The sequence below is a fragment of the Microtus pennsylvanicus genome, chromosome 1, assembly GCF_037038515.1.
Source record: "Microtus pennsylvanicus isolate mMicPen1 chromosome 1, mMicPen1.hap1, whole genome shotgun sequence".
NCBI lineage: Eukaryota > Metazoa > Chordata > Mammalia > Rodentia > Cricetidae > Microtus > Microtus pennsylvanicus.
In genome coordinates, this window is record NC_134579.1 from 39,878,793 (window position 1) to 40,010,000 (window position 131,208).

At 43.7% G+C, this 131,208-nt stretch overlaps 3 protein-coding genes across 3 annotated transcripts in view; 2 read left to right on the top strand and 1 right to left on the bottom strand.

The window, feature by feature from the left end:
- Positions 1–43,973: 43,973 nt before the first annotated feature.
- Gtf2e1 (general transcription factor IIE subunit 1) lies at positions 43,974–75,799 on the bottom strand. Its single transcript, XM_075962326.1, has 5 exons — positions 75,674–75,799; positions 71,054–71,526; positions 53,743–53,944; positions 47,002–47,243; positions 43,974–45,916 (listed from the first exon to the last, which is right to left on the bottom strand). The coding sequence occupies exons 2-5, from the start codon at positions 71,499–71,501 to the stop codon at positions 45,492–45,494; spliced, it is 1,317 nt and encodes a 438-aa protein (XP_075818441.1). The 5' UTR covers positions 71,502–71,526; positions 75,674–75,799; the 3' UTR covers positions 43,974–45,491.
- Positions 75,800–75,923: 124 nt separating this feature from the next.
- Rabl3 (RAB, member of RAS oncogene family like 3) lies at positions 75,924–107,974 on the top strand. The gene is made up of 8 exons (XM_075962363.1): positions 75,924–75,987; positions 79,905–79,996; positions 93,232–93,361; positions 96,572–96,686; positions 99,848–99,998; positions 102,937–103,008; positions 106,241–106,279; positions 106,833–107,974. Exons 1-8 carry the CDS (start codon positions 75,942–75,944, stop codon positions 106,896–106,898), a joined length of 711 nt encoding a protein of 236 aa, XP_075818478.1. The 5' UTR covers positions 75,924–75,941; the 3' UTR covers positions 106,899–107,974.
- An 11,723-nt stretch (positions 107,975–119,697) lies between these two features.
- The window catches only part of Hgd (homogentisate 1,2-dioxygenase), a 48,850-nt gene continuing 37,339 nt past the window's right edge, over positions 119,698–131,208 (top strand). Inside the window, exons 1-3 of the mRNA XM_075962353.1 lie at positions 119,698–119,835; positions 127,125–127,196; positions 128,141–128,229. Coding sequence (XP_075818468.1) covers positions 119,821–119,835; positions 127,125–127,196; positions 128,141–128,229 — 176 coding nt within the window. The 5' untranslated portion in view covers positions 119,698–119,820. The remainder of the gene's footprint in view (positions 119,836–127,124; positions 127,197–128,140; positions 128,230–131,208) is intronic.

The following is a 131,208-nucleotide window of genomic DNA, read 5'->3' on the forward strand; positions in this document are numbered from 1 at the left end:
AAGACTCTGTTTCAATTTGGCAAAATACTCCCACATTTTGAAAGTGCTGCTATATCCTCAAAGCAGAGTTTGTAGTTTTGTGAACATTAGTTGATCATCTATCCCTCTACCTCTAAAAATAAGGTGAATGATACTGAAGGAAATACATCAGAGTTTCTGTCCCACTGGGTCCTGCAGTCGGTCAGTCCCAAAGAAACACACAGAAGCTTATAACAATTACAAACTGTTTGGCTTATTAGTACAGACTTATTATTAACTAGTTATTACAACTTAAATTAACCCATAATTCTTGCCTATGTTTAGCCATGTGGCTTAGTACCTTACTCAGTGAAGCATTCTCATCTTGCTTCCTCTGCATCTGGCTGGTGACTGTAGACTGAGCCTTTCCTCTTCCCAGAATTCTCCTAGTCTAGTCACTCCACCTATACTCCTGTGTGGCTACTGGCCAATCAGTATTTTATTAAACCAATACAAGTAACAAATCTTTACATGGTACAAGAGCATTATCCCACAGCAGGGAGGTTTTGCCTTGATTTGTTTGGTAGTGCTAGGAATTAAATACCCTCTCAACCATGAGTACACCCTGACCCAGGCTCTCGTGCATGCTAGCTAGTGATCTACCTCATGTATGTTAACTCATGATCTACCACTGATCTGACAGGTTTTAGAGATTTAAAAAAAAATCTAGAGTGAGTTGTGCGACTGAAATAGTATTTTCCTTCCCCATAGTGACCACTTTCAAGTAACATGACACCTTCAATGCAGCAAGATAGGTATCAAAGAAACACCAGTGAGTTCTGAGTGTCCCCAATACACACATGAGAACATCTTTAGGTTGCCTGTAGTAGTTTCAGGCAGCCTAGCAGAGAGGACTGGAGCTGAACTATGCACCTATCAACAACAAAAATGAGATGCTGGTTTGGGCATTGCAGTAGAAGGTTGCTGGGCTGAAACTGGATCTTCCATGAGCAAACAGCCTTCAGAAGAAGGCTAGGAAGTCTCAGAGGGTTTAGAGGTCATGACCTGATAAAGAAGCTACCAGTGAGCACCTCTCCAACAAATCTTGGAGGAGCCTCAAAAGCACCCATCACAGGTTTCTTTGCTTCTTGGCCACGACCAGTGAAACAAGCATCCACTACATTAATTCTCATTAGAGGTTTCTGTCCCACTTCTCCTGGCTCATTCACATTAAAACTGAAGGAGCCAGAGAGCCCCAGTGAGAGGACAAGGAAAGAACCCACATGCTCCCACCCACATCCGCTTGCACAGCAAGCTTCCACTTGAAGTCAGTCCAAGTTGAGAGAAAAGAAGATGTGTCTTTGAATGAAGTTCAGAAATTTTACTTACAGTGGCCTAGCTATATTAATTAGTGAATGAAGACTGCTTTATGGAGTCAAGTAATCAGAGGAAACAGATTTTTATTAGCTAACTGTGAGGATACAAGCTGTGAGGCCTGCTCAAGATTTCATCTGAGAGCAGAGGAAGATGAAAAGGCACCAAAGATGGTCAGAGAAAGAAAGCCCAGATTTGTTTCTGAGTGGACTCTACTCTTCCACATCTGTTCTCTTCCATATTTGTCCAGAGTCCTCACTGAAAGAGATCATGTTTGTTCCTGTCTGTTATACCTCTTTCCTAATTCCTGGCCTTCAGTCATCAGGCCAATGACATGATGTCTTACTAAAGCAAGGCAAGTGACAGACCAGCCGACAACCTGTGAACATTCTTGTGCAAAAAAGATAAAATGTACATGAGACCCTGTATCAAAAAACCCAACAGCAGCAACTATAACAGGGAAAGGTAAAGACACTCGGGGTCCTTGGCATAGGAACCTGAGAAAAATATAATCAGGAGAAATAGTATACTTACCCATGAGAACTGAAACTAAGATACTCCCCAACAAATATTTATTAAGGTCATTCTTCTCTTACCATAAAGATTAAGAAACAAAATTTCTGTCTCTACAGAACTAAAGTTCTAGTGAAGGAGAAGAAAACAAACCAAATAAATAAATGAAATAATCACAGGTGATTGTTATTTCCCTGAAGGAAATAAGTAAAATATATGGGTAAGAAACAAGCAAGCAAGAGAAAGAGAGATACTCGTTAGTCTCTACATAAAATGAAAGTCTAGGAAGGGATGTCTGGGGTGTGGTGTTTAATTGGCACTGCATACATGTACATAGACATATATTCAAGCAAAATACATTAAATAAATTTTAAAATAAAGATTTGTAAAACATTTATAAATAATCAGAGATGGAAGAAGGAAATAAACAAACTGGAAGACAGATCAGCTCCTATTATGAAGTTTTAGGTGTCAGGAAAAAAAAACAGCAAACAGAATCAAGTAACCAACAACTCTAAATGGCCTTTAATCCCAGCACTTGGGAGACAGATGCAGACAAATCCGTGAATTAGAGGCTAGCCTCGTCTACATAATGAGATCCAGCCCATCCAGAGTTATATAGTGAGATCCTGTCTCAGAGAGAGAGAGACAGAGACAGAGAGACAGAAAGAGAGAGCAAAGAACAGCTTTGTCCCATCTAGTTCTGTGTCAACACGACACAAGCTAGACTCCTTTGGGAAGAGGGAACCTCAGTTGAGAAAATGCCCCTTGCTGGATCGATCTGTGTCCAAGGCTGCATCTTCTTGGTTCACGATTGATGTTGGGAGGGTCCATATCACAGAGACTGGTGTCAGCCCTGGACTGGTGGTCCTGGATGGTATAAAAAGGCAGACTGAACAAACCATGAGGAACAAGCCAGTAAGCAGCCCTCCTCCATGGCCTCTGCACCAGCTCCTGCCTCCAGGCTCCTTCCCTGTTTGAGGTCCTGTCTTGACGTCCTTCAATGACGAACAGTGATGTGGAAGCATTAGTCAAATAAACCCTTTCCTCCCCAAATTGCTTTTGGTCATGATGTTTCAGCACAGTAATAGAAACCCTAAGACAAACTCCAACACAGTTAAGAAGATTAATAACACACAGTATATCCTCCAAACACAATAGTATAAATTTAAGAATCAATAGCAGAAGAAAATTTGGAATTTGGAACTCAGCAAATAAGTAGAAAAATTTAAACAACATACTGATAACTAGTGAGCCAAGAAAGAAATCATGATGAATGAACTCTGGCACTTTGAATGTGACCTAAATTAGAGAAGTTTCAGAAATTTGCCTGAGTCTGTTTACCTCTAATTTTTTCACAGAATAACTGACTTTGGGAACATGCTATCAAATATTTTCTGTCATTATTATTATTTATTACTAAGCTTGTTTACTCTAACTCCAAAAATGTCACCATTGACACACTTGGCTTACTGTGACAAGTGCTATAGAAATGCCATGGGGAGTTACCAGAGGCATTCGCAGGTGATGGTGACATCCAATTCCTCAAGTCAAACAGTTCAAAGCCACCATTGATTTCGTCATAGTCAATATCTAATTCACAAGCAAATTCTCCAAAAATACCACCGCAGCCTCTCTTTTAAGGGGCTGTCACACCCTTAGCTCTGGGTTGTTACAGTCTCACCCCCACACACACCCCAGAGCTGGTTCCTCTGCTAATGTTCCCACGATTTAGTTGTCAAGCAGCAGGCAGAACAGTACCGATAAATTGCAAATTAGATCGGGACTGTTCTGACTGTGCCCCGAGGGACCTGGCTGCTTCTCTGGCCCAGCTCTCAGCGTTCTCACTGCCGCCAGCAACTGCTGGGTAGAGCCCAGCCCTATAAACACGCACTTGCCTTTAGCCTTCTGCCCTTGCTGTTTCTCAGCCAGGGGCACCCTTAGTGCCCCGGCTCCCTCTCTTCATTCATTCAGGTCTTGTGGACTCTGACTTCTCCAGGGAGGTTTTCTCTAACTATCCATCAGCAGTATTATCCTGCTAAACCCTATCTGCTGCAAACACTGTGTCCCAGCCAGCAGCTACCGCTACCTGACATTACAGGGGTTTTGATGCTGATTGTCTGACTCTTTCTAGTAAAAGTTGAACTCCATGTTTTTGTCCCTTGTTCACTGTTAGTTTTTTAAATTCCTACCTATGCCACCCCTTCCTATCTGGCACATAGTAAAATGGAAACTAACTATTGGTTGGAAAATATTAATGGGGAGGCAGAAACTTTATCTTGAAGAAACAGGTGGGCTGTGGGGATGGAGAAGAATCAAGTCCAAGCAAAGGTAAAGCCGGAGGCAGACACGCTGTGGCCCCAGGGCAAAGCGGCATCCTGGGCTTTTTCCAGTCACTTCACTCTCTTTTTTATAACGTACTTAATTGATTATGTTTTTAGGACGTATTTTTATTTTATATGCATTAGTGTCTCACCTGCATGTATGTCTGTGTGAGGGTGTCAGATCCCCTGGAACTGGAGTTACAGACAGTGGTGAGAAGCCATGCGGTTGCGGAGAACTGAACCTGGGTCCTCTGGAAGAGCAGCCAGTGCTCTCAACCACCGAGCCGTCTCTCCAGCCCCACTTCACTATCTTTAGAAATACTTTTTTTTTTAACCAAAACACAGCAGAACTCATTCATCTCCATATCCGCTATGACTTACTTCATGCCGTATCATTGGGGTTAAATAGTTGAAACAGAGATGATGTGGTACACAAAGATGAAAAACATTTGTTGTCCCGGCCTTTACAAAAGTTCCACTGAACTCTGATTACAGCAGCTGGGTGAGCAACTCTCTTGTGATGCCTACACCAATTGTGGAGCCTGCACCACTGTCTGTCTCTTCCATGCCAACCTCAGACTCCACACTCCAACTCTGCTTCAAAGCTGAAATAGCTAAGGAAGGTGGGCAAATGTCTGACTCTCATAGTTGGTAGATTCTGATTTTTACATATGGAAATAATACCGGCTTATAAATGTGATCTGAGCTGTAATCACAAGACGGCAATAGCTGGGTATGACTGGGACAAGGACAATATTGCTTTACCTAAATAGTGAGCCCTAGCAGAGTTCTTGTTTCCTGTACTCTGTACCTCTGGACTTTGCACTTTCCACCTACCACAGACAGAGCTTTGTTGTAACTACTGAAACATTTACATTAACCCAGAGAGATAAACGAAATGAGCACCGAGCAAGTCAGCACGCTTATTGTTGTAGCCATCCTTTTCATGGGAAGACTAAATTTTCTTAAACTAATCAGTTAATCTCTTCAAATAAGATTATCAATGTATGAAACAAACACAAACCTTTTCCAGTTTTCAGATCAAATGTCCTGTCTCCCATGGTGGCAGGGAAGGGAGTGTCCTCTGCTCGACTTAATGAAATTAAACTCAGCCTGTGTCACCTACAGCATGTCGCTCGTTCCTCTGACGAACATGTCACATTGTGCCTTGATATGAAGTTGTTTGTGACCAGAGCTATACCCTTCTATAGAATACGATCTCTTCACTCGCCTGACTTCCACCTTGGTGGCTTCTGAACGCCTGGTGTCTGGAATAAAACCTGACCCCAATAACTGTGTGTTAACTCTCGGGCCTCCACTATATCTTTTCTTCTGCTTTGCCGAAATAGAGCTTGTCAGACTGGCTTCCAGTGATGTTTTGAATGCGGCCCTCAAAAGTTCATGCCTATATTGGAAACAGCAGTCCTTGAACTCACATTAATGACGTTTAGAGGAAAGGCATAAAATGAGGTCCTTCGTGTAAGGTTCCCAGGATGACATCAACGGCTTGTAAGGAGAAAGACCTCAGCCAGCTGCCGAGGGTCCAGGAATGTGATGGCTTTCACGACGCTCTGACGCAGCTCATCGGGCCTGCTAACAGGGCACTAAAACATTATTTTGGACTGCCCAGCTTCCATTTCATAAGTCAAAAAGCTTCTATTCTTTATAAATATATAAACTTGGGTGTTTCGTTACAGCAACAGAAAATGGACTCAGATAGGTCCCTTTCCTAACTGATTTGCTCACTTACGGATCAACATAAAGTCTATAATTCTGAAAAAAAAATGTGTCTTTGACATTGACAGTTTTTAAAGGCAGGTTTTCTTTCCCCTCTAAAATGATAAATGGTCACTGTGTGATAGTTTCCCCCCCGGATGCTGTTTTCCCGCAAGCCCTCCTTCTTCCTTAAATCACAGTCCTCTCTGTGCATGCCACCAGGCAGTGGAGCAGAAAAGAGAGAAAAAGAACTTCAGTTTCCCTGTGTTCCCACCTCCCTGCTCCTGTGTCTCATCGATCCAAAATCCTTGCAACCTTCTCTGGCAGGAACCGGCTGGCGAGAAGTGCCGCAGCTTCCCTGCCGTGAATGCTAAGTGACAACAGAGAGGCTCCCAGTCGGCCCCACCCTCATCAGAACATGTGCTGGCTTTGTGGGAACCTACCCAGTTTGGATGTTCACCTTCCTAGATATGGACGGAGTGGGGAGGACCTAGGACTTACCACAGGGCAGGGAACCCTGACAGCTCTTTGGACTGGAAAGGGAGGAGGAAAGGAGTGGGGGGAGGGGGAGAAGGGTGGGAGGAGGGGGAGAAGGGTGGGAGGAGGGGGAGGGAAATGGGAGGCTGGGAGGAGGTGGAAACTTGTTTTTTTTCTCATTTTCTCAATAAAAAAAAGATTAAAAAAAAAAGAACATGGCTTTAGCTACTTTTATAGATGACATGGTTGTTTTTTAAATCATTAGATCAGAGACTTGTAAGAATAGAGATTCCCACCATGACTGTAGTAGGCCCTGGGCCGGCTCAGCTACTGTCACCAAAGATCCAGTGGCTAAAGAAAGTATAGGGGTGCACCTCCTTTCTGGGTCAACCCTAGCTGGGCTATTGGCCCTGCGGCCTTCTAAGCCGCTGCTGGGGCTGACCTCAGTCTTCTGTCTTCCTCAGCACCTACCAGATGCTGCTGCCAGACTGAAAGGGAAGAGGAATTGATTTCAGTTTCCAGCTTGAGACCATCCTCCCCCGCTGTGACCTTGACCAAGGCTCTTTCACTGTCTTCCCAGGCCTCAGCCTGTTTGCTCTGCACACTGTGTTGGAGCAAGTCTCCGGAATATTTTTTTTTTATTTCTTCTCTGTGGCCTCTCATCTTGCCTGGCCTTGGGCCCTGACCCTCTCCAAACCCAGCAGGACCTCCCTCTGCCATCCAGGATAACGATGGGCACTAAGAAAGAGACGCGACACTGGCTTCTGGCAGGTTGACACATACCAAGAAGGCCCGCAGCTGAGAGGGAACTGGGGCTGCCTGGGCCGTCTTTCCAGGCCTAAGAATTGATCTGACCCTTGTTAATGAAGAGCACATGGTACTAATCTTGAGGTGAGGTGACCTTTGTCAGGAGTTATGCCTATTTTTGTCTCCTGACTTTATTTACAAGATGAAAATACCTGGAAGGCACAAATATTCCAAGAAAGATAACGGCAGGACAGTGGTCAGCGATCCTTGGAAGGAAGCAGTAATTGCTTTAGGCTAAGAATGAGAGAAAGTCATCCAGGGGAACTCAAATTTGATCAGACTATCCAACAATAAGATCCAAACTAGATTAGGAAACTCCATCTCCGAGCAATTATGCTTCCCTTTCCAACGACGGTAGCTGATTGCCAGGACCTGGGGCCTGCCTAGGAAATCAATGTTTGCTGCACACCACTAGAGAAATACCCGTGTATCCCATGGCCCGTTCTTTTCCCCCACGGGCACATCCCCGCAAACCGAGTCCAGGTTCGCCTTTATTGCTCTGATGCACAGTGGAGATCCTGGTTCTGCAGGCTAGGAGTCAGGGATAGACATGATATCTGCGGCCAGGGTGCTGAAGGCTGCGCTCTCAGGATTTACCAGCTCAGAGCTTGGTCTCCAGGGCGGTAGTTATTGAAATGGAGACTTTGGGAGGTGAGGATTAGTGGAGGTGGGGGAGGAAGGGATGGGAAGGAGGCATAATTAGGTCATGGTACCCCAGGGCTGAGAAAGGATGATTGGGGGTCAAGTAGAGCTGGTGAGTTCCTGCACGTGTGGGTTCTTTAACAAGAGAGCCTGGACCCTCCCTTATCTCTTCAGGCCTCCTCTCTCACCGCAAAATTACTCCATCTGATACATGCTCCCACTGTTATGACGTTGACTATATTGAGCTGTAGCTGAAAGGTCCTCACCAGAGCCAAGGAGACGCTGATTCTGTGTTCTTGGATTTCTAGAAATAAAACTAAATTTATGAAACCCCAGCCCCAGGTACTTTGCTATAGCAACACAATGACTAGAACATGGTTAATATCTAAGTTTGCTTTATTTCTCTAGATCTCAACTTCCTTCTCAAGCCAAATAAATGGATTCTTTCCTTATAGCTCTAATAAAATATTCCTTATATATAAGGAAATAAAAATTCCTTATAGCTCTAATAAAATATTCCCTCCTGGATGCCTTCAGTTCCCACAACTGAAGCAAGAGGCGAATGGTGGGCTTTCAGGTCTATTCCTTTCTATTTGCAGCCTGAACAGAAAGTCTCTTCAGAGGACCCGCCGTACCTCCTCAGACACAGGGGAAGGGAGGTGGTCGGAGAATGCTGTATCTCCAGAGGACCCGCCATACCTCCTCAGACACAGGGGAAGGGAGGTGGTCGGAGAATGCTGTATCCCCAGAGGACCCTCCGTACCTCCTCAGACACAGGGGAAAGGAGGTGGCCTCCATATCAATTTCTCCTCAGAGTAGTGGGCAGCCTAGAGATCATCAGGAATCTTCCTCCCCTTCTAAAGTCTTGATCAGTTCAAGGTCTAGGGAGCAATGCCCATAGAGGAACCCCAAACTGGGCAGACCTGGCCAGGCACCGGGATACCTCTTCTCTCTCCTCTGCTCAACCGTGAGATTGGAACCGACACAAAGAAGTGTGAGCATGGCGAGGGAGCTAAGGCAACCGGAAAGGCACGAGCACCTGGTGACAGTCACAGCGCTCCTAGAACCTGCATGGAGAAGGTCCATTCAGCACATTCCCGCGGCTGCCCACATTGCAAAAGAAACCACAAGACAGGTTAATGCAAAACCTAGCCTAGCCCCCTCCCAAAGTCATGTGGACAGAGATTGAAGAAGACAAGGAAACTGCTAGCCATGAGTGAACAGAAAGGTGGCTTCCAGGTGCCAGTAAATTAGGCAGCAAAAGTAAGAGCTGGAGACCCAAGCTCAATCAGGCCCACCCACAGAAGTAAGAGCTGGAGACCCAAGCTCAATCAGGCCCACCCACAGAAGTAAGAGCTGGAGACCCAAGCTCAATCAGGCCCACTCACAGAAGTAAGAGCTGGAGACCCACGCTCAATCAGGCCCACTCACAGAAGTAAGAGCTGGAGACCCAAGCTGAGTCAGGCCCACTCACAGAAGTAAGAGCTGGAGACCCAAGCTCAATCAGGCCCACTCACAGAAGTAAGAGCTGGAGACCCAAGCTCAATCAGGCCCACTCACAGAAGTAAGAGCTGGAGACCCAAGCTCAATCAGGCCCACTCACAGAAGTAAGAGCTGGAGACCCAAGCTCAATCAGGCCCACTCACAGAAGTAAGAGCTGGAGACCCAAGCTGAGTCAGGCCCACTCACAGAAGTAAGAGCTGGAGACCCAAGCTCAATCAGGCCCACTCACAGAAGTAAGAGCTGGAGACCCAAGCTCAATCAGGCCCACTCACAGAAGTAAGAGCTGGAGACCCAAGCTCAATCAGGCCCACCCACAGAAGTAAGAGCTGGAGACCCAAGCTCAATCGGGCACACTCACAGAAAAAGTCCCCCAGAATTTGTGTTGTATTTTGTTGCTAACAAGGTCTCACTATTCATGACAGGCTGACCTCAGGCTCACAGTCCTCCTGCCTCAGTCTCCAAAATACTGGGATCACAGCTGTGCGCACCACACCTGGCTTCTCAGTATGTTTGAGGAGTATGCTAGATTCTGAAAAGAACGTGTTTCTCATCTCTCTTCCTGAAGGTAGTGGCTCAGATGAGAGAAGGCAGCCGGAAAGACAGGGGTTTTCTTGGTGGGGGAGGGGAGGAAGAGGCTAACTGTACAGAATGACATCAGTGCCATTTGCTGGGAATGGAAACAAGAACCTGGCCCAGAGACTTTAGGATACCGAAGTTTATCCAATAAATCTAAGGCTGAGGCTTAAGGGGACTGAACTAGAGGCTGTAGGGAAGCCCCATTACAGAGAAGAGCCTGAACTGGGCTGAAGTTCCACCGTTCTTCCCCTTCCTTAACATACTAGTCCTTGACTTGTCCATCAACCCAGGAAACAGACCTCACTCATCTCACTCTTCTGGAGTTGCTGGTGGCAGAAAGAGCAGCAGGGCTCTGCTCAAAGAGGAACGATTACTGGAATGTATTGAGTGTGCGTGTGCGAGCCGCCCAAGGAGAGAAACTCAGCTCTGCTGCAGAATTTGGGGCTTTATTTGCATTTGAAAAACAATCTCATTAGGGGAGCCTATTAGATTACAAGACATTCTCCAAGAAAGTATTTTAGAAGAACTATAGCATGCACATGAAAATGTGCGTGCACACACAGAGGGAGATGCAAACTCTTAATGTTGCAATAAAAAGTGCACGCATACTTTTTCAATTGAAGACCAATAAATAGATCGCTGAAGGTTCTGAAATTAAAAGAAGCAAAGGTTTGTGGGGAGTTAGAAAGAAAAGAACCAGGAGCCGGAGGGGCAGATATTAGACGGTGTCTGAAAGGCTAGGAGAACGGTAGAAGTGATGCTGTTCATTAAAACCTTCCTAATGGGAACCGGTGCATTTCATTGACTTGGGTGATTATAGGAGCTGCTCCCATTTTAGGGTTTTTAATTGGATGGATATAAACAGATGCACACAAGGCATTGTTGCTGGTTGCTGGAATTTTAATCCGCATGTTAAATGCAACAATGGGGCTCAATTCATCCGCTGGGAAAAAAAATCCTACAATTTAAAGGACTCCACATGGGGGACTTGGAAATGGGTCAGTGGTTAAGAACGCTTGCTCTTGCAGAAGACCCAGGTTTGATTCCCAACACTGACATGTCAGCTTATAAACATCCATCATTCCAGTTCCAGGAGATCCAATGCCTTCCTGACCACTCTGGGCACCAGGCACGTATGTAGTGCATAGACATGTATGCAAGCAAAATACTCATACACATAATGTAAAATAAATAAATCTAAAAAATTCTGTTACAGAGGATTTTATGCGCTGCCACATAGAAATCACCCCCAAATGATGCCTTTGCTTTCCTGGTCCTCTACCAAGGGTTTTCATTCTTGTGAAACCCCTTCATAATAGGCCACTTGTCCACTTCTACCCTCCTTCACTCTTCCTTCTCAAACCATTTCTCCTCTGATGTTGACAATTACAGGCATGAAACTGTTGAGAAATATTTGATCACACTGTGAATTCCAAGATTGCATTAATTAAATAAAATCAAACTTGGGTCAAGATGGAGTCAGCAATTAGTTGACAGGAAATACCCATAGAGAGTTAGAGGGAGTCTGATAAAAGACAAATGCACAGGAAGTGGTAGGGAGGAACTCTGAGTTTGCCAGTCCTTTTCAGAGTGGATAGCAGAGGGAAGGCTCTTTCTGAGATGCCCGCTAAGGAGGAAAGTCAGCTGGTTGCCCCTCTACTGTTCTGAGCTAGCAGGTTTTCACCCCAGCATCGGACTCCCAAGTCTTTATTGATAAAATTGTAAGACTGAAATCTAGTTTTAAAAACAGCATGAACCTACTACTTATATTGCAAAAGATTTTGATTACCATCTGCCTTGGGGCTTCTATTGCTGTGATAAAACACCATGGCCAAGAGCTACTTCAGGAGGAAAGGGTTTATTTTGACATATACTTCCAGGTACCAGTCATCACTAAAGGGAAGTGAGGGCAGAAACCTGGAGGCAGGAGCTGATGCTGAGGCCGTGGAGGAGTGACGCTTACTGGCTTGCTTGGCCTGCTTTCTTATAGCACCACCCAGGACCACCAGCTCAAGGGTAGCTCCGCCCACCAATGGGTGGGCACTCACACATCAATCACTAATTTTTAAAATGCCCTATAGGCTACTGTGCAGGTGGATCTCATAAAGGCATTTTCTCAATTGAGGTTTCTTCCTCTCAGATGGTTCTAACTTGTGTCGAGCTGAACAAACAAAGTAGCCAGAATATGATCTTTTTCTTTTATTTATCTTAATAAGAAAATGAAATTGGTTACCTTCCCCAGGACCGCACAGCCTGGGTAGAGGCAGAGGTGCACAGGCCTAGAACCCCTATGAGTCTGCAGATCTGCCATGCTGCTTGCTCTTCAGTGGTCCTCGGAGAACAGCTTTCTCATCTTCTAATTTTCCCTCCTGAGAGCTTCTGCCAGCTCATTACAGTTCCCCTATGACATGGAGATCGATAGTACACACAGAATGTGTTTATACAAGTGCAAATCTCACATGCTCTCGTTTGTTTCCCAACACGTTTGGTGGCCTTTTGGCCTCGTTTGTGCACTGGACATATGTATTACTGTAAGTAAGCTGTTAGGCCAAATGCCTCCATCTACAAAGAAGGCCTAACATGGGAGAAAGGAACTCAGTAGGAATCATCTACTTTTTAATAAAGGTTTAAAGTAATGCAAGCACACAACAAAAAAATAGAAGGTTTGATCCAAGGATAGAGGTGTAGATACTGTGTTTGTCTACCACATTGCAAGGCCCAGAATTCCATCTCCAACACCACACATGCTAACAATTTATAATCCCATCTCTCTGTCCACTACTGTCATTGTGATGCACTTAATTATGGCTTCCTTCATAGGCATCCCTTTTAAAATGATTATTATCTCTCCTTTACCCAAGTTATCTTCCCAGCATGGGAAAGTGTCTATAAGTGGTCTTGACCTCCCTTGGAATTGATTAAAAAAAGAAAGTCAACCTGAGAATGTGGATACATCTAGAGCTCTATCCAACACATAATTTAGAGCTGGAAAAAAACTTTTAATATTCTATGCTTAGAAAGTTATGACATAGATGGCTACTTGCCTATCTAGTACCCTTAATTCTCATTTATCTTGCTAAGGGAACTTTAACCTAAAGCTAAAGGGCTAGTGAGATGGTTCACCTGGTACAGGACCTTGCCACCAGCGCTGAGTTCCCATGGCTTGCCCTCTGGCCATCACAAGCATGTACACAGCTACACAAATATATTCACATCCACAATCTAAGCTAAGTGCCAAGCCTGAAAATTATATTTAAGTAGTCTTCTGTCTTTTCCTTAGGATTTGTCATATCAAGCTGAAGTGCTGGGGGGGGTGCAAGTAGGTATTTTAAAGTGGCATATTACAAGAAGTATGTGCTCATCCTTCTACCTCTGTGGTGGGCATGGTGGTTAAAGGCGCAATAATCTTGATGGTGGAAACCACAAGCTAAACAGGTTGACATTAAAAAAAAATAAGTTTAGGAACCTGCAGAAGGGCTCCAGGAGTAAAGCTGTGCAAACATGAGAACCTGAATTTGGATTTCCAGAAAACAAACAAACAAAAAGTAAAGAACTGAAAAGAACTACAGCGCACATCTGTACTCCTAGCTTTGGGGACAAGGAGGAGATACGCAGTCTTAGGCCCTCTAACCAGCCGGTCTAGCCAAAGCAGTGAGTTCCAGGTGGCGTGTGAGTTCCTGAGTCAAAAATTATGGTGGGGAGTGATGAGGGAGACACTGGACATCCACTCTGCGCACATATGGAAAAGCACACCTGCACACACTGTGAATTCACACAAAAACACATAAATGCACACACATGGAGGGCTTGAATACTATTTACACCATATTGCTACTGTACTGGGTCTAGACTATCAGCTCCCCAACTTCATGTTATTTAAGAGAAGTATATTCTATCTTCTTTAAGTCTCTCTCTAAAATAAAAACTTTATTAGCTCTTTGAAAATTTTGTTCAATGTGTTTTGATTATATTTACTACCCCCCCAACTCCTCTCAGGTCCCCTTTCCTACCACCGTACTTTGAGTCTTCTTAACAGGGTAAAAGTAATTTGAAGAGGGAAATGGGGAAAATGGAGAGGGGGAGCAACACAGAAGTGGAGGAAAGAAGGTAAAATAACAGTAAGGATGTCTAAAAAGGTCATAAGGAATCATAGTATTATTTACCTGAAATTACATATAATACTTTTAAGTTTATGTGCATATATAGACATACATCTTTTCAATGAAAATTTCCCATCTGAGCTGGCGATGATACCTAACAATATGAGGTGCCAATATGAGGCATGAGAAGATCCTTACAGCTTCTCAGCCAGGAGAGTACAGAGACTCCCCCAACAGTCCAGGTGATTCACTGGGAGCCCCGGTTGCCTTCCAGAGGTGGCACTGTATTCTAAATATCTAGCTGTACACCCACAGGTTAGTATAACTTTCACTCCCTCAACAACAACAAAACAGCAGCAACAACAACAACAACAAAAAAAATCTTCTCTCTGCAACAGACAGCGACCATTACCAAACCCCACAACAAATGCAGACATCAAGGAATCGTGAAGCGCTAGGCCCAACTGGTTCTGTTTATAATATAACTCCTACACTCAAGTTTCAGGGAACACTACAGAAAGCTGGGGACAGAGAGATCTGTAAGGGTCAGAGATCAGGATAACATCCTGTGAGATTCTAGAAACGCCAGAGAAGCTACACCCATGAAGACTCAACCCGGCTGCCTAAGTCAGACCTGAACAGGGGTGACACCAGCAAACATCCTAACACGGAAGGGGGAAATCTCGGGGGGCCCAGTCTTAGACTGAGAACTACAAGGAACTAAGGGCTGCTGAGAGCAGGAGAAAATTGTCTTCCCCGGGGAAGAGTCCACCAGTTGATTATGCAGCACCAAGCCCTGAAATCATATTCATAGCAAGTAACATTATAGCAACTAAGAAAATTGCATTTATATATTTAGGGGAAATATAAAAAATTAACTATGTACTATATACATATGTATATATACATAAAAAATACATATATAAAGAAAATGAGGCCATGTATTTGAGATAGGGAGGGGTACATGGTAGGAGTTGGAGGAAAGAGAAAACAGGAAACTATGTGGTCATATTGTAATTTGAAAAGCTATAAAGTCCAGTTTGCATTGCTTACATACTCTTAGATGTACAGCTCTTCCTTGGAGCATGGTTGACTTGTCGGGGGTTTCACTCTTAAACTGATCAGCCTCTCCTAGCACTTTCAGTAACCATAGCTCCTCGGGCAGAGGAGCAGGCACGCCCCCTCCCTTCTCTCTTCTGGGATCTGGTCTGGTGTGAACTCGCACAGGCCTTGAGTGAGCTGTCACCACTGCTGTGAGTTCATAGGCGCAGCTGAGCTGTGTGTCCAGAAGACGCCACTTCCGGTAGTTGCCCACTGACTCCGGCTCTTCTGTTTCCTCCATACCTTCTTCCACGGTGATCCCGGAGCCTTCGAGGCAATGGTGTGCTCTGTACGGCTGTCTCATTCAGAGCCGAGTACTCTTCAGCCTCTTACTCGCTGAACTTCATCCACTTGTAGGTTTCTGAACCAAGCACCGTCTACTGCAAATAGCATATTCTCTGAGGAGAGCTGAGAAACATTAATCTATGGGCATAACAATAAGTCATTAGGAATCGGTTTAATACGCAGTCCATTTAGCGGAATAACAGTAATAGGCCCTCCCCTAGGGCCTATAACCTGTCTAGCCAAAGGTTCTTGACCTGATAATGGTGCCAGGTATGGGTTTCATCTTGTGGAGCGGGACTTGAAATCTAATCAGAAAGCGCTCAGTAGCTCCCATGATGCTTATGCCACTTTGGCATCAATGGATTGTGTCTTACCAGGCCAGGCATTATTATAGATTAATAATTTCCTCTTCCAGTAGTTATGCAATTGGGATGATGCTTCCAACTTGATTTCTCCATGTTCTGTAAGACTCTCTCTCTCTCTCTCTCTCTCTCTCTCTCTCTCTATATATATATATATATATATATATATATATATGTATGTATACATACATATATACTTGTATATATATATATATATATTCTTCAGAAATAGCTTACCTTCAGATTCTGGAGGGTCACCAATAGCATTGGCAATATATTGCTTGTAATGTTTGGGGTTTCATGGGACCTCACTGACCAAATACTCTAAAAGAGATAACCCAATCCTGGAATTGGGCTTTTTATTTCTTAACTTGATGAGTGGGAGGAGCATTCTGGTAGGTGCCAACTGTAAAGACCTTTGATTCTATAAAATATGTCTTCCTAAAGGTTAGTCAGAGAAACACAGAATGTGTAGAAATAGTCTATTTCATCCCTTTTTCCCTTTTAGCCTATCTAACTAAACACAGAATTACTGAAAGAACAGATGAGAGGCTGTCTCCTCTACCATCACTACGACCAGCATGGGGGAGGCCTGCAGGAGTATGAACCATGAGTGTAGCCAGTGCTTCAGCTGCTGCTTTGTGGAGACGTTCTTCAAACACTACCAACAGTGTGCCCAGAAAGCAATAAAGAACAAAGTTCCTACTGAAGGACTGGAAGTTGTGGCCATGGCAAAGAGAAGCCAGAACCGCTTCTTGACCTGAGGGTCACTTGGGAGAAGTCGGGAAACTGAGAGGACTCTGGATTCTGTCAGCTAAGGCTGTGAATCCAGTCAGGAGAGTTTTGTTTCTTCCTGTTTGGTGTTCTCTCCTCAGTTCTAAAGGATCAATTGTTGCTCTTGCTTTGAGACAACTGCAGTTGTGCTGGCATCTTGCAGGAATCGAGTGCATCTTGGGGTTATGGTTGTAATGCATGTACGGAGTCAGCTCTAATAGACCTTGGATATACACAATTATAAACTGGTCACACTTTTGCAGCAGAGGACATTAGGTACACTCCATGGAGGTCACTGGCCATGAGATCAGTTGGTCAGGACCTCTTTTTCCTCTCAGGAAACAAATGTTCTAAACAGAGATCCAGACGCAACAATCTCAGTCACTGCTTGGTTGTAGTTTTACACAGTAACAATTATAGCTGCTGGTGTCCTGGGCTAGCAAAGTGGAAGACAGATTTACTCTGCTCTTTCCTTAATGAGGCGTTGGGCTGGCAGGTGAAAGCTTCAAACATGACGTAAACATTTGGAGCTCACAGCACAGCTCAGACTTCCGGCACATGGAGCATCTGTGGAAGAACCATGGCAACATCCACTGGCGATTATAAATTACCGTGGCCAAGCGTTTCCTCCTTGGATTCTAGCAGCTGTCTTTAAGCCACGTGCATAGAAAATAAATCTTCTTGGTGTAGATTTTCTCTCAACAAGGCATGGATCCCCTCCTGACTAACAAGGTCTAAGTTGTGCTACGGTGCTGCTGCTTCCTTAAAGGCTGAGGCAGAGAAACATGAGAAAGATCATCATGTCTCCCCTAGGTGAGCCTCCTTGGCTACCCTGGCTGAGTCCGCCATGGCTACCCTGGATGGGTCCACCATGGCTACCCTGGCTGAGTCCACCATGGCTACCCTGGATAAGTCCGCCATGGCTACCCTGGATAGGTCCACCATAGCTACCCTGGATGGGTCCACCATGGCTACCCTAGATGAGTCCACCATGGCTACCCTGGATGAGTCCGCCATGGCTACCCTGGATGGGTCCACCATGGCTACCCTGGATGTGTCCACCATGGCTACCCTGGATGGGTCCACCATGGCTACCCTGGATAAGTCCACCATGGCTACCCTGGATAAGTCCACCATGGCTACCCTGGATAAGTCCGCCATGGCTACCCTGGATAGGTCCACCATAGCTACCCTGGATGGGTCCACCATGGCTACCCTAGATGAGTCCACCATGGCTACCCTGGATGAGTCCGCCATGGCTACCCTGGATAGGTCCACCATGGCTACCCTGGATGAGTCCACCATGGCTACCCTGGAGAAGCCCACTATGGCTACCCTGGATAGGTCCACCATGGCTACCCTGGATGAGTCCGCCATGGCTACCCTGGATGGGTCCACCATGGCTACCCTGGAGAAGCCCACTATGGCTACCCTGGATAAATCCACCATGGCTACCCTGGATGAGTCCGCCATGGCTACCCTGGAGAAGCCCACTATGGCTACCCTGGATAGGTCCACCATGGCTACCCTGGATGAGTCCACCATGGCTACCCTGGAGAAGCCCACTATGGCTACCCTGGATAAATCCACCATGGCTACCCTGGATGAGTCCGCCATGGCTACCCTGGAGAAGCCCACTATGGCTACCTTGAGAGGAGTGGGCCAGAGAAGAGGGACTTGAAGAGGATGGAGGCTAGAAAAGGGTTCTTAGCACAAGCTTGTCAGACTCCGATCTCAGATTCATCATTACTCTAGAAAAAAAGTACAAACTCTAAAGATATCCCAGATTGAACCTATACTTCCGGAGCCAATCTAAGACTTAGAGCCCCATGACCTCTATTGAAATTACTCAGAAAATCCAAACCAGGCCATTTCTTCCCTAGGGACTCTCATTCTGTTTGCTATGCACAGTAACTCTGCTTTTATTTACCCAAGTTACCTCAGTACCTTACCCCACCAACAGTGATGACTTGGCAAACAAAGGGCCTCTTCTCAGGTCCTATACAACAAGAAAACACTTGATCACACATAAATAAAAGAAAATGGATCAGAATCTGTGTAAGTGTTAGAACTCTGTGTGATTCTTTTCTTCCAATTCTCAGTCTTCAGATATTTTGTGTGACCCTAATACATATTAATGAGTGTAAACATTTCCTGCTCAGACCCTGGGCCAGGCACTCTGCAAGCACATTACATATTTTATGTCTTAATCTTCTTTCGCACAAAAAAAAATACACATAAGGAAACCAAAACTTAATTTCTCAGTGACTAACTTGTATGTGACTCCAGGTATAACCAAAATTACAGTCAGAACAATCAGTTACTATGTTTATTTTCATAACAAAATGCTCATTTGACCTGGGTGAGGCAGCATGAGCTGGCAATCCCAGCATTTCAGAAGGCAGAGTCAGGAAGCTGATAAGCTTGAATGCAGCCTGGGCTACACAGTGAGACTTGGTTTCAAAAATAAATAAATTTATACATACACACATTTATTTAGAAATACCTTAAGATATTTAAATTAGAAACTTGCATCATGGTTTCAACTCAGAGAACTGAGAAATAGGAATTGTAAAAATAAGAGGAAACATGGTACGGTGATATATGTGCAGTAGTATATGGTGTATACTATGTATAGAAGTGTATGGTTGCTGTGGGATAATACTCTTGTGTCCTGTAAAGATTTGTCACTTGCCTTGGTTTATAAAAAGCTGATTGGCCATAGTCAGGCAGGAAGTAAAGGCAGGGCAACCAGAATAGAAGAATTCTGGGAAGAGGAAAGGCTCAGTTTGCTGTAGTCACCCAGACCAAGATGAAGCAATATGAGAATGCCTTACTGATAAAAGGTACCAAGCCACGTAGCTGACACAGACAAGAATTATGAAGTAATTTGAGGTGTAAGATTTAGTTAATAAGAAGCCTGAGCTAATAGGCCAACCAGTTTATAATTAATGTAGGCCTCTGTGCGTTTTCTTTGGGCTGAACGGCTGTGATAACAGACAGGACAGAAACCTCTGTCAAGATATGATGGTTATATGAAATATTATATGGTATTATATGTGCAGTAGTATATGGTGGTATATGTATAGAGGTACAAGATTGTATATATGTGATATTATATGGTGGTGTATGAGAAGTCATGTATGGTAGTATATATGCAAGGATATATGGTGGCATATGTGTAGTGGTATATAGATAGCTGTTTATGGACAGTAGTATAGGGTGATATATGTGCAGTAGTATATGGTGGTATATATGTATAGATATTTATAGTAGTATAGTATCTAAGAACCTGGATTCTGTAGTCAAAAATCACAAGCCTAATACTCAGTATGCTCTTGAAGCAATGGGTGGGTAGAGGGGCAGAACTCTTAGGTAGGCTCAGGTTGGAGCATTGTTGCCATGGGAACCAATCTTGCAGTTAGAGCAGCTGTTCTCCCCTAGGTGAGCCTCCTTGGCTACCCTGGGTGAGTCTGCCATGGCTACCCTGGCTGAGTTCGCCATGGCTACCCTGTGGGTCACCAATCCTTTGGAATTTGAACAACCCTTCCACAGGGTCACATATCAGAAATCCTCCATATCAGATATTTACATTACAATCTACACAGTAGCAAAATTTTAGTTATGAAGTAACAATGAAAATAATTTTATGGTTGGGGGTCACCCACCACATCATGAGGAACTGTATTAAAGGGTTGCAGCATTAGGAGGGTTGAGAACCGCTGCATTAGAGTTGGAAATTTTAGGCCCACCTGCAAACCTCTGAGGGGAGAGGGACTGGAGGTGGAGCTGATCATGTGACCAGTAACTTAGCCAAAGGTGCCTGTGCGAGGAAGCATTTATTAAAAAAAAAAAACAATAGACTGAACTCAGGGCACTGGTGGACAGGTGAATACACAGAAGTGAAGACTCGTGTTCCTGAAAGAACACAGAAGCTATGGAAGTCCCAGCCCTGGTCCCCCGTCCCATGCATCTCTTCGTCCGGCTGCTCATCTGTACCCTCTCACACGGTCCTTTATAATTAATGGGAAAGCAAACGCAACAGTCAATGTAAGTTCTGAGAGCTGCGCTAGAAAATTAACAGAATCAGAGGAGGTTAGTCATAGGAACTCCAAATACTCCTAGTGGGTAGGAAGAGGTGCTGCAACTGGGGGGTTGCAACTGGCATTTGAAATGAGAGACGGTCTTGGGGGGCTGAGGCTTCAACCTATGAGAGCTAACACTGGGTTGACTGTAGTACCCACTGCAGAATGGCAGGTGGTGTCAGGAGTGTTCGGTTGCGTGTGTCAAAGTAACAAAAACACTCTGATTTTCCTTGTCTCTTAGCTCTCCTGAAGAGAAATTTGAAGTGTGGCTTTCTTAAGCCCCTGGATATGGATTTCAAGAATGAGACAGCCTGCTTTCCTAGTGGGAGAGCTTCAAGGCGAGGGAGATCTGAGACACAGTGCTCAGCCTTTGGAATGACTAGCCGTACCATGGGAAATCTCCTGCTACCATTGGTATTAGCACAGTCAAATCGTGGAGCAGAAATGTCCATCTTTTCTTTCATTTTACTAAAGGCTTATGCATTGTTCTTAAAAGCAGAAAAATCGTTTTCAGGAATTACCAAACAGAACACAGAAAATAAAATACAATGTATGAATAACAAAGTTATTTCTGCAACAGAAACAGTAATTACCTAATAGACATTCAAAAAGCAAAGTGAGTCCATCTGCTCTCTGGCAAAGGAACGAGGGCATGAACTGCTGTTCCCCTGTGGAAGAATTCCTAAATATGACCGGGGTGTAGGATCAGGTGCTCCTGGTGCCGCAGAAAGTGGCTGTGAGCCCAGGCTCATTCCTTCAGATAAGCAGTAGCATCCAATTTGGCACGCGATATGCATAAAATATCAAGTGAAGTTACAGCCATGAATCCAACCAGTGCAGAACAAACATCAGGATGGTTCATTTGGTCCAGGAAGTAGAACTCAAACTGATGAAGCTTCTTCCCTTCCCGTCTCACCTCTGCTCCATGTCAAGGTTTCCTCCAAGGCGGCAACCACAGCTGAACAACAGCCAGCTGCCCAGGGTGCACCCCCTCCTTCTCTCTGAAGGACAATGGCTCAGCTATTTGCAAACTCCTACGGAGGCTGAACTGAAATCTGCCCTCTTTAACTCTTTGGTCTAGATTTACATCTCGACAGAGCTGATCAAACTTACTCTACCTGTCATTGACGGGGTCTAAAATATTTGAAGACAATGATGTAGTGTCCTTCAATAGGTGATTTTTTTTCCCTTCCATCTCTAATGTAAATGCTACCACTTCCACCAACTACCTTGGTTTCCCAACCCTCACCATTCTAGCAACCTTATTCTAGTTGGTTAATAGCCCCCAAGTAATGTGGTAACTACCACAGAACCCAATATTCCAATATGGTCTGACCTGAGCCCTTTGCAAGGTGCCTGTAATCTGCATCTTGCATCCCTTTATGTAATTAAAGATCAGCGAGTTCTTTTCTTTTTCAGCAGACTGTTGAAACACAGTGTTGTCAAATATTCAACTTGTGGGTAATTACAGGCTCCAATCCTTTCATATGAACAAAATCTATCCAGGTAATCACCTCGATCCAGAATTCATGCGTCTGGTTTTCCTTTTCCTCTAAACATAGAATTCTGCAATTATTTCTAAGACACCTCATCTTATTGAGTTAGACAAGGCACTCTGGACTGTCTAGACAATGTTAAATTCTGATTTAGCTCAGTGGCTGTCTTTTCCAGCTATGTGTCACCTGTAGGTCTAGCAAAAGTGTCATTTAACCTATTGATGCATTGCAGATGGGAAGCCAACTTTTCTGTTGAAAGAGCAGGCTTGAGTACGTGGTGCAGAATGACTTCAACATTAGCTGGAGGAGCGATTTATAGACAGCCCTTTTCAGTTTTCTCCAGCCCACCTGCACACCGCGCAATGCAAAGCACAGGGAGAAGAAAAGGCAGCCTATTGCACGTGGGTAGTGAGAAAAGAGCACAGAAGGAAGTGGGGCCTCACCTCTGATTCCTTCCCTTTTCTAGGTGTTCTTGGCAGTTTGGGGATGTGGCCCAGGCATTGTGTCCTCGTGATGTGTATGGTTGATGTGTTTACAGTTTCTCTTAGACTGTGACTCTTTTAAAGCTCCCTTCCTCAAGGGAGATATAATAATACTGTCCAGAAAAGTCCACTTACATGGGCTGATGTGTGTTCTCCTTCTGTATATTCTCAAGTTGAATTTTAACAAATGTCCTACATAGTTATTCGAGTAGGAATCCATAAATAAGAAAACAGAGGATAAAACTGTCCAGAAAGCACCTGGCCCTAGAACTGGGCCTGGCCTCAGTATTGGTCTCTCTACTTAATAGTCCTATAATCTTGGGCAAATCTCAGTTCCTCAGAGATGGAGAAATAAAAATAGACTTTGATGCGTGTGATGGTTTGAACGGAAATGTCAATTACTAGTTCAGGGCTTTGGTTGGTGGTACTGTCTGGGGAGGCTTAGGAAGCAAGGCCTTGCTAGGGGAAGTGAAAAGCACGGAGCAGATTCTGAAGCTTCAAAGCCACTTGCCATCCCAGTTTATTCTCTATGCTTCCTGCTTACAATTCAAGAGTGGTTCCTGCCGCTGTGACTGCCCCACACAAACACTATTCCCTGCCATGAAGGACTCTAAGCCTCTGGAATCATAAGCCCAAGTGAACTCTTTCTTCTCTGAGTTTCCTTAGTCATGGGGCTTTATTACAGCTACGAAAAAAGGAACCAATACAATGGTATGAGAATTAATTGCAACATTATACAAACAGGTTGGCATCATCCCTGGCATTGGCTGTTATGAAATAGCCTTTTAATATATGCTCAGCTTTCTTTCAAAAAAAAGATGTATTAGAGAGAGAGAGAGAGAGAGAGAGAGAGAGAGAGAGAGAGAGAGAGAGAATGGCTGTGTGCCCACAGGTGCCTATGGAGGCCAGAGAAGGGCATCAGATCGCCTGGAAATAGAGTTGCAGGTGGATGTGAGTGGCTTAGGGTGCTGGGAACCAAACTCAGTTCATCTATGAAGCAGCAAGAGCTCCTGTCTGCTGAGCCATCTCTCTGGCCCCAATGCTCGGCTTTCTGTATCTAGTTCTCCACTCCTGTGCTTTGGTCTAAAACAAGAGACATAGTAACAGCTGTCACTTGGTCCTTTGAAACCTAGCATGTTAGAGACCTAGTCAAACCTTCTTCAGTTGATTGAAATCAGACACAGAAGGAAAATGGAGTCCCTTCTGGGAAACAGGAAGTGAATGGCCAGGTAGCCTGATTCCCACCCTGATCCACATTGGCTGTTAGCTTTTCTCTATACGTAAATCAGAATTAGCTGCATAACCAAGTGCAGGTTTCAATGCTAGTATGTTTTATACGTAGGAATGTGATAGTCACCATTATGGCATATATTTAGAAGATGTGTATTTATATATGTCATTTTGCAGAGAGAAATTATAAGAATTCTCTATAAATACATATGCACAGTGCTGCGAGGCTCATGCTCAAAATTCCTGCATGCTCTGCCCCCACCCACAAACAGTACAGAATGGTGAAACAACACAGGACTTGAGACTGAGCAAATTTGAAATTAAATCCCATCACTTACTGCTTATATGACCTTTAGCAAGTACTTAACCTATCCGAGCCCTCATTTCTTCTGGAAAATAAGGATTTCAAAATCTGTTTCAGTGGAACGCATTTTGGGAACATAATGCTTGGGTATAAAAAGATAGCCACCATATTCCTTCTCCTATTCCTTTGACGCTCTCCGAGAAGGCAGGCACTGCGAGGAACCGGCGAGGTAGGAACCATGTTGGAGAAGAGCTGCATCTATTTTCCTTGTTAAAGGGAGGAGGAGTATCCCTTAAGACAACTTGGGAGTCCAGGGTATGACCTAGAGTCCACCAGCTCAGGATGCACACACGAACCGGTCACTCACCACTTCTCCAGATCGCTCATATCCCGTCTTCGTTTTATTGGCTGGCCTTAGGGTACTGAGCAGCAGGCAAATACATCCAAATCCTCAAGTCCATAATCACCTAAAGCGGCTTTTGCTTTGGGCTCCTGGCATACCAGTTGCTGTAACATCACCTTGAGTTTCTTTATGCATTAGGTGTTGATAAGTCTTTATTGAAGGGAAGCAGAGAGAAAGAAGGAAGAATACGGAGGGAGAGAGGGAAGGAAGGCTCAAAGATGCAATGGTGATCGGGCCCCCCATGAACTGGGAAGTAACGTTTTCCCAAGAATTAGCCTATACAATCATTCTAAAGGCGATCGGATGAGAATATGCAAAGTCATCTTAACTCGATGTAAGAGATTATGAAACAAATAAGACTTTCGTGGGAGTGTTCCCTGGCCTTAGCATCCCTGGGAATCCCCTAAAGCACTCATCCCTTTAGACCGCTCCCTGAACCTAATACAGCAGAATTTTCCACACACTAAAGAAGCCTGTATTTCTTTGAAGGGCCCAGGTGCTGCAATGGTAACCAGCTTCTCTGTTCGGCAGACACTTGGGGAACTACAGTTCCGCTGCAGGAGGTCTGATAAGGATCAGTCTATAGAAAGACCGGTGTACTGGACTGTCCAGAGATGGGCTAACAAAAGGAATGTGGGGAACGCGGGACTCTTAGCACACGCAACTTAGTTCTAGAACAAAGTTCCCCATTGAGGTGCCTGAAATCCTAGACTGTCCAGGGCATGGGATTCTGCTGAGGAGATGGGGGCCCGGGATGCGCAGCCTGGTGATTCTGAACATTTCAATCCTCTGGCATCTCTAGTCAAAACCTCCTGCTCACCGAGCAACCTTCTGATGCACTCCCTTCCCGTGTAACTGGTCTACAGGGAGAGAAGGGGCAGACCGGGCCAAATGTTTCCCGCTGTAAATTAATAAACTGCCATGCTGGTTATAGATCCGTCTCTTGTGGGTTAGCATGAGTCAGCAGCCCGGAGTCTGATCAACTCAGAGCCTCTGCCAAGACCAAGTTCCTGATGCTGCAAAATCGAGGGCTTGACCCTGGACCCTAGGGAACTGCTCAGACAAATGTGTTCCCTTTGGGCCTCAGGAACCAGGCCGTTAGCCTCTGCTGGAGAAGGGAGGTGAAAAGAAGCCCATTGCCTAGGAAAACATTCTGTGGAAGATCGTGTATGATATGTGTTGGATCCCGGTTACTGGGTCTCTTCTGCCGACGCAATAAGTCAAATTAAACCAAATTAATAAAGCCAGATTTAATAAACAGAGCAAAGCAAAGCAGAGCGAAGCAGCTCCAGGGTGACTCTCAGGTAGGCAGGAAGAAGAGCACTTGGCAGATCTAAGGACCAGGCCTGTGGGCGTGGCCTTGAGCATGGGATGGGTTCTGGAATGGAGGGAGTGAAACCAATGTGGAGCTACTTCCCAACGGTTTACATCTGCTTTCTTGGGAGCATGGAGCAGGGAGGAGAGTGAGTCTCTGATTAGCATGCTTTGTAAGTGAGGCCTTTTCTGTTTCCAAAGGGCTCCTTGTGGATTAGCTCTGTCTGACACAGGTGACAATCCTGGGAGGTTGGGGAGGGAGGGAGAACGGGAGAGGCACAAAGAGAGTATGATTGGATACATTTTTTTTTCTTTCCTTAAATCAGAGATGAGGAATCTGAGCACAAAGCCATTACCCTAGAACCAAAGGAAATGTCCCAGCTCGGACCAGAAAGTAGGCTTTTGACTCCTGCGGGGAGTACTTTTATTTTCCTCTCATTTACTATAAACACCCTACACAGACCCCTGAAAAAGCATTAAAGCACCCAAATAGGACAACAGGGCAGGAAGAACCCTGTATGTTTGTGGGGTGACGGAGATGGGGAGCAGTGAGATGGGAGAAGGGTGCGGCTAAGAGGAGCACACCATCAGAACAGAAAAAAACAGAGCAGAGCTGTATTGTTCAAAAAGCATTCTCATTTTTTTTTCCTCAAATTTTTGGCCAAGAAGACTCAAGACCAATTGAGTTAATAATTAACGGAGCACCTACTGTGTGCAAGGCTTCACGCCCTAAACGTTACCAAAGAAGAGCAGATATCCTAGGACCTGACCCAGCTCTTAAACACTACCTTGTTTTCCTTCAGTGGAAAACCTGACATGGTCTGTGTTTTCTCCCTTACTGTTGGCAGTGTAAAAACAAAACAATAAAATAAAAAGCAAGCAGGGAGGGAGGGAGGGAGAGAGAGAGAAAGAGAGAGAGAGAGAAAGCATTTTCAACACTCATTTCCATGAGGTGATTGATGAGCGACCCTGGGATCTGTTTCCTTCTTTAATGGTAGCATCATGAGTGTTCAGCTCCGACCACAGCATAGCAAGGGCAATGGGGAAAAGAAGCTGACCGCGGCCAGGGTTCTGACAGCCTAGACCATTTAAACCTTCAGGCTTGATGACATGTCACTTGGAGAATGCACAAGAAATAGGAAAGTGTGTTCCGAACCCCTTTCCTCTCACTGCATTTTACTTTAGTGATTTAAGTCCTGGGTGACTTCACTAGTGACAGTTCCCAAAATGAATTGATTTTTTAAAAATGCTTCATAACTTGCACAAAAACAAAACACTTGATTTCAGAGGCCTGGCCCCTGCAGAAGGGCATGTCCCTGGGCTCCTCTTTCTCCTGCTCTGACATGGGTTTCAGCACCTCCGCAGAGGGGCACAGGGCTCCAGCAGGAGACCACTGCTAACTAGCGCAGATGCCGCCCGCCCCGTGTCTCAACTCTGCCTTCACATTTTGCTAGCTGGTTGATCCTGTCTGTCTATAAATCAGCATATTCTGGTGTGAGTGCTTGAAAGCGGTAAAGGGAGAGAGAGCTAACTGCCTGTTCCCCTCCCAACTGGTTCATGTCTGGCTGGATCAGCCTCCCACCTCTCCTGCTGATTCACCAGGCTCGGTCTATTCAAACAGATGGCACTTCTATTTAGGTATTTTAATAGCATGTATTTAAGATACCCTATTGAGAATCGGATCTGACAGGGCTTTGATGAAGCATTGATGTACTGAAAAACCAGGCTCATGAGGCAAATAACTTCATCCCCCAAACCAAACCCTCGGAACCAACTCAACAAGCACGGGCCCTTAGCTGAGGGCCTACTGTGTTGTGAAGGGGCTCAGCCAGAAATGAAGTAGAATGCTTGCCACATGCCCTTGGGAAATGACACGTTCTCTGGGGAGAAATGGCACAGGGACAGATGTCTGCAACTTTATAAACATATTAGATGACCTACTATGTGCGAATCTGAACGAGTAAGTAATAGGGTAGGTGCCTACACCAAATATTCAAGAGGCGATCAAGGGACATCGACTCTCTGTTGTCTTCTGTGACAAGAAAAATAAGATAAAAGATTTAACACTTACTAAGCCTCAGTTGGATGTAGTGAATGCTCGCACGGCCACACCTTCCTTCCTGGGTATGCCATTGCTTCTGCAAGCGCCCTAACTTCAGCCCCCGGAGCTACCGTGCTTAGTCCACACTGCCTGCCCTAACCCCAGCCCTGCTTTAAGATTAAACTTGGCTTTCTCCTTAAAGTTTTGTTTCTGCTTCCAACCCTTGGACAAGAATGCATCATTCCTTCATAGACTTTGTGGTTAGTACAGTGTCCTTTGGGTATCCCGGCTTGTAATTAACAGCATATACCATCATGTATTGTTCTTGAATCTTTCAAGCTTGGTAGACTTGGGGATTCAACAATCTTGTAGGGTATGTTTCAATGTATGTTTGTTCAGTTCATCCAATATTTGCCCAGCACTCACTTATGTACCACTTGCTAGAGAAACAAATATACATAGGAAAAACCGCTTTCTTTCAGGGCGCTCGCACATAGATTTGCTACTCAGATAAGGACTATATTTGTTTACTTTCTGGGAATCACGTACCACAGTGGCAGGCACACAGTCGGTCTTTGTAAATGGATGTCATTGGTACTTATTACCTCTTTGAGAGTGTATGAACGAGTAAGAAGCAGGAATAACAGAAAGTAGAAATCAACTATTTCCACATTTTTGACATTTACAGCAAACTCAACTCAGGTGGGCTTAAACAATAAAGGGGATTTCTTGGCTTTCCTAACTGAAAAAGTCCTGAGGAGGTATTGATGGGCTAGATTCAGTCAGGGCTTCCCCTTTTGTCTCCATTCTCGGATGCTGGCTTTACCTTCAGACTGGTACCATGACACATCTAGTAATTTCAGCTTTGCATTCACACATAAGATTCAGAGAAATGGGGAATCTGTCTTTCCCGACTGAATGGAAAAAAAGGGAGGGCATAGTAAGAGGCAGAGATATCTGTAGAGTCCAGAGTGAGCCTGGTCATGTGAGGAGGGGGGGGTGGGGAGGAGGAGCTGTTGACCAAGAGGGGGATAGCTGGGCTAAGAGAGTAATGGGTAGACCGGAAAGATCAGGTAAACAAAATGGCTGGATTATATAGGAAAGGGTAGCTGAGGGGAAGGGCAGCCCAGCCCCTTATTAGGGTAGGGAGCTGGGCATGCTAACCAGGAGGGCCCTGTAACAGGTAACTGAGGGGCTCAGGGAGAACCTGGCAGCCAGCATACACTTTGATATGTTAATGGGTGCCTCAGTTAGTCATTTGTCCCTGGTTTGAGATCTAACACTGATGTGTCTATAAAAGCACGAAGGCATCCTTCCTTGAAGCCCCAGCAACCTTTCCTTACCATTGTAGTGTTACAATTGAGCAATAAGCATTTTTCTTAACCAACTCATTTGCCACTGAATGCTAGGGACTTAGGCCAGGTTTCTGACCCTGTTCCCCGCCCCCCAATAAAGAGATTGTTCTCTCTGTTAGATCAGTCTTCTTATGCAATGGTAATTTAACCTCCAACTCCCAGTGGCTTAAGCCAGCAGAAATCTACTGCTTGCTCTCATAGTGTGGCAGGGTAGGCTGACATGGGAGCACAACCCTGATGGTCACCCTAGGACACAGAATGACGGAGACTTTATCTTTACATAGGGCTTAGCGGTTACTGCATAAGGGAGACGGGGCACTGGCTTCCAAAGTCTTCTGTTTGACAGTGGCATGTTATTCCCATTCAACATTCGCCGAAACAAGTTACATGGCCACCCCTAAGGTCAACAATTGAGCCACGCTGCTCCAGGAGCATGTATACTTCCCTGGGGAGAGAACCCTTAGGAAAGAATTAGGAGTTTTATTAGAAACAGTGGAGGTGGAATGGACAGTTGGAAGTGTTTACTACAGAAGTTTCAGGCAGGCAAATTGAGCTCAGACATTGAAGGCACAGGGGGATCGAGATTATGAAGAGACCGACAAAGGCCAATGGGAAGAGAATTAACTGTGGAATTAATTGCGCCACACACAGCTGAAAGGGCAAGATAGAAAACAGGCAGCGATGTGTGTCTACATCTCTGCTGCCGTGCGCTTCCTCACACAGACAGGCTGCTTAAAAAGATAATCAGGAAAGTATGGGGAAGACAGGGAACTCGGGCTGGCATTGCTCAGATCTCCACTATTGGGAAGTGGCAGAGATGAAGAACTCTGAGTCAAACGGGCAGCAAGGCCAAAGCTACATCACAGGGAGGCAAGCATGGTTTGCTTACACTCGGGTAGGTCCTTTGTAAGTGAAAAGACTTGTAGTACAGACCTTTAAACAGAATCCAGATGATGCTAAGTGAAAGACAACCATTTGGAAAGAGATCCTGAGACACAGACCAAGTTTCCATCCCAGTGGATCCATGGGGGTTAGAGCAGAGCCGTCTCCATGGGAGAAGACAGTGTAAAGTTTACATCAGAGCCCCGTTTCTACCCAGGGGAGTCAACACACGGGAAAGCGGTGTCTCTCGCTCTGCAGGCAGGAATCTTAGGTGTGAGCCTCAGGAGCGACTATAATTACCATGACATGGGCAAATCATCCAAAACATCTTTCTGCTTGTTTCCTCAGCTGAGGAAAGGGGATAGCAGTTCCTCCTCTGCCTTCTTGAGCGTTTCTGTGACAATCTAATGAGATAGTGAAAAGTTGAGCCTATGCATGAAATGATATAGGCCCACCGTATGACAGGGACCCACTCGAACGGGACTAAGAATAAAATAAAACGTATTGGGTCACATTCTAGAAGTACTTGCAAAGGTAAACGTGCCAGCAAGTGTGGCAAGGGTATTAACATTTGAATTCTTTCTCTACACTGAGCTCCTGCCATTCTGTGTGTTGGTTTTATTTTCAGGCCCCTTGTCCTCAATCTGTGGTAGAGATTGCCCTTAGCAGCTACTGATTATATTCCACCAGTGTAGCAGCCCGTGTAGAAAAAGGGCTCATTTCAACAAAGTATCCCCAGGGAGTTCTTGCTCTCTGGCCTGGATCATACACCCCCCTCCAAACCCATCACTGCGAGACAGAGAGACAGACAATGGGGCTGTTCCGCACCACACCAGGAGCATGAAGAATGGGGAAGGAACGCACAGCACACCACGGGGAGCGAGTGGAAACAGCCATTCCAGGAGCAGGTCTGAAGAGCTGACTACCGCCCTGATTATGATGGAGAATTCAGAAGAGAGGAGGGAAAATGTCAAGGGTAGAGGTATCGCTGAGGAGGAAGGCGAGTTCCGAAAGCGACTTAGCATCTGCAGTCTGTGAGAAGAGGACACAGCGTATCCAGCACCTGGGAAGGGGTGAAGAGCAACCTGTTTAAAAATTCCCAGGTTGACTCAACATGTACTTTGAGAGCTCCGCTTAGGAAGGGGGGAAGCCGTCACTGTTGCAAACAATCACTTAGTTCTTTGCTTGGGGGTATTCTCCTGTAGGTGGGGTAAGGGACACTGAGCAAGGGGCTGGTGTTAGGAGGCTGCATCCACAGGAGGGAACTAGATGGCTTGTTGTTGCTGGAGATGCGGACATAGATGCCCACAGCAACACCCATAGAGGCTGCAGTAATTTTACAGCTTAATGAGTCTCCACAGAAAAGAAGCGAGTGATCACTCACATTACTAGCCGTTTCGGCCTGTCAAAAAGATGTGAAATGTGATTGACACACACCTCACAGCTGGTCCTCTCTACCCACACACTAAACATAAAGACCCGCTCTGTCTTCCCTTCCCCTAATCCTCCGACATGTGCCTTCTGCCTGCACACATGGCCCAGAGCAGCAGGGAAGGATTCTCTTGGACTGCTGTCAGAAGCATTCTTCAGACCTCCCAGGTAGGTCACTCCCCTGAAATTAAAAGCTGCCAGCCTTACCCTTTGGAAGCCGGCGGAAGAGGGCTGGTTAAAGCTGACTTCATACTGGGCAAACGCTGTGAGAGGCAACTTAGCTCTGGATCCACCTTCCGGATGCCAGCAACTGCCATCACCACTTCTCCCGATACTGGTCCAGTTCCAAGCACGTTCAGACGGAAGGGCCTCACCCCCGTGCTTAACCAAAGGAGGACGCGAGGCCACCTCTGACCCTGGACTTGAAGGTTTGACTGTGACAGAACTGGAGCAGACATCACAGCTCTTGGTAAAGGCACTAGGAGACCAGGTCTAGATTCTAACTTAGGGTCTGAGTCCTAGGAGAGACAGTAGGCAATGGAGAGAAGTGAGCTCCTTTGAGGGGAGGGAGATTCAAAACCCCTATGGATCCCCATCTCCTAACCTGTCCTCCACAGCTATTGCCAGCAAGCCACAGTGTTCTCTTGGGACCACCACAGCCAAACTAGACATCCTGGCTACTATTCCCTGGCTACTTACTCCCCACTGATTGACAGTAATTGCCGCACAGAGCGTGGGAAGAGAGACTATTTTTAAGAGAAATAGTACACAAATAGCATTACTGTGTAAACCAGTGACTCGTAGGTTTCTCTCCACCCTAGCTTTCTTTTTGTTGCTCTGATTAATCACCATGGCCAAAGGCAACTAGGGGAAGAAAGGGTTTGTTTGATCTCACAATTCCCAGGTTGCAGCCCATCACTGAGGGAAGCCAAGACAGGAGTCAAGCAGACTGAAGCAGACACCATGGAGGAATGCTTACTGGCTTGCTTCCTTGCCTCTTCTCAGCTACCATTTTGATACCAGACCACTTGCCCGCGCTACCTATGAAAACAGGTACATGATATCAATATACAACCGTGCAGAGCGGCACTTATCACAAGAGTTCAAAACAGAAAAACAGCCTAGATGTCCGCCTACAGCTGAACACACAGACACAATGTGTCGTCACAATACTAATACTATTCAGCCACAAAAAGAACGAGATTTTGACACATACGCCAATGTGTAAAAGTTGTAAGCATGTTATATATACCGAGAGAAATTAAACATAGCAAACCATACACAGTTTAGTTCCGTGTATATAAAATCGTCTTGAACTTACCGGCACAGGAAAAGTCTTTCTGGACAGAACATTGATAGCACAGGTACAAAGATGGGCGACAGACAATTAATAAGTGCAACTTCATGAAACTGAAGAGCTCCTACGACAAAAGACACCATCGTTCAGACAAAGTGGCAAAGCTACACATCCAATAGAGGGCAAATACTTAAAATATAAAACAAAAAACAAAAAATAAATTGGAATCAAGAAAACAAACGACACAATTTAAAAATGGGGTACAGTTCTAAACAGAGAAGAAACATTTAAAGAAATTACCAACATCCATAGTCATCAGGGTATTGTAAATCAAAACTGCTCTGAGATATCATCCTACAGCAGTCAGAATGGCCAAGAATAATAAGACAGATGACAGCTCATGCTGGTGAGGATGTGAGTAAGGGGAACCCTTATCCATTGTTGGTGGGAGTGCAGAATTGTATAGCTACTATTGAACACAGTGTAGCAGTTCCTCACAAAGCTGAGAATCAATCTAGCTTAAGATCCAGCTGTACCACTCTTGGGCCTATGCCCAAAGGACTTTTCAAAATTCTCCTACAGAGACACTTGCACAACCATGTTCATTGCTGCTCTATTCATAAAAGGCAGAGGGGAAACTGCCTAGATGTCCATTAGTGGATGGATAAAGAAAATGTGGTACATTTACACAATGGAATATTACTCAGTCATTTAAAAAATATGAAACCCACAGGTAAATGGATGGAGCTAAAAAAAAAAATCATCCTGAGTGAGGGTAACCCAGACCTAGAAAGACAAATATGGTATGTATTTTCTTCTAGGTGGATGTTAGCTATCACGTCTTCAATAGGTAAGCTACAGTCCATACAACTACAGAGGTTAGGTATAGAGTAATGGAATAGGGCGTAAGATGATCCCCTATGAAGGGTAAATAGTTACAAATGGGGGGGGGGCAGGACAAGATGATTAAATAAGAAACTACAGCTAATGGGCCAACAGCGATTTAACTTACTACAGTTTCTGTGTGATTATTTTGGGGCTAAGCAGCCAGGAACCAACAAGCGGCCTCCCTACAACACATAAACTCACAGAGACTGTGGCAGGACACACATGCACAGGACTTGCACAGGTCTCTGCCAGATGGAGTCCTAGAATTGACAGGAGCAGTGGATACAAGCCCCTAACCCAGAAGCTAGCTCCACTTGATATACTCGTGAATGAAAAGTGAGTTCTCTCCAATGGAATCTCACTGAGGATACAACCTTCCTAAGGGCAGGCCCCATGCCCAGCAGTAGATGACCAACACAAAATGAACTCAACAGCAGCTTTGGAGACTTTGTCTCATAATGTTTTGCAGGGTTTTTTTTGCTTTGTTTTGTTTGCCTTACAGGTCCTTTGCATCTGTATTATGGTTTCCAGTTTTGTTCTTATGGATTCCTTTGTATACAAACACGTTTGTCCTGTGTTAGTGTTCCTTGTGTTTTTTCTTTGACTATTTTTCTTGTTTCTTGCGTCCTATTCCAGTTAGTTAATTTTGTTTTATCTTATTATTAATCTTCAGCTGCCTGTTCGTTTTCTAATAAGAGACAGAAAGGGTGTGGGTTTGGATGGCAGGGAAGGTGGTGAGGATCTCAGAGGAGTGGGGGAGGGGAAACCATAATCAGAAGATATTGTGTGAAAAACAAAACCTATTTTCAACGAAAGAAAAACAATGGAATAAATATTTAGAACAGGTAAATCCACAAGATGGAAAAAAGATGGTAGGGGTTGGTGGGAATGCAGAATTAGAAACAGCCTGGTGGTGTTCCTGCTTCGTTATCAATCGAGGGCAATGCCGAGGCCTAGGTCAGCCACCTGAGACCATGTTGGGGCCAAACTAATCTGGGTGACCTGTGCTGCCATAGTGACAAGGGCCATGCTGGATCCGCAATCCTGCTGCAGCTGGGGTTGTGTTGATGTCCACGGCCCTTGTTACCACAGGGGGCCATAGGAACCACACGTGTGCTGAGCCTGTTTGCCCTTCACTGGCCCTGGCATAAATGGCCCTTCCCCATGCTGGACACTGCAGCAGGAAAGTCCCCTCTCCTGCCCCCACAAACTGCAGAAGTCGGGAGAAATGGCCCCAGCCCTCACCACCACGGTGGGAGAGATGGCCCCTAAGGCATGGGCTTAGGAGAGCTGTCTTAGAGGGGAGGACCCAGCAGCAGGGACTGACCAGCTCAGCTACCACCCAGACCCACATCCTGGGCCTTGGGTTGGTCCATCCTAACATCTACCCCTCTATGACCTGCTGTGAAGGGACTGGCCCTGCAGAGGGATAACTGCAGGATCTTCATGACTCGAGGCAACAAATCCGAGGAAGTTTCAGTGAGAGCCCAGTGGTGACGGTGTGCGAGGCCAGAGGCCTTGAACCAGACCAATGACTCACAGCAGCAAACACTGAGGGTGGGGCAGATTGGACAAAAGGGTGTGTACGGTGACGCTCCGTGCACTGCAGCTTCCAGTGCCACAGGGCAAGTGAAGAGCTGTTGGAGAAGCAGGAAACGTGGAGAAGCAAGGTGGTTTTTTGTTTTGTTTGGAATTAATTTGTTGGGGGGGGGGGAGTTTTGGGAGGTTGATAAAGGGGTGAGGGATGGAAATGGAGGGACTGGGAAGTGAGTGAGATTGGGGTACATGATGTGAAATTTCCTAAGAATCAACAAAAACAAAAGTAGAAATAATTTTAAGTAGAACATAAACAAAACTCATATTCTTTAGAAAAAATGTAAACTATCTCAGCACCATTTATTTCAGTAATACGTTTTTCTCCTTTGCATGTTAGTAATTTCACATTTGTCATATTTCAAACTCATAAAGAGATGATCGTGTATCTGTATTTTAAAGCTCATAAAATTCCATGAAGCAGCAACCCTTTCGATGTCTTCATTTGATTTCCATCATTTAAATATTGTAATTCCAATTTAAAAATAAAGATTTTTAACTAGTTAAAAGGAGAGAGAGAGAGAGAGAGAGAGAGAGAGAGAGAGAGAGAGAGCGAGCCTGGGGCATATTTTCTTTTGCATGGTAACAGCACAAAGAACAGGATAGTGATGGTTACAAAATATTTTGAGTACACTAGTTGTCACTGAATGTTTCTCTCTTGCACAATACATTTTATGTCATGTGAATTTTGCCATTTAAGAAAAAGCAAGCCGACTCAATTGGGCAGACACAATGTCTTTTGCCTTCCCTTTTTTCTACCTGATGGGAAGGGAGGGTCAGCCTTCCCATATAGTATATATATGGCATATAGTAAATTATTTGTCAAGACAAGGTAAACATCAAGACAGAAGACTGCATCTTTGACAACATAAAGATCAGTACAAAACCACCAATTTTATTATAAGAAAGGCTAAATTCTTAGTTGATTTTTTTTTAATTGAAAGGACTTAAGATGTGGTAGAATGCTTGCTTAGCCCAGGGTCAATCCCCAGAGATGTGAAAAGTAAATAAATTGACCAGGCCCAGGGTCAATCCCCAGAGATGTGAAAAGTAAATAAATTGACCAGGCCCAGGGCCAATCCCCAGAGATGTGAAAAGTAAATAAAGAAATATCACAAACTGAAAGAAGAAAACAGTCCAACCTTGGTACTTTATACATTTTTCTCCTTAAAGGATTATCTTCACATATATGAAATAAATTCATGTACGAGCCTAAGTGTAGACATATTTGTAAGATGGACTTTTGGCTAAGTAGCCAGGAAAATGTCATTTATAAAACTGCCCTTTTAAAAAGGAAGGTGTGGACAGATAACACAAATTAGCATCACGGACATGTGATATGCATGCAATGGCAGAAAGAAAATGCATCTTTCATATAAAAGGTCTGGATAAAATGCCACGTAATTGTTTCTTCGTTCAGCCAATCCATAGTGGTGGCACCTCCTACGTGCCAGGTTCTGAGCCTGGGAAGTGAACAGGCATTACAGTGAGCAAGAAGCAGAAGGCCTTGTCTCTTGTGGAAAGCACAGGAACAATTTAACTTATAATATGTATTAGTATAATATATGCAGATCAGCACATGGGGCTCCCAGCAGTCCTGGTTTAGGCCACCTCTCAGCTCCCCCACTGCTGGCGTGGCTTCCTTTACTACAAAAACAAAAAACCCAAAAAAATCTAGTCCAACCACCTCATCCTACCCCAAACTCCCCAATCCCACCCCAAACTTCCCTATCCCACCCCATATTCCCCATTGTAATGGTCAGCCACGCCCCCAAGTTGATCTTCAGCTTCCAGTCTGAGTTCCTTCCTTTCCCAGCTCCCTCTGGAAGAGGCAGCTTCCCTCTCTCCGTCCCCCCCCCATTGCTCTTCTGTAACCTACTAAATATCCAACCTCACGCTGCATGGTGTACCTATCCATGTCTCTGTCTCTCGCCTGCTGCTTGGCTTCCTGCCCAGGACCAGACGCCTTTGGAGACCTGCCTTGTGGTGGTCTCCTGCAACGTCCCTGCCGCTGCAATCACTTGGGGATCAGCAGCATTCTTAATTAATCCATTGCATCCCTCCCACCCCAAACTCTTCCATCCCACCCAAAATCCCCCCCCACCCCATACTCCTCCATCCCACCCCATCCCAAACTCCTTCCCCTGTGCCTCCAGCCAGCTCCCAAATACTGACATGGAGCCTTATATTAATTATGAAAGCTCAGTCTTAGTTTAAGCTTGTTCCTCTCTCTGTCTCTCTGTCTCTCTCTCTCTCTCTGCCCAGAAGTCCCTCCTATACCTCCTGCCTAGCTATTGGCCATTCAGTATTTTATTCCACCAATCACAGCAATACATTTTCACACAGCATACAAATACCCCACAACACAGTCCATTAAGGTTTCCAAGAATACAGAGCCAACTCACAAAACAAAGCCGACTTTCCTGGTAGCTGATGGGAGAATGTGTAAATGGGAACTACCAGTTGTCATTAAATATAACACTGAGGGCTACAGAAGGAGAGACAGCTCAGCAATTATGAGCTCTTACTGCTCTTGCAGATGACCATTGTTTGGTTCCCAGCACCCATGCAGGACAACTCCAGCTCCACGGGATCCAGTGCCTCCAGCCTCCATGGGCACCTACCTGTATATGTAAGCACATATGTGTATACACAGTTATTTAAAAAAAAAATAAATCTTGCAGGACGGTGGTGGCACATGCTTTTAATCCCAGCACTCAGGAGGCAGAGACAAATGGATCTCTGTGAGTTCAAGGCCAGCCTGGTTGAAAGAGTTCAAGGACAGGCTCTAAAGGTACACAGAGAAACCTTGTTTCAAAAAACAAACAAACAGGAGGCTGGAGAGATGGGTCAGAGGTTAAGAGCACTGGCTGTTCTTCCAGGGGTCCTGAGTTCAATTCCTAGCAACCACATGGAGAGGCTCAGAACCATCTGTAATGAGATCTGGTGCCCTCTTCTGGCATCCAAGCATACATGCAGACAGAACACTGTGTACATAATAAATAGATAAGTAAAGTTTATAAAAACAAACAAACAAATACACAAGCAAAAAAATTAAAAAAATACCCTTGATTATGTCTGTCCATAGAATACTCAATGCAAGTCACAAATCTGATCTCTTATGGAGTTTTCAAAGTTCTAATAGTCACTTTAAAGGAAGGAAAAACAGTTAAAATTATTTTAATAGTATTTTTTCTTTAATCCAACACATGTATAGTGTTACTTTAAAAAAATAACCAATATAAGAATGATATTGTGTTATTAATCTCCATGGGGAGTCTTCAAACCATGAGTGTATACTATTCAATGACAGCACACATCTCTAGTCTAGAGGACGCAGCCCCAGCCCTCACTAAATTTCTTTTTCCACAAACATTAAAGCTAATGGCTCCCAGGACCAAAGCTTCAAGATGTCTAGCTGTGCCTCAGAAACTGTATTCCAGCACCCCCTACTGACAGAGCCCTAGGCACCATGAATCACAGTGAGCCTAATTATCTGATTAAGGACATAATTAACTAATTTGCAATTCAGGCAGGAACAAAATGATCAGCCTCAGTACAGAAAAGGTCAGACTCTCCAACTGCTAACTCATCTGCCCATCTCTCCACTCAACACTTACCAGAGCTGACTCCGCAGCAGAATTCGTTCTACATGCTAGTATCCTGTCCTCTGGTGGCTTGGTCTCTTTTGAGGGGAGGGGTGATGGGCATAAATGGCATTTATTCCAGGTTTTAAGTTTGCAATAAATAAACAAAAGAGGAAAATATATAGAGTAGACAGGAGAGCAGAGATCTGGTTTCTCAGAGGTGGCATTTGTGCCTAAGAATGCAGCAAGAGGCAAAAACGGGTCCATGTTTTTTATACAGAGACTGTAACTAGACAAAGACTTACGGCAGGCAAGCTAGGAGTTTTCAACAAGGAAATTAGCGAAGAAGCAGACAGTAAGTCCACACCAAACAGGGACTGTAGGAAGCTGTAAGTGATCTGGATGTTGTTTGAATTAAAATCTGATTTATGATTTGTCATTTTTAAAAGTCCTCTGTGTGGATGGTTAAAATCTTGTGTGCGTGTGTGTGTGTGTGTGTGTGTGCATGTTGTGGAAGAAGAAAGGAGCTGGAAGCAGCTGCTGTTGTCATGGTGAGAGCTGGCATGGCTGGGGAGAGGATGATAGGGGTGGGAACCACTAGATCAGATTTACTGTCCGTCTTCAATTCATCAGCAAGTTCTGTCCGCTCTACCTTCAGAATTAGGTTATAGAGGTTAGATTATATTTTGAGTCTGGCAGAACTGGATGATAAATTTGAAGGGTGAAGAAAGCAAAAAAAAAAAAACCAAAACGGTCAACTGTTCCGACTTTTATAGGATGACCTTGTAGGTTAAATGGCCTGCTATCTGCTGAATATGCAAAATCCCCTGGCCCTCCTGTTTTCAGTCCTGATGAGCAGTGCTAGCATCCCTGTAGAAACTTCAGATTCATCCAAGAAATCTATCCTGTCCAAAGTTCCCAAATCATATCACTTCTGCTTCTTTACCATCTTCCAAGCCTGTCCCCGCTTCCTCTCTACGTGACTATGAACATGGCTTTCTTACTCTCCAGATGTCAACTCTAATCAAGCACCATACTTCATTCCGGTCTTCGGCTGGATACCACCCAACTATCTTTTAACAGAATAGCTTAGCGGTATCTACTGAAGTGTAACCGGACACGTCCTGTTGGTCTGGATGCTTAGGCTGGTCCTGGTGTGGGGACAGAGGCACATTTAAGAGTTGGCTCTGATGATGGTCACATCACTAGGAATGGAAAAGGGACTAATGCTGCCTCTCAGGGTGGGTTCCAACAAGAGCATGTCATGATAAAGTAAGTCCATCCCTTGTATTTGTTTGGCTCTTCTGCAAACAGCCATTTCCCTTCCACCATTTTGTGTGGCAGCCAAGTCTGCCTCATCTGAGGCCAGACAGATGGGAATGTCTGCTCTTGGGTCTTTCAGTCTTAGAAACTCCCTGAACAAACCAAACCCCTGCTCCCTAGAGAGTATCCCGCCTCAGCTATTGGTTACAGCAACATAAGGCAGACTATCACACCCTTCGGCTATTTCTCTTAGGATTCTACGCTACAGAAATAACCAAAAGAAATGAAAATGTAAGGACAGGATTCGTTGTCAATAAGAAACCATCATATGATATTTTAACATTCTATATAGCTCTAATTTTTACAGAAGCAATATATATATTATATATAACTCTTAATTTTTACAGAAGTAATATATATGATATGACAGTATATATAATTCCACTAATACAGAAGGGGGCTAAAGGCATTGAAGATGTTGGAATAAGCAAACTGTCAGCTGTTCCTCAGAACAGTGAAATGGGGGTAGGCCGATGAGTTCTCAGTTCTTACTATCTTTATTTCAAATTGGGTAATTTTAAAACATTAGACATATTATGTAACAACGAGACTATACAACCATCTCGTATGTCTTACCATGATCAAGAGCCTGGCACTTGTACTTTTTCTAGGCTAATTTCATAGACTTATTTACATTGGGTAGGCGATAACATACTTTAGTATGAAGGGAATCGTGGACTGACACTTGAAACTAGGTCATGCACCAGGCCTAGCAGCTTTTTAAGTGAATTCGAAAGGCTGCCCTGGCACTTGGACATAAAGCTCTCTCTGAAAGTGAGGCCAGTTATCTGCTCCTGCGTGAACTTAAAGGAATGAGGGACTTGGCCCATCTCTCTAGCTCTCCAAAGGATGATTTCATTACCTTCCCCTTTCTCAATCCACTACAGGCTTAAGGGCTATGTGCTAATCCTGTTCAGTTTATTTCTTTTATAGCAGGATGGAAAAAATAAAACATGAACAGCCAGTAAGTTTACCACAGTACCGGTTTCTTTCTAAAAGTCTTCCTTTTCTGGAGAGAATTTTTAGCTATTAAAAAAGCGACAGCAGCCCTGCTGTTAAAGGTAATATAACTTTGATAAAAACAAAGCGCAAAACAAATAAGGAAGTGAATCATGCCAGTCTCAAAAATCTGAAAGGCTTTTTCTTTATTCCCAGTGGTGGAGGAGCCAGCCCAAGGGCTGGATGCTAGGCACGTGCTCTGCCAAGCTCTACTGAGCACTGAGTGTCCCTTCCAGCCCTCAGGTGACTTTTGATGGTTGGAATAAGAAACGGTTATCATACACTTCCTTTTTTAAACACTTGGGAATAAAGAGAAAAGAGCAACACATGTGATGTGGGATTCCCCTCGACATGCTGTGAATGCCTTTGGTTAATGAAGAATCTGCTCTGGGCCTACTGCAGCACAGAACAGGGCAATGTGGGCATTCCAAGCAGACAGAGGCGAGAACAGGTGGAGTCAAAGCGATGCTGTGTAGCCTCTGCAGGAGACAGACACCAGAAGCCGACGGAACCTTACTGGTAGGCCACAACCACGTGGCAATACACAAAACAATGGAAATGGGTTAATTGAAAAGAGCTAGCTAGAAATAGGCGGAAGTGCTTGGCCATGCAGTATTGTAATTAATACAGTTTCAGTGTGACTATTCCGGGTCAGGGTGGCCAGGAACTAGCGAGCAGTCTCCGCCAACACATCTACATCTTTTTTTTAGAGTGGTCCTGACTGGAAATCTAGGCATGGAGCCAAATGATGGAATAAAGTGAACATGCCCTTGCTGTTGGTACCCCAACCTCTTATAATATCAACATTTATAAAATACTCAATTATTCTTCCCTAGAAGTTAAGTACCACAGCACGACGGGGTGGGGGATAGAAACCCAATTATCCGCCATTCATTTCGTGACTCGTGACACTGCCAATTCCAAACCTGCCCTCTATCTTAGTCTCTCTATTAAAAGATGCTTTGTCTGGTTTTGACTTCCTTTAGCACATTACAAGGCATTTTCTGTGGGTGCTGTTTGACTTTATTTTTTTTTTTTTAAAAAATCACTTGCCTCCATAAAATAATAGCTGGAATAGCCCTGGGGACCCTAGTAGAGCAACCATTCTTAAAGACTGTTGAGAACGTGGTCAGGAAATGGCACTGGAGGTAAGGGTGTCTGGTCAGCTAGTGCTAGGGCCTACTCCCTTGCCTTCCTTCCCCCAGGATCTGGTGGATGGGTCATTTAAACTTAATATTCCTTAAGAGATATTGTGAAAAGGTGGGGGAGAGGCTTCAGAGTAAACAAAAAGCATCCACTTCTAGGGTAGATAAAATAAGGCAGCCCCGGGCAAGCCTAGGTCTCCTAGGGCTAGGGGAGCTCATCACCTTAGTTTTGGGGGGAAAAAAGTAAAAGTGATAGACCACCAAGTGACACAGTATATATGAAATATACAAGATATATTTCAGTGGGGAAAAACCGTGTGAAGGAAGAAAGAAGCCACAGCTACCCTCACACACTCACCCCTACATTAGGGAGCCATCTTGATAGGCCCCTTTGGATATCACAGGTGCTGTTAAGGAACAGGAATATATTAAAATACATGAAAACTTTCCAAGACCTTTGGGGGAAAAGGATGATGTGGGAAGAAACAGGGAAGCTGAAACTTCAGTTAAACTTCATGGCAGAACCTCTAAGAACGGTTCTTACAGAAAAAGACATAACACCCCCCCCCCCCATAAAGCCCTTTCCTGATTCCTCCTGTCCCCCACCCCACCCCAGTGGCAATTCACCAACAACACAGACTGACATTAGTGGAACCCAGGAGAACCCGTTTAAGTGGTATAGATGGACAAACCAGGGTAGCAAAGAGGTAGGGACAGAGAATATAAGTCCCTTGCTTCCTTCCTCTCAAAGGAACAGTGATTTCCCAAAGAAATGGCAGAGAAGCAGTCTTTTCAAGCTGAGTTCCATGAAAACCTTAAAGGCAGTGGAAAAGTCAGGCTACGTTGACAGCTGATGTGAGCACAATGACAGGACAGCCAACGGCACCCAGAGAAACTGTGCTCCTGCCTAGCTTCACTGCAAGCTGTGGGTGGTGAAATCCCTAATACGCGGAGGTCTCTCTTTACATGGGATGGACCTGCCCTCGCTGGGGTCAGAGGCTGGCTGCTCGCAGCACTCCCGTTCTTGGTGCTTCTGTCACTAACTGGCTTCTCTTAACAAGCTACGGAGCAGCGGGAGACAAACATGCCTGCCTGACAAAATAAGAGCAGGCTCTCCTGAGGTTTGTTATACATGTTATTGAACTACAGAGGCAATAGTAAAAATTTACATATTAAATTATATTGTCTTACTATTTTAACTTGATTAACCTGGGAAATAAACATGAGAAAAAGAATACACCTAAAAGTCTTAGCATTAACATAGAGTTTGCCTTTGTCATTACACATATAGTTTGCCATTTCTACATATAATCCATTATCCACGTGCTAATTTCCAAAATGGGAATCTCTTCTATAGTGTAACACAGAGATCACTGCAGATCCCATTCCCAGTACTTTCACTCACACACCCATCCCTGACTCATGTTTGATCCAAATGACCAAACAAATGTCAAATCAAACAGCAAAGAGCATCTTGCAAATAGCACCAGCAAGTGAGAATTCTTTTACATGAAACACAATATTGGATGGATAGTTTTTCTTCCTAATGCCTTCTTATGAATACTGTGCATGTTCCTCGGAAGGTATTAGTGAGTACGACCATCTCTCCAGTCTAATTCGAACACTGCTTTAATCAGTGTCTTTATTAATACATTTTCCACAATAGAAAAGCACACTCATACACATACTCATATAAAATGCAACAAAGAACATAGTTTCAACATTAATCATGGTTTAAAAATTAACATTTCTAGAACCATGAAAGCTTAAAAAAACAAAATTTAAAAGTTGAACAGTTTCGTGTATTTAAGATAAATACATAAAAGGTATTTTAAGGCAATTCATTGCCCCCTTCCAAAAGAGTTGCAATAGCATCCAATCGCACCTATGATATTAGATGATGGCCAGAAGCCTCCGACATCTTTAAATGGGAAGAGGAGTCATTCTAGCTATGTTCCAAAATGTCAGAGCTAGAAATGAACAAATTTTAAACAATAATAAGTCGACTCAATATTCAGTCATCCAACAACCAGGTAAATGAATCATCACTTTATACAAGGCTCAGTCTAAAATGCTCTTCGCTTCACACATATACTACAAAATAATAATTAAAAGCCACAATGCAAGGGGAAATACTATAAGATGTAACTGTTGTAGACCTTATGAGAGTCCTTTACTTTGGAAGTTCTGCCTTGAGGAATAACCCCATACTAACAGGCCTATGTTCCTTGAGGTCACAATGCTCAATGGCACAGGGGCAGCAATAGGATACGATGTCTCTAAGACTCAAAGGAGAGACACAGGCTTTGATGGTGTAGAGAAGAGTGAGGGAGGGCGGCGTAATCAGCCATTCTACTGCTTTCTACTGGAACAGCTCCCTAATCAAGAGCACTGGCAAAGGCCTAGAGAACAGGAGGGAAGTGAGACCAGGCTCAGCTAAACATGGAGATGTACAAATCGTACTGGAGCAGTTGTAAGGCGCTGTCCCCACGCTCTCAGTTCTTCAATCCTGGACACAGCCTCCTTACCCTTGTGTGTGCTCGCTCTCCTCTGACTTCTCCAGGAGAGCATGGCTACCTGCTGTTCTCTGTAACCCTGGACATGTGTGTGTTCTCTCCTCTAACTTCTCTTTCTCTCTTCTGTACTCTCTCACTCCTTTTACAGGTTGACCCCAAACTCAAATTGGAGGAAATATGAAGTATTTGGGGTTTCCCTAAGCAGCAATCTTTTCTTGGTAAGCTGCTTTGGTTGCAGAACTACAAGGGAATTGTTTCAAATGCTTGACCAGGAAACAGTTATATTAGGATAAGATTATCCTAAGAGGGGTCTGTAGGTAGACAGGAATATTTTAGTCTGAGTGAGAAAAATATGTCCTAAAAATGAAGATAAGGAATTACAGAAAAATATTAGTACTTGAGTAATAAGAGGGAAGGGAATACTCATAGCCCACCTACCTGTCTTGGAAGTTTCTGACATTTAGAAAAACTAAAAATCAACCTTTCTCTCCTGTTATGCTTTTGTATTAGATTAACAGGCGCTTTACATCAGGAGGGCATGAAGCCACTTAAGCACTTGTGGGGAGTTTCTCTCTGAAATGAGCTAACGGAGGAGAGAGCAGGAAAGCTCACTCAAAGAGGTCCTCAAACATCCGCTGACCCATGGCTATGTATGCCTCCTTTTCCTCTGGCGTCATCTGGGCTACCAGCTCTGGACGCTGGCTAACTTCACTGTAGGAGAATGGACAGCCAGCCACCATAACAATGGGGTCATCAGCTACTTCCTCAAACTCGTCGTCTTCCTCGTCCTCATCCCGATGATGGGGAGCCACAGCTGCTGGCCGGGGCGGGGAGTCGTCATCCGACTCACTGGTCTCGCTCTCCGAGTCACTGCCATTGGCGGCAGTCACTGGCGCGGATGCTCCCACCGAGCCGGCTGTAGCTGAGGAAGTCTTTTTCTCATGAATGAGTAGAGCTCGCATGACCTCCTCATTGTCATCAGGCCCTGCGTGGGCTTCCTCACGCTCCTGAAATGTGTCCACATCGATGCCACCTGGAAGTTAAAACCCAGAAAGTCACAACCTCACGATGCAAAGAGCATTCATCTGTAAAAACAAAAAAATAGACTTCAATGTGTTCTGTTTAAATTGGTGACTAACAGCGCAGACTTTACTGGCTCCATTTTCTCAGCTGTTGTTCTACAGAATATCTAAAATGTTCCTTAAAAACTAAACCTTAAGTAGCACAATGACTAAGTCCAAGGAACTTGCAGGTTTACATGCATTTACCCTTGCCCATGAGCTGCACTATTTTAGGAGGTGACAAAGAGTGTACCTTCTAAGACTCTGGGTTAGAACGTGTGGGACAGCAGCCAGTGTACAGGGCACGAGGGCACAGCCCTTCACCTTGCTCAGAGTAAAAGCCAGAGGCCTTACAATGGCCTATAAAGTGCTACCTTCTCCTGGTTACCTACCTCTTCCTGTCCCCCCCCCCCCCGCCCTTATCTGTACTCTATTCCAGCTACAGCTGGTATTCCTTGTAAAGACAAGGCACACTCTCTCAGGGTGTCTGCACTGTCTGTTTGCCCTGAAGAGTCCTCCTCTACTGTCCCCCATCCCATCTTCCACCCATCCCAAGTGCCACTTCGTGAAGCTGTTTGTGCCCAGCACCCATCCTCTAGCACAGAGACTCGGGCCGATTGCCTCTTACTTCTCAGGGATGTGGAGTCTGCCGCAACAAAACTGTATTTTCCTTATTCACTGTGACCCTATTCCTGCACCGGGACAATACCTGCCATGTGGTAGGCACCGAGTAGGAATTTACCAAATGAATAAACAAATGGTAGTTTCATTTTCCTGAAGCAAACTGCACTAATTTCAAACTTACTCAGAAAGGTGCGTGTAGTACCTATATGTGTAGACAAGGAAACACTAATGCTCATAAAAACAGAGATTTACAAACCTAGTTCTTGTTTTGACTGAACCGACAGTACAACACGCTGGCTGTTTTTAATGCTTATTGCTCAAATTCACACCATGAATTTTTAATAAAACCAAGAATTACTCAGGCATTCTTTAAGCCGATTTAATTTTTGACAAAATCCATGCTATAGCCATATTCCTGACTTCTTATTTTTACCTTCCTTCATCTCTTCAGAACCATAGGCCCCTTGGACAGTGCTCTCTCTCAACCAAATGGGCCTCTCTTTGGCAGCTTTCCCCTCCAGCGAGGTGCGATGAACATCATCTTGGTCATCCATATTAATGACCACATTCTGAGTATATAAGTCCTCATAAGAGGGGCCTTTGCTGGTCCATGCTTCCCGGTGGTGCCCGCCTGCCAGGCCGGCAGCCCCAGCAGCACTGGCTGCTCGGTCCTTGCTGTAGAAAAAGATTAAAGAACAACAACAAGAAAAGTTAAGGTCTGGGCACTGAGCATGAAGGACTGCTGGAGGGAGAGCTAACGCAGTAGCAGTTTGAACAGAAGCTGCCCACTTATCCGGCAGGCATGCTTCAACAACTCTCAGAGAGCCCTCTGGAACCCAGGGTGGAAGCTGTATGGATTACATCAGACTTAAACTCTGCCAACACTGCACCTTCTCGCGTTTGTGAATAACCAACGTTTAGAGATTGTAAAATGTCTATTAGTTTGCATGGGGGAGAAGGGCAACGAAAGCCTAAAGATACTAGTCTGGCAAAACAACTCCTAGTCATATTTTCCATGAAAATTTTGTTTAAAACAAAATAAAGCCGGGCGGTGGTGGCGCACGCCTTTAATCCCAGCACTTGGGAGGCAGAGGCAGGCGGATCTCTGTGAGTTCGAGACCAGCCTGGTCTACAAGAGCTAGTTCCAGGACAGTCTCCAAAACCACAGAGAAACCCTGTCTCGAAAAAACCAAAAAAAAAAAAAAAACAAAATAAAATAAAGATTACTGTATTTTAAAAATATTTTCCTAGTTTAACTTTAACCTAGGGTGGTTTTGTGTGCGGCCATGGAAGAAGTTAGGAAGTTACTCTACAGCGTCAGACCTCAACTTAGAATTAACCATCTCCTCCTGCCACTCAGAGGACAGAGCGCTCTTCAGCATGCCAGTGCACCTTTGTTTCTACAGCTACACTATCTGCCCCCACCATTCTCCCCCACACAGGGGCTCTGATCTGTTCTTGGTCTGGTTTGCTCTTTACTTCTACGGCCTTCCTTGCCTGCTGGAACGCTCTAAGCCTGATGGGTCCTTCTCTCTCCAATCACTGGGCTTCCCCATTTCTATGAACCGAGCTAAGTTTGCCTCCTCCCTCTGCTTCCTATTTTCCCTGCTTTGACGTTTTCGCTCTTGCTCTACACCCATTTGTCTCTAACATGCCTTTTAGAGGTTTCACCCCACAAGCAATCATGCTTCCTGAGATACCTGCTCAGTCTACATCTCTTGTGATGTTTTCCAGTGCCACAGGTACTCTAGACCTTAGGATTTCCCTCACCTCTCTCACAGCTCTCTAAGTCATTTCCCTGCATTCTGCTAGCCTTTTGGAAGCCAGCTCATCCTAAACCTAACCAACATTCGTCATAAGCCACTAGGAACCACCATCCTTGCTGTTCTGCTCACTAAGTCACTTTCTTTCTTCCTGGGAAAGAGCTCCCTGGGCTGTCTGTCACATGTTGAACTGAGGTTCCTCTTGTGTGCCTGTGTTCAAGAGTCTGGCTGGCTACTTGTCTCTATAACCCTATGCTTCTGACAACTCTCTATAGGTAGTCTCAGGCTTACCTTAGCCCTCCCGCCCTGCCTCTTGGTCCTATACTTTTGAAACCAAGCAATAAGCTATTTAATGCCCACTTTACAGCAACTGCCTCTGCATTCTTTTCATTATCCTACCTGCACCCAGGGATACTCCGTGCCACTCTTGCCTGCAGCCTTTCTCCCTGGCACCAGTTCTATCTAGTCTTAATACTTTCTTTTAATTCCTCCCTACTGTCTCCTTGCTCCCACTCTGGATCCGACCAAATAGATCCACTCCATCTTTATGTCTTGCTTTTTTAATATTTCATGACACTATTGCAAGCACTTGCTTTCCCTCTACCTTCTGTTCCTTTCTGTATTCAAATGATGTTGCCTTTTGCATTGTTTACCACTTGCCTCAATTTGGCCATATCTGTCACTAAACATTCCACCTCCCTTACTGTAACCCGACTACTTACTTCAGTGTAGCTCGGCTTTTTCTATTGCGTTCCCCCTTGGTATTCATGGTCCTTTCATTTCCCCGTCCTGATCCATTTTTGCTTTTGTGCTTCTCCTACATGCAGAGTTCTCCCTGCTCATCTCCGTTTCCCCAACTCCTTTCAATGCTATGTTTTGTCTATCCTCAGCCAACATCTTCGCTTTTTCTATCTGCCTCAAAAGTTGCTTCCAGAGTCAGCTAACTCCAGGCAAGAGAGAGAAGAAAGGCACAGCGCTCCAGTGTGAACCTGTCTTTACTTTATTACTGTTGTTACTTGGTCAACTCTCTGAGACTGTTTTTCTTTATACATAATCCTCAACTCAACCTCAGGGTTAACTTTGAAGACTATCTCATGCAGTCAAAGAGGTACTATGAAGAGAGAAAGAAGAAAATAGAGAGAAATGACAACAGGAATGAATGAAGAAGAGCCCCTTAAACTCTGACTTCTGGTATCCTTTTACAGAAACTCAAGGTAGATTTTTATCTGCAGCATCAATTAAATGGCAGTAAATCTTTACGTCTCACCAATGAGTTGTCTTACTGAGTTAAACCTCAGCCTGCTTGTGATGTGGACGGTAATGCTTCCCTGCTAACTAGGACTCCTCAGTTTTTGTTTACCATTTTTACTTAAATGTTAACGGCTAGTTGCTCCAAAGAACTCGGAACTTTCCCAGCCAAAGTGAAACTTAGCTGGTCTGAATACCAATTATGTAATTTTATCCCCCTTATCAGAAATTGATTTAAAATAAATATACAAAGTAATTCTAGCCAGTAAGACATAGGGGAACAGATAAGATAAAGGGTGTTTCCTAGGAACGTTTCTTCAGTCACACTTAAAATAAGACACAAGGAAAGGATGCCATTTTCTCTGCATTTGGATATTTTCATCTGCCAGTAATCAAGACAGAGATGGTGACCTTAGGGCAGCTCCCTTCCTAGTCCTAGGTGGATGATACACAGGGAAGAACAGAGATGGAAAAAGAAATCATAATTGAGCTAAGAAGAGCACTAAGTCAGAGCCTCCGGCCACAGAAGACAAGTTATCACAGGTAAAGGCATCCTAACTGACACATAGTATTAGGTGTTAGTCCACAATAACTGAGTTATAGAACTCTCCGTACAACTGGGAAGAAATGCAATTAGCTCAGGACTCCCTATTTAACAGTAAATAACAGAGGGAATTAAAACAAAACATAGAAGGATCACTAGAAAAAAAATCATGCCGAGGGAGGCAATCCAGACCAAAAGACAAAAATATATATTCGCTTCTATGTGAACGTTAACTGTTAGGTCTTTGATAAGCAGCCTACAATCCACAGAACCACAGAAGTTAGGTGCAGAGTAAGGGATGGGAGGGTAGCAAATGTGATCTCCTTAGAAAGAGGAAACAGAGAGAGACGTCACAGGGACTGACAAGGGAAGATCAAACGGAGAGGACACAGGAAGGAGGGGTAAGCAGGAAATCCAGAGGGACAACTGAACTAAGAGCTATTTGAGGGCTTGCACGGAAACCTAATACAGCAGAGGTTTCTCTCTCTCTCTTTGAGATTGGGTTTCTCTGTGTAACCCTGGTCTGTCCTATAACTCACTCTGTAGACCAGACTGGCCTGGAACTCACAGAGGTCCTCCTGAGTGGAGGCCGAGATTAAAAGTGTACACCACCACCACCTGGCAGCTTCTTAAAATATAATACATATATGAAAGAAGTCTAAATTGGAATCACCAAATAACAGGGGAGACAAAGCCCCAAACAGACATCTCTTGTCACCAAATGAATCTCCAGTGCTGGGAACAGGTTATCTAATTGAGTTGTTGGCCAACAGTCCCATGGAAAGCCCTCCAAAACTCAGACTATTGCCAGGGTCACTGGCTGCTCTCCACAAACTGATGGTAAACACCTATTGCTGAAGACAACCCTGCACAACTCTGGACACGGAGAAGTCAAACTGGTGCTTATCTAGACCCTTCGCCCCTACTGACTAGTGCTGATGGTAAGGAGGTCCCTGCACGCTGCCAGAGGAGAAAGGGAAACGCCAACCCCGCTACGAACATGGAAATCTACAAGGTGCCTGCCTGCAAGACACACTGGCGCAATGGCGGCACGTGAGCTGCGAGCGTAGCTGACCACTATCTGATTGGAGTTAAGGCCTACTCCATGCGATGGAGCAAACCATCAACACTGCCCTGGTTGGGGGTCAAGGATCTGAGACTGGGTAAATATGGATCTAGGGGAAAACCAAATACTACTGATCTGCTAAAGGGCCATTGCCATAAAATAACTCCTGACAATATTCTGCTATACTAACGTATCAGTGCCTTGCTCAGCCATCATCAGAAGCTTCCCCAGGCAGCAGATGGGAGCAGACACAGAGACCCACATCTGGACAATGTGCAGAGAGTGAGAGACCTTGGAGCAGCTGGTCCTACATGGACTGCGCTGTCTCATTAAATCCCTCCCCTCAGTGATCAGGGAACTGCGGAAGACGAGGCAGAGAAACTCTAAGAGTCAATGGGGATGAAAGACACCAAGGAAACAGGTCTTCTAGACATAAGAGTACTGACACAGACAAACTCACAGACTGGGGCAGCGTACACAAGGCCTGCACATGTCCAAGTCACTGGGGTCCCAGTGTTGTGGAGAAGGGGACACATTACCCCATCTTTAACCCAGAAGCTAATTGATAATCACTCCAATTGGTAATCACTCGCAAAGGAAAAATTAGTTTTCTCTAATGGAATCACAATGGGTATATAAACCACACCTAAGCGCAGGCCCCATGCCTGCCAACACAAAATGAACTCAACAGCATTTTTGGAGGTATTTTGTCTGATAAAGCTTTCTCTGGGTTTTTCCCTTTCCCCTTTGCTTATATATTATGGCTTCCAGTTTTGTTTTAAGAAATTTTCTATGTATGTGAATATGTGTCTCAGCATCTGTATGTATTTCCTGTGCCTTTCCTATGGCTCTTTTTTATGTTTGTTTTGTCCTATTTGTCCTATAAATTATTTTACCTTATACTGTTGTTGTTATTATTATTTAGATGTTTATGTTTTCTACTGAGAAAAGAAACACTGTGGATTTGTGTGACTGGGAAAGCGGGAAGGATTTAGAAAGAGTTGGAGGAGGGAAAACCAAAATCAGAATATACTGTATGAACGAAAATCTATTTTCAATAAAATAAATAAATAAGTAAGTAAGTAAATGACAAAACAGAAATGCCAACCCCCACACAAATACAATCGTAATTGGCTCTAGAGTCAGGAGCAGGGTGGTGGATATGAATTCACTTTAGTATCAAGAAGAAGGAAAGGAAGACAGGGCAGAACAAGAGAACACTCCCTGACACCAGTTCTCACTCAGGCAATTCAAAAAGTAATGTAACTCCTATGGGTTAGAAAGATGGCTCAAAGGTTAAAGGCATTTGCTGCTCTTGCAGAGAACCTGGGTTCACTTCCCAGTACCCACAGGGTAGCTCACAACCACCTGTAATTTCAGTTCCAGAGGATCTGATACCTTCTGGCTTCTGTGGGCACCAGACATATATGTGGTGAACTTACATACATGTAGGCAAAACATTCACATACATAAACTAAAAGCAAATAAATCTTTTAAAACACAATGCCTTTGCCGGGCGGTGGTGGCGCACGCCTTTAATCCCAGCACTTGGGAGGCAGAGGCAGGCGGATCTCTGTGAGTTTGAGACCAGCCTGGTCTACAAGAGCTAGTTCCAGGACAGGCTCCAAAACCACAGAGAAACTCTGTCTCGAAAAACCAAAAAAAAAAAAAGAACACAATGCCTTTTCATGGCATGGTAGAACCAAGCCTGCCTAGTGATTCAAACGCCACAGCACATTGAAAAAGGAGGAAGGAGCCACTGTTAGCAGTATTAACTCGCAGGTACACTATACCTTCAGAAGAAGTGCTGTATACTCTCACTCATACATAAGCCCTAGCGTTAAATGTTTACACGTGTGCATGGGAGTACACACGTGGCTGTTGGTCATAGAACTAGAGAGAGAACAAAACTAGGAAAGTGGAAAGAGGAGAGGGCTGTGTGGGATGCAATGGTGTCTGTGGGGGCTGGAAGTGGAGGAAGGGGCCTGGCAGAGACATCAGGGAGGAGGGTCAGCAAAAACAAAGCACGTATGCAAACACTCTAGCAAAGCGTACATGCTAATATAAAAGCAAACAAAAATCTATAGGAAAATGCTGTATTCCTGAGAGAATTTTGGCTTTTAAAAGTTGACTACGAGCCAGGCAGTGGTGGCACACGCCTTTAATCCTAGCACTCAGGAAGCAGAAACAGGTGGATCTCTGAGTTGGAGGCCAGCCTGGTTCCAGGACAGTCAAAGCACACGGTGAAACCCTGTCTCAAAGAACCAAAAAACTTAAGAAAAATTAAAAAAAAATAGATGACTAAGAAAATGTAAATATTCCCAAGAGGCACAACTAATTTAGGATTAGCTTCAACTGGCTGAGTGCCGCAGGCCTCCGCTCTCCTACAGTCAGTACCAACAAACCTGACTACAGCACACGTTAATAAGACAAGCGCAGCAGAGCTGAGAACCTCTGGGACATTCAGTCTTAGTCTCTGGAGCGCTCACTCTGGCCCTCCAAGATCAAAACCAAAGCAAGGTGGAAAAGGTCAAGGTGCAGGCTTCCACTCACCTCTGCTTCAGGGCCGGGATTTCTGTGGGTTCCGGTTCAAGTATCTCATAGGCCAAGTTTACATCCTCTGTCTCCCGAAGCAAGGCATAAATGGGCTCAATTTGTTCATTAAATCTTGCCAAAAGTGTGCGAGCATCTTTCTTGGGCATTGCTGATTCGTCTTCTTCTACCTCTGTGTGGCAAAAGGTACAGCGGAAAGTTCCTACGGAAAAAGTCAAATCTCAGGTCAGAAGTCTGCCAGAGAAGCCTTAGCTCCATGCCTCCACCAATGTTTTAGTAAAACTTTCATACCAAAAGTCAGGAAAAACTGTACAATGATTATCTATACAACTACCATCTAGATTCTACAATTTTCTAAAATTTCTCATTTACCAGACATGTCCATCTTTAAACATGCCCAGCATTTTTATACATCTCAAAATCTCATCCCCATAGCTTCTGAAAATCACAACATTTCTAATACATTTATATTTATTTTAACTTACAGCTTATTACTTAAAGCTTAGTGCTTTCAAGTTTTCTTCATACATTACACATCTGGATTAGTATTTTAGAAAACGCCACATAAACACCTAAAACTAAAAGCTGTTTGTGGTCCCAAGCATTGCCACGGGGCTACTTCTTTCACTTGTGGTGTTTTGTTAAGAGTTTTTAACTGTGTGTTTGTGCGCGCATACACACGTGTATGTGCAGGTGCCAGTGAGGACAGAAGATGGTAACGGACCCCACAGCTTAAACTGCAGGAGGCTGTGAGCTGCCTGACAGACATGCTGAACACTAAACGCCGATCCTCCTCCGCAAAGGCACGGAGTGCTCTTATCCAACAGCCACCTCTTTAAGGGCTATTGCTTAGTGTTTATAAACCATTTATATTTAAAGAAATGTATTCAAAGCAATCTCAAAAGAAATTCAAGGAACTTATTTTGTTTTCGTATCCCTTACATTCAACCCAGAACTGCAATGATCTCTAGGTTCTCCTCCCCAGCCCCAGTTCCTGTACCACCCTAGTTATTACCCTAACCTGATCTAAAGTCTATTTGATAGCTCAGTCTCGAACACCTGCAAAGTAAAATCAAGGCCCTGTAAAATTTGGTCCCAAAATATTATAACCCAGTCATAAACACCTGTGGTTAACAAATCCTTTATTTACACAGTGTTGCTTTTAAAGTATGCATTTGCACTTTTTGATCTATACACTAATTCTGGAAAGGGCCAGCAGAACCAAGGCTCTCAAGGAACTCATAATTTGTCAGAGACATACAGCTAATACAGGAAAATAACGGCGCCTTTAGCTAGGACTGTACCATGATGGAGAGCATCAAGGTCACCCAACTAGCTGGGTGATGGGGAGGAATCAAATCAGCTCAACTATGATGCTAACTAGTGTCTTACTACCTACAGTCTGCACTACTGCCAGACGGGCGATTCCAGTTTGGCCTTACTCCCAGGGACTGCATTCTCCTTTCCTACAGAACTACCCGAGGGATTAAGGAAGATAATTGAATACTAGTGCAGCACACATAACAAGGACTATCTCCTCCCCTCCCAGTAACAGAATAAACAAAATAAGCATTTCTATTTCAGCATGACACCAAATCCTCCAGACATTTCCCAATTGAATATGTTTCCAGGCCTCCCACCCGCATGGCCAAGAATAAGTGAATGCTTTGATCACTCACCGCTTCTACAACATTATCTTCTCAATTTTGTACATCTATCCCCAGTATGGGAGAGGACAGACAGTACCTCAAAGCTAGGAGGCAGCCCAGACCTCACGGCTAGGCTGTGGTTGGTTGGTTGGTCAGAAAAACTGTCACATTAAATGTAACAATCAAAGAAGTGAATCAGAACCAAGTCGTACAGAAGCCTGCCTGATAGATAGACATGGACTCTGCAAAACCATGGACAATTTCCGGTTAATCTAAGTTACTACTACTGACTCTCTGCCAATCAGTTTTACCCTTTTGCTATTCTAGCCACATACGTAAGATATGACTATTAAATTTATTAAAACATCTCAAAGAACTAACCCCATTTTCTTTAACATTTTAAAGTAATATTATATGTGTATTTGTGTGTGTATGTGTGTATACAGTCACATGTAAACAGCCATATACACGTCATAATGCATACAGAAGTCAGTTCTCTTCCACCCTGAGTGTAGGTCCCACTTAGGTTCTCAGGTTTGGAGGCAGGTACCTTTACCCACTGGGCCAGTCAGCAAACATAGAAGACCATTTTTTGAATCCTCTAGAAAATCACCAAAGTCTCTCAAGCACCATGTTACTAAAACAGTTGAACACACCTCTTGACATGTAGTTTCTCTTGCATGCGCAAATTTAAGTGTTTGCTATATGCATGTCTGATTAAAGAACACAAAGATTTTGGAGTCATCAGGGCTGGGAGGACAGCTCAGACAGTAAGTAAAGAGCTTCCATTGAAAACATGAGGACCCAAGCGCAACCCCATAACCCAGGCTTAACAAAGAAAAAACAGGACACGTAGCATGTATTTATAGTTCCAGTACTGGGGAGATAGGCAGATCCCTGAGGATCAGCCTGCCCAACCTACGAGACAAGTCCCAGGCCAGAGAGACACTCTGACTTTAAAAATATAAAATAAAAAAGACGGCATCTGAGGAACCAACAAACAGGCTGCATGTTCCTACATACAAACCAACATGTACATACAAAAGACATGAGAATAATCAACTGGACAAGAATACCATTTACCAATGTTACAAAATAAGTAATTTTCCTTTTCTTTTTTGATAAAAAACATCACGTTGCTTTTAGATATCCGAATATATGTTATTCATTGACTGTTAAAATAGATATGCTTTAGAAGCCCACTTACTACAACTACTGAAAGCTCAAGAGAGGCTATCAGACTAGAAAATCAGGAGGGTACAAAACATAGGGGTGGTAACTAATGCCCAAGTAGATCACATATCCAAAGAGACTCGGGAGAGCTAGTACAAGAATCAAGAGACAAACTCAAGGCAAGAAAGATCCTTAAAACAAGAGATGCCAACTTCCCGTGGAAAAACAAAAAAAACCCAGGATAGCTAAAACAATCCTGTACAAAAAAGAACTTCCAAAGATATCACCATCCCTGATTTCAAGCTCTACTACAGAGCTATACTAATAAAAACCACATGGTATTGGCATAAAAACCGACAGGTGGATCAATGGAATCAAATCAAAGACCCAGAAGTAAATCCACACACCTATGGACACCTGATTTTCAACCACAAAGTAAGTCAAAAATTATACAGTGGGAAAAAGAAAGCATCTTCAACAAATGGTGCATGTAGAAGAATGCAAATAGATCCACACATCTATCACAAAACTCATTTGCACAAAACAAGTCATAGTCAATAGAAGACCTCAATATAAATCTTCAGTGTATCTGAACCTGATAGAAGAGAAAGTAGGAAATAGCCCTGAACACATTTGCACAGGAGACAACTTCCTGACAGGACACCAATGCACAAAGGCTAGAATCAAAATTAATAAATGGGACCTCACTGTCAACAGGACAAAATATCAGCCTACAGAATAGGAAAATGTTTTCACCAGCTACATGTCTGACAAAGGACTAATATCCAAAATATATAAAGAACTCAAGAAACTAGACATCAACAAACCAAATAATCCAATTAAAAAATGGGGCACAGACCTAAACAAGAGAATTCTCAACAGAGGAATCTCAAATGGCCAAGACACGCTTAAAGAAATGTTCAATATCCTTAGCCATCAGGAAAATGCAAATCAAAATGACTCTGAAATTCCACCTTACACCAGTCAGAATGGCTAAGATCAAAAATAGAAATGACAGTTCATGCTGGAGAGGATGTAGAGCAAGGGGAACACTGCTCCATTGCTGGTGGGAGTGCAAACTTGTACAGCCACTTTGGACATCAGTATGGTGGTTTCTTAGAAAATTTCCCGGTTCAAAACCTCAATCCACCACAAGACCCAACTATACCATTCTTGGGCATATACCAAAAGGATACCCAGTCATACCACAAGGACATTTGCTCAACTATGTTCATAGCAACATGATTTGTAATAGCAAGAACCTAGATGTCCCTCAACCGAGGAAAGAATAAAGAAAATGTGATCCATCTATACATTGGAGTATTCAGCTGTTAAAAACATTGACATCATGAAATTTGCAGGCAAATGGAGGGATCTAGAAAAAAAATCATCCTGAGGTAACCCAGACTCAGAAAGACAAACATGGTATGTACTCATAAGTGGATATTATCTATAAAATAAAGGATAGCCATGTGACAACCCACAATCCCAGAGAGACTAGATAACAAGGAGGGTTCATGGGAGAGGCAGACATCCAGATCTTCCTGGGAAGGGGAAATAGCAGAGACTAGTGTTTGTGTTGCTTTCATTGTTTTAATAAAGAAACTGCCTTGGCCTTTTGAAAGGGCAGAAAATTAGGTGGGCGGAGTACACCAAACTGGATTCTGGGAAGAAGGGCAGTGTGGCAGATGCCATGAAGCTCCTGTCTGAGACTGACACTGGTTAGGATCTTTCTGGGTAAGCCACAACCTCGTGGTGAACACAGATTGGTAGAAATGAGTTAGATCAGGATATGAGAGTTGGCCAAGAAGAGGCTAGATATAATGGGCCAGGCGGCAATTTAATTAATTCAATTTCTGTGTGATTATTTCAGGGGATAAGCTAGCTGGGAGGCTGGACGCGGCCAGCTCCCCTTATTACAAGAGACTTTACAAGTGTACTGAGGGCAGGTAAGGATGAGAACATGAGCAACCAGGTTGGAGCGGGGAAGGGGGGCGGGTCACAGATGGGACAGAGGGGGAGAATACTGAAGGAGACTACTGGAAAGGGGGGGGGGTATTTTGGGATCAGGTAAAAACCTGGTGCAAGGGAATCTCCCAGGAATCTACAAGGATAACCCCAGTTAGGACACCTAGCAATAGAGGATGTGTAGCCTAAACTGGCCATCTCCTGGGATGAAGCAAGACTTCAAGGGGAGGGAGTGGGAAACCAACTCAATTTACAGAACCTTAGACGTACAGTCTGTCCTGCTTATGGGATGTGCTGAGGTAAGGGTGACCTAGAGATTGAGGGAGTGGTCAACCAATGACTGGTCTAGTCTGAAATCCATGCCAGGAGAGTAAGCCCACCCCGACACTGCCTGGCTGGATGACCCAGAGACCTAGGATAGAACCAAACACGACTGGAGGGAAAAAAAGTCAATGAAATGAAGCTTAATGATACTCTGCTATACACACAGATTGGTGGTTAGCCCAACTTCATCAGAGGTTTCATTGAGGAACTAGTGGAAACAGTTGCGGACCCACAGCCAAGCCTTTGGCAGAGCTCAGGGAACCCTGCAGAAGAGGGCAGAGGGGATTACAGGAGCCAGAAGGGTCAAGGACACCACAAGAAAACCCATAGAATCAACTAACCTGGGCTCACAGGAGCAAACCGACAACCACGGAGCCTGCATGGGATTGGCCTAGGCACACTGCATATATGTTACAGTTGTGTAGCTTGGTCTTCTTGGGGGACTCCTAACAGTGGGAACAGGGGCTGTCTCTGACTCTTTTACTGGCTTTGGGACCCTACTCCTCGCCGGCTTTAATACAAGGGGGGTGCTCAGTTTTACTGCAACTCGATGCGCCGTATCATTTTTGTTCATATCCATGGGGGACCTACCTTTTCCTGAAGAGAAATGGAGGAGTGGATTAGGGGGTAGGGACTGAAGTAGGGTGGAGGGAGGAACTGGGGGTAGAGAAAGGAGGGGAAACTGAGGGCAGGATGTAAAAACAAACATAACTAAATCAATAAAAACGATGATGATACAAGCAGAGGGCAGGCTGGTGCCTTTCTGTGTGGAAGTTTGACTAAAACACTGGTGGATGCATGGAGCTAAGGCTTCTCTGGAAGGCTTCCCACCTCTGACCTGAGACTTGAGTTTTCTAGGAACTTTCCACTGTACCTTCTGCCACATAAATACCTAAAACCAAAAGCGGTTGGTGGTCCTACGCAATGCCAAAGGGCTATTTCTTTCACTTGTTTTTTTTTAAGAGTTTATTTTTTAATTGTATGTTTGTGTGTGCATACATACACATGTATGTGCAGGTGCCTGTAAGGCCGGAAGACAGTAATGGACCCCTGAGGCTTAAGCTACAGGATGTTGTGAGCTGCCTGACAGAGATGCCCAAAACTGAAGTCAAGTCACGTTACAGAGAACACACAAGCCAGATCGTACAATGGGAGCAGAGAGAAAGGGAAAGCTACACAATACTGTGGACAAAGTTGACGATGATAGGATTGGCAAGGAAAGGGGCTATATATCTGTTCTCACAAACTATTAAAGAAAGCTACTTTATAAATATTCCCATGTATTCACCAGAGGCAAGTCTGTATAATATTGTCCAAGCTTGACATATATGGGAATAAAGGCTTAGAGATAATAAGTTTACTACATTACATCTTGAAAACAAAAACCACTAAACCTTGATTCAAAACACTCTGCTTCCAAAGACTAAACTCATTGTACCACCTGAATTACACACCCCTTCTCCAATGTATTGTCTCTGCCAGCTCTAATCTAACAAACTTGCCCAGAGCCACTTGCTTTGGCGCTAACATGGAGGAATGGGATGTCTTCCTTTAAAGGCAAAGCTGTATAAACTATTAAACTAGGTAACTGCTTCTAAAAGTACTTTTAGTTCTCTTTGATAGTCTCTGTAGATGACTACCTTCAACCTGTCATCTTAGGTCCTATGTTGGTGTGGGTGTTTTAGTTCAACAGGTATTTAGGAGCTGCGGTTGACCTTACCTTGCATGGCTTATTTTTGAATTCCTCACATATATTGTATACATTATGTTAATATGGAGACAGGAGACAGCTAGGAATAGTCAGAGAACAATGAAAGCTGGCACGCCACCAAGAACCTCTCTGAAGTCCTTACTTGTCTTTTGTTACTAGTCTGCCTTTCAGTTCTGGTTGACTTTGAAAACCTGGTCCTGTATTATTTTCCCATGTATTTATACTAAGCACTCTTCTTAAGTAGGAAGAGAAAAAGGAAGAAATTGCATTAAAAAGTTTAACAAGCATTAAGTGCCCATCACATGGCTGGCATTTACTTAGCTGACCGCTAACCTATTATGTTTGCTAGAAGGATCAAAGTAAATCCAGTTGCAAATAGGCATTTGAAGTAGGGAGAAAAAGATACTTTTACAAATAGGCATTTCAGAACCACTTTAGGACCATTTATTTGATAGTACATCAATGTCCTAGCTCTGTAATGAAGGTAAGTCACACATCAAAGAAAATGGGAAAGGAATTTCTATATCATTTTAACTTTCCAAATATAAGAAAGGAACAAAACTGAATTCAGAGTGGAGAAGGGTGGAGATAGGGACTTATAACAAAGGGGTAAAAGAAAAACCACCAAAAAGGTCAACAGAAGTCGAGACAGGGTTTCTCTGTAGCTTTGGAGCCTGTCCTGGAACTCACTCTGTAAACCAGGCTGGCCTCAACCTCACAGAGATCCGCCTGCCTCTGCCTCCCGAGTGCTGGGATTAAAGGTGTGCGACACCACTGCCACCTGGTGAGACACAAGATCTCAGTGCTGAGTACACGCTGGGCAAGGCCTGCACCTTGCCTGCCTCTCACAAGTTACTCACTGTAACTGACACTACCCATTGAGTATTCAGCCATTTGTGTTCAGGAAACATTGAACACAAATAAAGCCAAAGCAAAAAACCTGTTTTCCATCCTTCGTTTGACAATGGAGTGCTTGGGATACCCATAACCAAGAAAAGGGGCAGCAATAATAAATGATGACACTCGTGAGGCAGCAAAACTGAAGTCCCCAGACAACTACTGCAGATGGCATTCCTCCTCCAACCACAGACAGCGAAGGGCCATCTACCCGTCCGTGTCTCGCTGTCAGACATCAAAGGTGTCCATCAGACTGAGATACCATTTAGTCATTTTTCCTTTACTTTTAAATTTAAAAAAAAATTAAAAAATTACAAAGATTAAATTTAAAAGTCAAAAAGGCCCAGCTACTCTGATAAAGTGCAGTGCTGCATGAGTCATCCCCACGCAGCCTACATCCTCGAGGCTGGACAGGCAGGGGCGATCACATGACTACTGCACAGAAGCCTGGACCAAAAACAGTAGGTCTGATGTCCTCACGGCTTTTCCACATTATGCTTTCCTAAATCCAGCCAACCCTATTCTGAGCTATCTTCCTGGTGCTCATATTCTACTGGCAGGCAGTCAGGATAAAGAAATAACTACGGGTAAGTATTATGAAGGGAAAGAAAGAGAAGCAGCAGCGAGGAAAGGGGATACCGCTTTATTTCTCATACAGGAATTCAAGGGAGTCACCTCTGATACGCTGTCATGGCCCCACAGCATCTGGGCAGTGAGGATGGTTCTTGCGACAAGGCAAGGAAAGGCATCCCTGCTGCTCACAAGATACGAGACGGCTGCTGGGAACGTGAACGAGGGGCAAAGTCAGTCCCAAGCCTGGAAGACCTTATGACCTCTGACAGACTGACCTTTCTGAGGACAAGGTTTTGGGGCATTCCAAGAGACAGCTGCATGACCTGGCCTGCTCTTTAGGCTAAAGCTCTATCCATTCCTTTGTTATAAGCTTTAAGAGTTCATTTAGGGGGATACATATATCAAAATATTAAGTCAAATATTGAAATCTCAAAAAGCCACCTTTTATTATATCTGATTTTCAAACTACTTTCCTAACACAAGTGGCTTCAGTAACAGAAGTGGATTCAGTTTAATTGAATATGGGAAAATAGATGAAAAAAATAATTATTATCTAACACACATAACAGGAACATACTTATACGTTTCATAATTAGTGTACCTATCACCAAAACTAAATTAATTCATCCCTTAACAATTCATTGTAAAGCACCACAAAAATAAATATGTACATAAAAGGCAAAACTTTGGTAAGTTTAGCTTTTTTTGAAACTGAGAAGATCTTAATATACTGATGATAAACAAAATACAATCCCTACCCGCAGGCTTTTGTCCTCCTGCATATGGACGTTTATCTAGCCTAACCATTATCTCTTCCTAGGTTCTGGAACTCATTATAAAGAGGCAAAATGTAGCATGCCTGGGGGAAGAATAAAAAATAACAACGTGAACTACAGTGCTTAGATGACTGCTAAAGCTTGCAATACATTTTCTAAGTTAGGCTTCAATCAAATTCATCTCAAAATACAGCAGGCAGGCAGAAAGTCTGAGGTTTTGACACATCTGAAAGACAATAATCAACTGAATATCATGCCAGAATCAAAACCAGAAAGCAACTCTTCACATGGAAGCTAGAGCTTATGTCAGCATCAACATACAAAAATAAATTCTAAAACTAGAGCGCTCCGTGCTGGAGAGTTGGCTCAGAGGTTACTAGCACTGGCTGCTCTTCTAGAGGCCCTGAGTTCAATTCCTAGCACCCACATGGTGGCTCATGACCATCTGTATGGGATCTGATGCCCCCTTCCAACATACAGGTGTACAAGCAAAGCACTCATTCATAAAATATAAATCTAAAAAAATAGAACTATCAAACCATCAAGATCAAAAGCAGGCATGGTCACAAATGTCATAAATCTCAGCTTTCAAGAGGTAGAGGCAGGGTTGGTCTACATAGTAAGTTCCAGGCCAGCCAAGGCTACATAGTGAGACCCTGTCTCAAAACAAGCAAAGGATCAAAACCAGCAGAACTTGGGTGCTAGAGCAATGGTTCAGAGGTTAGAAGGAGTTTCTGCTCTTGCAGAGGCTGAATTGTTGGCAGCTTCCACACCACTGGGTGGCTTACAAGCCCCTGAAACTCCAACTCCAGGATAGCTGATACCCCCTTCTGGCTTCCTCAGGTACTGCATTCATGTGAACATACTCCACCCCATACACAGGCACATATACACATAACTAAAAATAGAAAACGGCATTGGCTAGTCTTCTCTACCACTGCCTTATTCCCCTGAGGGAGTCTCACTGAACCTGCAGCTTAGCTAGGCTGGATGGGCTGTGAGTGCCCTGGATTTTCCTTCACCCTGCAATGCTGGGTGGGGTTACAGACATGCATGACCAGCCCCAGCTTTTACCAGGGTGCCTAGGATTTGAACACCAAGTCCTTGGACTTAAGCAGCAAATGCTCTCCCCGATTCCTCTCATTCTTCTAATCTGCAGCTTTTCAGCATAATTTTCTAATTAATGCACACAATTTTGAGACTGAAAACTCAGCAATTGAGCAAACGATTCTAGATTTCTTGAGTTTGTGTTTTGAGCATTTCAGGAACTGCAAACATTGCTTACAAGAAAGACATCTACTGCTCCGAGCAGTAAGGGATGAAGACAGGGAGAAGTAACTCATCCTCTCAAGGCAAACATTAACATATCTGAAACTTTCACAAATGTCGGACCCTAGTTTAGATATCAAGCTGACTTGGATATTCTAAATTACTTCTAACTCATCAGCAGAGAAGGTCTAGCCTCACTGCTGGCTTTGAGACAGAATCTACTCTTTAGCCTAGGATGGCCTGGAACTTACTAGTTTAGGCTAGCCTTGAACTTGAAGCAATCACTCTATCTTGGCCTCCTGAGTGCTGGGATCACAGGTGTGAATCACTATGATCAATTACTGCTGGTTATTTTTGAACTATTTATAACTAAAGATTTTATTTAGCTAGTAAATTCTTCTTAATACTAATACTAAAATTGATTATATCTTTCCCAAGGAACCTGAGAAAATGGCTAAATCCCCATAAAGACTCCCACACCCCTTCCCTGATATTCTGTGCAGAGCATCCCAGCAACCTTCCCATCCCTAGACCGGTGACTTGACTTCACAGATGTTGCAAATCCAACAATACAACACAGTCATGAGGATGTGGCACCCATACATTCAATACTGACAACTTACCTACGCCACCCCCAAACGTCGATGTTAAGATTTTATTAAGTAAACGTATTCCTCTAAGAATTTCTAATTACATACATTTCAAAGTTTACTTAATATGAGTTTCTGTGGTCTTTAGGTAATAATAAAGACTTCCAACATATTTCTAACTCTATCACTCGAGAATTTTATTCCAATTAAAATAAAACCACAGCGCCACATAAGCATTTATAGAAGTCAAAAAACTACATTCTTCTGGCAATATTCTTACTACTGAGAAAAATTTTATCAAGAATAAAATGTATATATACAAAGGAATACAAAGCATCCTATTTACAATAGAAGGCAAAAAACAAAGTAATCATGCTATGGCAGAGAAAACCAGACCCATTAACCGTATTTTAAATGCTATAAAAAGAAATAAGAGTTTGGTACATTAAGCAACCAAAAGACCAAAAAATAGTCTAGGCTTCCATTATAAATATAGGTAAAATACAAAAAGGCTGATGGTTTGGGCGATTTCTTTTTTTTTTCCTTCTTGAAAAACTTCTCTGAAATTACGGGTGCATGTTTTTAAATTAAAAATGGAAAACATAAAGCTATTTCCATTTCAGCTAACCCTAACATATAAAGAGAATAACACATGTTGCTAAACTTAACTCAGAAGTGCCATTAGCTACAACCCATGTGGCGGCGAGTGTTAAGATAGAAATACTGAGTCTATTTGCATTGTTAGAAAGCTTGCTAAATCTAAAACATGCACTTAGGAACCACAAGATGCTATGCTGCTGATCTGAGGGATCTCATGTCATGTCTATTTTAATTATATAACCTCCCCATATTTCTGGAACTGAAACAGCTATTTTTGTCTGATTAAACTTCTGAAGCCCAGAACTGGTGGGCAGAGACTACCAAGCTTGTCCAACCTGCAGCCCACTAGCCATATGCTAACTATGAATGCAGTCCAATAAAAAAATCATAAATTTACTTAAAACATCTTTAGGGTTTCTTTTCTGTTTTTTTTTCTTTTTTGCAACTGCATTGCACATGAACTGTGTGGATGTCTAAGTTGTGTTGCTTGTTAAATGCTGACCACTTTAAAAATTACTCCAAATGGGAGGATAGAGGGGAAGGCTCTTCATAGACCAAACATTTACAGCTGGACCCAGGAAGGCCAGGATAAATGGCAAAGATGGAGAAAATCTGCAAATCTGTAGGAAAAGGATAGGTGGTAGGGAAAAAGTATACTATAGTATGAGATCACTGGCCTATACATGAATTAACAGCAAAATAAACCTTACTCACTGAATACAGAACTCCCCATGCTCCTGGGGAGTTCATCTAGGAGTTGCTTCCTTTTGTTCATTAGCTAAGAGCTGCCCATATATTTGAGTTAAGAACTTTTTACCAAAAGTATCAAAGTATGGAAGGCTCCAATCCAATTACTGAATGTTACCTGATGGTAAAATAAACCACAGTTCCACCTAGAATTGCTGAGGACAAAACAGAGAGAGGAGCTCTCAGGTGCCCATCTTAGCTAGTGGAGGACACAGGCCTCTATTCCCAGCACCTAGAAGGTAAAGGCTGGTCAGTAATCAGATCACTCTCAGCTACAAAGCCAGCTCAAGGCCAGTCTGGGCCACCTGAGTCCCAGTCTCAAAACCTCACCAACCTAACAAAAGAAGCCCTTCAGTCATCTCCATCATCACACCAGAGACACCATTAACCTCCAGGATCAAATAGGATAAATCTGGGGTGCGCAGAGGGCTGAGGTTAGGAGAAAATCGACTGTGTACAAGTGTAAACAGTGCGTAAATATTATCAGAGAAAGGACCCTGTAGCCCTGCCTCATGTATGTTTACTTCCCATTTTCTCCACAATCGAGTCGGGAGAGATAAAAACTAAACAAAACAAGGAGGAAATAAAGGGGGTGGGGACCCCACAAGGATTTCTAAAGACAAAGGAAGACTATCAAGGTATTAGGAGTTTAAGAATTGAACATGCACACATGCCTGTTACCTCTGAATTAACATGCAGAATGGGGCCTAATATCAACCAATCAGCACATTTTATTCTTCTGTAAAGCCCAGCAAGAGCCACATTATCATCAGATGGAAGCACATTAAAGAACAAGAGTCCTTGATTGGTCACAAATTTTCAGTTATGCTAAGTCAGGCTGCACCAGGAGCAAAAAAGCCACCACCTGAGCTTTAGTGCAAGCTTTTCAGATGCTCTGTTCTCAAGGACGTCAAGTTAGTGGTTCTTCCTGCTCTCCCACACACCTCCTCCCTACATTCACTCTGCCTATCACCCTCATCTGGAAACAAAGTCTCTTCAGACTAGCAACAAAACGTTCACCCCAGCTTTAGTTTTCTTTCAGAAACATCTTTTCCTGCCTTTATTCGCTATCAGCTCCTTCACGCTAATAACCCTCGCTATACTTGTGAATCAAGACAACTTTTCCAAAGGCTATCTGCTGACTACAACTCGTTTCATCCACACTAAACGTGAGTGATATTCAAAAAGCCGCATGAGTTAATTACCTATAAAAGTTTCACAAAAATGAAATAGGACTCAAATGATGAATAAATGCAAAAGCATATTGCTACAGATTAACTTTCTGAGATGCTCGACACCACTTCTCACTGCCATCCAGTACGATAAGACAGACCACTGTAACATCAACAAAAATAACAAAACCAGAACCCCAAACTGCTGTAAGAAACCTAGTAGAGTAAATGACAAAAATCCCAAGACTTAGCTAGCCTATTTATGAAGAGCTCCAGGTAAATTCTAGAAATCCCTCTGGTATACACAAACAATGCTTACACCCAAGATAGTTAATTAGATTTTCAGATGATCAGGATCTCATAGCCAAGCACTGTACCTCATATCTATAATCCCAGGATTAGGGGGCCTGGCGTAGAATTACCAAGAGTTCAAGGCCAGGCTGTGTGAAATAGTGGGCTCATGATCATCTTTGGCTAGAGCGTAGACTCTGTCTTGAAAAGAGTTCTCCTAGTTAGGTGTGAACCTTTGGATGGGAAATGTCTCCCACAGGCTCAAGTACTTGAATACTTGACTTCCTGCTGACTATTTGTGGAGGGTAACCTTTAAGAGACAGACCCCTTGTCACGGAGTCTACAATTGGCGAACCTAAAGAAGCTAAGTAAGAAGGTGAACACAAGGAAAAACATATCGTTATCCTCTTGGATAAGGGAAGTAGACAAAATTGCCAGGGAGAAAAGTGGGATCTTGGGGGTGGGGTGGGAAGGGGGTAAGGGGAGATGGGGAGAGAAAAGGTAGAAGGGAAGGAGGGGGGACTTGGGGAAACAGGAGGATCGGGATAAAGGAAGGTTGGATAGGGGAGCACGGAACCACAATTCTTAGTTAAGGGACCCACTGTAGGGTGGGCAGGAGAATTGACCCTAGAAGGGCTCCCAGGTGCCCAAGCTGAGGTCCCCAGTTAGTTCCTTGGGCAGCTGAGGATAGGGAACCTGAAATGACCCCATCCTAGCGCAATACTGACGAATATCTTGCATATCATCCTAGAACTTTCATCTGGCGATGGATGGAGATAGAGACAGAGACCCACACTGGAGCAATGGACTGAGCTCCCAAGGTCCCAATGAGCAAAGAAGTCGGGACCACGAGGGGTGCACCCACCCACTGAGACAGTGGAGCTGATCTACTGGAAGCTCACCAAGGCCAGCTGGACTATTACCAAAAAAAGCATGGGATAAAACTGAACTCTCTGATCATGACGAACAATGAGGGCTGATGAGACGCCAAGGACAATGGCACGCAGTTTTGATCCTACGCAATCTGCTGGCTTGGTGGGAGCCTAGCCAGTTTGGATGTTCACCTTCCTAGATATGGACGGAGGGGGGAGGACCTAGGACTTACCACAGGGCAGGGAACCCTGACTGCTCTTTGGACTGGAGAGGGAGGGGGAGAGGAGTGGGGGGAAGGGGAGAGGGGTGGGAGGAGGGGGAGAAGAGTGGGAGGAGGGGGAGAAGAGTGGGAGGAGGGGGAGGGAAAGGGGAGGCTGGGAGGAGGTGGAAATTTGTTTTTTTTTCTTTATTCTTCTTTTATCAATAAAAAAAAATACAAAAAAAAAAGAGACAGACCCCTTGCCAGAGGAAGTATGTCACTGGGGCCAGACTTGGAAAGTTTATAACATCAGCCCCCGACAGTTAGCTCCCTCTGCTTCCAGCAGTGGAAATGAAGCATAGTATCTTCTTAGCCTTGCTGCTCCAACTGCCTGCCACCATGCCTTCTTCACCATTATGGACCCGCCCTCTGGAACTGTAAACTAAAAGTAAAAAGTCTTCCACAGTCAGTTTCGGGTGTGCTGCCTTATCACAGTAACAAAAAGCAACCAATGCAGGAGGCAGGGTGGTAACCGGCTCTGACGCCAGCACTGGGGGGAGGGGGGCGGGACTGGGGAGACTGGGACAGAAGATCAACAGGAGTTCAAGGTCAACATAGAGAGTTCCAGCCTGAGCACACAGGGGCCATCTTGTGATGTGGGAGTGTCATATATCAATCTGTTGATTTCATTGGCTAAGCAATAAAGGAACTGCCTCGGCCCATTTCATTGGTTAGAAGATAGGTGGGAGGAGTAGACAGAACAGAATGCCAGGAGGAAGAGGAAGTGAGGTCAGACTCCACAGCTCTGCTCTCCAGAGCAGACGCCTCAGGAGAGACGCCATGCTACCTGCTCCAGGGAAGACGCACACCATGCCCCAGCTCCAACCCAGGATGGACTTAGGCTAGAATCTTCCCGGTAAGCGCACCTAGGGGCGCTACACAGATGATTAGAAATGGGCCAGAGCAGTGTTTAAAAGAATACAGTGTCTGTGTAATTATTTCGGGGCATAAGCTAGCCGAGCCCGGCAGGTGGCTTGGGGTGTTGGGGGACACAGCCCTGCCGCCCCTATTACTACAATCTTGTCTCAAAAACAAATGACAAAACAAAAAATACAAAACCTTCTCTCCTAGATAAAATGTGCCCACTAAAGGTAACTAGACAAAACTAGTCCAAGTATTTGACAAAAAATTGTCTCATGCCTAGTTTAATTTAAAAAAACCATTTAACCCAGCACTTTAATGTTTCTCATATTAATGCCAGATATACTGTATTTTTGGAAAACACGGTTCATAAATTGTGTTAATGAGAATTCTTAAAAGCACAGTATCTGATTAAATGAGGCACATCATATATGCTATTAACAACTCTCTTCCATTAATCGATCTAAATTATTGATCCATTTGTTAGATTAAATTATTTGGTCTGGTTAATTCTCATTTAATCTTTTAGGTCTCAGCCATTCCTCCCTCTGGAGACCTCCCCCAAATACAATGCACATGTCCTAGTTACACAACTCCTGCTGGCAAAATGCACATCCATGAGCAAAGCATTTAAACATATTGTGTCATATGTGAAGGACTCTGGCCAGCCAAGGCCTGGCAAACATGGCAGGGAAGGCCTTGTCCCTCTCCCCCACTCCCTCTGCCTTGCAAAAACCCATTAGATTCAGGCTAGTCTGAATAAGGTCTATTTCCTTATTTGGCCACTTCCTCCTCGTAAGGCTGACTACCAAAGATCAGCTATCAAGAGACCCCTTTGGCTCACCTAACTAAGAAGCCCAATTAAAATTAAACACCTCGTCGTAACACAGGATTCCCCCCTTTACCTTTATAAACTGCCATTTTCCATGTGCTACGTCTGTCTCCTCTCTATTCCCCCCCCACCACCTCCCTCACCACTACATCCTAGCCCATCCTAACACAGACCTCCCCTTTCCCTCCTCTTAAAAGTCACACCTGCAAGGTCATTTGTGGCTGTTTCTGCCTGAGTCAAGAAACAGCCACTTTTCTTTCCTGCTTAATAAAGTATCTCTCTGTGAAAACAGGTGTTTGGATTTGTTTTGTGCTTAGTCTGGGGTCTGAGAGGGAGCCCCCCGCTGTACAGAAGTCTCCTTCAATATGCTTATAAGCTTGCCTGCCAGTGATGGACATAAATAGACATTAAAATAATTTGCTGAAGAATGAGGTCACAAGTAAAGTCAGAAGAGCCTCAAAGTGGTAGAGAAACAACCCAGAGATTAGGCTGCAGCAGTAAACAGGGGTGGGGGGTTCAGGAGTGCCATCAGTGGGAGAACTCCATCCAAAGTACACTTCCGTGTGAAGGGAAAGGGCAATGCAAAAACTCCTCAGAGTTGTAAGCCAACCAGCCAAGACAGCAGAGCTGTATGCTTATTCACACTGACCTACTCACTCCGACAAAGCCGACGATTGGCTTACAACTTAGAACAATTACAAGTAGACATCTTAGTTTACTTGATTCATAAACAGGGTAAGTCTCACCTGTCATAGGGTCAAACAGCTGATTAGCTTCTAGGTCCGTGAAAGTACTGCAACAGACAGGACACTTGAAGGAGGCCCGATTGGTGGAATTTCTCTCATCCGTCTCAATCCTCCTCCTCATGTGGTCCAGTTTGTACTTGACGACATTAACAAGAGTGCGATAGTTGATGAAGTAGTAGTTATGGCGCGTGGTTTTCCCATCTGCAGCCGTCTCTACCCTCATTCTGCACTTGATGAACTTGTCTCCCTTCAAGTTATTTAAAACAGACCGAAGCTGCTTCCGATCAAACTTGAGCAGCTCTAGCATGTCCTCTTCTTTCACACATGGGTTGCGGATCAAGATGTCCAAAGCCAACACGTGCTCAATGCCGTAGAAGCCCCGGATGACATACTTGGCTAGCCGTTTCAATGCTGCTGGAACCTCGGTGAGGACATCTGGGTCTGCCATCTTCAACAGCAAGCTTCAACTTCAACTGTATGGATTGGGATGTGGGAATTAGTAGGCATGAGGACATGATAATCATTTTAATCTACAACCACCTCTAACAGGTAGCTGTCATTATTCTTAAAGCACCACAGAAGCATTCAGACATTGCTTTAAAAGATTTCTCACACTTCAGTACTTAACAGAAAGCCAGGGTCACAAAAGACCACACCTAAAAAGCTTGACATAATCCTTAAACAACAGTGTGATCAACAGTGTGCTGGATTCCAAAACACTATATTATTTCTGACAATGATATATTACATCAACAGCACTTTATTTCACGAAGAGAAACAAGAACAAACAAAAACCTCTGAGAAGGTTCACTATTCTTAATGACATGCTCTCTAGGAATGGCTAGAAATCAAGAGATTCCCAAATTACCCTAGACTTCACTTCTTTTCAGCAAAATTTTCCTGCTAAGATTCAAGAATGTTTACATAGTAACACTTCCACGATGAAGTCACGCAGTAAGAACAGAATAAGCACATAAGTAACTTGCCAGTCGAGATGACAACATTAAGGACTATCATAACTGAAGGAAATTAATGCTAAGATCCAAAGTGCTTTACCAGCTTGGGAAGTTAAATCTAATTATTAAGTAAACACCTTCTAAACCTTAAAAAATAGGAAGAAAAAGAAGGGTGGGACCCCTTTAATATTCGGTCCCTTGAAGAGCAAAGCAGATGCTGACAGTATCTATCTTCCAGGCCACAGCTCGGAAAGTTGTCCTCTCCAAGTCTCTGACATGACAGCGCTTGAGCTGTGGACTCAAGTCAGAGAGGCTGCATTTCGGCTGCTGTCTGAGGCTGACCGAAGGCTCACACAGGCTCAAGCCATGCTTTACTCAGAAGGAAACGGGTGCTGTGATGAATGAGGCCGTTAAGTGGAGCCTAAGAGGACGTGTTAACTAGGGCTGCTTCCACATAACTCTGATATGGCCAGACTGAACTAGCCAGGCTCTCCACAGACTACAGCCGGCATTTCTGATTATACAGAAAAAAATTAATAGACACCCCGCTGAACCATTTCTATGAGCATCACACTGTTAACACCAGTTTTCGACTGAACCTTTAATTTGAACTCTGAAGTAACTGACCCTATTGGATATAATGCTTCTTTCTGTAAGAAATAACATCTGCAGTACTATACTATAAAATCCTAAATAACCAACGCATATAACTTTTTATGGGGAGGGGTGGTTAAAGTCATACCTACAATAAAAAAAATTAGGTTACAATGTCTACTTTAAACCACAGTACTGAGGCATAACCATACATACTGGAGATAACAAAGTAGTGCCTAGACTCACTAGGTTCAAACCTGCAATTCCAGAGCCTCGACGTCACCCTAGATGTTTAGGAATGTCTGGATTCATTACCAAATCAGAACCACAGCACAGTATCGATACGTTTTGATCACCTTTTCAATTCTGTCTACATGGTGTACTTAAAACCAGATTTTGCTTTTTCTTTTACATGCCCAGTCACTGACAGAACAGAACAGATGACTTCAGAAACACCCCAAGGCCAGATGGGGGCCATCGCGCTATCGTTTTCTGTATTGCCTTCCATTGCTTTGCTTTCCTCTGTCCCCATCCTCACACGCCCTAAGATTCAGAGTATTCGTTCTCAACTCTGTAAAGCAGAATCAGTTAGACAGCATTTTAAGCATACTATCCCTGGGCCCCATTCCCAGAAGCCTTGCTTCAGCTAATATAAAAGAGCCAGATTAGGAATGCCCCTAATTTTAAAATCCCTTTAGATCACTCTAATAAGCAACAAAGTCCCTGATCATTACTCCAATTTGTCCCATGGCTAGTTTGCATCCTGCAAAAGAACACCCTGCAGGAAGAGGTCCCTGCACTACTCGCTGTTCGGCCTGGTTCCTCTGTGTGATGGACTCCACCGGCTTGAACATCAGTGCAAAGGGGTGACTCACATCAAGGCTTTTCTGGTCAACAGTTTGAAGCTTGGAAATCCCAGGTCAACTTCTTACTGTTGGCCCCGGAAAACCCACAGCCTTGGTTTCCTCACGTAATTAAAAGTGCCTTTCTCACACAGTTAATGTATGAAATAAATCAAACCTAACATGTTCTGCTTCTGGGCTGGTATATGGGTTCAACTGAACAGAACCAACTCCCCCATCTAACTTCTTCCTACGTCAGTGAACTGGTGAGATGTAGCTGGTGGCATTGTGGCTGTATCAAGCGCTGTAGTAAGAAAACCTAAACCGAGGAAGAAACCGAAGAATTGCAAGGACAAGATGAATGAAACACAATCAAAAGGAGCTAACAATATACTAGGGGAAAAAATCCCAAGTAGCCGTTTCAAGCCATTGTAAGGAGGGGAACGCATGAAAGAGGTAACCTCACGTTCAGAAGCCTGACTCGGGTGAAATACATGCTACTCCTCTGACGACACACACAAGGGAGCTAAACTATGAAACTGGAGCTCAGGCGGGCTAGCTAGTCCAAAACTCTCAAATTTTAAATCTTCCTGCCTGACCAGGGCCTTCACTCCTTCCCCAATCAAGACGAATCTAGCTCTGAAACTGGCAGCCATTTTGGAATGTTTAGAACATTTTATGAAGCAGTTGTCCACAGGTAATGTAAAAATGCAAATAAACGTCAACGTCCAACAACTTTTAAAAACTGGAAATAAGTGAAAAAAAAAAGTGAGCCCACATTTCGAAAATAGTTTCTACAGCAGCTGGCACCTAAGAAAGGAACTTCTCTGCTCCATGGAGCCTTCTTGGTGTAATGCTCTTATTTTATCTCCCTCTTCACAGTAAACAGGCATTTCCCAACTTCACCCTACCCAGTCTAAACCTATATTCTAATTGTACAAACATTTAAGAACTGCCAGGCTGTAGTGATGGACGCCTTTAATCCCAGCACTTGGGAGGCAGAAGCAGGCCGACCTCAGTGAGTTCAAGGCCAGCCTGGTCTACAAGAGCTAGTTTCAGGATAGGCTCCAAAGCTACAGAAAAACCAAAATAACAACATCAACAACAATTAAGGATTACTGTGGCCCAGGTGTAGAATTGGGAGAAACAAAGCTGAAATCCCTTTGTTTTTGCCACAGTTAACCTCACATCCACACACCGGTTCCCTCAGCCCTCAACGATAAGCCCAAAGTTTTCTCCTAAAGGTCTTTAGGCTTTGGATCGTGTTATCTGGTCCTCCCAACCGTAACATCTAATGCTCTCCTTCGCATTTCCTCATAATTTGTTCAGTTTCTACCTACATCTCTAGGACCAGAAACTTCATCTTGTTCACCCACGCTAGCACCTAGCATAAACTACTCAAGTACTTAAATCAAACTTTCAAGACATCTTCCGGGCATGTATCCTGCCAGCTGCCACAAAATTCACTTGTTTCACACCTGCATCCACAATAATGACAACTATAAGTCATCCTTTTCTTTTTAAAACCTGTCACTGCTGCCGGGCGGTGGTGGCGCACGCCTTTAATCCCAGCACTTGGGAGGCAGAGGCAGGCGGATCTCTGTGAGTTCGAGGCCAGCCTGGTCTACAAGAGCTAGTTCCAGGACAGGCTCCAAAACCACAGAGAAACCCTGTCTCGAAAAACCAAAAAAAAAAAAAAAAAAAACTGTCACTGCTTTAAGCAAGGAGTTACGAAGTTAAATTTGTGACTTTTTGGGGGAAAAAAAAAGACGACTCTGGATGAAGAGTGGAAGATAAAAGAACAAAGTGGGTGCAGGACGCCTGGTTTGTTAAGACTATTTCAAAATACTACTTCCCAAGTTCTAGAACTTGGATTCGACGAGGCCTCTGCAGTTTTTGTTACTGTAGTTCACGAACTCTCCATCCCTTCGTCCTGTGAGGGGCCCGTGCGGACCCAGGTGCCCTCCTCCAGCTGTGCTCAGGAGCGTCCAGACTCCGACACCCCACCGGGGGCTCCCGGACCACAGCCGAAGCCTCCGAGCCCGTCCTACCCGAGGTCGCACATGGGCCGCTCCCGGGCAATGGATCTTTGGAAGATTAAGAAGAGGACCAAGACAAGAGGGTGGTCGAGGAGAGGGGACTAGAGAAGGCGGGGACGGACAGGAGAAAACCATGAAATACCACGCCAGGTCGGAAACCGGGAACAAGGATCAGGGAATAAGGTTTACCCAAGCGGATGCTCCAACACTCCCACTACAGCCGCCCTCGGCACCTCAACTACCGGCTTCAGCCAGCCCACGCCACTTGCGAGACAAGGACAAACGCCTAATTCCTGCGACCAGTTTGGAAACCACCCGTTAATCCGCACGGAGAACCTTTCACTCAAACCACTCATGCTCTGACCGACCAATGAGATGGTAGGCCCGGCCCTCAAACCCTGATCTGATTGGCTGGGAATCCAGGAATGGGCGTTAACCTCAAGGAAATCGTGGCAAGATGGCGTCCCTGGATCGAGTGAAGGTTCTGGTGTTGGGAGACTCAGGTGAGCGGCTTAGCCCACGTCTGGAACTCCCGACACGCCCGAGCTACTGGATACTCCCCAGTCTTCGCTGCTTTACCCCCAACTTCCTAGCGTTTGGGTTCATGGCTGAAGTCCTTCCCAAGACCTTAAAACTACACTTCCCAGAGGACTTTGCTCCTTTTGACGACGTGGCAGCGTGTTGGGAGGTGGGGGGCGCAGAGCCCGGGTCTTTCACTGCTTTTGATTTTCATCACGTCCGTCTCCCAGGCGACCCCGGCCAAGGGTTAATGTTGTCAATTCCTTTATTGCTCTTGTTAGGCAGACAAAAGTTGATATAACCGCCCTTTCAGGAAATTTTGTTCATTAAGTCGAATTAACACTAAGAATACTCTGACACGTATTAATGCCTTTAATTCTAAAATGAGACCTTTAACTCCATTCTACAGATGATAAAAGTGAAGCTAACTAGTGTGAACCCAGAGTCGTAAGCTGTAGCATGCAATGTGATTTATTTTTTTAAATGGTAGTCACGATTTCCTTTTTCACTTCCTGGTTTTCATCTGATAGTTGAATACCTATTAGGTTTTGAGATGTACGAAATAAAAAAAAATTGATAAGGGTCACGCTATGAAGCAGCTTAATGCTAAATGCAGTTTAATTTAGTGTCAAAATTGTTTTTATAACCTGACCGTTTTATAATTACTATTGAAGTCTATATTTTCCTCTCCTGCCTCATAACTTGTCTCTTTCCCATTTCCAGATCTCAAGAACTTGAATGCACCCCAGCCATGCATTTTATAGATGCGCTTTTAAATGTTGGTGCTCTAAACAGACATTTAGTGGATACTTGGGAATAGAGAGGACATATACCCCAAAGAGCTGACCTATTTAATTCTAAGACTGAAATCAGTCTTAACTCTCCCCCATTGTTTTAAAAGTTCATCTTTTTGTAATTTTTTATTTTTGAGATTACAATTTAATTAGAATGTTTCTTCATACCTTTTCTTTCCTCTAAACCTTTAAATTTACCCCTCCTGCTTTTATTCAAATTTGTGGCCTCTTTTTTTTATTAACTATTATTGCCCGCATATCAGTATTTGCATATACATGTATATTCCTAACTATAACCTGTTACGCCCTAATCATGCTGCTTGTTTGTATGTGTTCAGGACTGACTGACTGGCACTGGACAAACAGCTTAACCCTTGTCTGTAGTTCTTGGTGTAGGGGTGAGGCCTTGTGGGTTTTTTCCCTGTCCAGTGTGGTGTATTCGTTGGTGTCATCCTTGTTCAGCTCCTGTTTGGGCAGTCATATTGGCGGGACTTCATGGGTGTAGCTTCTGAGATCACTAGGAGTCACAGTCTCACAGCAGACTCCTCGATCCTCCGGCTCTTACAGTCGTTCCACCCCTTCTTCCGTCCTGTTCTCGGAACGTTATTATGGCGTGGGAGTGTTTTGTAGATGTATCCACTGGGACTGGACTCCACAGCTCTGCAATTTGCTTGGTTGTGGGTTTCTGTAATGGTTTCTGTCTGCTGCAATGTGACGTTTCCTTGATGAGGGGCAAGGACTACCTTTATCTGTGGGTAAAAGGACATCTGTTTATAGATTGATGTTAACGTTCCAAAGTTCTTTTTTTTCCCCCCAAAGTTCTTAAATAATTAGTTAACCACTCGCTATTCCCGGGATGTCATCTGTTCTTACTGTTGAGAGCTTTACTTCCTTTTAACTACCACCCAAAGCATAGTTCATAGAGAGCTAAATAAACTATGTGATATTAATACATGGAGATACTTATCCTCATACAATTAAGCCAACTTTGAACTCAAGCATATATCAAGATGATAGATAATTAAAGCCCTCGGTATGTGTTGTCTGAGGTTTCTGCCCGGTCCTGCAGTCATTCAGTCCCAAAGAATCACACAGAGGTCTACATTAGTTATAAATTGATTGGCCTATTAGCTCAGGCTTCTTATTAACTCTTATAACTTATATTAGCCCATAATTCTTGTCTGTGTTAGCCACATGGCTCGGTATCTTTTTTGGCAAGGCAGTCATACCTTGCTTCCTCTGAGGCTGGGTCACAACTGCAGAAAGAATTTTCCTCTTCCTAGAATTCTTGTTGTCCAGCCTCTACATTCTGCCTGGTCACCTCACCTATACTTCCTGCCTTGCTACTGTCCAATCAGCATTTATTTAAAATATAAGTGACAGGGTACAGACCATTGTCCCACAGCAGGTATGCCTCCAACACAAACCTATATGAAAGCCCCCAAGTCAACAATACACCCAAAGACTGTAGATGACAGGCACTATGCAGTAAGTATAATGACAAAACTGATTTTGTGTGCCCTCAAATCTTAAAACATGTGCAAGACCTTGTATTCAATACCCAATATCACAGTATGACACAAAAGGTCATAGAAGTTAGTAGCACTAAAACCCATTATTAGTTAAATGAGCAGAGCACATCAGTAGAAAATTTGTAAAAACAGGAAAAAATAATTTGCAGACATGATCATAATGTAGATCACTGTGGATTTTTTAATTACTTTCCACAAAGTTGAGAACTGAACCCAAGCCTTTTCTGCAAAAGCCACAAAGGCTCTTAATGGAGGAACCATCTCTCCATCTCTTCCACCTTGTGTTGTCATTATTTGGGGGTGGCCGTATTTGAGACATGGTCTCACTATATAGCACTGGCTAGCATAGAACCAAGCTGGCCTAGAACTCACTGTGTAAACCAGGCAAGCCTAGAATGCAGAGATTCACCTGCCTCTGCTCCCAGCCTTCTTTTTAAGATGAGGTCTCCCCTTGGCCTAGAGTCCCTAAGCTAAGGCTGTCAGGCTATCAAACATCAGGGATTCGTCTCTGACTCCTCAACACTGGCATTACAAGCCTGCGCCTCTGCCTGGCTGTTGTGTGTCAGTTTTGTGGATGCAACTCTGGTTCTCAAGCTTGGAAGGCAAGCGCTGGACCTCAGCCAGTTTGTATTGTTTTTAAGTACACTATGTTTATGGTCACAACATGTTCATAGAAAACCCCTTATGGCCAGGCAATGGTGGTGCACGCCTTAAATCCCAGCACTTGGGAAGCAAAGGCAGGCGGATCTCTGTGAGTTCGAGGCCAACCTGGTCTACAAGAGCTAGTTCCAGAAAACTCCTTTTGGTTGGCAGTAGTGGTCTAAGGTAATTTTTTCTTTTTATACTTTCTCAGTTGTTGAGAATACAGTTTTCATAATAAAAAGTAAACATGAGCCGGGCGGTGGTGGCGCACGCCTTTAATCCCAGCACTCAGGAGGCAGAGGCAGGTGGATCTCTGTGAGTTCAAGACCAGCCTGGTCTACAAGAGCTAGTTCCAGGACAGGCTCCAAAACCACAGAGAAACCCTGACTCGAAAAACCAAAAAAAAAAAAAAAGTAAACATGAGTTATAAACCCATATATAATATTGAACACAGAGGGATTTCCTGAATTTTTGATACAATTATCAATTCATAGCCAATTAAGTGAATGAGTGACTCCACTCAGGATGTAAATAGATGGTTCATCCCTTTCCTCAACCTAGATCTTCAAGAGATGTCCTCTAGTGTTAGTGACAAGATTGTCTGAGCACAAGAGGTCTAGAAAGAGATAAAATGCTGCTTTAAAATAAAAGGCAATAGTGAAGAAAAGAGAGAATTATTAATATTATTATTATCATCATCATCCAAGGATAAATCTAGGACAAAGTGGTTAGCTGCTTAGTAAAAACCTGTGTGTGAGAACTAAGGCTCTTTGCATGTGGAATCATGACATCATGAGTCCTGTCACTGACGGAATTGAAACAATTTTGCGAGCTATTCCCTGGCTTACAGGCAGTGGTATATTACAGGCAGTGGTATAGATGTCCCATTTAGGGCTCCGTACCCGGCTGACAGAGACCGTGTATCTTCCACAGGTGTTGGGAAATCGTCACTCGTCCATCTTCTCTGCCACAGTCAAGTGCTGGGAAATCCGTCGTGGACTGTGGGCTGCTCGGTGGATATCAGAGTATGTGTTCTTGTTTCTGTTTTTCACTAGGTATATTAAACATGTCCTTCAAATCACGCTTAAATTGCAGGACTTAGTTAAGATTAAGTAATGATAATAGCTGGGATTGATTCGGAGCCTACCGTGCGTCAGTACTTTACTGCTATTCCCTATTTACTGTTAGGTCATGAGAGAGAAGAAAACAACCAAATTTCTTCAACTCATCAAGCTAACTCAACACATGAACCCAGTGGCCTGATTGTACAGGCTTTTATTTTAATGACTATAGTTTGAGAATTCAGTTAATATTCTCCCTAAGCCTGTAGCTCTAAGACTGTAAACTTATGCCTAGAAGTGCATATCGACCAGTTCTCACGGTGGATCTCTTGTGAAGGGGAAGCACTCTCCCCTGGTGCAAGGTTCGGCAGAGTATGGACAAGTGGGCACAACTCTTTCCCACGTTCTGGTTTATTGGGTCATCTCACACACACACACACACACACACACACACACACACACACACACACACACACACACATTCTGTGGGACGTCCAGTGGGAAATTTAGTCATGCAGTCAATAGCCTTGGTTCCCACAGTCTAATCTCTGCTTCCTTCTCTGAGAGACATTAGAAGCCACCTCCCTGCAACTATCCTCCATTTGGCAGGACACGCAGTGAGGAAAGGAGTCTTTCATATAGACTGCATTGGGAGCTTCAAAGATAAAGGGACGTCCAAGCCCAGAGAATTGCCTTTGTTTTGTGTGTGTGTATAAACAGAAGAGAGGGAGAGCAGCAGGAGAGGAATAAAGAAGCAGATGCAGAACAGTACGTAGTGAGAGTTCATTTCACCCTCAGATGAGTCCCGTGCTTGCTGTGAGTCTTCTCTGAACCCTGCAGGGGACACTGAGGCTGGCACGCAGAGGTCCCTGATTATTTGTAATTCTTGGAAAATGTGCTACTTTTAGAACCTTTTCCTTGTTTATGTGCATCGGTGTGTGTACCACATGTGTGCAGTGCCTACATAGGCCAGAAGAAGGCATCGTATCTCCTGGGACTGTTGTTACAAACAGTTGTGAGCTGTCATGTGGGTGCTGGGAATGGAACCCAGGTCCTCCAAAAGAGCTGTCAGTGCTCTTAATCACTGAGCAATTTTTCCAGTTCCATGTTCATATTTTTCTTCAAAAAAAAAAAAGAAAAGAAACAAAAAACTCCCACACCTTGTTAGGGAAGCCCTGTGTGCTATGTTGTGCAAGTACCCTTGTTTTGTTTTGTTTCTGCTGTTGTCAGGGACCTAGCAAGTTCCATGGGGCTCAGAATTTTTATCTCAGAGTTCCTCTGCCACCTAAATATCATGGATTCCCCCCAACACCTGATGTGACACAGGCTTGAAGTTTCCATTTCATACATATCTTGTCTCTGTTCTATGGCCGCCCACCTACAGTCCCTGACAGGATCCCCTACTCTGTGGACCGGTTCTTTCATCTGCCTCCTCCGCTGACTGAGGAGCTTGTCCGGGGCTCACAAGACGAGGATGGCAATCTATTCCTTACCGCTCACCCACAAAGAGTCTACCATTCCTGGATCCCCACTAACACCCCAAGCACCAGCCCTCAAGCCATGTCTGAGTCTGGGTCATTTCCCTCATCTTTACTTTTAAGGGTTTCCTTCATCTCCAGCATCTACAAATATCCCTTCCTTTCTTTCTCGATCACTAATTTGTGTTCTCTCTCTTTCCTTCTCTCCTTTCTCCCCTTCAAAATATTTTTGTAACATTTCTTTGAGTTCAGAGTAGAAAAGAACTATACTCATTTCAGCCTAAAATGTTCTTATATTCTTAGCTATGTAAGAAAACCAGGTTCTGGGTAATGAATTCAGTAGCAATTTTGTCTAGGTTTGGGAGACCCAGTAACATATTCTGGACAAAATTTTCTTTAGACTTTTCTAACTCCCTTCCAGAGAAGGATCATAGCACATAGAAAAGAAACTTAGATCCTGGATCAATTGCCTTTTCTACTTAAAGAGTTACCTTAAACTAATCAATATACCTCCTGAGGCCTAGTTATATCATTTACAGGAGAGAAGAAAATCACATAGTTCCTGACTTTTGCACAGTTTTCTGCCCCTCCTTTTACCCTCAGCCCACCCTTCATGCCTGTCCCCACCCAGTGCCAGGAAGGCTTTTGTCTTGTACATTCCCCTCTGTCTTATTAAAGTGGCTAAAGTCCAGTCCATCTTAGAATAGACGTTCCTGTGGTCACTAGCTTTGTTTCATTCCCAGTCCCATCCTGCCCAGTGTATGCACAGGAGTTGTGTTGGTGTGTGGTCCTAGCTTTATTTCATTCCCAGTCCCGTCCCGCCCAGTGTTTGCACAGGAGTTATATTGGTGTGTGTTGCTGGAGCTTTGTGTGCACCATCAAGCACTTTGCCCTTGAGCTCCATCCCCAGCCCAGATAGAAAACTTTTTGTACATATACATTATTTTAAAAGTTCCTGTACTCATTGATTAATGAGAGTTTTATCCTGACTGTTACTAAATTTTATTCATTCTGTCTTCATAATCATCACTATTTTCCTGCTTTATTCTGCTTATTAATTTTTAAACACTGAACGCACTTTGCTCTCCTGAACTAAATCCAAACCACCACCACCTCTACCGTGTTTTTATATGTACATGTGATTTACCTGTATGTTGTAGCTGTGTACCACATTTACAGTGCCCTCAGAGGCCAGAAGAGGGTGTCGAATCCTCTGGAACTAGAGTTACAGACTGCTGTCAGCTGTTGGGGGGGGTGCTGAGAACCGAACCCAGATCCTCTGGAAAAGCATCCGTGAGCCCTTAACCCCTGAACCATCTCTCCAGTCCTGCCCACCTCCAAACTTGTCTTGACATGTTAGTCTAGATCAGTTTTCTAGTATCTAGACTCAGTTAACTAGTATGTTTTTCAGATATTTGCACCTAAATTCATGAGAAGTTTTAGTCTGTTTACTTTTTTCTAATTTCATTGTGGAGTTTTGATACTGTGCTAACCTGTTCCTCAGAAAGACTTTGTAAGACTGATGCTATTTGCCTTTGAATTTACAAGTGAAACTAACTGATTTTTCTGTGTGGGAAGGGTTTAAATTCAGTAAAGAAAACAAGAAAATGATTGCATTTCTTCCCTTGTCAATTTTGGAGATTTGTGTTTGAAAAAGAATTTGTTCATATCAAGCAAATTGTTAAACACTCTACATTGTTTCTCTGTCTTAGTTTCTTTCAATAAGACAGTTGACTAATACAATCATTACTGCAAATCCTAGAGATGATTTTCTATTGTTTTAAATTCTGGTATGAGTAATCTATAGTTTTTCTTTAAAAAATGTATATTTCTATATGGAAGGCATGTAGTATGTCGTACATGTGGGGGACAGAGGACCACTTGCAGGAGTGTTTTCTTCTACCATATGAGGTCTAGGAATAGAATGTAGGTTGTTGCGGTTGGAGGCAAGCCCCTTACTCAATGAATGATGTTGCCAGTCTGGGTGCTCTTTTATTGATCAGTTTTGCCAATGGTCTAGCAAAGACAAGTTTCTGTTGTCTCTTTTCTATATGTTTTGGGGTTTTCTTGGAGGATGGTCCGTGTGTACGTGTGTGCAGGTGCAGGTACAAATGGGTGTGGATGCGTGTGGAAGCCAGAAGGAAACCTTGAGTGTTGTTCCTCAGGAACCACCCGTCTTGTTTTTGAGACAGAGTCTCATCAGATTGGAGCTCACCAAGGGGGCCAGGCTGTGTCCAGCAAGCCCCAGGAATCCACCAGGTTCTGCCTTTCCAACTTTAGGATTATGAACGCGTGCTACCATATCCAGCGTTTTTGGGGTTTTTTTTTTTTTTTTTGGATTTTTCAAGACAGGGTTTCTCCTTAGCTTTTAGTTCCTGTCCTGGAACAAGCTCCTGTAGACCAGGCTGGCCTTGAACTCACAGAGATCCGCCTGCCTCTGCCTCCCGAGTGCTGGGATTAAAGGCATGCACCACCACCGCCTGGCTCAAATCCAGCGTTTTTACAGTGTGGGTACTGGGGCTTGGGACTCAGGCCCTAATGCTTGCCCATCAAGGACTTCACCAGCCCAGCAATCTCCCCATCCTTGCGTTTGTTTTGAATTTCACTGTGGTGTCCACACCTCTGGGATTAATTTACTCTCTTTCTTCAAGCTCCCTGAAATGAGTAGTTGCTTCATTGATTTCTTTCAGGCTTCTTCCAGAGAGCTCCGAGGCATGGAAATTTCTGTCTAAACACAGCTTTAGCTGCCTCGTTATCATTCAGTTCAAAACATTGTCTAGTTTCCATTGTGATTTCTCCTCTGGCTCATTTGTTATTTGAAATGTGCTTCTTAATTTCCAAACATTTGACAATGTTGATGATCTTATAATTACTGGTTTCTAGTTTATTTTCGCTGTGCTCAGAGAATATATATACTATGTAATTTCATCCTTTAAAAATGACTGAGATTTGCTTCAGGTCTTGTTTTATGGTCAGTTTTGTTAAATAATTGTTAGGTGTCTCGTATATATGCATATTTTGTCATTGCTGTATACAGTGTTCTGTCTCGAGGTCAAGCTTGTTGAGCATTTTGTTAATGATCTCTGCTGGATTTCCTTTTCTTATCTGTTTGATTATTTACAAGGAGCCAATGTGATAACTTGCACTGTGTATGTAAATTTGTCTTCTTGTTTAGTTCTGCCTGTTTGGAGATTATATACCAGTTTGAGATTATTTAAATTGCTTGAAGGATTTCCCAGGATTGAATTCAGGTTTTCAGGCCTATGCAGCAAGCACTTTTACCCACTGAGCAGTCTTACTGGTCCCTGGATTTAACATTTTATCACTGCAATATATCCCTTTTCTGTCTACCAATGTATTGTGCCTTGAAGCGTATCTTCTCGGATCCTGAAATAGTTAACTATTTTTCGTGTTTCTGGGATGTATCTTATTTCCATCTTTCACTGTTTACATGCCGTGTCTTTCTGCCTTGTCTCCTGTTGAGTAGGGATAGACAAAGGTTTTTAATGATCAGTCAGATAGATTTTGTCCTTTAATTTGGTTTATGGTTCTTGCTCCAAATATTCTAATTGAGAAATATACATGGCACCCAGGAATCTGCATTTTAAGAAGCATCTAAGGTGATTTAGTAGAGATAAACAGGATGCTGAATCAGTTTTCCAGATGAACGCAGAGGTCATCAGTCTGGGTGCTCACAGAAGCTGCTAGGGACGGGCAGTGAGAACAGACAGAAGGCAGTATAACCAACGGCCCAGACTCCAAACACTAGTTCCTTAGGTATGCTAGAGTAACTGAAAGGAGCCTTGGGGATAAGCAAAGCATTTTATATTTTTAACACCAAAAACAAGGGTACTGAAGAAGAAACAGCATCTGAAAGGGCATGCAAAGTTGTGTCTTCGAGATGTAGATAGCTACTTCAGAAAGGCAAGGCTAAGATGGAACAGGATTTTGTAATCATGGGGCAAGACTCCATAGGGAAAGTAAAATCTTTTTTTGTTTTTGTTTTTGTTTTTTGAGACAGAGTTTCTCTGTGTAATAGCCCTAACTCCTAACTTGGAATTAGCTCTGTAGACCAGATTGATTTCCAACTCAGAGATCCTCCTTCCTCTGCCTTCCTAGTGCTGGGATTAAAAGTGTGCACCACCACACCCTGCAGAAATTCTTGGAGGAAGAAATTACTGAGGCCCAATGATAAGTAGTTTGAGGACAAGAATGTAAGAGTTCCAACAAAGCCCCTCCCCCGTGTGTGTTCCATGAGGAAAACAAGTATATGAATGTCCAGAATGCATCTGGGGGTGACAAACTTCACCTCCGTCGGCCCTCTTTGTGAAAGGGCCTGATCATTTCTGCAGCCAATGCTCTGTGTAAGTCCTGGAGAGCACCGCAGCCAAACTAGTAATTCTCAAAGATCTCACTTACTGAAGTGACAGCAATTCCCTGAGGAAATCTCTGCTTTGGGGATTACCAAGTCAAGAATTTCCTGCTGCAGCACTCGGGAGGCAGAGGCAGGCGGATCTCTGTGAGTTTGAGACCAACCTGGTCTACAGAGCGAGTTCCAGGACAGGCTCCAAAGCCACAGAGAAACCCTGTCTCGAAAAACCAAAAAAAAAAAAAAAAGAATTTCCTGCTGGACCATGGGGTTGTTTCTTGTTGTTTAATTGATTACTACTTCTAAGAACTCTAGATGGCATGAAACTGCCCACAAGGAAACTATAGTCAAAGCTAGTAGGAGGAAAAGGGCCACAGGAACAGACTAAACAACCACAGTGTGTATGCAGAGGACCTATTCCTCGGAGGCCTGCTCTTTTCGGAGAAAACTGAAAAATCAGTGGATTGGGGAGAGGTGAAGTGAGGGGTAACTGGGAGGAGTGGGAGGGAGGCTGCAGGTGGGATGTATTTATTGTATGAGAGAAGAATAAATAAAGAAAAGGAAGCGGGGAAAGCTATGCTGGCCAGCGCTCACTGTGGTGTGGCTGGTCTCCCTGGGACCAGCGCAGTGCTGGGTGGTTCCCTTAAAGCCCGTCTGACCTGAATTATGTTGTTGAAGAATAAGGCATATGGGGCTGAAAGGGGCCTAGCTCATATTACTGCTCGTTCTTCATCTCTGTCATCTTTCTCCGAGAGAAGCATGTGTTTCTTGAGTGGTGACATAAGTAAAGGCATTCTGAAAGGATAATCTAAAGTTGTCATAGAAACGTAAATCATGACTATTATAATAATATGAGCAGTTATTCCCTGTAGGGAAATGATTAAATGTATAAAGGCCTTATAAATGTCTTAGGAGAACAGAGATTCTTGAAGCGGCTTTTATAGTTCAGTCACAGTGTCTGTGTATTGAGCCTGCAAGAGGGGGCTCTCTAGGGCTAAAGTAGATTCCTGGACACCCACTCTCCAGAACTGGACACAGTTGCCCCATTTAACTCGCTTTAGATATGGTAAGAGGCAGCTAAGAATAGAGATGGCGGAGATGATGGTGTGATCGTTTGCAGTGTTGCATGCAGTTAATGCATTTATTCGGTGATTATAACTGACCATATGGGCAGAGGCCGTAACTGAATTGAGCAGGCGTTTTGTTTTGTGGTATTCTTCACTCATTCCTGGCTGCCGACTTTGTTACTTCGAATCTAATGGACTGATGAGCGCATGGCTACCCCTAATAATGACAACAAGATGTTTAGAGCTTAATCTTTTCACAGATTATAAATAAGGAAATTGATTTGTCATTTCTAGTTCACTTTAATGGGATTTTAACTCTCTAACTTGTACACTGCATGCAATCAATACTTATTGAATTTCTCTTTGGGTAACGAAACAATGTGCAGGCACTGGGGAAAAATAAGAAGCATAGTTTTTATCCTCACTAGGGATATGAAGTGGATTTACTTGGAGGGATAAGGTGTCTATCTCGTAGTCTTTAAAGTGACAATAATGATAAGCTAACATTCCTTTAGTGCTTTCCTGGGTTAGGAACCCATGTACATAGGCGTTCATTCATTTCCCACAACAGCTCTGTGAGGTGGGTATCGATGGTTGGTGCCACGCTCAGCACAGGAAGCAATTGAGACACAGATGTCAAGGTTGTGTTGCTACCAAGTGACAGAATTGGAATTCAAGTCCAGGCAGCCTGATCCAGAAGCCTGCATTCTTAATCAACAACCTTGCTGCCTCTTATTCCAAAACAATGTAAGGCAATAAGTATTCCCATAAAGCCCAATGTGGTAACAACTAGCTTCATGTGGCAACAAATTTGAATTTAGTAAAATAAAAAAAATTAGCTCAGCCGGTAAACGAGCCATATTTTGATGGTTTGGAGTTAAGTGCTGTCGGCAGTTAGTCCTGGACAGGCCCACTGCTGAAGACAGAACCTCAGGGCAGCACTAGGGAACAAGGCGATGACGGCCAAAGAGAAAGTGATGAGCGATGTGCGGAAGATGCTGGTGACTGGGGGCCAAGTTATTGGGCAGACAGACTTAACCCTCCTCCCAAAGGCTTATCTCATAGGTAAGAGAGAAGGACATTGTAAGAATTCAGTTCTGTATGTGGCTGCAGCTATGAACTGAAGCTGGTCAGAAAGCATATGCTAATAAGGTGCTGAAGGAGATAACTAAGAATTGCAGTCGTGTATAGAAATCACCTAAATCACGACAGCTAATGAGTTCAAAAGAAATAAAGGGAAACCTTGGCGTGCATTTAAAGAGTTGAAGTTCCTAAAAGAGGCGTCATAGAAAAGTTGATCAACATAGAATATAGCTAAAAGGATAGCCGACTACATGAGCAAACATCAGAAGTCCTGAACGGAGCGGCGTTGGACCTTACTACAAAATGCCCGAGATACAAGGTGGAAAGAAGAAACAAACATTGGGAGGTTAGCACTAACCTTTGGACTTGTGATTACGTTTAACTGGCGCAAACCAAATGGAGTGTCGGAGCAGCCAGGAAACAGACACAGGCTGAAATCAGTCTTTCGTGAAGGTTGGAGCTAGAAGGGAAGAATGGCTATAGCACAGAGGGGAAGACCTTTTTTTACATGGAGGAAATGAGCTTGACTGAAGGCAGTTGAGAAGTCACTAGAAAGAAAAGCAATTGGCAGTAGCCTCTCTCCCATGAATTCAAACGTCCAGGACGCCAGTGGCATCTCTTGGTTGCTCTGTCCATCTCTCTTCTCTTTTTCTCTCAACACTCTCCTAAGAATTCCTACTCTTCCTTTCTTTCTAGAAGTAATTCTATAGGCATCTTATCTCTCTTGATGTTTTTCATTTCCTTTACTGAATTTATTTCTCTTTTAAAAGTTACACTGAAGCACTCCGGTGAACGGTACCCACGTGTAATCGTGATGTGTTGCTCAAGAGACACGTGAGGGGGAGTGGCGCTGAGGAGCAGTGTTCCTGTTGATTCCTATATGGTCCTGCTTTCCTGTGGAGAAAGCGCACCTGCATTGCCATAAAAGCTCTGAATGGCTTTAAGTATCAGATCCTTGATGACTTGGTTTACATACGTTTTTAAAAAGCTTCTTACAGCTAGGTGTTGCTCTGCCTGTCGTGTTAGACTCTTAATATAACAGCAGATGCCGCTTCCTGTGTCAAGAGCCATGCTTAGCATAGCGTTAACTTTCTTGTAACCTACAGTTTAAATTCTTAGCACTCACTGCACTTGGATTCACTTAGTTGAGTATTAATTAAGCAAATGGGGACGGAAGAGAGACACCTCTCCTAATTCTAGAAGGGACTTTGAAAAACTTTGGTTTGGAAGGTATTTTGTATTAGAGGAGAGTATCAATAAGTCGTCAGAGTGGTTTATGAGTGTTAGCGTTCTGGCTAACAGGCTAGTATATTACCAGGCTGAGTTGTGTTATAAAAATACAAGTTTTGGCCGGGTGGTGGTGGCGCACACCTTTAATCCCAGCACTCGGGAGACAGAGGCAGGTGGATCTTTGTGAGTTCAGGGCCAGCCTGGTCTACAAGAGCTAGTTCCAGGACAGGCTCCAAAGCTACAGAGAAACCCTCTCTCAAAAAACAAACAAACAAACAAAATACAAGTTTTGATCCTGTCTCAAAAGATTCAGGGATGGTTCAGGAATCTTTGTTTTTTGACCAAGTTCTTATTCCAATTTACATCCTCTCATAGCTATACTAAGCAAAACAGAAATTTAATAAGCAAACTAAATATACTAAAACCTTGAAGGATGACATGACATAATAAATATATTAATTTAGCAAACAGGTTCTAGATATTGCGCTGTTTTCTAGGGATTCAGAGATGAAAGGCACATGGCCCCTGCTCTCTCAAGCTCCCGGTGTGAGAGAAGAGGTAGTGGGTGTTCATTAAGACAGTGCAGACAGTGAGGTGACAGCAATGTAGACAGAGAGCGTTACAGAAACAGAGGAAAACCTAACACGGCTGCGCTTGGGGTGTGAGGGAAAGCAAGGTCAGGAGGGGTTTATGGAAGTAGCTAAACTTTTTCATAACAGATCACTTGCTCCCTATTTAAATAGTTTTTCTTGGAATCTTTCTAAAATATTTCATATATTTCCATGTTTTCTTCTTCTTCTTCTTCTTCTTCTTCTTCTTCTTCTTCTTCTTCTTCTTCTTCTTCTTCTCCTTCTCCTTCTCCTTCTCCTTCTCCTTCTCCTTCTCCTTCTTCTTCTTGTTTTTCGAGACAAGGTTTCTCTGTAGCTTTGAAGCCTGTCCTGGAACTAGCTCTTGTAGACCAGGTTGACTTCAAACTCACAGAGATCAACCTGCCTCTGCCTCCAGAGTGCAGGGATTAAAGGCATGTGCCACCGCCACCACTGCCTTAACCTTTTTTTTGTTCTGATGATTTGGCATAGTCATATACCAAAGCAGCAGTACTTTTTATTGCAATATATAACATTAACTTCCATTCTCTAAAACAGTGTCCAATGTTTGTGACTTTGCTGTCATCATGTTATCTTGTTGTTTTTGTCTGTTCCTTATCTTCTTAATGTCAGTGACTATGTATAGAGTACCACATGTACTCAAACGCTTTCCTGGCCAAAGGATTTAGAACTAAGCAGATACAGCAAAATACAAAGCATTCTGTTGAGTTGTGAAGTTTAGTGGATTTTATGAAATCTTTTAAATAATTAAGTTGTCTATTTTTCATTATTATTGTAAAGCCAATAGCTGCTTTATAGATTCACAAAGCATCTCTTTCATCAGGAGCTCAGCAACACCAAGGCTGGTTCATGGCAGTCCAGAGGTATAAGCCCAGTACAAGAATAGCTCCATTCTATAGAATCAGCAGTTCTCAGGCTGAGCGTTACAGCAGAATCGTTTGGAGATTTATATGCTAGGCCTCACCCCCAGAGACCCTGATTCTGTAGCTTGATGGATAGTTTTCTGTTTTGGAGGGGAGTGAAGGAGTACTGCAGCGTGGGAAGTCAAAGTCCCACAGCACAGCCAAGGCCAATTTCAAATGCGTAATCCTGCCTCAACCTCTCCAACACTGAGATTGCAGGGGTATAACCCGCCTGGCTCTATATATTTATTTCTAAGTTCCTTTGAAAAGCCTGATGTCTACCCTTGAATCGTCATACATCGGATTATTGTACATCAGAATTTGCTCCAAAATAATTAAATGCTTGAATAGTTAAATAGGGAACAAAAGCCTAGATCATGAGGAATAAAAAGAGAGCTTGAAATGTATTGTGACTGAGAAAGCCGTTGGACTCACTTGGATTTAACGTAATTCCTCTAACTACGTTGTGGAAAATGAATAGGTAAGGGAATGCTTCCTGTAGGGGAACTAAGAGACCATGTTAGATAATTCAGGCAAAGCAGTAAACAGGGGCATCTCCCTAAAGGATAATAGTTGAGGGGTGACCAAAGGGACAGGATTTGCTGACAGAGCAATTGTGGTGGGGAAGGAATCAAAGTTCACTTTAAGGTTTTGACTCTGATATCAAAGATATCTCAACAAAGGGATTGCCTTTTGTCAAGGCTGTGAAAACTGGAAGAGGAATAGGTTTGGGAAGAAAACAAGGATTTTTTTTTTTTTTTTGGTAAATTAACTCTGCCGTACCTATTAGACATTCCTAGAGGTAGCCTGGTTAATGTGGTAGTCTAAAGTCCCCAGGATTTATGTAAACTTGTGATTCATCAGCATACATAAAATCATAAGAGCAGATGAAATTGCCGAAGAGCAGGAATGGACGGAGAAGAAATGGGATAGGACACTCCAGAGCAGCAAGAGCAGGAGAGAAGTAAGGACCACCTAAGTGACCAGCCCGTGAGATGGGAGGAAGCCCAGAGTGGTGTTGTCATGGAGACTGCATGAAGAAAGGCTACAGAGCCCCAGGGAAGTCAATGTGGAGATAACTGGCAACCTTGACCAGAAATGGTTCAGTAGGAAGATGTTGTGAAGATCATATAGGAAGGAGCTCTAAAGAGATGTGATTCCAGGGGATCTGATGCCCTTTTCTGGCCTCTGTGGGTACCAGGCATGTACATTCATACATGGAGGCAAAACACTTGGGCACATAAAATAAAAATAAAGAAGCATTTGAGAAAAGGAGTGTGAGGGCCAGTAAGATTGCACAGCGTGTAACTGTGCTTGCTGCCAAGCTGATGGCCTGAGCTGGATCTCTGGTCCACTCCGTGGAAGGAGAAAACTGACTTACACAGCTGTTCTCTGCTGCCACGTGTGCACCATACAGGAACACTAAATAGACTAAGTAGATTGTATGTATACACACATACACACACACAATAACTGAAGTCTTGAATTTGAGAAGTTGCGAGGTCAGAGGGCGAACACAGTAGGACTGGAGAAGAGGAGAGGGAAGGATAGAAATGTAAACACAGTACTCATATATTGAATTCTCAAAAAATAAAACTTTTACATTTAAAAAATGAGGGAAAACAGAGCTGGAAATAGGTAACGGTTTGGAGGCCTTCCTGTGGGGAGGAGCAGAGGAACAGCATGGTACCTGGCAGAAGGCAAGGCACCTCTGTATGTTGTGGAGAATTATCCAGCGGAGGAGGAAATGCCGTGCTCGAGAGCGAGAAGGATGTGTGTCTGCGTCTGTGCAGGATGAAATTTTTACTGTACAGGAGATTCAGATTTAGCCTGAGGGGCACAGACAGCCTGAGGTGATAGCAGGAGGAAAGTGATCCTATGGGCATACATTCAAGGAGGTAGAAAAAGCGGTGGAGGAAGTTCTTATTGTTATTATTCTAGCCTAGGAAACCAAGTTAGCTCTATTGAGTCTAGAGAACAGATACTGGAAATTTCCAAAAGCAGCAAAAGTATGAAATTATTCTCAGGACAAGGAAAGTGGACAGCAGAATTGGTGGCTGACTCCAAGGGCACACTTGAATTTGAAAAGGACTCCGACTACTAGGATGTAGTTTTCTGAGCTACACATTCAGGAAACGGAATTCTGGGGGCACAATAAAGGAGGAAGAGGCTCTGGCCAGGATTGGAGTTTTGTAAATGAATGCGGTTAAGAAAGATAGAGAGTGACAGAGGTGGAAGAATGGGTCACAGCTTGTGCTTCGTGGGAAGGCACTAAAGCTTTGAAAGCAGGAAGGGAATTACCAGATGTTCATCTCAAATGTAGGGTCAAATAGGGTGGAAGATTAGAGTTGTCTAGTGAGGGGCAAGCATGGACGATAGGAGGTGACGAGCAGAGCTTTAGGCTGAAGGAGGGCGCTCACCAGATTGTGTGGTGGCTCTGATGATTTTGATTAATCCATTAGGTGCATGACTACAAAGAAGGAACCCCAGAAGAGAAGACATACTACATAGAATTGTGGGATATTGGAGGCTCTGTGGGCAGTGCCAGCAGCGTGAAAAGTACGAGAGCAGTGTTCTACAACTCTGTAAATGGTAAGTGTTTTCATTTCTGCCCTCTGTTAGTGGTCTAGAAGTGCCGATCACTGATATGGAGTGCCATGGCATGCTGGGCTTGTCTTCCGTGAGCAAGCTGATGTGCTTGAGTCTTGATTTAAATCTGCACGACACAGTCTAACTTATTAGCCCCTGGTGTCTGCTGGAGGCATTGTTGCCTTGCTATAGGGTCACTCCATTTTTACTTTTTTATGTATATGATATACATTACATGTAAATAAAGAATATTAAGCTCAGAAGTAGTAGTTTTCCATATGTCTTTTTCCAAAGGCCTTTAATGCTATTTATCCCTCTGCATACTCTTTCCTCAACCCTGCTCTTTCACCCCAAACCAAGTTTAGCCCTTCCTGTTCCATCCTTCCCTTTTAACCCTTGATACCGGTTCATTCTATCTCACCTCCCTTTAAACCCCCTCCCCATGACCCTTTAGTAATCCCCCAGCCTCTGTAGATATTCCAGATGAACTGTATCTGAGAATAAGTACCCTTTCTTTCCTCCCACTCTGATGACCCAGGCTACCGATCTCGGCAGAAAGCCTATGGAGTGTTTCTCCAGCCTCCTTAATTAGAATATATTCTCATCAGATGTCAGTCTGACTCCATCAGTTGGCCCTAGCACTTCAGCTTAAATGAGAAAAGAAGAGTAGAAAAAGAATGCTCAGACACTCTTAAGAGCTCAAAAGCATTCCCTAAAGATTATAAAGAGATAAAATTCTGAAGTTTTTGTTTGTAACAAAAAAAAAGTTTTTGTTTCTGTTTTTTTTGGTTTTGTTTTTTATACATCTAATAGGCAGCCTAGGTGAAAATATCTAATTTTTTTATGCTCCTGTGAGATTTTATTACACTTTTCTATAATCTTTTGCTATCAGATTGACTAGAAATTCATGTTACCTAAAAAAGTATGCTCATCTAAACATGACCTACACGACACCAGTTGGTGAACCAGTGTGGATGGAATAAGTTTCCCAAGGCCCTGCCTCCAGGCAAAGAGCTACAGGGCAATTAATGACCACTGAAAGAGAATCTGTCCTCTCTAGGAGAGAATCCACCTTCTCTAGGGATGATCCCCTGAGAGCTTGTTCAAGCTCAGGTGGTCAGCCACGAACACATAAACAAACAGCAGTACAAATATACTCAGCAGGCTGCATTTATAAATACATACATGTGTGACAATAATTAGAGATATAAATTTGCGAGGGAATGGGGGGACACAGGAGAAATCGGAGGGGATATCAGAAAGGGTAAAAATTACGTAAATATTGTACTCATGTATGAAATTTTAAAAAATAAATTTAATTAAAAAAGAAAGAGTATGGCTAGACAATGGTGGCACATGGCTTTAATCCAGCACTCAGGAGGCAGAGACAGGTGGTCGTCTGTGAGTTTGAGGCCAGCCTGGTCTACAGAGCGAGTTCCAGGACAGGCTCCAAAGCCACACAGAGAAAACCTGTCTTGATAAATAAATGAATAAATAAATAAGTAGAGTGTGAAAAATCTATGGTTCTTGTATCACAAGATGATGTTCTAAATTCCAACAGGCGTTGAAGTTTCTTCTTTTACCCTTGCTTTTCTGTCCAGGACTTTAGTTGATCTATTTATTTGTATTTCTGAGCCATGTGACATTTTGTTATTTTCTTCAATCTCAAAAAATCCATATCTTTTCTACTATTCATACTTTTTAAATATTTATTTCTAATATTTAAAATTTTATATAGTTTTTAAATATTTTATGTTTATTGATGTTTTGTTTGTACACACACACACGTGTGTGTGTGTGTGTGTGTGTGTGTGTGTGTGTGTGTGTGTATCATATTCATGCTTGGTGCTTGCAGTGGCCAGGTAGCTCCCCTGGAACTGGAGTTACAGACTCTTGTGAACTGTCATGTGAGTGCTGGGAATTGAACCTGGGTCCTCTGGAGAACAGTCAGTGCTTCAACCACTGAGCCATCTCTCCAGCCCGCATGCATACTTGACTGCGTCCCCTTACTATCTCCTGGCGGCGTGTTTCTTTGCTAATTGAGACGAGATTGAACATATTCACAGTAGTTTGACTGTAAGACTCTTGCTTTTTTGCATAAATCAGTTCATTCTCCCTCCCTGTCCTCTGTTTTCATTTTCTCCTCCCTCATTTGCCTTTTAAGTCAGGGTCTCACTATGTTGCCTTGGCTGGCCCCAAACATAAATTCTCCTGCCTCAGTTTACCAAATGCAGGAGTCTAAGCATGTGTCACTACAGTGGGCTAACCAAATCTCTTAAAGTAACAAGCTTACATAGCTAGCAATGAATTCAAAGAACAACAAAATTAAATTCTTGAGCAGTTGAAATTCAAAAGATCTACAGCTCAATATTTTGTTTATTAAAGAATCACAACTGAGGGGCTGGAGGAATGGTTCAGCAGTTAAGAACACCGGCTGCCCTTGGAGAAGCCCCAGCTGATTCCCAGCAGCCACAGGGCAGCTCACAGCTGTCTGTAATCTCAGCTCCAGGAGATCCACTGCCCTCTTCTACCTGCACAGGCACCCGCACATGTGTGTATGCACAGACACACACACATTCACATAAATAGAACTGGACATTAAGAACAGTAGGCTAGTGATTGAGCTGAAAGTGTGGCACACGTATCTCAGATCTGAGAGGAAAAGGCAGGAGTATGAAGAATTCCAGACCAGACTGGGCTACACAGTGAGCCAAACCAGTATCCTCGGTGTAGTAAAAGCCTGGATTTGTTTTTTAAAAGGAAAAACCGAAGTTATAAAAATTAAAGCGGTGCTATTTTAATACATTTTACCAGTGCAGAAAGAGTATAGTTTTTGAATGAATATAATCTGTTAATAGGCAGTGCTCCTCATTGGTGAAGTGCTTCTATAAGCAGTTCTGGCATGTAGTTGGCACTCATGGCCTGCTGGATGAGAATATCAAAAGGCATTCTGAATATTTTATGACGTTTTGTTAAGCCTTTGGGAAATAAAAAAGAAAACACTTTTAAAAGTATATTAGTAGCAAAGCTTTATAGTTAGTTATTTGGAAATTTTTGTAAAGACCATCTTGAAATGCTTGTCTGATTTTGTTAGTCATACTTGAATACTAGATCACTAAGCCCCTAAGATTTGTACTTACTGTGTTTGCCCTTGTTGATTGTAAAGGAAGAGATGCTGATGAACGCTGACGTCATTTTACATACTCATTTTAGGTATTATTTTAGTACATGACTTAACAAATAAGAAGTCATCTCAGAACTTATATCGCTGGTCATTGGAAGTTCTCAATAGAGATTTGGTTCCAACTGGAGTCCTGGTGACAAATGGGTAAGCTAGGAATTACTTTACAATTGGTTTTAAATGTGTTTGCAATCCTGAAAATTCACTTTAAAAAATAAAACTTTGTAAGATGTGTGATTTGCTCTATATTTTAGTCTATACACAGTCTTTCCATTATCTGAATGACATCTTTCTTGGCAGTGGGTTTTATTTTGATGAAATCTAGTTACTTAGTTTTCCTACTCTGGATTTTGCTCTTGGTATTATATCTAAGAACCGTTTGCTTAATTTCAGATCATACAGATTTTCTTCTGTGTTTTTTTTCTATAGGTCTTATAAATTGGGGTTTATACTAGATTTCTGGCCTGCTTTAATTTTTATATAATATGTGTGATTTGGGCTTATCAATCTTAAATTTGAATGTTGCTTGTTCCAGCATCATTTGTTAACAAGAGTATCCTGTCTCCACTGAGTCGCTTTCATCCTTTGACAAAATCAGCTGACCATATTTGTACAGGTCGGCTTCTGTACTTTGTTCTATTGATCTATGTGTCTACTCCCTTTGAAACCTTGAGCCTACGTAAATATTTCCTCCTGAGAGTTCTGACACTGTAGCTCAATAGAGCCATTCCCTAGCGCGTGTGAGGCCCCAGGTTCAATCCTTACCACTAGTTTAAAAAATACCACAGCAAGATCGAAAGTCCTAGTGTGTCTTTCAAGTGTATCTCTTGGATCTTGAATCTTCTCTCAGTGATAGTTATAGTGTTGAAGAGATGTAAAACTGTTGTTTTTGTTTCTCGGAGGGTTATTGTACATATAAAATGATAGGGTTTGAGGGGAAAGTGCTAGTCATATCTGTCCATAATAAAAATCTCCACCAGTTTTTTACGTAATGATTTTAACATGATTTCGAGATCTAATTTTTTTTTATGAAAGAAGCAATAAGGAAAACCAAAATCAATCAGGTACAATTTTCTTTTAAAATTAATATTTAGGAGATGAGTCATTGTATACATTTGTCATTCAGTGAATATAGCTCTTGATGAAACGAAGAACTCAAATGGAAGACGAGCAAGCACGGCACATATACTTACAGGGTAATCTATAGGAGCTTACATAAGGTCCACATATACTTATAGGGTAATCTATAGGAGCTTATATAAGGTCCACATATACTTACAGGGTAATCTATAGGAGCTTACATAAGGTCCACATATACTTACAGGGTAATCTATAGGAGCTTATATAAGGTCCACATATACTTACAGGGTAATCTATAGGAGCTTATATAAGGTCCACATATACTTACAGGGTAATCTATAGGAGCTTACATAAGGTCCACATATACTTACAGGGTAATCTATAGGAGCTTACATAAGGTCCACATATACTTACAGGGTAATCTATAGGAGCTTATATAAGGTCCACATATACTTACAGGGTAATCTATAGGAGCTTACATAAGGTCCACATATACTTACAGGGTAATCTATAGGAGCTTATATAAGGTCCACATATACTTACAGGGTAATCTATAGGAGCTTACATAAGGTCCACATATACTTACAGGGTAATCTATAGGAGCTTATATAAGGTCCACATATACTTACAGGGTAATCTATAGGAGCTTATATAAGGTCCACATATACTTACAGGGTAATCTATAGGAGCTTATATAAGGTCCACATATACTTACAGGGTAATCTATAGGAGCTTACATAAGGTCCACATATACTTACAGGGTAATCTATAGGAGCTTATATAAGGTCCACATATACTTACAGGGTAATCTATAGGAGCTTATATAAGGTCCACATATACTTACAGGGTAATCTATAGGAGCTTACATAAGGTCCACATATACTTACAGGGTAATCTATAGGAGCTTATATAAGGTCCAGATAGTGGAGAGTGTGTGTCAGAGATGGTATTTGATAAAAAACACAAATCTTCCATAAGAGAATCTGTGAATAGAAGAGAAAGAAATAATCCTGAAGGAAAGTACCCCGAAAACCTCATTCTCTAGTCGTTCAAATTTCATTTCAAACCATGTCTCCTAAGTCAGGCGTGTGTAGGGAAGAAGGTGCTGGCTCATGGGCCTTGAACTTGAGCTATTATTGACTTCGATGCATATAAAACAGATGATATTTATATGAGATGGGCTACATAGTTCAAACCGACTGGGTTCTGCGGTGGAACCATAGCTGAGTCTCTAATGCCATTGTAGGATGGAGAGATGCAGCAACCTCTGCTCCCAGCCCACTTTAGATTGCTCAAAAAGAAAGAAAAAGGCTAGGATAGAAGAGAAGCTGTGCTCCAGTGGGTTTTATTGATTGAATTATGCAATATTGATTGTTCAAAAGCAGATTTTGCTGACTGTTGTAAATAGAGCTTATAACATGTCAGAAAGTTAGATCTATTTTAGTTCTAATAGGTGAATAGAATTTTAATTAATTAACAACAATAGACTTTATGTTCCTTTCAATAATGAGAAATATCATTCGTATTGCTACTCAATCCTTTGGGAAAAAGTGGAAATAAAATGAATTATAATAGACCCCCGCCCTTCTATCTCTGAGGGATTCTGATAGTCGATCCTTTGTCCCTCATGGCTGTCATGTTAGGATAATTATTTGCTTCTTTTTTTGCCTTTTACTGTTATGTTTAGCATTTCAGCTGTTTCCCTCCACTCCCATTCTAAGCTGCAGTCTCTTAGGCTCTCTGTCCTCTAGCCTGCAGCTACCCTACTTCTTTGTACTATGAAAACCACTCATAGGCAGGAATGCATAGGAAAGGTAGAGAATTTGTGCTTGAAGTACCTGCATTGCATGCTAGGCCCCTGGGTTTTCCATACACTGAGCTTCAAATCCACTTTCTGCCTCTACATTGAAAAATTTTGAAGCTGATACCTGTTGAAGACAGAGCGTTGTTGGACAGTTAAGTCACATTAGGCTCTCAGTCGCCCAAGTTATTTGTTAGAAAGACATACAGGAACAGATGTTGAGTAGTAAGATGAGTAACTGGAATTTAATAGATGATGAATTGATGATAAATAAGTACATGGAAGGAATTAGGAAAAAACTATTTCTAGGTGGTGATGAGCAGGAATTAGTTAATTATCACTGAAATTATGTGTTTTGCATTTGACTAGTCCACGTCTACATTGGAAAGGTAAATTCCATTCACCTCTTCCTGGTTATTTGTCACAGGGATTATGACCGAGAACAATTTGCTGATAACCAAATCCCACTGTTGGTAATAGGGACCAAACTGGACCAGATTCATGAAACCAAGCGCCATGAAGTTTTGACTAGGACTGCTTTCTTGGCTGAGGACTTCAATGCTGAAGAGATTAATTTGGTATGTGTTTTCACTAATGTGTGTCTGGGTGATATTCTAGTCAAAGAAGCATCATACTCAAAGCAGAGTCCCCAAACACAGAGCAGATCAGGATCTGCATCAGGATGTCATGTGAGGGTCTCTCTCACTTCGAACTTACACACTGATCTGTTGGAACCCTCGAGCTATGTGCTGCAAATAGAATCTTTCTTGAGAAAACTTAAAAAGCATACCAAATTTAAGAGTCATATTGATTAAGATAACACTATATGTTAGTTATTGTTTTTGAAAAAAACCTCTTAATCCCAGCACTCAGGAGGCAGAGGCAGGTGGATGGGTGTGAGTTCGAGGCCAGGCTAGTCTACAGAGCAAGTTCCAAGGCAGCCAGGGCTACACAGAGAAACCCTGTCTCAAAAAAATAAAGAAAGAAAAAGAAAAGAAAAAAGAAATAATCACACAGAAACTGTATTAATTAAATCATTGCTTGGCCCATTACCTCTAGCTTCTTATTGGCTAATTCTTACATCTTAATTTAACCCATCTCCATTAATCTGTGTATCGCCACATGGTAATGGCTTACCAGGTAAAGTTCCCGCTACATGACTTCTCTCTGACTCTCTGCGTCCTTTTCCCCCAGCATTCAGTTTAGTTTTCCCCACCTACATAAGTTCTACCCTTTCAACAGGCCAAGGCAGTTTCTTTATTCACCAATGGTATTCATGGCACACAGAGGGAGCTCCCACATCAAGAGGGCAGCTGAATATGGGAGTTAAAAATGGAAAGTCAACAAATAACTCTAAAACCTCCAACTGGGACCATGTGACAACATTAGTGCTAGCCACTGTCTCCTGCCTGAATTTGCTTAAACCTCTGGAGAAGTATGACTCTAACATGCATATATCAGAAGTGAAGTCAGAATTTCCTTGTGTGGATGCAAATGCAAATTGTTTGAATAAAAATGGTGCTTGGGTTCTTGTGTATAGTACTTTTTCTCATGTGTGTCTGCGTAGCATATAGTCATTTCCACATTCAGATTCATGGTTCAGTTATATTAAATAAGCTACATAGAGCTGTTCAGACTTTCCCTCAGCCATGATCAACGACAGATGACTCTTTCAGCTCCAAAAAAGCATGGAATTTTAGATTTCCCACTCAGCTTGAATTGTGGGGCCCAATAGTTAATTTTTATGGGGAAGATGGGAACTTGTTTGTTTGCTATTGGATTTAGGGGGTTTTTTTTTTGGAGGGTTTTTGTTTTGTTTTGTTTTGTTTTGTTTGTTTGTTTGTTTGTTTTTGAGACAGAGTTTCTCTATAGCTTTGGAGCCTGTCCTGGAAACTCACCCTGTAGACTAGGCTGGCCTTGAACTCACAAAGATGTACCTGTCTCTGCCTAAGTTTTTACCCAAGTGCTGGAATTAAAGGTGTGTACCACCACCAACCAGCATGTTTTTTGTTGTTGTTGTTGTTGGTTTGGTTTGGTTTGGTTTTTGGCTTTTTTTTTTTTTAGTAATTTTCTTACTTAGAGACATCATTTAGCATTCTGATGATGAGGTAACCAATACCCATTTTGCTAAAACATCTAATGCAGGTCTAAAGTTGATTTCTTATCCATCCCAACTGTTACAAACATTCAAACATTATTGCAAATACAACAGAGTGCACAGTGTATACCAAGGTATACCTCCACATGTGGGGTTGTCTGCATTATAGTAAATGATTTTGTACTTAAAAATTTATTTTCTGACAATGAAGACGAGAAGCGACCTTCCAGTGTCTACTGTGTGACAGGCTTGCAGGATCTCACTGGACTCACAAATCTACGTGCGATCCTTTCACAGAGGAGTGAGCCCAGCTTTAGAGCCATAATGACTTCAGCAGGTTACACAACCTGGAAATGTTGTCACATATATTTGAATACAGAGATTACTGACTTCCAAGAATCCTGATATCCCTAGTACTTTATGATCTTTGGAAACTGTTATAATTCCCTCCTACCCTCTCTCTCTTTCTTTGTGTGTATGAGGAGGATAGAGAACTAACACAGTTCCTAGCCCTTGTTTAAGTGTGACCCATGAAATGCTTTGTTAAGTATGAACAAAACAAGAAATTGCTTTTAAATGTATTAGAAAGGAGCACATGGGCTTGGTAGCTCCAAACATCATTATTAAATATAACAAGAGTAATTTCAAGTTTCTCAAGGGGCACAGGGGGACCACAGATGTGTACAAGACACTTATCTTCACAAAAGAGCCTGAATGGTGTCTGCACAGTTTGGTCTCGGTGGCATTTGAGGCAAACATGAAAGCCTGCTCCATCTCTTGAGAGGACCAGCTCTGGTGACAAGCAAAGATGGTGTAACGCTAGCGTTTGCAAGCGGTTATGGTGACTTTAGTGTCCCTCATTGTCTCCCTCCTCTGAGCTCCGTGTTTTCCTGTCTGAAGAATCTCACTGAATAATGATAATATATCTCTTGCTTACTATTACCAAAACCTGCATGTCTCTGCAGTGTATGGAGAAATCCTTGGCAAGTGTTTGTTCTTTGGCCCGCTACATCTTTTTTTTTTTTCATGTTTCCAACTATTATGCAGCCTGCACTGTTCTTCATTACTTGAGCACGTGGTTCCTGGCCTTAAACAAGTGTGTCCTGTTTGTAATGATTCTAGTTCTGGTTTTCAGAGTAAGCCTATGCAGGTCACCCGATCAGTCCCTTGGTTTGGCTAATAAAGTGCTAGTAATTCACTGTCTTCAGGAATTACTGATGGTGAGTATGTTGACTCAGTATCCTTCAGCATTACTCAAATGGCAAATACTACATGGCTTTCCTGTTCGTGCATCACGATCCGAATATCGCCTTGTATTTTCTGAGAGTTCTGACTATTTAGCATTGGAAAGGTACGGTGGGATGGTTGCACTGAAGCTTCACTTCCCGGTTTTTCTGTGCACCCCCTTTGTTTTCCAGGATTGCACAAACCCACGGTCTTCAGCTGCAGGCTCCTCCAATGCTGTCAAGCTCAGTAGATTTTTTGATAAGGTAATAGCTTCAATTAAGTTATTTTTAAACTTAACATATGATAGCTTAAACTCTTTGTGGAATGCTGTATCCTTTTGTTCCTTTGCCCACAACTGCACAGCCTGAATACCTGTTTTGATCTCTCTTATCTGTTGGAATAATTGCTCAAGGCCTGCTGACGTACTTATTCCATCACTAACAGTCTCTAGAGCAAAGAGTAAAGGCTATCAGATTCAATTAGGGCTCTTAAAAAGGTATCAGAGTCCTCCGTAAAACAATCCATAGTTACCCATATGCTCTTTGTGTAATTACCCCACTACTCCGTGTCCCAAAAGGCACTGACCAGAGAGATTAAAGCCCTTGATTCTCTCAGCTATTAATGTTTTCCATGCAAATGTTACTACTTGTTTGTAGAGTTAGCATGACTCCTTGAATCTGTGTTTCCCTGTGAGAAGGCTCACGTCCCTACTGTATCTCCCTCTTGCACTGAACTAGAATGAGACTGTAGTGTGGTTCGGCACACTGGTCGGTTAGAGCGCTGGTCGTCCTCATCTCGGGGCTGTGCGGCTGCCTTGCCTAGTGCTGATTTTGCATAGCAACGTAATATAGGACTTTTTCTACATTCATTACTGGAAAAGATTACTTTCTGTATTACAACTATCTTAAATGTGGTCTCTTAAGAAAAACACTTAGGTGCTAGAGAAATTGCTCAATGGTTAGGAAAAGTTGCTACTCCTGCAGAGGACCCAGATTCAGGTCCCAGAACCCACATTAGTTGCTCATAACCTCTTGTAACTCCAGCACCAGTGAATCTAATACCTTCTGGCCTCTGTGTTGTACACACAATCAAGCAGGTACACACAAATACAACACATATACATATAAATAAAAATAAGTTTTAAAATTTAAGAAAGACACTAGCCTTCTTGCAGATCTTCCATTCAGGTCATTTTTCTTTAGCTATTTGAGTCTCTTAATATTCCGAGCCCTTTTCAGTATATTACCATGAGGTCCAGTCCCCTAAGCGTCCAACAGGGAAGTTTATCTCACTCACAACTTACTAACTGGGGTGTGGCAAAAAGGATCAGGTGTGCACAGACCCTGATTCAGAGTAGCCAACCCTTCAAGCAGTGGACTGGGAGATCGACAGCTTCCGTTCACTGCCCTGCTGCACAGAGAGCAGCATTTTGGAGGCAGTGATGAAAGGAATTATATTTTCTCTCCACATTGTTTTCAAACCTAAAATGTTGTGGCATTTGCTTGATTTAGATACAAGTTCCCATCTAATACAAAATCCCGTCCCTAAGAACAACATTCTGTAGATCTGTTTGGTTTTGGTTTAACTTGATTTTGTTTGGTATTTCAAGACAGGGTTTCTCTGTGTAGGCCTGGCTGTCCTGGAACTCGCTCTCTAGACCAGGCTGGCCGCAAACTCAAGAGATCTGCCTGCCTCTGCCTCCCGTATGCTGGGATAAAAGATGTGCACCACCACCACCCTGCTTATTTTAAGTGTTAAAATTAAAATCTGTAGATCCCATCCTAGAGAAATAATAGATTTTAGACTGTCATGATCTAAGCTCTTAGCAATGCTTTATTTAAAATAAATGAATAGTACTTTGGTTGGATCTAAGAAAGGAGCATCATGCATAAGAGAGGACCTTGTAAGTTGGGGGTGAAGAATTCTCAGCAAAAGAAAAAGCTACCTTTGTTGTCTAAATCTCATAGAGTCTATCAGAAAGGAGACAGCCTGGTTTGTACAGCATGTCCTGGATATGAAACCAGAACACCTGGCAATACAGTTTGCCCTTTGTCTGTGAATTAAACCTTCCAGAATTCCAGAGGGGTCGCAGGCCTCTGGATTCTCTCAGCTGGTCGTAACTTTGCGGCAGAATAAGGTTTTTCTGACCTGCTGAGAATGGGGAAGGACTCAGTCCCTTGGGGGTTCGGGGGGCTTGGTGTTTCACAGTTATACTAACCAGAAACCAGCTTTTCAGCCTCAAAGGCTGATGGATGCATCATTGCCCCGGGTCTCTTGTTGCTTAAATACTAACCCAGACATAGTCTTCGAGAGAGAATGAACCTGAATAATGTGTGTTTTAGTCTGTTGTGAGCAGGCTGTCCCAGGCCTGAAAGGACGCCGGGCTCTTGGTCAGCACCCTCAACGTCTTCACTCCAGATGTGAATGCCTCAGTCTGTGCTCACAGCAGCGCCACCAGGGCAGGAGGGGTTTTGTGTATTATATAATACTCCCCATCACCTGAAAGCGTGGTTCTCAAACCCACTGTGTTAGGGCACGATCTATGAGCTTTCGCCAGCTGCAATGTATATCCACTGCTTCAGCCTGTTCTTCCTGCCGACTACTGAGTAAGGAAGCCAGCGAGGCCCATATAAGGGAAGCTCACTGACTGCTTGATGCGTACCTCGGTCCACATGCAGGATGCACAGAGTTCCTCACTGCCTCCCACAGCCTCCTCTTGAGAATATCTGCACTGCTGTCATGATTTGCACTGGCTTATGCATGCTTTTGGAGCTGACTGCTAGGAAACTTGGCCCAATTGCTGCAGTACTCTAGGAGCCCAGTGGGACGTCATTCTGTCCTTATTTGATTTTTATGTGTTACTTATTTGTAAGTTTTTTTTTTTTTTTGAGGCAGGGTCTTACTACACACCACAGACTGGTCTGAAACTCAATAGGTTGCCCAGGCTTGCCTTGAATTCCTGATCTTCCTGCCTCTGCTACCTGAATGTTGGGATTGATTACAGAGCCTCACAGTTATACAATGTGCCACTGTATCCTGCTCCTGGTTGTTTAGTGTATCATTCCTTCCTTTTGGAACGAGTAGGCATTAGTGGGAATAATCTCACAGTTCCAGTCCCATTAGCATCAGATTTTAAAGGTGTGTGTGTGTGTGTGTGTGTGTGTGTGTGTGTGTTTGAGTGAATGCCGCATATGCATAGGTACCTGCAGAAGCCGATGTGGGATTCCCTGGATCTGGTTGCAGGTGGTTGTGAGCTGCCCACTGTGGGTGGTGGGAACTGAATTCCAGTCCTCTCAAAAAGCAACAAGTGTCCAGCTACTGAGCCATTCCTCCAACCCCAGCACAAGGTTTTTAGCTCATTTTATTAAATGTCCATAGCTGTTGAAAAGGTTTTTAATTTGGCAATATTTCCTATAGTTATGAACATTATAATTAGTCACTTTGTCCAGGTAAATATGCTAAGCCAAAAAAAAAATCTTTGCTTGTTTCTCACAGGTCATAGAGAAGAGGTACTTTTTTAAAGAAAGCAATCAGGTTAGTATCTATCCTTTCTTGATAAAATGGTTTCTTAAATTTTGAAAGAGACGCTTTCTAATTTTTTTCCCAGAGGGATTTTTTTTTTAAGTTAGGAGAAGCTCTTCGTAGGCATGGGCAGCTTACTTCTTCTGTCCTCTTGAATACAAAAGCAGAAAACCTAAACAGAAGCAAAATAAGGATCTGCAATCCCAGAAGAACAGGGATGAGGTGATTCTGTAACGTAAGGAAAGAAGAGAGTGTGCGTCCGTCTGTACAGCGTGTGTCGTCTTCTACAGAACAGACAGTTGGTGCTGCAGCCCAGGGGCGGTGTGGGGGCCTGTCCTTCTGACTCAGAGGACACTGACAGCAATTTGCTGGCAGATGTTTTCTGTATTTGTAGAGTTTCTTTTTATTATTTATCAGTCTATGGTTTTCTGAATGAAATCTTAGAGAGCTGGTTTTATAGTGAGCGACAGGCTGGCCTACAGGAACCGGAAACAGGAAGAAACAGTTCGTTTTAACATTTGAATCTTTCTGCCTAAAACCTAACAGGCTTCTTTCTTGCCTACAGATTCCCGGCTTTTCTGATCGAAAGAGGTTTGGAGCAGGAGCATTAAAGAACTTCCATTATGACTGAGCTGCACTCGCCTTGGAAGAGTGAGCGAGCGGTGGCGGTTGTCACAGCTTTCCTCCTGCTGTGTCAGGTTATTAACTTCTCAGGCTCTGATAGAAACATCTCAAAATGCTACCTCACCCTCTCGTGGAAAATTGAAAGAAAGCAACGAGTGAGGACCCTCCTTGGCCCCTGTTGTCTGTGTTGCTCCCCTCCCTGTCCCTGCTGATTTCGTATGGAAGAGCCTCGTGAAGACGTGAGACACTGTCGAGCCGCTGCGGCAAATGGGCAGTGTCAGGGCGGCACAGAAAACCGACTCTTGGCTGCGGTTTTCCCACGCTCACTGCTGAAGGCTTAAGTTCTGGAGAAACCTATCTGTGTTGTTTGTTCTACCTTCTTGAGGGGAAAGGTCATGTTAACCAGCCCTGAGTTATCCACCCCAAACCATCTCTGTCGTTTTTAAAGAAGCCAAGTGGTGTTATTTCCTTTTCTCCAGCCTCATTACACACAGGGATGCCTAAGAATAGCAACCCTGTCTCCTCCCCTCTCCCCTGGAAAAGGCTTGGTGTCTGGCAGAGACGGACTAATAGCCGGAGTTAAATAGAAATACAAATTAATAATACATGGAGACTAGACCAAAAGAAGGCCTCTGTGAGGCATCGGCAGCTCCTCCACACTTGAGAGTGCAGCTTTCGAAGGCCCTTTCTGCTCTCTGTTTGGAAATCGAATGAGATCTGAGAGCAGCACAGGGGCAGGCAGAGAGATTTACTGCCTCTTTGGTCTTTCTGTTTGTTGTTGTCATGGTTTCGGGTTTGGTTTTGGTTCTTAAAGGAAATTCAGATCCTGAAATACCCTTTAATATGATGAACAATAAACCAAGAATATTATCCTTGAGTTAACAATGTGTTTATGAGAAAGTCAACCAAGTCCCAGAGTAGCACATTCACATAAATTATAAAGCAGTGTTTGGGCTTTCAGAACACTGCACAGCTTTTCAGCGTGGTGTGTATGTGTTTGCATAAGTGTTCACCATTATTTTTTAGCCCATCTTTTTTTGCCGGTTTAATTCTCTTGGCCCAGTTCTTCCTTAGTTCATAAAATTGGTTGCAAAAAAAAAAAAAAAGACTATAATTGGCTGCTGTGTTCAGCACCTTATTATCCAGATTCTTCTCTGCTGCAGCTCTCAGCTCCTGAGTTTTGCACCAATTTAAAGAAAATAGTAATATAAGTATACAGTTGCAGCTCGTTTAAAACCAGGTAAGAACTACAAGGTTCATTTTCTGTTCACTTTAATTAAATTTCAGGAGGACTCAGGAAGGCAGGGTATGCTGGGAAGGAGCGTGAGGAGCTCAGGAGGCGTTTGGGGGTTGGAAGAGCACTTCTGAGCTGGGCTGCTCTGTCTTTACCAAGGCCGGTTTCAGCTTCTTTGCTGGTTTGATATAATTAGTGTTATGCAGATTATGGTCTGGGTGTGGAATTTGGCACGAGAGGCTGTAAAGCTGGGAAAGTAAAAACCAAATGCTACACAAACTCCTATCTAACTAAAACCCTTCGTATTTCTCTTTTTAAAATTAGACCGGGAAGCATGGACTGCAGCTCAATGGTAGAGAATTTAGCTAGCACGTGCAAGGCATTACATTTGTTTCCAATATCAAAATTTAAATAAAAAGTAAGTTAAACCCATTCCTTTCTCTCTCCTTTCTTCTTAATTAAGAGACCCACCCCAATTTCTATCATTTCTTTGTTACTAAGAAATAAAAGATCTGGGCAGTGGTGCACACCTTTAATCCCAGCACTCCAGAGGCAGGTGGATCTTGAATTCTAGGCCAGCCTGATCTACAGAGCAAGTTACAGGGCAGCCAGGGCTACACAGAGAAAGCCTGTCTTGAAAAAAACATAAAGACAAGAGCTAGAGAGGGGTGAATACATGTTGCTCTTACAAAGAACCTGCATTTGGTTAACAGCACCCACATGGGCAGTTTACAGCCATCAGTAACTCACTTCCAGGGGATTCATCTCTGTCTTCAGACCTCTTTAAACACTATGCTACATTTAAAATAAAAATAAATAAATAAATATTTTTAAGGATGGGGAGATAGAAGCAACCCATCAGTGATGGCTACAGGATCTGACTTGATAAATAATATTCTTCAATTCCATTTCTACCATCTTGATTCCTTGACCTATACTTTTTCCTTATAATTTTATAAACCTTTTTATTTAAAAATAAAAAGTTGTAAATAAAATAAACATCACACACCCAAATTTATCTGACCCAAAGTCTCTATCTCTCAGCGAGCTTCTGTATAGTTAGAGCCACCATTGTAAAGCTGGGAAGTGCCACAGTGAATTTTACACCTTTACTGTCAAATAGATGTTATTTGCACTTAGTTTTGAGCTGTAGCTTTCTAAAGAAAAAAAATACATTTTAATCTAATCATCTGAAGTAAACTTGTTACGAGTATATGTAGCAGCAAAGAAAGCCGTTTACCAAATGAGTTTTATTTGCCCAACAAAAGAATGTTCTTGAAGCATGACTTTTAAAGACTTAGTTATATATACTACTTGTAAGCAATAATTTAGTATAATACAAAAAATAAATTATTGCGACTGCCAGAATTGTCTTTTGATGTATTGGATCCTAATTATCTTACCTTCTTGATTACACAAATTGCTAGTAATAGCTGTCATCTGTTTGTCTCCCTGAATAACTCAGAGTTCTTGACCAATATTCTTACTCAGTGTAGGAGGCAACCAGATGTAAAAGCATGGTGGCCTCCATCCGTCCCTCAGGTGGACAGGACCCTTACTTGGAACCTAACTAAGTGCCACTGGGGTGCAGACACTAGAATATGGCAAGAAAATGGAAGGGTACTCACACCCCTCCTTATACCTTCTCTCACAAAGCGGGTTGTAAAAGTAGCTGCCTTTGCTATGAACTTGCTCGCAAAAATCTTTATTCTACGATCTCACTATTCATCCCGGGAGGAAAGAACATCTTTATCCTCAAAGACAAAGACACCAAGCAGACTCCGAGTAAGTGTGCCTTACTGTCGGGCACGCCCTGCTTGTTTGAGGCTCAAACAGTCGGTGTGCTTTTCTCCTGATAATCTACCTGTTGTTGGTGCCTCCACCATAAATGAAAAAAGAAAATGTCTTCCCTGGCCTGGGGCGCTCAATATATAGTCTATATACTGTTGCCTTTCTGTCCATTTTGAAGTAAACTTCTTGTACTTGATGTCCTGGGCTGTCAGACTGAAATGAAGTGTTTTAGTTGCTGCCATTATCCCCATCTCAATGGTGTGCGTTAGAACACCTGATACAGCTGTGTATACATACTTAATAGATAGTGGTTTTGTTGAATTTTTCTAAAGTACAGGTAGCATCCTGTTCTAAAAATCTGATGGTTTCGGTGGAATTCCTGCATTGATTTAATACCCTAAAATTCAGAGGACTCTGAAGGAAAAGAGGAGAAGAGTCGAGAAATGCAGCTGAATCACTGCACAGGGGAAAGAGGAGTGCCAGGGGTCTGACCCTGGGCCTCACCTCTCCCAGTGGGTGTTTGTCAGTTTGCCAGGGCTGTTCCATATGATTAAAGACCATATAACGTCAAGTTACAATTAATCCATACCTCCGTAGTAGGACGCCAATTGTTTGCTCTCAAACTCAGAAGTGTGTAAAAATCTCTTCCAATTCAGAGTCCAAGGCTTCATCTGCTTTCTTTCACATCCCTTAATTCTATATTATATACTAAGAACGCAATTTTATATTTTTGGACGTTTTTAATTTTCTCGTGTGTGTTGGGGGTGAGGGGTCCCTGCAGAGGCCAAGAAGACAGCATTGGATCCCTGGAGCTGACATTACAGGCATATTCTTAACTGCTAAGCATCTCTCCATTTAACAGACAAACCAGGTGACCCCCAGTGCAGGTAGTGAAGCTCTAGCCTTTCAGAAAGACAAGTGAACTAAAAAGTACAGAACACATAGATTGTAAGCCATGACCTTTATGAAAACCAGTATAACAAAGTTACCAGCGTTCAACCTTAATCTCTCCTCAGTGATCTAGCCCCGTCCACTCCCTCGCAGAGCCATGCATCTACTGGTAAACCAGGAGGTGTTGTCTTTGGTGTATTGCTGTCATTCTGGGGGATGCTGTTTTCTTAGAGATGCCTGTTTCTAGTCCAGATACAGCTATTTCTAATCTGTGCTCTGCTGATTGTCATAACACACCCCTTCCGTTGACAGTGTTTCGTTTTCTCAGCTAACTCAGCACTACGCTTTACCAAGCAGTGGTAGAAAATGCAGCCTCTAACTAAGATGTAACAACTTGCTCAGAACTGTCTTTTATTTGGTGACAACTGTCCTGCAGCCCCCTAAGCTTTGACAGCCATCCTGAAGTGGTGGCTTGGTGGGTCTGTCACACTGTGCTTCTCATTCTCCCAACTTCCTGGATGTTTTCCATTTTCTTGGAGGTAGAAAGGGGGCACAACCATCTCGTCAATAGGTATGTAGGCACAGATCATTCTTAAAATCCTTAAGGACCCATTTTCCAGACGTATTTCTGCATATATGCCTTTAACAGAACTTACCTGCTTCTGAACACAGCCCGTTGCTAGTTATTACTTCCCGCCTCAGCTCACCACCACCTTGTCCTCCTCGGCAAAGGGACAGCTCACTTGAGGTACTGCTGTTGTAGATGTCCCCAAGGTGCCAACCAAAGGACAATTCTAAATAGTTGCTTCATTTAAGGACTTGGCCTATACCAGTCCCCATAATTATTTTTAAATATACTTGTCTTAGTTAGATGTCTTAGTCACTGTTCTACTGCAGTGAAGAGACACCTCGACCAAAGTAACTCTTAGAAAAGGGAGCATTTTTAGGGGCTTGCTTACAGTGTCAGAGGCTTGGTTCATGGTTACCACAGTGGGAAGCATGGCAGCAGGCACGCAGTCATGGTGCCAGAGATGTAGCTGAACGCTACCTCCCGATCATCAGGCAGAGCGAGGACCTGGGTCTGCCATGGGCTTCTGAGGCCTCACAGCCCACTCACTCCTAGTGACACTCCTCCTCCAACAAGGCCACACCTCCTGATCCTTCTGCTCTTACCAAAGAGTCCCACTCCCTGGTGACTAAACACTGACGTTTATTATCGCATGGGGTCCTCTTATCCATACCACCACAATACCTGTGTGAAAATGGCACACTGAAACCCATCGTTTGCTACGATTGACAGATACTAGTCAAAGGCAGCAACAACCAAAACTAAGATCTGAAAACGTTAAATAACTGTCAACACGTCCTTTAACACAGTTTTATAAACGTGGAATTCTCAAAAATAATGCAACAAGGAAGTTTGAATATAAGTAACTGTCAACAGTTTTCTTTAAAACAACCTTTTTTAAAATGTGGAGTTCCTGAAAAACGAAGCGAAGAAAGCTTTAGTGAGAAGAAGCCAACCAATTGCTGCTTGCTGTTGGTTGCTCACCGGAACCTATTTCTGTGGATACCGCACACCTTGGTCACAACACAGAGAAATCAAATTGGAACTAGGCTGGGTACTTGTTCCCTGCTGGTGAGCTCTCAGTACCTGAGGATGCTCTGCAGACTGCTGGGGAGATTGCCATCAACAATCAGCGGGACAACAGCACCCATCTCAGCCTTGAACCGTGCTACAACAACATCAGCTAGATAAGATAAGCCCAGCGTTGCAACTTACCAGGTTTGTTGCGGGTAGCCAACCACTATCTGATTGGATTTGACATCTACAGCACAGGAGGGAATTCGTGTCTGGTACTCTACGCCCCAAGAGCCCATCGCCCTAGAGGGGAAACTATTGCTGTTGCTTTGCTGAATAGATGTGATTTGCCCATCAAACTGCCTTCTAAGTAACTCGCTGCCGTCAGCTTTGTTCAGAGATACTGCCTTTCCGCAGTGGTCAGAGTTATTGCAGGGACTCATAACTGAGAATAAATGACAATTGGATGTTCATCCACAAATGGAATGCTTGTGTTATGCCCTCCAAGACTCAGAGAACATTGCAGAAGGCATAGAAAGAGACGGAGAAGGCCCAGGGTGGTGGTGGATGCTGGCTTCTGAACATGACATGACTGTGTACTCTTGAACTCAGCTGCTGTAGCTGCCTGCACACGATCTGCACGAGATTGGGTCCATCGATGCCCTGTCTTGAGGGGAGAAGAATCCACGCCCCACCAAGGATTTGTACACAGTTAATGATTGGTGGAGGCAGAGATGTTGAGGAGGCAGCGTTCTGACAGGCAGGGAGGGAAAGACGGCATACTTCTGGCTCTTCACCCAGGACAAAGATCTGACAGGCACCCACTCCCCTTGCTAGCCCCACTCCATATGTCCTAGGCAGGTCCAGACACGGGCTGTGTACCAGCCAGACAGCCAGGGGCCAACCATCAAGGGGTGGGGTGGGGTAGAGAGGGTCACGGGAGACAGACAGCCGCAGAAGAAGCCGGAAGGCAGGATGAACAATACACAGATGAAGTAAGCGAACTTTGGGGCAGCACCATAGATTAATAGAAATGGGTTAATTTAAATTAAAGAAAAAAGCTAGCGAGAAACAAGCCTAAGCTAAGACCGAGCATTCATAATTAATACCAAGTCTCTGTGTCGCTATTTAGGAGCTGGTGATCCAAGAAAGCCCACTACAGTGGGGCCAGTTGGGAGGAAGAAATGGAGTGGAGGAAGGGTAAAGGCAAGGGATGAACGTGATTGGGATACACTGTATTCATGTATGAAGATGCCATAAAAGTCCATTAGTATGTATAATTTATGTCAATAAAAAGGGGAAAAAGGCAAGACTTTGTCATATCAATGCTTCTCTCTGCCTATCAAAGTAAGACTCTAAGTATAAAAAATGGTTATAAAATTTAACATTTTTATTTCCCCAGCCCTTTCTTAATAAACAGGCTAGATAAAGTGTAATATTCAGTTAAAGTAAATGGTCCCAGGAGCTGGGAAATGAAGCCTTTTTCAGTCAGGCTTCCAATAATTCCCTTTTAACACAAAGAAACACCTAAGTAAGGTGTTGAATTATAGATCATTAGAAGTAATACTTACTGGCAAAAGACTGGTTTTTGATACTGAATGCAGAGGTGAGTAAAAAAAATAAAGCTCATTCATACCTATTTTTATGCGAACAACTTTGCTAAAACGTAAAACTACAAAAAGCAGCATTAGATGATACAATCTTGCTATTTCAGATGTATGGGTTATTCATTCTTAAATGCACAAAGGAAGAGGAGAGAGACAGAGAGAGACAGAGAGAGAGAGAGAGACAGAGAGAGAGAGAGACAGAGAGAGAGAGAGACAGAGAGAGAGAGAGACAGAGAGACAGAGAGAGAGAGAGACAGAGAGAGAGAGAGAGAGAGAGAGAGAGAGAGAGAGAGAGAGAGAGAGAGATTGATTTTCAGGGCTGGTAAGATGGGTCAGCAGGGAAAGGCTCTTACTACCAGGCCTGACAATGAGAGCTGGATCCCAGAACCCACATGGTGGAAGGAGACAACCAATCCCTTAGGTCCGTGGTTCTCAGCCTTCCTCGAGCTGGGACCCTTTAGTGCAGTTTGTCATGCTGTGGTGATCCTCAACCATAAAATTAGCTCATTGCTACTGTTATGAATTGTCATATGAATATCTGATATGCAACCCCTGTAAAATAGTTTGACACGTCCAGGGGTCATTACCCACATGTTGAGAACCACAGCCTTAGGGGGCTCTCAGACTCCATAGGTGCACTGTGATATATGCAACATCCTCACCCCACAAAAAATAAAGTACATTGAACATTTCCAGAAATTTTGCATCCCATATTTAATACAAGGTTATCTAAATATGTCCTATTTCTGGCCGCTCACCTAGAGAAGAATCTTCAGTTTAAGATCTAAAGAGGAGATGCATGCCACAAGAATCTTGGAGTCTTCAGTTTAGGATCTAAAGAGGGATGCATGCCACGAGAATCTTGGAGTCTTCAGTTTAGGATCTAAAGAGGGGATGCATGCCACGAGAATCTTGGAGTCTTCAGTTTAGGATCTAAAGAGGGGATGCATGCCACGAGAATCTTGGAGTCTTCAGTTTAGGATCTAAAGAGGGGATGCATGCCACGAGAATCTTGGAGTCTTCAGTTTAGGATCTAAAGAGGAGATGCATGCCACGAGAATCTTGGAGTCTTCAGTTTAGGATCTAAAGAGGGGATGCATGCCACGAGAATCTTGGAGTCTTCAGTTTAGGATCTAAAGAGGGGATGCATGCCACGAGAATCTTGGAAGTGCAGTGGGGCAGGAGGGAGGACCGAGGTTTTGTGGTTTGGTTTTGTTATTTGTCTGAGCCAGGGGGCACACTGTGTTGCCCAAGCTGGCCTAGGCTAAAGTGAACCTCATCACCTGCTTCAGCCTCCAAAGTACCTGGGATCACAAGACCTGAGAGTTTAGACCTTTTCCTGGGAGCTTCTGCAGAGAGTGAAGTTGTTCTCTGCTAGATCAGAAAGCAGAAGACGCCCGCAGGCCTCAAATCGCTGCTCCACACATTCCCAGTATTGGTTCATCAAACCCCTCCTCACGCCCGGTTTTACCGACTTTGTCTTTGTTGCTTGCTGCTTAGGTATTATCGCTCCACTCTGGTCCAGGACGCCTTTGACTTACCCCAACAGTCTCATCCTTCTGCCGGGTATATTTTTAAATGTGACTCTCCTAGCCAGGTAACTTCTGTTCCCTCTGCTTCAAAAGTCTGCCCATGCACCCCTGTTCCTGGAAGGCTTCTCAATAGGACCTCCCACCCACTCCTCCTTTCAGGCACCCTGTCCCCTACACAGTATACTGCCACTTCTCCATCCACACATACGGTTCCTGCTGCTCAAGCCCTTTCTAACTTTCACCAGAGGTGACATCATCTCCACTAGGAGGCCTTCCCTGGCTCTCCTAGTCTGGGCTTGAGGCCCTGTCTAATCCCTCCAACAATGCCCTGGACCTGTAGTTACTGTCTTAGCACTTGACATGCACTGTTGAAATGGCCCTCAAGAAAATTGAATGCATATGTGCATACGTTAGTTAAAATAGGAAGCCATTTGACAAAGACTCAAGGCTACCTGTACCTGTAGGGTTTTTATGTGTAGCTCACAGTGCCTGGCGTAGTGATTGCAAAGTAAATGCTTAATTTGCTGAATCATTGTTATATAAAAATAGACAAGGTAGGAAATGAAGTTATTCACATTGGAGGAATTCCTAAAGTCTATTAATAGGTTAATTCTAGTTTAAATATTTCCAGGGCCCTGAAGAAAATTTCATCCAACCAGGAATCTGCCGTGGCCTTCTTCCTCCTCCGATCTGTCACACAATGAAACCTTTTTCTTCTTGAGACAAGGTCTCTATCTGTACATCCCTGACTGCCCTGGAACTCACTCTGTAGACCAGGCTGGTCTCAGACTCACAGAGACCCACCTACCTCTGGCTCTCGAGTACTGGAATTAATGGAGGGTGTGCACCTCCACACCCAGCATGAAACACTTCTAAAGTCTGTCTTTGAAGCTGGCTCCATGAAAGAGTGGAGCAGTGGGGCCCTCCTTTGCCTTTCATTAGCTCTTGTATTGTTTTTCAACCACCAAAGCAAGTTAGTTAGAGGGAAGCTCCAAGGTACTCATAAACTCAGAATTTACTAGAATTTCCTTTCTACTTCAGGTCTGCACATAGTTAGCCTCAATATTACAGGGGTTTCAACTATGTTCATAGCTGCATTGTTTGTCATAGCCAGAACCTGGAAACAACCTAAATGCCCCTCAACTCAAGAATGGATAAGGAAAATGTGGTACATTTACACAATGGAGTACTACACAGCAGAAAAAAACAATGACATCTTGAAATTTGCAGGCAAACGGATGGAGCTAGAAAACATCATACTGAGTGAGGTAACCCAAATCCAGAAAGACAAATATTACATGTATTCACTCATAAGTGGCTTTTAGACATAAAGCAAAGAAAAACCAGCTTACAATTCACAATCCCAGAGAACGTAGACAACAATGAGGACCCTAAGAGAGACGTACATGGATCTAACCTACATGGGAAGTAGAAAAAGACAAGATCTCCTGAGTAAATTGGGAGCATGGGGACCACAGGAGAGGGTAGAAGTGGAGGGGAGAAGAAGGAAGGGGAGCAGAGAAAAATATATAGCTCAATAAAATAATAATAGTAAAATAATAGAGGGATCTCCATACACTTCCAATTTTACATATAAATTCCAGAGTTTATACCTTATAAGTCATTTGTCTAGGCTCTAACATGCTGAGATTCCCTGTAAGCTGCCTGCCAGAAATTAGTCCACAAGTTTGCACCAACATCCCCTATATGGCCCGTAAGACTGGCCCTGCATGTGGAACACCTCGTGCATTTCACTGCAGCTGCAACAGTACACCACAGTCCTGAGCTCCGAAGGTTGCTCAGTCCCATGATCTAAAGACAGGATCTCAGAATGGAAGCCTGAATCCATTTGAGACCTGCACCACATGATGGTTTCGATATACGGTTAAATTATCTGTCACTGTTAACCAACCACTCTCAGACTTATTAGTGGAAAGCATGCTGTTCTGTTTGCTCTCGAGTCTTTCAGGCAACAACCGAGGCTTGATTTAGCTAACAGTTCCATTGTTCTCACCCGGGATCCCTCGCTTGTCCACAGTCATCTGGCAGCGGACTGTTTTAGCGTGGGCTTTGGAGCTGCTGCCTGGCCCCCAGAAGCCAGTTCCACCTCTTTACATATCAGTCTGAGACAGCTGGAAATATACACGTGTCTATGGCCAAATTGTCAAGCCTCTGTGCTATGTTTTCTAACGTCCTGTTTACCAAGATCCAGAGAAGGAAAAGACTCCACCTCTTGGCTTGTTTTTATATAGAGTCTCACTGTGTTGTCCCCACTGGCCTTGAGCTCAAAATCCTCTTGCTGCAGCCTCCCAAGTGCTGGGTGGCAGCTGTATGCCACCATGCCCAGCTAAAGACTCTCTTGATGGAAGGAACAGTAAAGTCACATTCAAGGGGCACACAGAAACATGGGGAAGAACTAGGCAATGTTTGTGATGCACTGTAAAGGTTTCTTTTCTCATCCCCTCCTTTACTCCTCTCTCCCTTCCTCCTTTTTTCTTCCTCCTTCCTCTCTCCTCCCTCCCTTCCTCCTCCTTTCTTCCTCCTCTCTCCCTTCCTCCTTTCTTCCTCCTTCCTCCCTTCCTTCCTCCTCCCTTCCTCCTTTTTTCTTCCTCCTTCCTCTCTCTTCCCTCCCTTCCTCCTCCTTTCTTCCTCCTCCCTCCCTTCCTCCTTTTTCTTCCTCCTTCCTCTCTCCTCCCTCCCTTCCTCCTCCTTTCTTCCTCCTCTATCCCTTTCTCCTTTCTTCCTCCTTCCTCCCTTCCTTCCTCCTCCCTTCCTCGTTCTTCCTTTCATCTTTTTTTCCTTCTTCCTCCCTCCCTCCCTTCCTCCTTTCCTTTCCTCCATCCTGAGATAGATGTCCTATATTAAGTTACATGCTGGTGCAAAGAGGACTGCAGAGGTAAGAAAAGGCCATTTAAACTCACATCTCAAGGTTAATCAGCAAAGAAAAACACTTCCATATCCATTTTTGAGCTGAAGATCACTCCTCAGGGCCATATTGCATTCTGATTTTGGAACCAACCAAACAAACAAACAGTAGCAAGACTTCTCTTTGTGCACAGACCTAGGCTGCTGTGGTCTTGTGTGTCCTGCCCTTCTTATCTAGAGCCAATACAGGTTTGATGTAAATGCTTTTTATTTCTTTTCTCCCAAATCTTATTATAAAACATCCCAACCCTTAGGTTGGGTAGGCATGTTCTAGATGCTATCTAGTAGTCATTCATGTATTAGGGGCTCTAGTCCTTTACCTCTTAGAGTCTACACAGCTCAATAAACCCTTTACTGTTGGAAACCTCTAGCTGCAAAATTTGGATTTAGAGTTCTTTCTTCTTTTTGCCAACATTTCAAAATTAGAATTTAGCTTCTGGAAAATCACCTAGCCTGATCGACTCGGCTGCTTTTCCTTCCTGTGCTGTTGCATCTGAGTTTGTAATAATAAAACCTACTTTGCAAGGCTGTTTTTGTGAAATTAAACGAGGTAGTGTCTGGGGAAAACCTGGCACAGACAAGCCTCGGTGTATGTTCCCTTCCTGAAGACCACCAGTCACAAAGTCGCTACCTTCCAATGGCTGCAGCAAGTGGCTAAGACGAAGGACAAGCAAGGCCAGGAGAAGGCAGCTGGGGAGCAGTCTGCTCTTGGGACTAAGGCATTAGGAAGCTAATGACTAAAGAGGGTATAAGCATACCTAATGTATTCTAGGAAATCAAGATGAATGACAATAAACATCCCAGCTTGTTCTAAGTTCAACACTCTCTCAATAGTCCTAGCTCTGGGACCTGAACTCTTCCATGGGAGGCCGTGTCAGGGAGCCTCCAATCCTGGTCCTCTTCTTCCCACACCTCTTGCCCTTGAGTCAAAGCACATAGTGTTCCCTCCACGGTCACTGAATCCTGGCCCTGCTCCTTCCTGGCTTGAGTCTGGACTGAGAAAGAATTCTGTCACATCTGGCAGGTGCTAACTCCCACAGTTCCTTTTTCAGCTTCAAATCTTCTGCCTTTGGGGAAAAGCCTTCCTTAAAGTGGAGCAAGTCAATATTTACCTCCAGTGAATGGAACCAGTTCTCTGCAATGCTCTCAGAGATGACCTGGGTTAATAATAAAAAAAAATAGTTGTGCAAGAATTGTAGATGTTAGGACGTTGGACTTTCTGCCTAGTATGTCAATTAGGCAACTCTGCCTTGAGTAACGTGCTGAGCACGGAGATGCAATGAACTGGTGAAAACAAGAATTCTCTGAGAGATTATAAAGAGAGACAGAAGACTTAGCGCCTCACAAACTCCCTGGCCTCGCTTAAAATGGCAGAGTTAAAGGTAAGAAACCCTCTGTCTGGATTTGGATTAAGATTGGAGACTGTATCTGGGGGTGTCACTTAAACAGGAAAGCCTACACTTAGCATGTCTCAAGCATCAACACTAGAGAAAAGAAGGGAAAAGAGATGGAGAGAAAGGAAAAGAGGAGGGAAGAAGAGTGGAGAGATCTCTAACAAGTTTATTGTGCCTTCTTCAGCAAGAATTTGTGGGGTTTTCTGGTGTCAGAGTTGAAAGACACTTGTGGCTGGAGGTTGTAGAGATTGCCTACTGGTTACTAGCACTTGATGCTCTTCCAGAGGACCTGAGTTCAATTCCCAGAACCTGTCCAGCTGCTCATATGGCTAGCACCCTCTTCTAGCCTTTGTGGCCCCTATAGTCCCATGTACATATATACACTCATACACACACACACACACACACACACACACACACACGAAAGGGAGCCTGACCTAAGGTCCTGTGCTCTGGATGGACAAGAAAGAGGTAACCAAAGAAAGCAATTGTACCCTTGCCTTTGTTCATCTCTAATACTGTCTTGCGGGTCAGTGGGCATGTTGAGAGCTCCCCTTCTAAATGGACGCATGCATTTCTCTATGTGTCTCCTTCCCGGCTGCTCTCTGCCATCCTTGTGACTGCAACTCCCTGGACTGTTTCAGGCCAGCCAGTTTAATGTGCTTAACCTGCTTAATCATTTGGTACCTCCGACTCAGGCTTCAACAGTACTTTCTTATTTAGTGTGCCATTGAGAACGAGTGGACCATGTGTTACAGATGCTGGAGGTTTTAACTATGCTCGCTGTAAACCTGAGGTATAGGTGCTCTTTTTCCTATTTTAAACCAATAAGGAAAGCAAGGCTCATAGAGACTAAGAGACTCACTCAAAGTCCCTGCTGGTGAAGGATGGAGGCCACAGTAGAACTCGGGTTTATTGGAGTTCAAATTTCAGGCCCCCCCCCGAAAAAGAAGATTGGTGGCACCTGCTAGGCTGGCGCCTTTGGGGCAAGAAGAAGAGGGTGTTCCCAGGGCCTAAAACTCTGCCTAGCAGCCAGGCAGTGGTGGTGTACAACTTCAATCCCAGCATTCGGGATGCAGAGGCAAGAGGATCTCTGTGAGTTCAAGGCCAGCCTGGTCTACAGACTGAGTTCTAGGACAGCCAAGGCTACACAGAGAAACCCTGTCTCAAAAAACAAAAAACAAGCAAGCAAACAAACAAAGCCTCTGCCTATTGCTAGGTTCACTGCATACAGCCAGAGCTAGAACATCCTGGCACATTGGCGCAACCTGGGTAGAAAAGACCCACTAGGCCTCTTCCTGGGATTCAGGGATAGAACACCTCCAGAAAGCTTTTCAATCAAAGCCGGGATGGTAAATCAGGCAGTTCTCTAATTAATAGGCACCTTGAAGGTGCTGAGCACCGCAGAAAAGAGGTTTTCTTCTCTATCTTTGTGCCAGACCTAGAGTAAGCTCTCATTCGGTGTTCGTTCATGATATTGCAGTTAATGCAACATGGGAATGGAGAAACTTCTGGAGGGAGCTGTTCCTAGGTGGAGTGAGGACACAGGATTAGACCAGAGGTCATGCCACGTCTGAAGGCACAAAATATACAGAAAGATCTGTGCACCACAGGAACCTAGTGCTTCAGCTAAACTGGAGCTGCTGGGGGTGCCCAGGAGAGGACCCGTGTGCAGACCTGAACTGAAGGGGAGTGGGCATAGGTAATGCGAACCTAATAGTCCCTGTTTGCCAGCGGTGCAACTGAAGATGGGGAGGAAGGAGAATTCATAAGTTTGCTTTGTTAAATCCTATGAGGAAGCTCATCACGGGAGGAAGCATCCTTACCATTTATAAATAAAACATATCTAAAATCCTGTCCTGCTGCAATGTTTAAGCAACTTAGTATGCAAAACGCCACCGCATGTAAATGGCACGCTGGCCTTTGTTCTCAGTTTCAAAGGCTCGCCCAGCCTGCTGCCTCCTCTCCAGAGGTCAGGAATCTTAACACAGAGAGCCAGTTTAAGGCACACCCATTCCCATCAATAAACAGTATCAAACCTAATTTGAAATGTCCCTCATGCTTCCTCCATCATTTCAATGGCTATGTCAACACAAAACCTCGGATGAGATCACATTTACACGAAAGCACAAGGAGAGGAAGAAAATTCAGAAGCTAAAATAATGGCATGAGGTTTAAAGGTGGGCTCACCGCGTTCTGGACTATGTCACTTCGTTTCTACCCCTCCTCACAGGCTGACATCCCCCCCCCCCCCCCAGCAGACACCTGACTCGCTAGCTTGGAGTCTGAGACGATTCTTATGGTTAATGACAAAGGGGGACCCACCGGCCTACAGTTTCCTATTGGGCTACACTAAATGACCATCGATGTTCTAGCTTGAGACAACACCATACATTCTCCTGCACTTCTGGAGAGTGGATGTCTGAAATCATTCCCAATGGGCCAACATCAAAGTGTCAGCATGGTTGAGCTCACCTAGAGGCTCTGAAGAGTATTTCTCATCTGCGGTTCCTAGAGAGTGCACATTCCTTGGCTCCCAGATAGACCTCTGCTTCCTCTTTTTCAACCAAATTACCTTTCACCTTTGTCCTAATAGAACACCTGGGATGATTCTCTTAGAGTGCCTCAAACCGTGGGGATGCTCCCCTTCCCCAACGCTGTTTACTCAACCGCGTCCACAGAAGGACGTCTACCCACATTTCCAAGTTCATTCCAAGTCACCTTAGCAGCTGAAAAAACGACCTCAGGCCATGGGTGAGGCAGCCAGAGGTTAGGAAGACCTTCCTTACACTCCTCCCCAGACAAAGGACAGAGACCAGAGGAGACAGCAGGTAATAAGGTGACAGAGATCCCCGTGAAGAACCTGCTGCCTCTCCTCGGGTTTCTATTGAGATGGGCATGAAAACTGCAATTTGCTCCCGAGACTGGAGAGTTGGGAAACCTCTGCTCTCCTTCCCAAAGCCAATCCAGGAAGACAGAAATAGCCGTGTTAGAATATGTTTGGTTTTTTATCTTTGCAGTAAAGGCTGGTCTAGGCAGCACCAAACTCAGGAATGGCATTTCACAAAAGGGATGGCTAACTCCACCTCTGGCCATGAGTTTAGCTTTTAGTTTTTCTTTGCTTGGGAACAGGAAAAAGTGACTTGTTTTGGCTGTCACTAATGTACCTCTTAGCTTTATGGCCAGTTTAAGCTCCGCACTGGTTCCTTTACCCAACAGTTGTGAGCCCCAAATTGCTTATCTGGTTCTTTGGTCTGTTTTCTTTCTTTCTTTCTTTCTTTCTTTCTTTCTTTCTTTCTTTCTTTCTTTCTTTCTTTCTCTCTTTCTCTTTTCGGTCTTTTGTTTCTTCCGGACAGGGTCTTGGGTAGCCCAGGATGGCTTTGAACTCACTATGCAGGAAGGAATAACCTTGAACTCCCAATCTTCTTCACCCACCTCTTGGGAGGGATCACAGGCTGCCCTGCCACCTGCGCTTCTGGTTCATCATTAACTAAACCATAACCAGCACGTTGAGGGCTGTTTGCCAAAGGGTCGGGGCTTCGAAGTCCTAAGTTGTCTATTCAAAAGCCTGCCTCTTAGTTTCAAGCATTAAGAAATAAAACTCCAGGGTCCTTCCAGAGCATTGTTCAGCCTGCAGCAGCAACAGCACATTTCCCTAACAACCTTGATTCTATGATTCTGTTAAGGTTAGCCAGGAGAACTGGCTCCTTTTATAGGAAGAAAATACAAATAGAAGAGCCCTGGGCCTCTGTCTCCCAGACTCGTCCCTCTTTCTCTCGCACCCATTAAAAGGAAATGAGGTGCACCATCTACTCCCCATATCAGGTGTTACCAAGAATCTGACTCAAAAGGACCCCTTCAAATGACTCTGACAAGTAAATCCTATCCTGGGGACCAGATGAGAATTGAAAAGCTGGGTGCCAGTGAGCTGCCAGAGAAGTGACTGTGCACAAGTCACATGGGCCCCAGAAATGTATTCTTTCATTTAACACATATGCATATAATTCTCTTGGAAAGAAAGAAAATTGTCTTTTTATATAGCATCAAATTATTCCGAAATCTGAGCTGAAGGAAACATAAACACACTCGCTTAATGTCAGGATTTATTTCACTCTTTGCAGAAGGTGCATCTTTACATAATCCCAGAGGCAGCTGGAGCTGGAGCGCTTGGGTTTTCACAGCTGATGGAAGAAGAGTTCAGAGTCTGTCCTTGGACTGAAAGCCTTGAGACAGCAGCTGCAGAATGCAGCTCCCTCCACTGGGAAGCCTTCAGTGGCAAAAAAAAAAAAAAAAAAAATCTAGCAAACACCTCCATAATTTTGCTCCTGGAAGGTTAGGAAGACCAACCAGCTAACGGTGACTCAGAAGCTTCCGCTGGCTTCTTAAGCCAGTGCACTTCCATGAGGTGGAAAAAAGAACTAAAAAAATTGCCACCTCCCTCCCTCCTTCCTGCCTCCTTCGCTCTTTCCTTCGGAGCTCCGGGTGGCTCCCTCCCAAACCAACAGCTGTTCTTTCTGTGTTTTTTTTTCCCTTTTCCTTAGAGCAGGGCCTTAATCAAATGCTTCAGAATCACTAACTCCCATCTCTCCTTGTTCAGAATACACTTAGAACCTGTGTTCTGAGGCCCGCGGTTACAAAGACCAAGGAAGGTTAATCAGTAAATCCACCCTGCCTGCCAGAAAGCTCAGCTGGACAGGGCAGCTCTCAAACCTCCCCCTCCTCCCTGCAGAAAGGAACAATGGCACAGCCCGACTACGAGAGGCCTGTGTCTTCCTCAGCGGCTTCTGTCACAGGCTGATCTCCAATCCTGTTTCACAGAATGGAAGATAATTGGAGGTCATTACTGATCCTCAGCAGCTCGAACTCAGTCCTGTTGGTGGTGCGCGTGCATGGGGTTCATTTTGAGAGAAGAAAATTGTTACTCCGCGGAGGTTCAGGATAGCGGATGGTCTCCGCCATTACCCCAAAGCTGTAATTCCAGACTGTACACAGCTTGGAACAAATCTCATTAGAAAAGACCTTGACTGGGGGAGGGAGGATTCTGATAAATTTTCAAAGAGATTTTTTAAAACTGTGGGGATTGAGAGGTATAGCTAAGTGGCAAAGCACATTTGCATAAGGTCTCAAGTTCAAACCCCAGCAACAGCATACACACACACACACACACACACACACACACACACACACAAACCCGTGTCTGAAGACGAATGAATAATTTCACTCCCATTACTTTCTAGGTCATAACATTTCACATTTCATATTCCTTCCAAATATAGACACTGCTGGCCTGATCGTCGCTCACACATCCAGGCGTGTTACATCTATAGCTCATTCTTCCGGAAGCTGCCAAGGACTTTGAAGGGCCTACCCTCCACCCCACATCCACCCTTCTCCTATCTCTTAAAGAATCATGCTCAAATGGCGGTATTTCTCTCACCCAGTAGGGCTGCACTCTCCTTATCGTAGGCTAAAATCAACTCGTGTTTGCGTTAGAGCAAAGGGAGTTCAAATCCCACTCATGGTGGCAACCATGCCCCCTGAGGACCGGTGAGAAACACCATGGGCCGAGACACGCGGTCCACAGAGGTGAATGAAACTGGCTCAGTACTAACCTTCAGGAATCACGGAGCAGCAGAGAAGTGACAGTGGCAGGCCCACGCCCAAAGTCAGGTGCGCTAAACATGGCTCCCAGTGGACTAGCAGTGACTGAGCCAAGATGCTACAAAGTCTGCTGCCCTTCCTCAGATTGCCCAAAGGATCGTAAGCATGATTTCATGCAACCATTTTGTAAATAAATTTCTAGAGAGGGGAAGTAAGCTGTTTCAGGAATTCCAAGGCAGCTAAAGGTTGGAGCAGCTGATGCCGCCCCCCCCCCCCCCCAATGGAGGCACCATGGCCCTCAGAGTTTGTAGAGCAGCACAGGACTCTGGCAGCTGTGCACTCAGTTCTCAAGAAGCCAGACTGACTTCATTCAAACCAGTTCCTTGGTCCTAGTTCAGCTGTCTGTGGATAGCTGCGATATTCTTCGAGCATCAGTATTTATTGGCTTTCCCAAGTGCCATCAATAAAGCAGTCTTTACTATTGGGGGTGTATAAATTTCAGAGGACCCCTGTAAGTTACCTTGTTGAGGAATCTAATTTCCTCTCTGTATTGTGAACCTCAAAGATGGCAATCATGGTAGCCCTGTTGCATTGTTCTGAAAAGATTCGGGGCTGGGGCATCTTCTAAGTCATTCCATCTTTAATCTTTCCTTTCTTGTATCCACACAAATGCCTATACACACACACACACACACACACACGCACGCACGCACGCACGCGCGCACATACACTAATCCAGGTGATATTGACTCCTGTGGAAGGAATGGTCTTTTTTTTTTCTTTCCATAACAGTCCTAACTTGTCCTGGAACCAGCTCTTGTAGACCAGGCTGGCCTTGAACTCACCAAGATCTGCCTGCTTCTGCTTTTCCAGTGCTTGGATAAAAGGCATATGTACGTCTGGAAGGAGTTTTCTTACAAACATCTTCCTGTCTCTTTAAATCCACATACCTCTTCCCAGTTTGGGATTTTGGTTTCTCACTTGTTTGTTTGTTTTAGGGTGTGCAGGGGGGAAGGACTTGTGATAGAAAGCCATCCTGCTGGTTTGGAGCTGAAATGATGCCTGAGCCATCTCCCTCCCAGGAATTTCCAGACAGAACCAAAATTAAAGGGCTTGTTCTTGAAATGGGATCATTAAAAAACAAGCTTATAAAATCAGTCAAGAACGGTTAAGGACAGAAAAGTCTATGCAATTCCTCTCTGGTTAACTGCAAATATTTAAAACATACAAACACATATTGTATATCCTAAACAGTTCACCAGTCAAGACATAGCAGCTATTGCCCATAGAGTATCACACAAATACATGCCCTTGTGGCTATTCTTGCCTTTGTGGGATGGCAATGTCGTAAAATGCTCTTCACATCCTGTTAGGGGCTGGGAATATGGCTCAGCAGGAAGATCACTCAAGTCTGAGGACCAGAGTATGGATCCTCCGAACGAACCAGTTTATTATGAGAGGCAGAGTTAGCGGTCCTGGAGGAAACTGGTGAGCCAGCCTTGCAGTGAGCCTCCAGTTCAGAGAGAGCCTGACTAAGAAAAGCAGTTGAGGAAGAGAGACGCTCAACTGTGGTCTTCCACACGTACACATATAGTCACCTACATACATGTAACAACGTGCACACACATGCAAATACATCCCTGTAACAATCAAATTTGTGTCTTTGTCACATGTAGTACATTTCTGGATTTGGGAACGAGTGTGCTTCGGAGGACCCTCGCTGCCCGGGTTCTCTGCCAGAAGGACAGGTAAGAATGGGACGCATGTCTGGAGGGAGGGCTCAGAACTGTAGGTATGGAAGACAAGCGTGTAAACCCAATAGCTCCACCCAACATGCCTCTTCTAATTTAGCAGGCCGACTGTCCAGTGTCCAAGATCATTAGCAGAATGGTGTCAGAGCACAATACCAAGAAAAATATCAAAACAGGGTTTAAATTGATTAGCTACAGCCAAGGACCCAATCCAAATAAGTGAGAGTAACTACAAGAACTTCCCGGATATGCCCCAAAGTCCAAGGTTAGAGGAACTTCCTGGAAAGAGCCCCGCTGAAGAACATCGGATCTGACCATGATTAGAAAATAAGTCACTTGACAAATGTATGCACGAATGTGTCCTCGCCCGTGCTGGTTACAGTAGCAAAACCACTGCAAATGAGTTTATCTTCAAAACTTTTTGGCGGCCATTTCATGGTATGGAAAGTGCTTTTAGGCTGGCATAGTGGTACACCAGCGTAATCCCAGCACTCAGGTGGCAGAAGCAGGGGGGATCCTGAGTTTGCAAGCAGGTTGGGCTGCACACCAAGACCTGTATCGAGACAAAAACAAAAGAAATGCTTGTGACATATTGCATCCTTTTCAAAGGAAAAATTTCCGACTATTATAGACTTATATGTCTCATAGGATCTTCATTCGGAGGCAAGAACAGAAAGAAATATATGAACATTAATATTAGGTTGTTTTGGTTGGCGAGGTAACGGGTCATCTCATATGTTACGAATTTTCCACAATAAGCCTGTATCACTCTCACTGGGGGACGTCACGAAGATATTGCCAAGTATCGGGGGTGGGAGGCAGCAATGTGCAGTGGTCCAGAGCCTGTGCATTCAGGCCAGGATCTCTCCCCACTGAACGGGTTGGAAAGTAGGGTGCTTTGGGTGGTGGAATGATTCTGTGTGCCACCTCCTTTGTTTTAGAATAATCCGCAAGTCTGCCCCTACAATCTCTACGCGGAGCAGCTCTCGGGATCAGCCTTCACTTGTCCACGGAGCACCAATAAGAGAAGGTACACGCTGGGGTCAATTCTGACTTAGATCTGGGGGCCCTGCATCCCAGCCAAAGGCCCTCCTTGTGCACTGCGTTCTAGGTCACATCGGGGACATCCAGGCTTGTTCCCAGTGATTGATTGGCAGAAGAAAGCTAGGGAGCAGCTGTACAGAGGCAAAAAAAAGCACACAAATCCAGTCCCATTACTAAGTCTTAGTAGAATGCCACAGGAAAGGTTTCTCACGCTCAGACTTCCCTCTAAGGATTGTATAGTCTCAGCCTCCAGTCAGACAAGATTCAGACATCTTTCTCGGCTGACTAGAAGCATTATGTTCTTTGCGTGAAAACCGATAATCCAAGCTGAAGTGCTTGAAAGGTCATGTATTATGGCCCCACGGGGTTTGAATTAATAGGGTTTCTCCTCTTCGGAATTTGCCTTTCCTGGAAGCTGGCATGTTCATTAGTACAGGGTGGCGTGTTCTGGGCTCACTCTAATCCTACAAGCCACCTCGGCGAACCCTCTCGCTAATCAGTCTCTAAGGAGCAGGCTGAATGCTGACGCTGGAGACCCAGGAGGCAGTCAAGCGTTAGGATTTGAATTCACGGCATCTAATTGTGGGGATTTCAGGTCACCGGTGTGTAAAGAATGATGTTGCTGACTTTGGAGATTTGGGTAGAGCTAGAGTGGTCTTACACTGTCTAGATAGAAGGAGGAAGTGGGTTTCTATCGACTGAGTCCTCCCGAGAAGCAGATGGGACAGCACATGCGTGGTAAATATCAGCTCCCTTCATGTTGAATCATGTCCACTCTCAGGCGGCCAGGCAGCGCCCCCTGTGGTTCAGCCCTTGCTCCTACACCTACTGTTGATGGTATTGAACAATTCTCTACCCTTCAGATCCTCCACATTTGTAAATGGGATCCTAAGAGATAACATAGGCAAAGGGATAGACTCTTTTTTTACTTGTCAAAAATCAAAGATTAAGCCGGGCATGGTGTGGTGAATGCCTGTGATCCCAGGATTCGGAAGGTTGATGTGAGAGGATCAAGAATTGAAGGCCAACCTGGACTACATATCCTGCCTCAAAAAAAAAAAAAAAACAAAAAACAACCAAACCAACCAAGCAAACAAAACACAAAGCAAAAGCAAACAAGTACTCAGAGATTGTTTCTATTGTTATTTGGCTATCTCTTCCTTTAGACAAGATAAAGTAATCCACAAACAAGCCCTGTCTGTTCTAATTGATGGCAGCCTGGCCTCCATGACTGTGTTCTTCACTTCACGGCCTATCTGTCCACTGGCTACCCGGTCTCCAGAATCTGCTGCTTGCCCCCATTATTCAGCAGTATCTTCAGCCAGCAGGAGCTGAGCTCTGTTCCAGGAGGCTGAAAAGGAACTCTTGGCATTTCATTAAGAAGCTGGCAACATTCCCTGCATCAGAATTAAATCTCGGTCCAGGGCAACCTAGTGTAGCCTGAGGAGTTTGCTAAACTCAGCTGAAAAATAAGGGACACTAGGCATGGCTCACCCATCTGCTTAGAACTCTCCAAAGACAGGCACAAGAAACGGAGGAAAACGCTCAATCCTCCAGTAGGACAGTCTGGCCCTGTCTGTCTATGGATGGGTCAGCTTCACACTCTCAGGTAGTCAGTACTCACTTAACCCCAAAGCATTAGGAACACTCAAACTACCAGAGGTTCCACCAATCTCTTGGGAAAGTAAATCTGTAAAGTTTAAATTGTGGTAAAAACCCAGATGATTAAGAGACGGCAATTCAGTAATCATCCAGTAAGTGAGTGCCGAGCGAATCTGCAGTCCTTACAGCAACCTTAGGACTACAGATGAAGAGGATAGGGTCCAGGAAGTTGCAGCATTCTGGCGGGGCTAAGACACACATATGTGCTCAGCCCCACAGACTCCTGGGAGTTTGAAAGGTTTGTGAGCCTAAGTCTGACATCATTGCATTGAGAGCTGGGGAATGAGATGGCAGGGGAACAAATTTATCCCATTTATGGTTCAGATGCTCGTGACTAGACAGGCAAATTCCACCCTTGAGTTTGGACTGTCCCGGAGCCGGATGAGCACAGCAGGTCTTCCACGGTCACAGAAGTATCCTTCTCCCTGTCAACTCCTATAAAGTCTTAGTGAGACAGTGCCCTCTCATCCTCAAGGTTCCCTCAGCAGACTCCTTCTCCCTTCCTTGAGTTGGATCTGATCCTAGAGAAGAGACCAGCTCAGGCCTTGATGTACACAGACGGCAGAACTTACTAAAGAAAAGGAAAGCCAAACATCCATAAACACACCACATTAAAGCACGGACGTGTGCTTTTTTAACTACGTAGTAAAGAAGTGGAAATTCTAAAACTTCTCACAATTAATACCAGAAAGACCAAATAAAACCCAACTGAAGTCAACATGGGACTCTACAAGCAATTCTTAGAAAAATTACGAAAGACTGATAAATAAGCAAAGCTTATATTGACTTTATTTAAAATAAAGGACATGCTGAAACAAAAAGAGACACTATATTTCACTTTTAAGAGTATGGTCATTGGAGCTTGAGAGATGACTTAGTGGGTAAAAGCATTTGACTTGAGTTCAAATCCCCAGTACCCACATAGCCACTACAGTTGCACTCCCTTATAACCCCAGAGCTGGAGAGCACAGAGGCAGAAGGATTGCCAGAGTATGCACAATTATAATAGCATCCCAGATTGAGGGAGATGTGGGAGATACATTCTCGGCTGTTATCATTAGTGTGAGAAGACAGTGCTCCTACAGTTTGCCAATTTTGCTTATATACGCATTGGAGAAATCCAAGGCAACAGATGAGAAAAGTGGTAAGCTCTGTACCTCCAAGAAATAACCATGAGAAAAGTTGGAGAGCACTGATCACCCCCAGGAATTTTTGAATATAGAATTATTTCCCCCATTGTCATAAATCACTTTTAAAGGACAAAGCAGGTTTTTACCTTAAGAAATAACAAACCTACTCCCCA

What these genes read in the sequence shown, in the direction of transcription:
- Rabl3 (XM_075962363.1), top strand. Translation starts at nt 75,942, where the DNA reads ATGGCGTCCCTGGATCGAGTGAAGGTTCTGGTGTTGGGAGACTCAG. An exon ending in TCTGGTGTTGGGAGACTCAG is followed by an intron (nt 75,988 to 79,904) that starts GTGAGCGGCTTA and finishes TATCTTCCACAG; the next exon opens with GTGTTGGGAAATCGTCACTC. An exon ending in TCAGTAGATTTTTTGATAAG is followed by an intron (nt 103,009 to 106,240) that starts GTAATAGCTTCA and finishes TGTTTCTCACAG; the next exon opens with GTCATAGAGAAGAGGTACTT.
- Gtf2e1 (XM_075962326.1), bottom strand. Translation starts at nt 71,501, where the DNA reads ATGGCAGACCCAGATGTCCTCACCGAGGTTCCAGCAGCATTGAAACGG. An exon ending in GCTGTTTGACCCTATGACAG is followed by an intron (nt 53,945 to 71,053) that starts GTGAGACTTACC and finishes CTTTTTCCGTAG; the next exon opens with GAACTTTCCGCTGTACCTTT. An exon ending in ATCCCGGCCCTGAAGCAGAG is followed by an intron (nt 47,244 to 53,742) that starts GTGAGTGGAAGC and finishes CTTTTTCTACAG; the next exon opens with CAAGGACCGAGCAGCCAGTG.